Raw genomic sequence first — 107,909 nt, 5'->3', positions numbered from 1 at the left:
CTTTTAAGATATACTTCTGACATACGATTTATTTTAATGATCCAATTCAGAGCCAATATGTTATCTGATATCAAGCCTCATACGCAGTATTTTATTTTGTATTTTTTAGTACTCTTTTCTTCCTCTCTCCGGCCTTGCGGTCATCTTTCTTCATTTCAAATGTTTACCATCACGTTTATTCTCCTACAGCTGACTTTCCTGTTCCCGGTCCAAAGAGCTTGCATCTTTCTGGAACATTTCAGCAGCCTGATTTAAAAAGAATTTCTTCTGCTGATGGGAGCAAACCGAGTAGGAATTTCCTGCCATTTTATTGCGTTCCTCCCCTTGAGATGGCATCAGCTTGGCTGCTGTCCCAGAATCTGTGGGACAGATAACAGCAGGCCTTGAACCTCTTTCAAACATCCACAGCTCCCAAGCATTGTTCAAAGTCTTGACCCGACTGACCTCAGACATTAATGGGTTTTATGGTATATGTGTCTGCTTGTTATTTCTATTAAATACTTGTTTGGGGTCATGAAGCAAGAATATAAAACATAAAGTGTTTAGATTTTTTTGCACAAGTACGTGCTGCATTGTTAATGTTCTTGAGGCGATGAAGAACATCAAAGTTTTCTGGGGCTATTGTGTGGAAATTGCTTTCACAAAGTAAATGCCAGAAGAAAATTCGAAGTGATTGTGTTCTGAATTGAGTTTTCTGTCCCCTTTGCTCTACTTGTACTCAGTCAAGCAGCACTCATTTGTATGGGCTGCACTTCATCCATTATTTGCCTCTGGATCCATCTTGGCAGCATGATGCAGTCTATGGTCCATGGTCGAGTGCAGTTGGAAAGGCTCCTGCTGCACGTGGCTAAAAGTCTCCCTGTGGCCCAGTAATTATCAAGAGAAGGTCCAGTGGAGGTGCACAGCAGCCTGGAGAAGCCTTTAAAATGCCTCTCGGGCAAGACTGGCTCAGATATCGGAGAGTAAACAGACTTTTTGAAGACCTTACAGCTGCTGATAGAAAGAGCACGGATATCCCACGTGCACAGCCGTGTGTCTCTGCGGCGTTTTTCAGAGAAAAGTGAAGTGTTTGTTGGAAACAGCAGGTTGGCCTCATGTTCACGGATTATACACTGAGACCACAGTGCACGCAGTGAAATAGGTATTTGCCGCTACTGCTTCAGGAAGGAAAAGCAGAACAGCTCCCTGGTGTCAGTCCATTCATGTGCTCGCCCTGTGGAGGACTGGGAGTCACATTGGCGCGTGCTGTTCCAGAGCGGGGGCATGTGATGAGAGCGTGGTGTAGACACAGTACGAGGTTTGTAATAACGTTAAGCGGTTGCAGAGGCAGATGTGCTCGACAGGATGTCCCATGTGAGAGCAATGAGCAGAAGTGAAACAGCTGAAGACGTGTTGTGGTAGATGTGGCGATGCCGAAAAGTCACGCTATACCTGGCAACGAAGTTTAATGACGTTCATTTTACTGGGGACTGTTCTGTTGAAGTGAATTCTGCAGATCAAAGATTTCTCAGAGATGATTCCTCTCTATACGGGAACAAGATAGAGAAGTTTTGATGCCCTTTTGAAGTTGATAAGATCTGGTTCTTTATCGCAAAAACAGAGGTAGAGTATGATGCTGCCATTCTTCTCATCAACTGATTTAATCAGCTCAGTTAGGAGTTCTCTAGCAGCGTGGTAAAAGTGAAAGAAAAGACTTCATTGTGAAGATGATGTGTGGAAACAATACATGATACAGGACACGGTGATCATATCAGGGAGCGAGGATATTAACATACAGTATCGCTGACAACAAAATGTCACATTATTGTCGAGGATAATACAAAGTGAATACAAAGTGATCCAAGATGCTCAAATGGATAAACAGCTTAAAGTAATCTTATAAAGGGGAAATGTTTTAGATAAATGGTTGACAAAGTTATAGCTAAAGTGATCAATAATGATAAATAGCTTGAAGATGCGACAAACGCTAAACGTGGTGGATAAACAGTTAAAAAGTCCATCTTCTCTGACATGTTGGAAGTCATACAAATCAAAGCTGACCTAAACTACACTATTATAATAACTGTAATACACATTGTCATTTTTGTGCATGCCAGAGATAATAACTCTACTCTGTGATGTAGAGCACAAACCACTTTTATACAGTCTGGAAAGTCTTTAGATAAATGCTATCAAAATCTGCAGGTAACAATAAAGGCAGTGTTCCTTAGAAGAGCGGAGGGTCACAGAAATTTCATCATTCGATTGGTGTTTTTTCTGATTTTGGCCCGATGCCAGTTGTTTCATGTTACTGAACCATTTTGATATTAAATTAATTAATCTGTAACCGCCTGACAGGTTTTGTTTTACTTAAAGAAAAACCACAAGCATCTGATGGATTAAAGTTTTCTCAACAAACAGATATTTTTCTTTTAGGTCTGGCCTCAACAATAAAAACATGTTTTTTTTTTAAAGTGTCTGTGTTTGTGAGAGGTTTGTGTGTGTTGCATTTGGGCATAAACGCTCCTATATGTTCCAGGGATATGTGGTAAAAATAGAACGTATCTGTGAAACCCATCCAGTCTGCAGGACAACTGGGACCAGAGTGAGAGATTGAAGGAATTCTCTCCACTGAGGATGTAATCCAGGTTGATAAAGCTCAAACCGTGCAGTTATTATTTTATTTGCTTGCTTTTAAACTACCAGCTGATGAGAGACGGGACTTTGACAAATGGTTGTGTCCTGACGACCCCGGAGCTTGTGGCAGGGATATACTTCAATAACGAGTAAAGGGAGAGGCTGAGAAATGCAGCGTGCGTTTTTCACGAGGTAATATAGAGGCAGTGGGGCTTAGTCCTCTCTGCTAAAACCATCACAGCTGAAACAGGAGAGCACGTTTGGAAAGTATGAATGCTTTTGAACACGCACATCCTGAGGCAGAATCAACACATCTACAGAAGGTGCTTTCCTGAAACTCTACAGATTTATTATTACCTATTGCGTTTTGAATGTTGCCTACATGCAAGTTATAATCTTAAGAAAGAGAGCGATGCAGTCCGTCTGAAAACGTTTATTAACGACAGAGCTGCAAGTCCATAATTCAGTGCGCTTGCCTGGAGGTCAGGACAGAAAGAAAGAAATACAGTCTTTCATATTTTAGGTGAAAAGCATTACTGTCTGGCCAAACTTCCCAGAGCCGAAGGGCACTCATGTCCTGTCACGGGAGGGCATCGTATTTTATACACGTATGTTTTCCCAGAGAACATGCGGAAGGAGGAGGGGGGGGTTACAGCTCTCTGCTAGACACGAGGGGTTTACGTCAGCCGTACCCCTCGGGGGCGATCGCGCTTGGCCCGGACCCGCGTGTATACAAAACCTCAGCACGCCAGGGATTGTGTCGTGGGAAATGTCTCCTCCGTCTTGAATCAAATGTTCGAGACATTCTTTCTTGCCGTCACATTACGCACATCCTGTTGCTGCCGCTTTCTGGGCCTTTTTGGCTCTCGAGTCTGTCCTGGGACTAGACCTGACCTGTACATTGCATGGATGTCTTAGTCATGGCTTAAAGAGAAGGTCAAAGAAGGACAGTTTTGGTATGTACGCATACCTCGCGCAGCTGCACCATCATGGAGACTTTTGTTTGGTTGTCAGGCACAAATCTATCTGAACTACGTATCGAAGGCTTGTTCCATTGCGAGATGCAGCTTGTTAGATAGCATGCGCAGGGAAATTGAGAAAGTCTGAAGGCAGATATGATCAGTAGAGGTTTGCTGGGTCAATACCCCGGTTTGGCTGGGAAAGTATAGTGGTAGGCAGCACACTGGGCAGCCAAATTAGGGTCAGCTGATGAATGTGGAACAGATTAGTACTCGAAAAACAAAAAAAATATAGTATGTCTGAAATATTTGTCAGACGTATTGAGGATGCCCTGCAGTGCTCATTCCAGTCTTTTACATTTTTTTGTTCTTGGCCGTCTGTGTCTTCGCTCCAGGTGCAGCAGGCACTGAATTCCAAGCACTCCACGCATCACTGCCTCACCTGTGATGTGGTACAAATGGAGTGATACCTGGTGTGTCGAGGCATGGCAGGTGACTCAGCCATACTGGTATTTACCCGAAGTTGCGCAAAAAGAGTTCTCGGCAGGACAAGCAGGCAGGGTTTTCAGCACCACCGCTGTTGCTCGGCACAGTTTTCCTTTTTGCCCTCACAGTTTGTGCTTCTTCTTTCTTCTTATTTCTCTCAGAGACCTTCAGTGTCTCTTTTTTTTTTTGTCTGAATCATTTGTAAATAATGCTTCTCCAAGTGTATTCTTGTCTTCCCCACAAACACTGATGAAATCAGCGGCACCCTCCACCCACCTGGTCACCTGGATACCTTTTGTTTACAGCTGGGTCTGGAAACACTGTAGCTAAGTGTACGTACATAGCATGATGCATCATCTTAGCTGGCATGTCAGTAAGCAATAAAAGTTTTTCAACAGACTGGAAAGTATAAAGCCACATCACACCTTTTTTTTTTTTTTCTTTTTTTAAACGGCAAACATAATCGTTTGCATTTTGCATTCTCACGTGACCCCGTCTCTTTTTCCGACACTCTTTCATGCGCAAATGTTTACCAAACCCGCTTCCCTTTAACTCTCAAATGCATCTAGTTCACACGAAAAGAGATTTGCATGCTCTCAAGCTCTGAGATGCAGTCTTCACACTTGAATAATGAAATCATATCCTAATGTTTGTCTTAGTGTCTGTACTGCGCTATTTTACTTTGTTTTCTGCTGGTTGAGGATACCCCACCTGTTTTATTAGCTTACATAAGCTTGCTGTCAAAGGAAATTCACAGTGAAATCTTGGCACACAGTTTGTTATTGACTGTTGCTTTAGAAAATTACAAGAACACACCCCAGAATGGGAGCCTACTCCAGGCTTGTATAATCGTCGCTTCAGCTTTTGGATCCCAGGAGCCAAGTTTTGCACACCTGTGGCATGCCAACCTGTTAAATATCTATCACCATGAGCACTTTCCTCCCCTCCGTTCTCTAATTGAGGTGTTTGAAGGATCATATGTCCCCCAGCAGCCTTTGTCAGATGCTCTCGGTACAGGCCCAGTATGTCCCACTCTCCCACAGTCGAGAGCTAATGCTTGTTATTACCACAACAAATGTTTCTCTCTCACATCTGAATAGAAAGAAATGTCGTCTGTCTTCATTTCTAGCATACCTAATCTGGTTTGCCACTGTTTTTTCCAACACTGTGGTGTGCTCATTGTTTTTTTTCTCAACAGGTTTGTTCATGCTGCAATTGAAAAAAGAACATTCAGTGAAACACTGACAGCACCTCATCAGTCACACGGTGTTTGCATCACACGTTTGCTATATGCACTTGTTTGTTTTTCTGTACCACTTCCTGCTTGGGTTCCTGTCAAAATAGATTCCTTTTCAGGGCTAAACAACATTTGATGACATGATTTGAAAGTTTATTTTGGGTTATTAAATGCACAGATATGCAACCTAATAATACATCACGGTGATCTAGTTTAATTTATAAACAGTTTATTTAGATAAGAAATACAACACAAATTTTACAGAGTCAAAGCTAGAATATTATTTGACTTAATGTTACTTGCATTACATTGTGTTGTTTAACTGATAGAGATTTGGATTTCCAATTGGTGTTTATTTGATCCAAAACTTAAAATATTCTGCTGTCAATGTCCTGCCACACGGTAGAGTTCAAATTTAAGAAAGTAAAATACTAGATTTGCTTGTAAACACTGCTATTTAAGAATAACAGAAAACATTTTCTGTCTCCTTTTGCACCAGAAAGTTATTTATTGTCACTGGAGATTTTTTTTTTTTCACAAAATAAACAGTTGATTATATAAATAGATTTTCTACACAACATTCTAGAACTGAGGACACATTCCTAAAAGCCATCTGGGTCTTATCACCTCTACATCATTTCCCTCATAAAATGACTGAGACCAGGAGCCAAGTCGCTAAGGAGCGCTTGTCCTTACAGTAAATGGTGCTACGTGCTTATCACACATCACTCCCTCGTTGTCAGTCATCCATCACTTTATGGCGATGATGTGGAGGAGAGATACTCCTGTCTGCCTCCCTATAATACTAATCTATCCTGTTTCTAATGCTGCTGTTTTTAAAAGTGATTAGAGGGAGAGTTAAAGGCTAAGGTACATTTTTGACAGTGATTGAAAGGGTCACTGTGACATGTTGGGGATTTTGAATGAATCTGTCTCGTGGTTATGAGATGACAGAGTAAAGGTCAAAATAAAGCTCTGGGAAACGTGCTGTACTGCGTGAGCCGCACTGTAGACGTCCTCTATCATGAGCAGAGATCACTCAGCTGTATCTGGGGCAGACATTTTTTTGCTGACAATTTATCATACTTAGTAATTATTACATAATGATTTTCTGTCCCTATAATTTGGGTTTAGAAAGCTGACTTCTGTGGAGGCAGCAGATAATGCAGCAGGAGCAGGGAAGAGAGAAGACTTAACGCATGAGTCTTCGCTGCTGCTTATATAAGAGGCTTTTTTTCCCGTGACTTCTGAAACCCAAGAAATCAAGTTGAAGTCAGAGAGTGCATGGCAATCTTCTTGACGGGCAGGTTGGGGATGCCGTGACATTATTATTATTATTATTATTATTATTATGACGTAGTTTCTGCTCATCAATATGTCTCTTTCATATTCCTTCCTCATTTACAGCTCATTTCAGTACAGTGAAAGGATTAGTGTGTCTGAAAGCATGGGTGTTGTCCACCCCCTTCACGCCCTTGCACTTACAATAAACTGAAACGGCTCTATCAATTAACGCTGGCAGTTGGAAGTGAGAGGCTCCTATTGTTCCTTGTGTCTAAAACATTTTAATGATCTAAATGTCAGTCAGAGTTCATACTTTGTCAAATCAACCAATCCTTTTTAAGGCTTTATGGATTAAGGGTTAATTGGATGCTGCTAGTTTGTGAGCATATTCATTTGTCTTTTATCTGACTATTTAATCCATCATTGAGGCTCCTCCTGTGCTCAGTTTGACCACTGACCTTCTGGCTAAGATTAGTTGTCCTCCTGTGGTGTAAAGTAAATAAAGTAAAACTATCAAGCCTATGTGAATATACGCCATTGAAAATCTAACCTAAGTAAAAGTAAAATAAAAGCAAAGTGTAATGTATTATCAAAAGTAACTGTCCTCGTTTCGCAGTAAAATTGGCGAGGAAGTAGGGAAAAACAAAGATCTGCTACACACATCTTCTGCTTTTATTGTGAAATACAAGAAGAAACCAAATTTGAATGCAAATGCATCTATTTAACAACTTTTTGCAGAAGAATTAGCAGAATTAATAACAACTCTAAAATCCCTAAAATCGTAACGTGAAAAGTAACTATATTTCTCAGACGAATGTATCGGAGTAAAACGTACACTGTTTGGTTCTGAAATTAAAAATGATGAGGTATAAAGTGGCAGAAAATTGAACATCCAGCAGTAAGAGCAAAGTTGAATTTGATGATTAAAGAGTGGCTGAGCATTCTTCAGGCTGATTAGATCAGGATGTAGTCTACCTGCACATCAGGTAATTTCCTCTAGAAAATCATTCAAAAATGACAAGAGATAAACTTAATAAAAGCAGTGAGGAGAGCCCAGGGGCACTTCTGGGGCCTCGTCCTCGTGAGCTCTGAATTGATTTAATTCACGACTGTCTCGGTTGTCTGACTCTCAAGAAGACTTGGCTGAATCGTGTGATGGATCTGTCTCTGGGGTCTTTGATCAGTGCTTTGGATCACATAGAGGTGGACATATGCTGTTTTCCTCATTAATGCGAGACAAAGGTGCTGGAAACTTCTTATGTCAGGCTAGATTTAAGGAGTGCGTGTTGTTGTTTTTTATGAGTTTTGTGTTCTCATCAAAGAATTTTCACTTCCTGTGCTTGAGGCAGTAAACAGTTTTGGATTGAAGATGTCAAACATCTTTGAGGCTTCTGCTCACACTGTTGGAAAAATTAAAAAAAAAAGAAGAATACAAGGCCTTGAGGTTATTTGATTTGAAACCAATAAGGAGATCTGTTGTTTCCAAATCATTCATCTGACTTCAATGCTGGACTCTGAGTCTCTGGTTTAACAGAGATGTGGCAGCAGATTCCTGTGTCCTGGCCTTGCGTCAGCTGGGAAGGATTGCTCGAGCTCCAGCATCTGGGTGCTGCATTCTTGTCGTCCGTGCACATTTCTATCGCAACGCTCAGGAGACACAGCATTTCAAAAGCCGCCGTCACAGACAGAGTTGTTTCCTGTCCCCCGGCTGGAGTGAGGGGTGTGAGAAACATGCTCACTGAGCTCAGAGTTATGGCCAGAGAGGCGAACGGCAGCGTAGACCCAAATAACCCCCGTCCCACAGTGACAATGGTCCCCTCTCCAACAGACACTTCACTCAATAGACGAGGAGGAGCGACAAAGGGGCGATTCAGTTTCTGTTAACACAAGAGGCCCTGTCTACAACAAATACTAAGCTATGAATGGAGTTCAAAATGCGTGGGCTGTGTGACAAAACATGAAATTTCTGCTTCAACCAGATTATTCAAAACAGGTGGAAAGATTCCAAACCCAGTCCTCACAAAAATCATTAGAATTGATGAAGAAGATTATGTTAAAAACTCAACAGATGTCACTAATCCTTGTCTTTATTTGTGGGATTTCAGTGTTTTGAATGAGAGGCCGGCCTGTCAGGGACGGGTGCCCCATCAAAGTCGGGGCACGCCCTCAGTGTGGCCACAGACGTCGGGCTCGAGGGCGGCTGAATTGGACTGAATCCCTGCCAGAGTGTTTTATGTTCCCATTCAGAATGAGGAAGGAGCTGCAGACCGCTGGAAGCTGGACTCTCTCCACCCCATTACATATTATTTAAAGGGCAATTCATTTCACTTTTACATTTTCTTTTGCCAGTCGCAATCAGTTCAACGTTTACATGTACACTTTCAAAATCCTCCACGGGGTTGTAAAACAAAAAGCGTGAAACAGTCACCTGGCAACCGGAACAAATTCCTTCCTGTGGAAAATTCGATTGTCCGAGTAACGTATGTTGAGAAATGTTTCATTCAGTGGTGGCTGCGGGTCACTTGTCTGATTTGTGTTGTGATCATCTGAAAAGCTGAAGGGTTACATAAAGAACACAACGGCCTGAAAGGACACATAAATAACAGGCTGTTGACGTGAGCTATAAGTCCTAGCGTCGGGGTCTTTGAGTGCTAAGCTGGTGGAAACACACATAGTTTACACACAGTTTAGCCTAGGTGTCTCTCTGGGAGGTCTTGTGAAGGGGTAAAGGACTGAAAGTGGGAACAGAAAATAAAATGATGGGAGTGAATGAGCAGCTAGATTCTCAAGTTCATTGGGGTCTTGAGCCAAACTGTGGAATTAATGAGGCTGAAGAAGTATTTGTTTGTGTGAACAAGAACAAAACAGTAGTAATCTACTGGGCCACATTTCTGAGCTATGGATCAGCTTCTTCCAGGAGAGTTTAGTTGAGGAAACACAGGCCCTTCTTTTGATTTGACTCAAGTTGATTTTTTTTTTTGTGCTCTTCGCCTTTTATGTTCGTGTTGATTTGTCCCAGTATAACTCAATGGCAAAATGTGTCTGGTTAGATTGCCAGTTTTTTTTTGTTTTTTTTTAAATTTGAAGACATTTGACAGACCGGACGTCACAGCGACCCTGACCTTTGACCCCAACATCTAATCGCTCCATCCTTGAGTCTTGAGTGAACGTTTGGGCCAAATCACAAGAGGCCTTCCTGACACAGCGCGTTCACAAGAATGGGACAGATGGATGGAAGGGACATGGGGTCACAGTGAACTTGACACTTTGACCTTTGACCCCCCCCCCCCCCCCCAACTTTGATTAGTTCTTCCTTGAGTTCGAGCGAAGGTTTGTGGCGATGTTGAAGGAATTCCTTCAAGGCGTTCCTGACGTAACGCGTTCATGAGAATGGGACTGCCAGATGGGAAGGACATGCGCGCATAGTGAACTTGACCTTTGACCCTTAAACCCCAAACTCTGGTTAGTTCACCCTCGGGTTCAAGTTAACGATTGTGCCAATTTAAAAAAAAAAAAAAATTCCCTTATTGTTGAGATGTCGGCTCACGAGAATGGAACGGATGGACGGACGCACGACCTGAAAACATATAAAGCCTCTGAGTATACTGACTGCAGCCGGCGTGGTGGTCAAACAAAAAGGCAGCATAAATATAACCATTACACATTAAAATAGAAATAAAGGATGTAAAAAATGGAACAGTTGATTCCACGTTGACTCATATCTGTCTGTTACAGACCTTCAGACAGAGCCGGGCTGTTGACCCCAGTTTCCAGTAATTGTGCTAAGCTAAACTAAATGGCTGTAATGGATAGACATCAGAGTGGCATCAACCTGAACATCCAACTCCTCACAGTAAAGCCAGTAATTGTACTCCCCAAAAAGTTGAACTGCTCCTTTGAGCACAAAAACAAAAGCTATTGTTTCTTGCATTTCAACGCACCTGTTCACAAAGCAAACGAAAGAGTGGCTGCGAAGTGCAACATTTGCAGCCAAAAAAGAGGGTTGTAGAATTTGTTCATCATGCAAGTCACAAAGGGCCACACGGCAACCGGACAAGCTGTCTGCTGCTACGTATGGTCGAACACCAAGACACACAAACACAGGAACACAAAACCACAAATCAAACATATGTATAAGCAAACACACACACACACACACACACACACACACACACACACACACACACACACACACACACACACACACACACACACACACACTCTGTTCGGTGCAGCGTAAACAGGTAGGATGAAAATGAATTCATACACATTGCAATGACGGAATATCTCATACAGACATCAAACCCTCTGTTGCACAAGTATAAAATCTCGACTATTTTATGAGGTCTGCTATGATTTTTGTCTTTCACCTCATCTAAAGTTGAGATATTCTCATAAACCAAAACCACGAAGCTCTCCTCAACGGCGCTGCGGTTGGATGGATATCAGGCCGAGAGAGCTAACGTCTTCAATGATTTACTTGGCAATGGTTTAAAGCATATTCCTCCTCCCACACACACACTCTCCACACGCAAGGGGAAAAAAAGGGCGCTCATTAGATTTTAATCATGAAACTCTTGAGCCAGTTGTGTGTTTGATTTGATCACAGCTTTTCAACTCTTTATTGTTTCACACTAAATGTTCTTTACTTGTTTAGCTCATTGCCAGCAGATGATAATGGCTGCAATGGTGCTGTGTGTTGTGTGTGTGTGTGTGTGTGTGTGTGTGTGTGTGTGTGTGTGTGTGTGTGTGTGTGTTCGTTCGTGTGTGTGTGTGTGTGTGCTTTAATGCAGCAGCTTGTTGCTCCGTCACCACGCCAACACAAACAAAAACAGAGAACCAAAGCAGCACGCTTCAACAGGTAATCATTAGTTCGAGGGCGACCTTTGACCCCTGCCATGCCTCACATGACATGTGGCCACATCTACCTGCTGCCACTGGACTCACTGGGCTGCGTGACGCCGTGTGTTGTTGGAGCAGCAGTTTGAACTGCATCATGTGGACTGTAGGCAGAAGGTGCAGATTTAAGTGAAGTAAAAGGCGCACGGGTTGTAATCCATCAGCATTTTGTCCCAGAGGTATTGTGTCTGTCATCTCCCACGGCCGAGTGGGGGAATATTTCCTTTCATGAAACAAACGCACCAGAAAATAATCAGGAAATTCCCTCAGCAAGAGTCTACCACAACAAATAACAAGAAATGTCAGCAAATGACTGTTGCTGATTTCCTTGTGTGTGCGTGCGTGTGTGTGCGCGCGCGCGTGTGTGTGTGTGTGTGTGTGTGTGTGTGTGTGTGTGTGTGTGTGTGTGTGTGTGTGTGTGTGTGTGTTGTGTACTCAAGTGCTTATTTACGGTACCTAATTTAGAGGTGTTTGGCTTTATGAGAGGATTTTGCGTGACTTTCCCGGAGTGTTTATTCTCCCTTTCAATTTGTCTTTGTTTCTTGCCATTTTGTTCCCCTTACTGATATTTATATACGCTCGACTGCACTATACTCTATTTCTTAATACTCTTCCCGCCTCCTGTGCTCGGTTGCCAATTAAAATACTTCTTTTTTTTTTTTCCATTTCTCTCCTGAGTCAGACATTCCAAATGGATTTCTCTGCTTTCCCATTTCCTCCATTTCCTTCGCTCATCTTTCTTCTACCCGCTGGTCTGTCGTCTTCTATCACTATATCCTTCACTTATATGTTATTTATATTCCTCTTACCATCTCAGGTTTCGTCTGACTGTTACCTGCTTTGTGTTCTTCACTCTACCTCTGTGTAATGCGTGGATGGCCCCGCCCCCTTTAGCCCATTTAAAGAAGGTTGGATGAGAAGTTTTCTTGTAGCTCTCTGAGTGTTTGCTTTTGTTTGCACTCTTTCTTGATTAAAGCCTGCTATTCTGGTTTTTAATGTTTCTTGTTTTGTTTATTACTTTAGTTTATCCGTCTCGGTTAGTATGGGGGGGTGGGGGGGAGGGCGCGTTGCATGGACGACCCAGACCCTCCCACGCCATCCTGTTGTTCTTTCTGATCATGCCTCCAGATTCTAATGGTTTTGGTGATGTCACTTTTGCCTTGCTGGTCATCCTCTTTGGCATTCTCTTTATAAATTTGGCCTTGACAAGGTTGAGCCAAATGTTATATTGATTGATAGATAGACAGACAGACAGACAGATAGACAGACAGACAGATAGATAGACAGATAGACAGATAGATAGATAGATAGGTAGATAGATAGATAGATAGATAGATAGATAGATAGATAGATAGATAGATAGATAGATAGATAGATAGATAGATAGATAGATAGATAGATAGATAGATAGATAGATAGATAGATAGATAGATAGATAGATAGATAGATAGATAGATAGATAGATAGATAGATAGATAGATAGATAGATAGATAGATAGATAGATAGATAGATAGATAGATAGATAGATAGTTACTTTATTAATCCCCAAGGGGAAATTTTTTCGCTACAGCAGCATTTACAGATATAGGAAAGAAATAAAATTGTGGCTGTAACGGTGACCATCTCAGAAACGAGTACAAAGCCATTTTTATCTTGTGTTGCTGGGAAATCGTGTTTATTACCGTCCGACTAGAATTCCTTTTTTCCCATGTCATCAAGCCCCAACTGAGACAACAGTAATTTGTTTTGACAACCACCCCCCCTCAGATAAGCTTTTGATGGACGACTACGGGTGCATGTTGGTCGGTTTCATTCACTCAGTCCAAGAAGGTGCCTGTTATTAAATTCCCAAACATTTTGTTTAATCCCCTCTGATACTATCAGTGCATTGAATGGAGCTGTGAAAGGCCTTAATGTGTCTGTTGTTGGATTAATGAGACAATGATGTGGCTGTGTGTGTGTGTGTGTGTGTGTGTGTGTGTGTGTGTGTGTGTGTGTGTGTGTGTGTATTGGGGGTGGGGGGGGGGGGGTTAATGGAGACCGGCGACAGAAGCAACAGCTGCACCTTTCTGTTTCTAAGTTAGTCTGTCTGTGCTGTTTGTCTGTCTATGGCTAAGCTTGGCTGCATCTGTTAACACCCACACCCCAACGGCCTTTAGGGTGGTGTTATATCTAAATCTGCATGTTGCTATTTTGGTCAATCTAGATGAGCATTGTTAAGCTGTTTATTGAGTTCTTGCATGTGGAGTCACCTCAACAACATGCTGCTTCTATTCTGATGAAAGGATGATCTAATGCCTTTTATCCGATGGGAATTCAGTACTGCATCTTGCTTTTGTCACATTCTCACTAAAACAAGTCTGACTAACTCATGTCAGGAAATCAACACTTTACCACAATCCTCTTTGCATGCACACAGTGTCTAGCAGACATGTGCATGGCTCTGAATCGCTCGGGTCTGGCAGGTCACGTTGCCAGAAAACGAGGCAGGATGTGGCAAACATCTCTTCGGCTGCGTCTACCTGACAACAGCTTTCATCTTCTCTCTCTCATCCATGTCTTCGTGTGCTGCTGTTTTGCACCAACCCACACAACGCACAGCGTGTTCGCTCAAAGAAAACAAATCAGGAGCTGCAGCCAGGGTAAATAAAAAAATGTCAGTAAAAAGCCATAACTGTCACAGTTATGGGGGGGGGGGGGGGGGGATCCCATCACTCGAACTTTCCATTGCAATCTGTAGGTCTGAAATGTAAACATAAACATTCCCAGGGCTCTACTCTGCCTTTTCTCTGAGTTTCATTTATCCTGAACAAATTTTCCCCATCGGTTTCCTGGTCAGGAGAGTTTGCTTGAACCAGCATTCATAAGTGTCACCCCTCTGGAAATATGTGTTAATTGAGAGACCGGATTGAAGTGTGCAAAATGTATTTTACCCCTGTTGCTATTTGTTGCACCCAGGGTGTTCAATATGGCTGCTGTTTCTGGCTGAGAGACAGAGAGGTAAACAGATGAGTGAATCATACATGTGCACGTGTGCAAGCCTGCAGAGGCATTTGACAAATGAGGCGCTACTGGAATTAAGAGCAGTTGAAAAATGTTCACTTTCTCACTTGAGACATCTGATTTCCTGAAGCAGAAGCTAAAGTTTAAAGCAGCGACAGAGCCCTATAAATTCACCATAAGAAACCGGGAGAGGAATTACTAGGTGCAGAAAAAAATATGTTTCTCAACTGCTGCATGGCATGTCATTTCATAATTATGATTAACCAAAGCCATATACTGTATGTTTGGTCTGCAAAAGAAGTGACATAGCCAGTCAATTCTTCTCCTTAAAATAACAATCAGAGGATATTTATAATGACGTGAATCTGACTTGGTTTGTGTTTGTGTGTGGCTACTCATTTGTAAATTACAGGGCTTACCCTCTTCACACCAAGTAGTAACACACTGCCAACCAACCTACATTTACCTACAGTCCCCCTCTCGCATTGTAGAAAATACTGTCATAACTGACATGAAGTTGAGGATTCTCAGCGAGGCCACACACATCCGCTTCCCCTCCAGGCCTGTTTGCTATTTGTTGTCCTTGGACTGCTAACAAGGCAATGAGCTCTCCAATCTATTCCGATGCCGTATTTTTTATCCCTCCTTCAGTGTGTTTCTCTGTTGCCAAAAGGATTAGGAACTTATCTTTTAATACCGCTCGAGCGTCAACTCTGCACGTCATTCTGCTGTCCTGAGGTGAATGACTTCCACCGCCAGGATTTTGGAAAACCGCTGATTCCTCCCTGTCAGGCCACAGATGAGATGTTTGTTCTTTTTATTAGCCTCAGCAGTGGAAGTAGCAGAACCTCTGGCAGGAGTGGAGGGAGAAGGGGGTAAAGACGTGGGTGGTGCATTAAGCATCTAAATCAACCGGAGCTTTCGGGCTGTTTAGTTTTATGAGGTGCGAGACCTTTCCCATTCCATTCAGACTGCTTTACACCGAGGTCACCGGAAAACGTATTAGATAGATAGATAGATAGTTACTTTATTAATCCCACAAGGGGAATTTTTTTTTCGCTACAGCAGCATTATAGGTACAGGAAAGCAATAAAACAACAGTAAAATATTAAATATAAAAATGCACAGTATATACAATAAATAGAATAAAATAAAATAGAATAATTAAATTAAAACTAACTAAACAATAGCGCAAATATTTAAACAAACAAGAAAGCAGACAACCAACGGTGTTATTGTTGTGTGATGGATTTTGCCAGAGGTGAGTTATTGTACAGTCTTATTGCAGTGGGCAGGAATGATCTCCTGTATCTGTCCTTGTGACAGCGGAGCTGGAGGAGTCTTTTGGAGAACGTCCTCCTCTGTCCCTGCAGCAGGTGGTGGAGAGGGTGGTCCGGATTATCCAATATGGATAATAGTTTCCTCAGCGTCCTCCTCTCCACCACCTTTTCCAGGCTGTCCAGATTGCAGCCAATGATGGAGCCGGCCTTCTTAACCAGTTTGTTAAGTCTGTTGGTGTCGCCGGCCCCAATGCCCCCCACCTCCCCAAGTTGCAAGTTGCACAACACATAATCAATAAGATATGTAGAAAAAGCCAGAGGAGAGGCAACCAGAGAAGATAAGGAACTCCTATAGGCTGAGGTGAGATTACTAAGTAGCCCTCCTGAGTCTGAAGCCGTTCATTATGTGGAATCCTCTTTCAGCATAAACAATGGTTTTCAACTAAGAACCATAAACAGAATTTAGACAGGCAGCAATCATTCTCTGTAGTCTTTTAGGCCTTGCTAACAAGGCAAATTTCCAAAGAAAGATTGATTGTCATTCTCACGAAATAGTAGAAAAGCTACTATCAGCAGTCATTAAGCCAAACAAGAGAAAGAAAGCAATGAAAGAGACTTGTAAACACCGTTGCATTGAGGGCTGTGTGACCTTTATCTGCAAAACCATGTCAGACAAGGATAACTCATAAGTCACACATGTCCCAGGGCCAGATGATGGCATACTTTTTCATTCATACCTTCTCCATGTTATAAGCCAGCGGTGGAAACAGGTCATTGTGGTCATTCAGACAGAAAATAAAAGTCTGATGTTATCAAAGTGGTCTTAAAATAACTCCTCTGGCCCACAAGCAGCCTCATAAATGAAGAGCAGCAAACATTTAACAGCACAATGTGACAGAGTCACACAGAAAAACACTTATATAATGAGAACCCCCCATTTGAACACACCCATGGGCAACAAAAACGAGAAAGGACATCTTTGAAAGTGTGGACAAAAGATGGTCTGTCTCTTTGGCACATTCACCTCAGGGAGTCATAAGAGAGTTTAATCGTGTACATGTACCCTCACCCTTCAACAGGCACTTATTTTAACACCAGATTGCCTCTCCCCCTCCATCCACAACCTTTTAGCAGCTCTTTGTAAGAACTGGGACTTGTCTGATTATCCGTTATGTAGGAGGATGTCATCATTATGGGAATTTAAAAGTGAATTTAAATTCTAACAATGACTTTGTGAAACTAATTTCTAAAAGGAGGTCACTCATGCACAGAGAATGATCAACTGAGCCTTCAGCTCCCCTCAAGTTTACTGTCATCTCTCTTAAAGTTGGTTACGGCAAAAAAGATAAATAAAAAATCCACTGTATGTTCCCTGGTCAGCACCAAACGACTGACAAACACAGTAAGTGAGTTGCTGGTAAACATTTAGCTGCTAAAGAGACAGATATTTGCCTCTGAAGTTGGTAGAGACCAAAAAAAGAGCTGAAATGGAGAGAGTGTTAGATTTACATTTATTAGTTGGGCAGAAACAGAAGTAAAAATGTTGCTTTAAACTGGTGGAACTGGTGTTTGTTAACACGTTTGAAATTTCAACTTGTTGTGTTCATAACTTGTTTCCATTACCCCCCCCCCCCCCCCCCCCCCAAAAAAAATGACGACTCTGAGTTTTCTTCCACTTAAAGGTGAGATAGGTGGTGCTGAGGGTGGACATGGGGCATGGTCGTGAGTTTGTGACATCACAAACTTACAGAACTCCAAACTGCTCATCCAAACGGCACAGCTGCTGAAAATGCCCTGTGTTCATTTCTCTATGAACCGAGCATTTTGACACTTTAACAGTATTTATAGAGCACCTAAACATGATTTATCATGAAAAGAAAATGGAACTCTGAAAAGGGACCTTTAAGAAATGGCATTATTTACAAGAAAATACAAACCCAGGCAAAGGTTGGAACTTTATCACGTACGCTCACTCTCTATTTAAAGTCATCAAATCCCCATTTTTCGTCAATCAGATTCATATCTTGGACACTTCCTGGAACAGACCCAGACGTTAACTTTATGGCCGAGGTCTTGCTGTGTTTTCTGAGCCAGTCGTGACTAGGACTATTTGTTCCACTGGCTCGGAAAGATTTTTGCGTTCCCCGGGTCATGACTGAACTTCTCATATTTATGTTAGCTAAACTGGAGGCTGGCAGGCTAATTCGCTGGTATGTGTTTTCATTAGGTCTCTGGGGCCGGGTAGAGCTCCTTCACTAACGTGGTTCCTCTGAACTCTGACCCGGCTTTAATGGGAAGCCTGGCAGAGAAGGAGGGTCAAGACATCAGAGTGGGCTCACTTCGACTCAAGGTAAAAATTTGAGGAGGCGGTAACAGGTTATGTAACCTCCCCGTCGGACACTAATGACTCGGTAGGGCCTGAGGAATGTCCACTCTCAATAGCTCTCTTTTACATCAGTTGCTGTTTATGGCAACAAAATTAGCTTTGGTATGGTAAGATTGGACAAATCCTGCTCTGTTTGCTAGATAACAGCTATGTGGGGCATGTGACGAACCACTAGCAATGTGCTCTGCCACAGGCCATAAACCCGACACAAAGGAACCTGTCGTCCTCACTCTTTCCCCTCAAGACAACACAAATATTCATGTCCTGATTTAGAAACATGAAGGATACAGGCCGGAAATAGACACTTGTATGATGTGCAGAAGAAAATACTTGACTTTACCATTACCATATATATATATAACTCTATACTATATACTCTTAAATTTGTATATAGCAGCATACAGAGTTTTGCATTGTTGTTGACCTTTGGTTACTGCACATACAACCTTGAACATACCTGTGTGGCTTACCCTTAGAGGGACTTGCCTTAGGGGGTTTTAGCCCCCGTGAACCATGTGGCTTTTACCCTTACAAGGATTGGCTCTCCGTGAACTGTATGGCTTGGCTTATTGAGAGGACTTGCTCTCCATAAACCATGAACTGTGATACCTGAGCGGTAGACCGCTGGACTATCTTCGGCGCTGGAGGTCGAGATGCGGCAGGAGGAAGTGTTTAATGGAGTTCACGCAGAGCTTCCAGTGACTCAGCCGACAGTCTGGTTAACTCAACAGGTAAAATATTCTGGTTCCCCAAGGTTTATTAATGGTTCAGATTCCACCTTGGCCTGTTGATGGTGATTCAACTTTTAGTGAAGTTGAAACGTTTGGAGAAATTGAAAAAGTTTTGCATGCACTACACATTACAGGAAGATATTTGATATCACTGCAGACCCCCTTGAAAACACGTATATCTACTATCCAAAGAATGTCTGCGGCAATTTTGGTCGCATTTGATTGAATATTTATGGATGGTGGAGTTATAAGGTTGCAGTGGGCCAAACATTTGTCAGCGAGCTAGCGAGCCATTTGGCCATGCCCACTCGCAACTCCACTAAAATAAGAAATTTTAAATTACAAAAGATGCGTGTACCAACTTTCATGAGTTTTTGAATATGATAAAGCCTCCAAAAATGCAGTTGTTAACGGAGAATCATAATAATTGCTTGGATAACAATAGGGCTTTTGCACCATCGGTGCTCGGGCCCTGATAATGAACCGCAGCACTGAATGTCAGTGACTAATATCCACCACAGTTATGCCCTTTCGTTTACCTCTACAAGGTACAACGATGCTTTTGACGAGAACAGACACACTGTCTCATAGGCGAGGTTTAAACTGAAGCCAAAACCACAGCCTCCACCACTAAGTCTGTTATTGTCTGCGGGTGACACTCAGCTGGAAATATGCCTGTGTGTGCTTTTCTGTTTGTTTGGGGTCAGCCCAGACCTTGGTCTCTCTAATAGCCTCTCACTGTCACCTTCAGCGAGCCCCTGCAGCGTAGGTGACACATTTCCCAAAAAGTCCAGTTCATCGTCACTTAAGCCCTCTCTGCAAGCCTCAAATACCAATCATTTGTTTTCACCATGTCATCTCCGGGCTCGGCTCGTGATCATGTCCTTTTATTTGTTTCCTACTTCGAAGTTACATAATGGAGAACATGACATAAGTGGACTTTCCGATCTTGGGCTGTGCCACCCTCACTGATGGGTCATCTAATGGGATGTCTTGAATACTTCTTTAATGACATACAGGTTCAATGGGAAGACAAACAACTCTCCCACAGGTAAGAGAAGGAACACAAAATGTTATAAAAGCTGTCATACCCCGAGGCAAGCTTCACATTCGTGACTGAGCTTTGTGTGAGAAAGAGTCAAGTCTCACCTGTAAGCACAGCCAAGCCCAGAGCAAGCATCAGGAAAGCACATACCAACAGCACTGAAATGCCTGAAATGTTTGGTAGTGCATGTGCGCGCGCGCGCGTGTGTGTGTGTGTGTGTGTGTGTGTGTGTGTGTGTGTGTGTGTGTGTGTGTGTGTGTGCGTGTGTTTCTAAATGAAGGTGAACAGCAGCCTTTTCTTGCACCTCATATTGTTTTCGGGGTTATTTTGGGGGTTTACAGATTGATTATGTTGAAAGAAGTCAGGAGAGGAAAGGATAACCAAGTACAAGTTGCAAAGTGTCCCATTAATCAGCCCTGACAAACGTCACTTTTCTTTCTTTTAGGATTTACATTTGCACTATGAGCCTGAAAAAATGTCAACAAATCTAATTCATTAACAGACTGCTCTAAATCATAAGGGGATTTTTTTTTTAAATATATATATATAATTTAAGACATCCTATTAACTTTCCGACCGAAACCAGTGACAGAAAGCTTTGTTTATGTTTGTGTGCCTGCGCCAATAAGCTTCTGTCCCTTGTCACCACTCGCCAGCTGGCTCGCACCTCTGCTCCGTCCTGTTGAGCGCATTCATTGGTTTCCGCTGCCGAGCGTCAGCTCAGTGGGCTGGACTCGACCAGGAGTTTATTGTCAGGAATGTGTAGTAGCTCTCAAACTAATTTACCGCGCCGACTGTGTGTCACGCTCCCGCAGACATCACCCTCTTGTTTAGGACGCGCTTAACCTGGATTACCTCCCGGTGGTTCCGAGCAGCTCCTGTTGGCTCAACCCGGCTTCTTTTTTTTATTTATTTATTTATTTTTTTTATCATGCGAGTTTTTACTTGAGCATAAAATCATCCTTGTTGTGTTGAAGCTTTTGGTGGCAGAAGATTGTTTCATTTCAAAGCGACGACTTCAATGCCAGCGAATTCAGCAACGATGAACAAAAACGGAATGGTGACAAAAATCATCACGAGGATAAGAGTTGACCCGTTCACAACCACTTACGAGCTCGTGGGGAAAGAACTGGGCAGGTGAGATTTTTTTATTTATTTATTTATTTATTTGCATGATTGGTTTCAAGCATTCATTGATAAAAAAAAAAAAAAAAAAAAAAAAAATCTTCCGTGCGCTGCTTTTGTTTCGTGCGCTGGCTGGCCGGACTTTGCAACAGTATCTTGATAAACTTAAGCAAATCGGGTAATCATATTAGAGTTACTGCACGTGCTAATCGTAAACATGTTAATTGAGCATTTCCAATCCTGTGTTCTCCACACAGAGACGCGTCCGTGCTTTGCCAGCCGGAATGCGCAGTGGCAATGCGCTTTTGTGTGACTTGGCTCAAAGTTGCCGAATAGTTTTAACACTCATCTTATATTTTAATTAAAAAAAAGTTAAAAAAAAAAAAAAGACCAGGCCAGAAAGCCTCCAAAAACTTCTCAAACCTTCTCTCAGACAAATCAAAGTGGCAGCTACTGTATGTCTGCTATCTAAGAAAGAATGGAAGCATCGTATTGTTTTCTGGGTTTTGAAACTCTGCAACCTGTGGTATTGTTTCTGTCGATGCCCACCTATGTGGTTTATGTAGTAGTGAAACTACACTTTATGTAAAGCCTAAAATGTCATGAGCTGAACTTCACAATGAGTTTGAACGTGTTACAGCCTGACAAGAGTAATGACAAGGGACCAGATTTGCTACAAGACTAATGCGAGAACATTTCTATTAAAACACCAAGTGATCCCAGTGGCTTTTAGAGAGTTTATGTCTTCTACTTTTTAATGCAACTGTAACCCATATGGTGTAAAGACTTTCATAGACAATTTCCCTGTTTACTTGTTTTCCCAGGATGTCAATAAATATGTCATCTGCCACTTTTCTATCTCTCTCTTCAACCAAATATATTTTGTGGGTCACATTTGCAGATGTGGACAGACACTGAAGTGCAGATTCCAGCAAACTCTCAGCGTGAATTCCTCAATGTGCCAGACCTTAATAACTTTTCCCAGAAAACATTTTAAATTAAGACAAGCAGCTGCATTAGACTTATGTTTCACGACTAGCTGTTTGATTAATTCTTGTTGTTCTGCATCTGTCTTTACAACTCCACTTTTAAGTTTGCCCTTCTGCAGTGATGCTGCCCATAAGGCATCGGCTACAGCAGCTTCTAAACCATCTCCCCCACCGACCACAACCATCATACCTCAACTCCATCCCTCCCTTTCCCATGGCTTAAACCCAACAACATCCTGAGATCAGGCCTCATAATCGTATTAAGTGCAGGAATGTATGTAGCGTGGCAGGAAATCAGCTGTACAGTCTGTACATTAGGATGCTGACCATATTAGAACCTGTAGGTGCCAGGCTTTAGTTATTCCCATAGCTGCTCCCTTCAGCTCCCTTCAACTTGAAATAAACAATACAGCCCACTGGCCTCATTTTCAAAGCCTCCCCATCATCAAGCTTTGCATTATGAGCCACGGTCCCCTGCAGAAGCGAGTACAAAATATGTCGCGGCCAACTCGAAAGCAGGAAGAGGAACTCCCGTTGTGTGTCGGTCTGTTTGCGGAACAGGCAAATAAGAGCTGTGAGAGCTGTCATGTCTCGTTACGCTTCAGACATGAGTCAGTGCCCCACGGAGGAAGACAAAACGCAGACTCCACAGGAAACCAACTTCTCAATCAAATTATCACCATCTCAAGTGTTGGAGAGGAATCAGTTTTGTTTCACGGGAAAGTTGATGACTGATGACAGATGAGGTTCAGATTCTGCTCAGGATAACGCTGTCTGTAAATCCAGACAGAATATCTGAAAAAAGCAATCTTTTCCTTTCCCGTTTGTGTTTTAATACAAAAAAAAAAATAAACAATGGAGCAACAAGCTTAAAATATTCGATTAAAGCACAGACACTTAACCGAAAGGTTCTCTGCATCTGCCTAGTAAAATGGTGCAGTGTGAACATGGCCGGCTGGAAGATAGCCTTGTTTTGTAACCTCTGACCTGTTGTCAGCCTTTGAAAAGGCCTCCTGCTGCTCTTTTCCGCAGCCAGCGGTCATTTCTTTTCACTCCATATGTAGTTCCCAGCCCACAGCTCTGAACCTGGCTAATTAAGGATGAAAAAGCTCTGACGGCTTTTGCCTTTTTCTTACTCTGAACAATGACTCGTCACCATTCTGCGAAACTGGGAAACTGGAACCGGGCCTCGCAGCAGCTGCTGCTGTGGTTGGCCAAAACAGAACCAGGCTCCAGCCAGAACAGTTGCTGTTTTTGGTCAGCAGCACAGTGGGCTTGGAGTAGCGTTGTGTGGGAAAATGACTGGCACCACGCTGACTGGACCTTTCTGACTCAGCCACTTCATTTAGATTCTGCCCGGTTCTGTCATGTTTTCACATCCTGTGTTCACTTTTCCTCAGCCTTCTGCAGTACATGTGAATTGTGCAGCTCATCAACACATATATCTGCAAGTCGTATATAGATGTTGAGGTTACAGTGTCCACTTTAACATGCTGCTTGGGCTCCCACCTGAGTGTAACAGCAGTGGACCCCCCCCCCCCCCCCCCCCAGGCATACCGGGCCTGGTTAGGTGGGTGGTCTCGGCCTCGAGGCCGCTGTGTTTAGCCGACTGGTCAGCTTTTGTACGGTTGTGAAAGGAGAAGCAGTCTCGGGCTGAGGGTCTGGGCGGAGGCGTCGACACAATTCCATTTGTCCCTGCTACTGTCAGCTGTGAAGAAAGGGAAGTGGACAAGGCCTCATTATCTCCCCGGGAGGGACGGCTGCCGATTGTGTCGCTCTGACACAAAGTGCCAATTCTGCACACATCGGACATCCTGCCCGCACCCAAGGCTGACCCCTTACCACCTCCCATGAATCCATCAGTGTATATGCACCAAAAAAAAAAAAAGAATGGTCGTGACAAGGCTGTGAGAGTAGATGCTCCTCTCTAAATCCCCCGTTTTTTTTTTTTTTTACAAGTGACATCGAGCGACCAAGCTGCTGCATCTCTTTGTTTTTTACTTGACCTATAAAGTGGCAGTACCCTAATCAGGTCCCTGCCCACTATTCGGCAGCTCTTGCCAAAAGTGTCGGCCTTATCTGCCGTCTGTCAGACCCTCCTGAAGGCTAGAGGAGGATAAAGGGGGGAGGGGGCGATCAACAGAAGGTCTAATGGCGCCTCCTCAGCTGAGCGTATCATTGGTCAAGAACGGTCTTCGTTTTCAAATGATGCCACATAACCTCCTTATCTCTGAACTGTTCCATGAGCTCGCCTTCAGTGGTGCACTCATTAATGGTGGACGAGCTTTTCCCTAAATGTTTCACCTCATGGCAGTTTAACTGTCATGAGTATATCCAGCGGTTTTGGCCTTTAATTTGCAAGTTTACGTGACCTAAATTTAATTCAGTGGCTACTTGGAAACAGAACAAAATCCTCCCCGACCAAATATTTTTAACAAAAGCAGTAACGTGGTTTGTGATTTCTCTGCCTCCTCACTAATCACTCTGTCGCTCTCTCCCCTCTTTGTTTCCCAGGGGAAAGTTTGCGGTGGTGAAGAAGTGCATTGAGAAGGCGACGGGGAAGCAGTATGCTGCCAAGTTTCTGCGAAAGCGACGGAAGGGCGAGGACTGCCGCATGGACATCTTGAACGAGATCGCCGTGCTGGAGTCGGCCAAAGCAAACCCGTATGTGGTGGCGCTGCACGAGGTCTACGAAACCAACACTGAGATCATCCTCGTTCTGGAGTGGTAAGACACGACAGAAACGACACAAACGTCTTTTAAAGGCCGCTGACAAATTCTCTCCGGTGTTTGAGTTCACGCACACCCAGCGCTGGCTCGCCCTCTCACTGATATGATAATGGAAATCATAGTGGTAATCTTAACTGACCTATTCAACTTTCCCCACTCGTTGGTGTTTGAGTCATGGCAGCAAAAACTGAAATCTCAATCATTAGAGAAAAGAAAATCCTTTAATCATCACTTACAGAAATACTTTCCACCACTGGAGTTTTTTTTTCTAATGCAGACGGGTTGACGACAACAAAACAGTCATTCAATTCTACTTGACAGTTTTTTAGTTGAGGACAATGCACGTCATCCACCAGCCTGTATTTTTCATGTTAAAAATGTCAGAGCCGTGTTACTTTCATGTTGCACATCTGTCTGTTCTGTGAAAATACCCACTCATGTCCTGTGTGCTCGTTGCTGAGAATGCAGATGCTCGTCACTCAAGTCTTTCTCATGAAAACCAAAAATGGCACACACGTGTGTGTGAAATGCACAGCCTTCCGTTACAGTGACATGAACTCAGCCTTAAATGGAAATTCTCTCTCTGTCTGTGGTTAGTTGCTCGTCTGGGTGTGATCTCAATGTCTCAGTTTCTTGTTACGCTAAAACCAGTGTCCCTTTAAACACCCGTGTGGTTAAACATTGCAACGTGCTCACTGTGAGGAAATGAAAACATTAAGCTACAAATGAGTCATTTGGATGCGACTGTGCTGCTCTGGGTTTAAGGCGCCGTGTTGTCCTCCAACATGCAGGTGAATTAGCCAGCAGTGCAGTCAAGCTGCGCATTCAGTGACCCCGGCAAAGTCGTCCCGGCTGTCTGGCTCCGGCCTCTCGTGGTTGGCTATTAAATGACATGATGTATCTAGTTAAACTCTGAATGACGGACTTCAATTAGGAGTTGGAAAAGCCACTTGGCATCTTAATTAGCTAACTCGCCTCACTACAAGGACATAACACGGGGCAATTACGCTCGAACCACGTCCGCTGACCCCCTTTTCCAGAACTGCTAATTGATCATGCAGGAAGCCCTCTCCTACCGGGTCCTCGCTAGCCATTCCCACCACCAGAAATGAAATGCTTCTGCAGAACAAAAGCCTCTCTGTGGGGAGCGCCGTGTTTGACCTCCGACTGAAGTGTGAAAGGGGAAGTAGCACCACAGTTCACCCCTGCATGCCTGCAGAGAAAACATAGCAGGAGGTCGGCAGCCACCGGTGCACAGTTCCTCCTCAGCTGCCGGAGGTGCAGCACTGGGAGTTGTTGAGCGTATATAAAGGAGCCCGCTCGTGCACAATATTTTAGCAGTCGGTTTTTAAATGTCAGTTATTATCTACTGTACCACGCGTCCTAAAAGCTGCACAAGCAATCACAGTGAGACCCGAAGCGCTACCTCCTCTAAACCGTCTGACCTCAGCAGGAGTTTCAAGAATTGCAAACCATTTTCCATATCCTGTGGGTTTGAATATAAGCAGCGAGCACAGCTCCCAAAAGTAGCACACCACCACCACCACCACGCTGGTATAACACACACACACACACACACACACACACACACACACACACACACACACACACACACTTCTCATAGCCATAACCACATCCTTTTCAATGTCCGAGAAAATGGAAGTTGAATTCTAATCATCTTTGAAAGTGTAGCTGCAGCGAGCGTCAGCAGCACAGAAACCCCCTGAATAATGACTAGTTTGAGAGATGCTCACTTTGATGAAAAATTAATCAACTCTGAAACCTTTTTTTTTTTTTTTTTTCTTCTTCTTCTTCGTTTTCTTTTAGCTAGCAGTCAAAGTGATGATTTCTCCGTGAAGAAATGTCATTCGTTTTTCGAAATATACGAACGCAGAATAAAGAAAGTTTTATTTGTTACAAGGGGAATGTTACCTAATGTTAAGAAAATAATCTAAACCCTAACTGCAGCCAAACCAATACATCCCTTTTGGATGCTCCTCGGTGTATCTACTGAGGTAGAAATGACTTGAAGTTATTTAAATTTTTTTTGGTTTACTGTTTGAATTGCTTTATTTTAAGGACATTTTATGTACGTTTCAGTTTCGGCATCACCTTGCGTGTAACATAACCCAGACCTTGCTGGATTTTAATTAACCTGTCCTGGAAAACAACTGCTATCCACATAATTCGGCCAGCAGTCAGGTTAGGCTGGTGCAAACTGGCTGACAGGGTGCTGCTACTGACGTCAATGAGCAGCCAACCTGGTGCTCAGCCAAGAAGAGCTTTTCTGCAGAACTAAAGTGGTTACCAGCTAAAGAGGAGATTGACTTATTTTACCGCTTTTGCCTCTTTCCTTCTTAGTAATTCAGAGCTTAAAGATCATCTGCTCTCGACTCCTGTCTTCAAGAGTAGCCTCAGCGCGCCCTCACATGTTTTGGCTACAGTGAGTTTGTTCTTGTGGGTCGGTGCAGGGGAGCATATCTGCCTACACACTTGGGTACATTAACTTTCTTGGAAAGACAGAGAGCGACAGTATTTAGTCTTCAGGGGAAGTAACAGATCATTCTTGGCCAGAATGGGAGCACTCTGCTGTTTTTAAACAAAATGGTCTTTATGAGAGTTTTTAAATCCCTCCGGGCATCCCGCTGACAGCTTAATGAAGCTATTGAAACACTTTGTCCCGTAAATGTTCAGACAGGTAAATGCTAAAAGGTCAAGTTGACTGATTCAAGTTCATTTTTGACAACTCTGACCCATTAAGACATATGGAGGTTATTTTAGTTTTGCAATTTGAAACATTACAAAGATTTGTCAAATGTCCCTCATGTCTGAAATTTCCCACTCAGATTAAAACACCGACATCAGCCTTTTTTTTTTTTTTTTGCATTTGGTGCAGATAAATGTAAACAAATCGAGCGTTGAATTTCATTGCAAGTCTCCACTGCTCTTAAACTTAAGCAGGTGACGAGTATTTGGAGCCGAGAGCAAAAGGAAGAGATCACATTATTAGGACCACGTAGGTACATCTTCAAGATAAGAAATGACAACACCAACAAAAAGTATTTCCTATTTTCACAGCTGAGGTTAGTGAAGAGTGCGGGGGGTTAGCAGGTCCTGGTTATGTAACAGTCATGCCCAAGGCCCGGTCACAAAGTTTTCCTCTGAAGATAAAAAAAAAAACGTGTGTACCTCTTTAAATCCCCCACACATGGTTGTGTTTTTTTGGGTGAGCTGTCAGCTTCAGGCATTAATCTGACTGATGGAGTATCTAACGTAAATCCATCGTGTCTCCACTTCGCCTAACACTGTTACACAAGAACAGCAAGACCGGGCAGGAATCTGACTATTCCTCCTTCTAAAAATTAGAAGTCATCATCGGGTTGTCCAATTACTAAATTCCTGAAACTGATAATCCCTCATACGCAAGTTGTTTTGACCAGTTGATATAAAACTATGCAGGCTGAGGCTCAAACAGTATCTAGTTACCAACTCATCATCTCCCACTTCTTCTCCTTGTCTGGCTGCTTCATAGTTTATCACCTCTTCCTTTCTGCTTTAAGCAGCTTTGATTAGTGGGGCAGTGTTTTCTCCTGTTTCCTTCCCTCATTTGGGTAGGTTAAGATTTATTGCAGTATATGATTTAGGCTTTAAAAAGACCTTATCTGACCGTGCAGTAAGCTGATATAACCATTCTTATCTCAGTAATATTCCTGTACATGCACAGGCAGTGCACCTAAAAGGATATTGATTCATTGTGTATAGATGTGGAAGGACTTCTTGCCCCTTCAAGCCAAAGTACACTAATGAGGACACGAACTGTTATATAATTAAAAATAAGAAAATAACTTTGGGTTTGTTCACAAACATTTTACAAATGGGATGGTTTGGAATTTTACCATTGTCAACTTGTGTGATTCAAACTGACAGGAAGGGTGTATTTGTACATTTTAAGGCCCGATTTATTATGACAAGTTAAGCTGAATAATCAAATGCAAGTTAGCCAAACTAAACTCCACTGGGTGGCTATCCATTCACAGTTCCTTTCTTCTCGTCTTTGCCTTGTTTTCTTTTTTTTTTCCTGAGTTTTTCTTCCTGTGCTTTCTTTCCAGCGCTGCCGGTGGCGAAATCTTCGACCAGTGCGTTGCCGATAACGACGATGCCTTCACAGAGAAGGACGTGATTCGGCTGGCTAAGCAGATCCTGACCGGAGTGGCCTTTCTGCACCGGAACAACGTGGTGCATCTGGATCTGAAAGTAAGTACACCGAAAGATCGCGTGACAAATATAGGACGGTGCATTCCCTCGAGTGTCAAAGACTGAGGGAGATAATATTTCTGTTACGCGAACACACCTCATTTAGTGTGTCATGACCCAATTCCTGCGAGGAATCAGTCGGTAAAGGAGCCAGACCGAACTATCATGTTTTCTTTAATGGGTCCTGAGGAAACGAGGCAGTCGTCGCTTCCTTTCTTTTCTCCTTTCTTGGCATCTGACAAATAAACCAAGTGTCTGGTTTCTCATTACACACGTCACACAATGTGTTCCAGATTAAATGATCAATTCAAATACACCAAGTTTCATCAAATACACCTTGTTTTAGTAGTACTGATGCTTTAAAACATTTTGGTGTATGTTGTGAGGATGAAAGGTGAATTTTATTCACTCTTGAGGCATCCTTTTGGTTGGATAGAGGTTATTGGTGCAGGCCTGATATTTGGTCTGCTTCAACCATAGACTGTATATAAACATGAACACAGTACATAGATGTGAAAAGTGAAGCCAATGTGGAAGTGTCTTGACGTGCAATACCACATAAGGCCGCTAGGGGCGGTCTCCAAAAAAGCCTCTTACTCCAACAGACTCCCATTCAAAAAAAGCATCAACTTCTCTCATAAAATAAAAAGTCAATTTCTTTTTTTGCAGGAGTCATTATGGTTTCATTAGCTGAATTCACTCTTTCTGATCAGTGTTCTGGTGATCCTTCTGAAAATACATCCATTATTGATTACGTGTTACGCTTCAAAGAGATGTATCCTTAAGGGTGTGTCTGGTTTGACTGACACTCCTAGGGTGCAGTCAGGGTATATGTGGGTGGACGTAGTGTTATTGGGTTCTCAGTCATGTCCAAACATGATCAGTACTGGCTCTAAAAACAAACCTGTAAAGGCAACGGCTAAAGTGCCAGAGGGTGACGTCACTGTGGTTTGCCACTTGGTTCCAAACCAACTCTGGCATTAGGCCAGTTTGGCCCAGAGTTAATCCCAGTTGTACAGATACGACAGTATTTGCACACACTAACCATGGAGACATCTAATTGTTTGGCAGAGATATCCTGCCAGTGTTCAGTCTCATCTAATTGGCTTAGTGACTGATCTGAGCTCAAAGGAGCAGCTAGTACATTGACTGACAAATGAGACCCCAAATCCTCTCCGAAACGCTTTAAATCAATCACACAAACATTAAAGACCTCAGATGCCACACCTCAGGCTGCTTGAATAATCACGAGTCATTACGTAATTTCCCTAATCTGTGTGTGTTTCCTCTCCAGCCCCAGAACGTCTTGCTGACCAGCGCCCGGCCTCTGGGGGACATTCGGATCGTGGACTTTGGCTTGTCCAGACGCGTTGACAACATCACAGAAGTCAGGGAGATCCTGGGTACCCCGGAGTATGTCGGTAAGTCCTGCCTTCATCCGTTAAATGCCCAGAACCATATGTGTCTTTTCGATGGGAGTATCATTAATCACGACTAATTGGGGCCATGTGTTTCTGTTGCAGCACCAGAGATCCTGAACTATGAACCCATTAGCACGGCTACAGACATGTGGTAAGTGTACTACTTCAGACTCTTTGCACGGATTTTTTTTTTTTTTAAAGAGGATCCCATGCAGAAGTCATTCAGTGTGTGTGCATTCCTTCTGGAAATAAAGACAGATCCAGCAGAGTGACATCACCTCCCTAACGTGCAGAAGACAGTTTTCTGTCTAGACTTTTGACCACAAGATAATCCTTGCTTCATACTTGCATTTAATTATTGACTAGCCGCAGTTTGGGGGAGGCCAGCCAGATCTGTTGTTACAGTGCGTCACAAAATACATTCTGTAACCATCAAAGATGACAACTTCCCTCTTAACCTTCTTCCTCTTCTTCTTCTTCTTCTTCTTCTTCTTCTTCTTCTTCCCTCTCTGCCAGGAGTATCGGGGTCCTGACTTACGTCATGCTCACGGGCGAGTCTCCCTTCCTGGGTGACAACAAGCAGGAGACATTCCTGAACATCTCCCAAGTCAACGTGGACTACTCGCAGGACACATTCGAAGGCATCTCTTCGCTGGCTGTTGACTTCATCAAGTCCCTGTTGGTTAAAAACCCCAGGTGAGGCTTTTTACCGTAAAGAACATCAGATGTTATGATTACGGCTGAATCTGCAAAGTTTCCATCAGCATTACATGGAGCTGATTTACACACCAAGGATGTGAGTCAGACGCACACTGGCACGGATGTACATCCGCATGTACCTGAATGAGTGTGTGTGGTAACAAGATATGCATCTCTTTGCCAAGACGTCATTTCCTTTGTTGCAAATTGGGGTTTTGAAAAAAAAAAAAAAGAGAGAATTTTTAAGCGAGTGTCTTTGTTTCGACATTAGATCAAACACTGACGCAAGTGTCAGCATGTTAAAAAAAAAAAAAAAAAAAAAAAAAAAACGGTTCAACTGAGGTGTCTCGCATCCGGAGTCACAATCTCCAGCCAGTGTCGTTTAATTGCAGCAGATTAGTGGTGGCATTGGAAAAAGGCAAAGATTCCTCAGAGTTTGAGTAATCGGTCAGCGATGTAGGGGGAAAAAGTCTTGAGACCGAAAAGTGTTGTTTTTGTGGCTTTCCGATCCCACTGTTGAAAAAGAATATGGCCGACTTCTAAAGAGAGCGGATTGAGTGAATTGGAAGATCGAGGCAATCCTTCGGTTATGTAAACTCTGCGGGAATTTCCACTCATCCACAGTGTTATTGTGTTTTGTGTGTGCAGGAAGAGAGCCACGGCAGAAGAATGCCTCAATCACCTCTGGCTGAACCCCCACCCGCACCTTCACACCAGGTCCTCTCTGGACGAGCAGGAGGCGAGCCAGTCGGAGTCGGAGCCCGAGAGCCCGGCTCCCTCCGAGCTGGACTTGATCGGGTCGTACCTCATGTGCCCGGGGAAGGGTGAGCTGAAGGCGGGCCGTGACGCCTTCTCCTTCGGCGAGCCCCTGTTCCCGACGCGGCCTGAAATACAGCAGGAGCTGATCTGCTGACCGACGTCTCGCAGGTGGAGAGAGACTCGATGGATTCACACTCCGGGGAGCAGATGGTGAAAGCCAGCGCAGCTTCTGGGCCTTGATCTGAACCGGGACCGTGCTCGATGGCTGCCGTGTGCCTGGCTGCTTCTACTGCTGTGATGTCTGCGAGCTGAGCTTTGTGGTGCTTGATACCTCTGCGTGCGTGCGTGCGTGTGTGTGTTTGTTTGAATAATACATGCTTCTCCATGCTGATTTGAGCGATTGCACAGGAGGAACATGAGAGGGATGAAGATGGAGGAGGAAGGGGTGGGAGAGGACACTTTGTCGCAGGACTGCACTGCTGCCTTTAAAAGTGACCGATGTTAAAACTGTGGCTCGTTCACCTCTGCACGCACACTGGTTTCTTGTTACCCAATTAGCCTTTTGGACTGGGTTTTCGGCGGAGAACTCGCCTTCCGCTTCCTTCAGAAATGACTTCACTCGCTGTGGGCTCTCATCAGAACGAGTTCTGCTTCGGCTGACCCAGACATACCTTCTGTGATGAGTGTTGTTGGAGGAAGTAAAGGGTTTTGACAGATGGTTGTACTTAACAAAAGAATTAAGCGAAGGGCAGCGCCGACGCTGAAGCCGGACGTTAACCGTTTCACTGTTTTCTGTGTTTATTTATGTGTTGTACCTTTTCAGCCCTCTTAAATATTCAAAGCCACACCGATGCCTGAGTTAGACACAGATATGGTAGCATTCTTATTTTTTTAAGGACAATCTTGAGCACTTTTTTTTATTTTGTTATCGGATTTCCGTGTTATAGTAAAAAACATATTAACTGTTAAACCTATCACGCTCTGTTTTTCTTCATTGAGTGCCACTTTGTCGACCTCACTTCTGTGTTAATATTACAGTTGAAAGGTTTATTTTGTTCACTTTTTTTTTGCACAAGTTGCACACATTTTGTTGAATACTTAACTGCAAGATTGCCACTAGATTTCATGCTCTTCAAACATTGTGAGAACATCAGTCTTGGAAGGAGGGAATCACGGAGGGATTGGAAGTAGCAGTTCAGTTTTGTTATTTGATTTGTGATAAATACAATGACATGGTCTACAGAAGGCCCAGATTTGTTATAAATATGTGATATTTGCCTTCAGATGCTCGGGAGCAGAGAAATTAGAGAGAATTTCTCAAAAAAGTACTGAAATGTATATTCTGAGTTAATATTAAGATGAATCTGTAAAGATAATTGTTTTTTTATTACCTTTGTATAAATGATAACATCATTATATCATGTCTTATTTTGTATGTTAACTTTTACTTATTCCTGTTGGTTTTTTTTCTGCTCTTGAATTTCAGGAAGGTTTGCACTTGTCCTTGTGGACGCTGTTAAAATGAATAAATGTTGATGGCCTGCATTGCAAAATGTAACCAAGAAAAATACATGTGCATTTTGTATCAAACTATTCTGTTGGTGTGTGATTGTGTTATTATTATTATTTTACATAGATTTTGGGTTGGTAATTCAACAAGATCCTGGTTTGTTTTTTCATCTGCATAATCTTTGCAGGAAGTTGCTTTACTTAAAAAAAAAAAAAAAAAAAAAAAAAAAGAGTAATGAATTTCATGGAATCAGCTTGTTAGCATGCAGACGTTAGCATTAAATTCAAAGTTCAGACTTTATTAATCCCACATTGGGGAAATTTAGTCGTTACAGCAGCGTAGAAACACAAAAAGGTGCACACAATAAGAACAAATTTGCAAATACGTATACATAAAATAAGACGGACAGACAGTTTCATGGCCGTTTCACTCCTGCTTACAATTGAAACATAAAAATCCCTTCATGCTTTTCAAACTGAAATGAGTGAATTGTTGTGCAAAGGAATGACCCTCCATTCACTTTTTTGTTGTTGTTGTTGCAGATTTTAGTGCAAAATCCAAACATCTCTATGAACATAAATTGCTTTTTTTCCATTTTTCACCTAAATTGTGGGAAAGAAATTGAATGAATCATGAATATTGTCATTATGATACAGAACAAACATCTTAACTTAGCTGGTCTTTAAGTATTTAACTTCTAGCCCTGGAAATATTTAAACATTTCCTAAAAGAAAAACTGATTCTACATTTACTTTACATTATTAACGTATCAGCAGTATCAGACAGTGACCCTCTGATGATTAGCAGTGTTCACTCACTAAAACTTAAGAATGCTAACAAAGGTCATTACCATTTCAGATAGTGACTCTCAACCTTTAAAGTAACTGATCGAGGTGAAGCTATATCATTATAGGATTGTAGCTACTAGTATAGGAGCAACTCCTTATCACAAGTTGGTACAAAAGGTCAGTAATTTAACCATAAAACAAGTGTTTAGAGGGCTGACTTCATAAAACTCTCCTCTATGTCATAAATACAGTCAGAAGCAAAATGTTCCTCTTTCTTCCCAATCAATGTGACCCTTCACATTAATCCAAGAACATCTCAGAGGTTCCTGAAACCTCCATGTTTGAGAATCACAACTCACATTTTTGTATCATCCCACCATGTTTCGGTGTCTCTGTCTAAACCCCTCTTGTGTTATCATCATCCCTTCTCTCCTTTCGCATCATGCTGATGATGAACAACAGTAGCTCTCAGTGTTTCTCTGACTGATGTCGATAGTTCATCTGTGTGTGTGTGTGTGTGTGTGTGTGTGTGTGTGTGTGTGTGTGTAGTCAACAGAAAAGGAGATTTCATACCAAAAAAAGATTACTCCTGAAAGCATCTGCTTTTCCTCCCAGTTTGTCTATTTACAGAAACAGAGTATCATAAAGGGAAAAAAAAACAACTAAAAGTCCTGTCTTGGGCCAGTCTTCCATAAATACCCAGCAGCCTCTCTGCACAGGAAATGCCAACATCCTATAAAGAGGAACGCAGAGTAATGCTTTCCAGTGGAGTAAAATTTCTTTCCCTTTCTTTCTCTCTCATGCACATGCTCGTGCTTGTTTACTTGTGTCAGGTTAAACAAAATCCCTGCCTGCTTGTGTCCTGAATTCTTGCTTTAATGTGCTCTTCCTCTTGCGGTCGGCACCGTGCCAGTTCACCTCTGCAGCAGCCAATAAGAAGAAAGTAGGGCTCCCTGCAGGGTCCTGGTCTGATGGCTCTTGGCTTGGATTGACTACTTCCCCCTAAAGAAAATCCTGCTGCTGCATGGAGCTGAGGAATGCCAGAAATGTTCATAACTGGCCTCCTTCCTTTTTTTTCAACCCTCGTCCTTTATGGCTCTCTTCCCTCCTGTCCTCCTTGAAGGGCTTTGTTTTCTCCGTGGGAGGTGATATTGTTTCCATACTGCAGCGCACACACATCCAGTGAGGAGGTTGATGAAGTAGCTATTTTTCAGAAGGACTCTCAGGATCAGTTCATTTGACTTTGATAGTTACGGTGACCATTAGAAGATGATTTAAGACAGATGTGGAGAGGGTTTGCACTGCGCTATCTGACTCTTACAGACCCAAACAAACACAATGGGCTGACCAAAACTTTCCTCTGGCATCCAGATAACCTGCTTTCTAAAACCTCCGTGGAAGATCTCTCTTAATGGTTTTTAAACGTTATCAGGCCGCAAATATTGCTTTCAAACACCACAGTGAGGCACATTAGTTTGCAAAAATCCATTAGTCTCTCTTGAATCTGTGTAACAACAGTCCAAAAAAAAAAAAAAAGAGAACGCTAAAATAGCAAACACCACTTTTCCTTGCATTATCCAAACCCTTGGCTGTAAGATGTTTTTGCTGTCGGTACTCACTAGGGGTCTCGTTTCGTGCTAACCAGCTGCATATCCTTAAGACGAGTCTGACAGAGCCGCCAGCCATCCTACTTTGATCCCTTGAGGTTTATGAAAATCCAGAGATGGTATTACAAAATGTAAACCTCTTGGAAAGCTGGAAAGGCTACACACTATAGTAAAGGTCAAAACATTCAGTTATATAACCAGAGTTGTTGATAGTGGAGTGGAATTTATGACTACGGCCTTCGCCACTGGTATCATAACTGTAATCAAATATGTGTTCATGTAAAGCACTTTTCTTCATTCCAGTAATACATATCAGGGTGGATGATGATAATATGCCGAGGGCCGCCCGATAAATAGTTTATCAAAAAGTTAAGGACGACATAAGGACTAGTACATAAGGTCCTATTAATTCATATCTTACCACACAGAGAATGACAGCATCAAAAAATTGCACGAAAAAGCATAAAGTACAACAACAACACCTCGAAGAACTACAAATGTTTTTAACACCGTTTATCCACAATACAAAGTCCTCAAAAATGGAATCAGAAAGAAATGTACGTCGCTTATCTCTTGGTACAAAGCATGCCGGGTACCACTCGATCAAAACTAACGGAGGCTACTTTCTGCTGCTCTACAAAACGTTGTGCCTTCTTCCACTTGATGGATGAGTGTGCGCTGCTTTATAACAAACAGTTTGACCGTTACATGAGGTCATGTGTTTTTGTACCCTCGGCGGTTCTTACAACAAAACGGTGTGATAAGATATCCTCCTGCAGCTTGGTTCTCTTGAAGCACAGAAGGGATGTGGCGCCTCGCTCAACAGCGCTTCAGCGGCGCATTCGCCATCCTTAGATTTCAGTTCAAAGATAATTTTTTTCTCGGCCAACCTGCTGCCTCCCTGAATGTCCTATTTCCATCACAAAGACATGAAAGGAGTGTCGGCAGCTTCTCATACGACGCTCCTCTCCATCTGCCCGACCTCTCGCTCCGGATGTCTCTCCCTGTCCCTTCTTAATGCTCTGCTTTCGTTCTCCCTGTCTCTCTCAATCTCAGCATCTCTAAGATCTCCTTCAGTGCACCAGTTTTCTCAGAAGCAGTTCTCCTCGTACTTTACATAATGGGGACATTCCTTTACGCTTATGTTCCTGATTAAACTGCCAATATAGAGTACACTGCTGTCAGAGAAGTGTGTGTGCATGCCTGCAGGTGTGTGTGTGTGTGTGTGTGTGTGTACTCGGTTTGGAAAATGTGGACCTTTCCAACTGTCTTCATTCATTTTGAGCGCTTCTCTCTTAACCCCAGCTCACCTTTGCATCGCAGACACTTACGTTTATCCTCTCTGATAATATGATGTACGGCGAGTCAAATAAGTTTTATTCTTTTAGGAGTGTGTTCACTCAATGTTCTCGGCACTGTTGCTCAAATTCTCCGTCATTCCCGCCAGATTCATTCACTTCTGCTGCATTCCAGCATCGACCCGAAGCACTTAGTACAAAATGTTTGCGAGGATTTTTAAGATCCACGTAAAGCCAATAAGTCCAAAGACTGTGGGCTGTTGAAGCTGATGGATGTCAGTGGCTGGTACAAGTGGACCTTCAGAGGGTAAAAACATTGTGTGTACGAGCCCTGAAATCCTGCAGTATTTCACGGAGGAAAGGCCAACCATGGCACATCAAAGCCTGGTTGAAATTATCCACGTTCGCTCGCTCGATGTTGACCAGGACGAACGATTTCTTTCACGTGTCCCAGAAGTGCTCGCAAAAGAAAAACAGAAAGAGAATCTCCAGAAGAGGCAAAACACTCGTAACCACTGGTAATGTGTTTCTCATGGTGGCGCATTCATAGCAGCAAGGGAGGCAAATGCCTTTGGTTAGGCCAAGCTATTTGCTCTGTCCCTGGAAACGGCTGAAGAACAACAAAAGCATTCTCAACAAAGAGTTGCAACGACCTGATGCTGATGGCTGTTTTTCTCCCGTCTGCGGTGGCCGCGTCCTCCCTCGGCGTGGGGGCACGACTGGCACACAGCACTGCTCAAAAAAAGCCACACAATAGCCACGGCTCGGCTCAAAGCGAACTTTTCAACTCCAAAATCTGGAGAGGAAACCAAACCAAAACAAGGGACACAGCTAAGTTAATCCTCAAAAGGTTCAGTTACAGTGTGGGTAAGCTCATGGAAAGAAACAATAACACTGCCAGTTCTGTTGTTTGGATTTTCAGGACCCGGTGCACATGATTGCCCCCTCACATGTACTTATAGTTACACACACACACACACACACACACACACACACACACACACACACACACACACACACTCTCTCTCTCACACCAGAGTACCCACAGTGAACTCTGTCCGCTGACTCGCTGCTTGGGAGGCCGTCCAGGTCTCAGATTGACAGGGAACAGATTCTGGTGGTCTGGATCATTTTTGAGCTCTTTATTTTCAACCCACAGCACGCTCTGTATTTACTGCAGTAATGGATCAGGGAGTTATTCGGAGAACACAAACACAAACTCAACCTGCATGGATTTAGACACGTGCTGAACTCGAAGTTTAAGTCTACTTTATTCTCCTCTTCCTTCCTTCATTCATTCGTTGCCTCTCTCTTTTTCTTTTTTTTTACATCCAAATGTGTTTAGACATCATGATGATTGTCACAAATTCTCGTGTTGCATTCGGTGTGAAAAAACAGAACTCCTCTCTCAAGCAACATTATGATGCTTTCTGCTGTTACGCATGAAGCCCAAACGTTTCCAAGACATCCGCTTGGTTTGGAAAGTTGGGAAATACTACATGAGCATTGAGTGGTAACCCCTCAGCTCCATGAGGCCGTACGCAGGGCTCGGTACGGCCTGGCTGACAGTGCCATCCCTTCAGCCACGCCACAAGCAGAGGGCTAACACGGGTCAATGTTTCCACGCTGAACAGAGATGCTGGGTTTGATCTTCCGTCATCGAAGTGGCACTCATACTGTCAATAACGTTTATCACAATGGAGACACGCTTGTATTTTTAATCGACACTCTCTCTGGCAGCAGCTTCCGGCTTCTTCAGCCTGATTTTGCTTGCGTTGGCGGTCTGAGCGGACGATGTTAGATTTGTATTTCTCACGAGGGTGCGGCAAAAGATTTTGAGATGAAGAGAGCAGCCGACGTTGCCCTTTTCTGTAACTTGGTGATATTTCGGTGGAGCTTACTGCCTCCGGGGATATTTTTGACGGTTTCCTGGAGTCTGGAGCGATTAATTAGTCAAAAAGTCAGCTGTCACATCTCTCTTACGCGACTCTCTCTCGGCTTTTCGAGTTATGCAACTCTCCTCCGCGGAGGAACGGAGCCATATTTGTGTGCGCCTGTGTGCTGTGTCGCTGTCAAGATTTTTTTTTTTTATATTGTTTTAAGCTTCCTGATGTAATTGGCCAAATCAGTGTGTGAATACAGAGCCTGGAAACAATCGCTGGAGGTCAGACAGGTCGTGGAAAACTGTTTGAAGAACAATGTTATCTGGAGACCTGGCGATTCAATCCCAACGGTGTGGAAATGGGCAAACCCTTCGAGTATGTGTCTCACCTGGACATTCAATTAGCTGCACTGACCTGCTTGTTATTCTTTCTGCAAAAAACAGTTTGACCCTCTGACAAGATGTCAATCTTGAATTCTGCCGTCAGCTGTATGTCAGGAGGGATCAAGACCTGAGCACACCAACGACTGTTTCAGATCTTTTTTTTGTTTTGTTTTTACAGAGTTTTAGAGAATCTGCAAGCGTGTAATACTTTATTTTTTTTTTAGCCGTGTTAGCGGTTTGGTTCACCGCTTTGACCCACACTAAAGTAGGTGACATCAAAAACTTTTCACGCAGGCCATCATTGTCTCCGGATGAATTTTTATTGACTTTCCTGATCCCCCTGACTTCCCATGAAGCTCCACCATCAGGTCAACGTTTCAATTAGTTCAATACTTTGGTTTATCAACGTTTGCAAAAACCGATGAAACTCCTGAATTAGCCTTTGAGGTCATGTTTAGTGCTCACCAGCAAATGCCAGCGTGCTAAAATGCTAAAAGATGAAGAATGTTCTACCTGTTCAATGTTTGCATGCTGATTTGGCGTGCAGCCGAGTTTCGCCTTGGGGTGTCTGTGTAATTTACTCATGTTGTGCGGACATAAATCTGTCAAGACAGTCACATTGCAGGGATGAACGTCTCGGGACGTAAATCATTACATATTAGCACGAAGACCTGGTTTAAGGTTCGTGTTTCAGTAGGTTAACGGAAAGGCAAGTAGTAGTTAGAGTTAGGATTAGGCAAGTATAGTTAAATCTAGTCTGTGGGAAATGAATGAACTGTACATCATTGCAACGCCCCCCCTGAAGTGGAAATACGACCGCGTGTGCGTAAATAAGCCGAGAGGCGTGTTGAATTGGACGTAGCATGGGAAAAGTGGGCCTGTCTTCAATCAACTTTTACATAATCTTATGATGGCTTTCAGGCAAGAGTCATGAGCATTTACTAACTTGGTTCCTTGTTTTGAAAGGGGAATTTGTTTCGTCTGTCAAAGATTTAGCATCAAAGATGCATAATCTATGAATTTTTCCATAACAACAATACAGTGAGCTGTCCGAGCTGGTTGTTAATGTCATTTGTTGGCTTTACAGTCTAACTCTGGGCATGGAAACCTGTGAGGACAATCTAGAGCTGCAAAAAGGTTTATTCTCACTATCAATTAGCCTTATAACAATTTTTTTTTTAAATTAATTAATCTGCTGTTTGGTCTTTAATATCTCAGAAAATGGCAAAACATGTTGGCCAATGTTTCTTTAAGCAGCTTAAAATTATTTGTTTTGTCCAGACCAACAGTCTACAACCAAAAGACATTCAGTTTCTTATCATGGAAGACAAAAGGAACCAGAAAATATTCACATTTGAGAAGCTGGAATCAGAGAATTTTTGCATTTCTTTTTCATTAAAAAAAAAAAAAAAAAAAAAGCCTCAAAACTAGTGGGCAATTAATATTTTGTTGATCAACTAATTGACTAATCAACTAGCTTTACACCTGGAGAGGGAGAGATAAATCCTTCTTAAGGATGCATAAGATGTTAGCAAAAAAGCTCAATCAGCACAAATCCAGCAAATCCAAATTCATGAGACATTGTGTAGTTTGGGCTCTTCAGGCTGCAGAGACTCAGCATTGTCATCTCACATAACAGACTATAATATGGCTCTCATAACTCTAGTAATAGAAGATCGCGAATCCCTGTTTTTATGTGCGTGGATCAGGAGGACACCGAAGGTCCGCAGCATCGAAGCAGCTGCAAAAGCATCTCTCTTATCCCCAAGAAAAATTGACTATAACCTTACAAGAAACACAACATTCCTAAAGACACTTTTCTGCCAAACTAAAGTGCACTCACTGTTTGCCTAAGATAAAGGAGCAAAATAACAAGCTGGGTCTCATTGGGATTTTTGCTTTGAAACGGCAGAGTTAAGGTCTCTGGAAGTGTAAACACAGCAGGATTTCTGGGGCTCTTATGCAAGCTGCGCTCACCCCTGGTTGTACATGACACACTGGGAAATATCAAATTAAATGAGCTTTTCAAAAAAAAAAAAAAGAAGGCCCCCCCCCCTTTCAAGTGAAAAGAGAACATGATGTTCCTTATCCCAGGGTGGCTGAAGGTTTTTACACTCAGGCCTCCCAAGTTGCTCGTGAAGAGACAATAGTTTAGACTTTGTGTTGGCAGTGACACCTCAAAACAATACACCTCATATATGTCACAATTTTATTTTGTTTCATGAACCAAATTAAAGTTGTCAAAAGTAACTGGCATGAACATAAACTAACATTTAGTTTACTCAAGTACAATATGAGATACTTGAACTACTTAAGTGTTCCCATAATCTGCTACACTTCTAATCCATTACATTTTAGTTAGAAGTGACTTTGATTCAGATTAATGATATAAAACATTAAAAAAATATATAATATTATCATAAGTTAAGATAAGACTTTGATTCCAAAGCTATCCAACAGAACATAATTCAAAATAGTCCGACTACAACATTAAAGTGATGCACACTTTAATCAATCCATCAATCAATGCATCAAGTGAACCATTTTGCATTGTGAGTGCTCATATTTTAAAGCTGATGAGTGACTTCTACATGTAACAGAGTATTCCTATACGTATTACTTCCCTGACCTCCTCTGAATTATTAAAAAAAAAAAAAGTGTGACTGAGAAAGTAGAACAATCGAAACCGGTGGCGACACAACTGCCTCGAAACAGAACCGCCTTTAGACGGCTAGACGGTCAATCACATAAAGATAAGTGACATGTTTAAGAAAAGGCCCATTATGTACATAATACATGACTGGGTATCTATTTCCAGATCATTCAGTGGATGTAATTTCCCTTTTGTTTAACACAAATTGCCAGTATCCCAATTCAAGCACAAAGTTAATTAATAAAACAGGTAATCCAAACAATTGTCAGAAAACATTTCACAAATGGCTGCAGGTGTTTTAATTACAGCTTCTATCATAAAGGGGGGGGGAAGTTTTATTCTTATTTCTCACACAGCTGCAACTGCACGTCCTGTTCAACAGCACCACCAAGAGGAACGATAACATATACAGAGACGAAGGGTTTAAATTACTATTATTAACTCCAAATGCATTTTGTTGTAAAATTAGGATTTCACTTTTATATCCTTATTAATTTTAGCTAAAAATAATAATTATTTTGTTTACATGGCCTGGATCCAACCCTGCAAATCAGTGCTGAAAAGTACAAAGTACATTTCCTCACATACTGAGGTATTCAATACTTCTAGTCCACATTTCATTAAAGGAATTTAAACTGTAAAGTTATTTTACAAATTAAGACTTTACCTACCTGAAATATGAATATGCTGCTTGACAATGAATATCAGTGATTACCCTCGTCTTATATTTATAAAAATATAAGTGTGTAGAAAAGAAATGTAAGAATATTCAAACTTTGTTTCTAACATTTTCTAAAATCGTCAACAATCTGCTTCGCGTCTGCTCATTTTGAAAAAGGATTTAAATTTCAAACAAACATATTTTTCCTACACAAAGTTTTAAGATCCATTATCTATAAAATATGTAAGAAAACACCTCAAAGGATATCTTCAGGATAATGAGAACTTTTGATGCTTTAAGATACTCGTGTAAATTTGTTAATGTAGGTTTTAGAAGGCAGCACTTTTAGTTGGAACACAATATTGTCACTGTACAGTGTTAATCCCTTTTCTTTAGCGTTTTCTATTATTGCAGCAGAAGCGCAAAAGATTACAAAAATATAACTAAAAACACAACAACCAGCTCTTTCCAATTTATTGATCAAGATGCACGATAAGTATGGGCGCTCAACCACTTCTGGTTTGCCGCTCTGACCCCCCCCCCCCCCCCCCCCTTCTTAGCGTGACGATAACATTAGAGATTTTAACATGCGTGAAAATCAGCATAAAGGAACCAAAATCATACACAAGAGCGTTAACTGTCCACCAATGTGCTCCACTGCTACAGAACACCCACCTACAGATGCTTCTCTTTTACTCCAAACACAAAGGGTATCTACGGAGAAGTTGGTGCACGACGGAGGGGGAACAACAATTATACAAGAAAGTAGGAAATTCCTTCTGCTGCTCTCTAAATCTGTAAGAAGACATTTTCATATGGCAGATTTTGTTTATAATGATTCGCAGTACAACACTCCCACAAAAGAAAAAATAAAGGTTATATAAAGACAAAAAAAAAAAAAAAGATCTGCATAAATAACACTTAACTATAAAACACAACATAAAAAGACTTCACAAGGACAAGACACAACAGATCAAAGGCTACTTTAAGGAATGAACGAGTGACTGGTCATTTCTGATGTTCCAGATTCGGATTGTAAAAACTGGGAGAAGTTTAAAACAAATTGCAGTCTGACAGATAAGTCTGATGATGAGTGGGGAGTGAGTCAGAGTTATTGTAACACCAGGAGAACGTTGAGACGGCATGACGAGAAAAAAAAAAGAAAGAAAAAACAAAAACAAAACAAACAAAAAAATCACTATTCAACACAGATTCTCAGACGATGATGAGCTCACTCATCAAAACTCCCATCCAGGATGCTTTCGAAGGTGAAGGGGAGGAACTTAAAGCCCTGGCCGGTGTAAAACTTGTTCTGGAACTCCACCCTGCGGAGAAAATTAAAAAAAAATTGTTTAAAAAAAAAAATTAAAAAATTAACCAGGAAGCCTTTCGTACATTCGCAGCCTTGTCATGCGCACGGCGATGATGTCCGTCAGGTCGGGTAACGCTGAGCGGAGCACTCGCGGCTTCATGACCTCTGTGCTTCATTCCACAGTCTGCACCCACGCTGGCGGGACGCAGACACCCAAACCTCTTCCCTTCTGGAAAACGATCGGGCTCTATTTTTAAAAGGCCGACGCTAAGCGACGGCAGGATGACCTTTTAACTGAGGAGCCGCGAATGCCTGTCATTGCAGAGCTCGTACAGTAGACGAGGCGGGAGAAAGTCATTTCACAAAATACTATTGTACTTAACCATTTTCTGGAAAAAAAAAAAAAGAAAAAAAAATGCTCGAAAATACTTCAAACGGGTCCCATGAGGGTTTCAAATTGTTTCCAAAAGGTTCCCACGATTTTAAAAAAGGTTGAAGGTACCTACAAGTATTAAAAACTGAATATTTTTCACATTTCAGATGCCATTTTCATCTTTTATCTCACTTGGATTCATTTATTTTACAACCAAAAAAAAAAATAGCATTTTATTTACTGTTTTAAGTCACGCTTATACAGCAGCAGTAAGTCTCCCAGGCATCTCAGCAACTGCAAGTCAATATTATGATTAGGGATATATATTAGCGTCCCTTTGTTACATAACTACACCTGATTGGCCTTGAAGGCCATTTGTTGAAAGCACACTCGCAGCATTCCTGCGTAAAGGACAATTATAGAAAAGCGCAGACGTGCTCTGTCAATGAGCCAGTGGATTATGAAACCACGATGACATTCAGAAAAGCCAGACTAAGACATTCATGAGGGGACAACAACGTCTCAGCCTTGCCATTCCGAGGAGTCGCAGGCTGCTCAAGACACAACAGGCACGCGGCACAAAAGGACGGAGCGACATTAAAAAGAGACACGGGCCGGGAAAGACAGCGGGTGACTTGGAAAACTGCAGTTTGTTAACTTCCAGCTGGGAGTTGACCGCTTGCACCGGAGTCGCCTCGCGAGAGGTTGAAGCACTTTGGTCTCGTAGGTGCATTCCATAACTGTTTGTTACATAACGCTTTGTAAATAAGCAGTAAACCCGTCATCTGGATCTTCTTAGTTTGGTACTTGGTGAAATGATACTCAGTTATACCGGTGTGTGTAGGAGCTCTTTCACTAAATACAGTGATAATGCTGTTGTCGTGACAATTAATGGAAACTTAGGGGGCGTGTTCAGCTGACCCGTGACCGTCTTCGCCTTTAAACTTTTTCTTAAAACTATTTGTCTCTTCTTTCCAACACAAACAAGCCAGCTGAGGTTTCATAATTTGACAGAAACCGTCTGAAATAGTGATGAATTGTATAAAGTGACTCCAACAGCGTCTCCTCTGCCCGTCTGTGTCTGTGCACCCCGTGATGGTCCCTTTAGAGACAGTAAGGCAGTAACCAGTTGCAGCCTGCAGGTGGAGCTACAGCGCTGACGTTTGCAGTGCGGCAAGCGTTTGGCTTTAGAAGAGTCCCACATAATTTAAAATACACCGACATCAAAAAAAAAAAATGCACTTGAAATGTATTGAATTAAAAGGAAAAAACCTAATTGATAATATTGAGAAATGCACACTTACAAAAACATAATTCAACAAAACACGCACACGATACTAAAAACTTACCAGTGGAGTCGCAGCGCGTGCAGGAAGGCGGACAGGCCTTCCATAATGAGAAGAATGGTGACTGTGAGAACTGCGAAGAAGAAGAAGACTACCGACAGAAGGACGAAACCCCCGAAGCTGCTGCTGGAGAGGCCGATGTGCATCACCATGGACCACAGCACCTCCGACAGCTCTGCGCACCGCACAAAAGAAATCGCACGCCGATATTTCACTGCCGTGACGGCGATTCGTCTCGACGCACGTGTGCACATCGGTGGCGGTGTGTGACTTACGTGCGTGGGCCAGACTGAGGGCCCAAAGCCTCAGGTATGAAGCCGTGTTGGAGATGCAGCCCAGGCAGTACTCGATGGTGTGAATCGCCTGATGCACGGCCATGTCCGCAAAGTTGAACTGTGGGTAAACGCAGCTGCGTGTCAGCGTGAAACTCTAGGGAACGAGCATCTCGGCAACGGGGCCCGAGGTCCACAGAGGAGGAGTCGGGTTCATTGTAAATGCGTGATCGGTCAGGTAATTGAAAGGAAAGCCGTTTGTAGATCAGCGACAACCCAAACAAATTAGAAGAATGCATCGTCGTCTAATGACCCTGTGAACCCCAAGAATCAGCTGCCCAGCTGATGCCTCATGCACATCACCGATGCCTACTGCCGCGCGCACACGCGCACACACACACACACACACGCACACACACGCACACACACGCCACCTGACGAATCCCTGCAACCCATTTTAAACAAGACACGCCTGGAGCTCGCCAATCGCACACCGACTAACACAAACATCCACGCACAGTCACGGCTAAGAGCAGCAGACAGTGGTTGACTACAAAGCGAGGGGCAGTTAAAGACAGAAGAGCTACACATGCACGATGACAGGAAGGGGAGAGGCTGCTGGGTGGAGGAGACGCAACATGAGCTCCTGTCCTACCTCTTCCTCCTCACGGGCCTTGAAAGCAGGTGACAAAAGGCAACGCTTGGTTATTGACGACGACGACGACAACAGACACACACACACACACATGTATATATATGTATATATATATATATATATATATATATATATATATATACATACATATATATGTGGACAGACAGACAGCAATGGGAGAAACCAGTTACTCATTTTAAAAAGAAACAGGATGGAGAATAATTCACACGAGCTGTCAGATGATCTTCAAAATACAAAGATAACCGTATTCTTTCTGTTTGAATATGAGGGCCGTGTGAAAGCTCGGCAGGAGGGACAAGAAAAACCCGACAGGTCGGCACTTTCCGAGAAAATACATTTCTCAACTAGCAACTGAAGAAACAGTAAACTGTAGCACCAAGTAAACAACAAAGTACATCACACTTCTTCAGTTTAACCTCTCCATAATATTTTGAATAGCTGAAGGCTGAATAATAATAATCATCTTAAAAACAGAAACCCATTAGGTCTTGGTAAAACTTTTCGCCAAAGCAGATCCTCATCCATAATTGATGTTCTTGGTTTCCACAGTGGAAGTGGAAACATAAAGTATCGATTTCTGCTTTAGTGACTGAATTATTCAAAGGTGTGATACGATCCAATAACCTGCGTTTCCCCAGACCACTACATCAAAGTTAGTGACGAGAACAGGTCTGTTTTACCTCCGGTTCTTCCTCAAAGTGCTGTGAGAGCTGGTCGTGCTGGATGATTTCAGCCTCGTCATCGGTGGGCCCGTTGCCCACCCTGATTCCTCCAAAGTTCTGAGTGCTCTGCGGGATGGTTCACAATGATACCATGAAGCAGATGAGTCGTCAGTCGTCGTACTTATAACTGCATTGAAATATGTGATTTCGGAGAGCGGCAGATTTGCTTCATCTTACCATGTTTTGCCGCCACAAATGCTGTCTCCGCATAACCAGGGTTTTTACTATTAACATAACGGGAACGCACGCCAAGGCGATCACCACCAAGAGCGATTGGATGACCGCCTACAAACCCACCGGAAAGAGAGAGAAGGAAGCAAAAGGACAGTGAGCTTGTTGCGCGAGTTCCAGGACAAACAAGACGTCTGGAAGTAACTGAGCGTGTCTGACCTGTCCTCTGTAGAGAGGTTTGTTACTGGGGTCCTTATAGTTGAAGAGGAACATGTTGATGAAGGCGATGAGGAGGCTGGGAGCATCCCTGGAGGTGCGTGCATCATATGAGATCCACTTATAGAAGATGAGAAGGGCCAGGTAGCCGAACAGGCTGGCCATGAAGACGATCTCTGGGATGAACCCAAAGTAGATATTCAGGGGCTTCTTGAAATACCTGCAGACAGCCGCAAACGACCGAGCGGTCACCATGGTAACAGCGGACAAATTCAAAGAAAAGCACATTTACGGAGGCATGGGAATCTCACAGGTGGTTGAAGAGACTGAGAGTGACTCCAAACAGCATGTGGATGACTCCCACGATGACAGACATCTTCATCTTGAAGGAGTTCAAGAACGTCAGCTTGTTTACGGCAATGTTCCAAATCTGAGAGACGACACGAGGGAAATATCTGGTTACACAAGCAAGCAACACACGACTTGGAATGACTCAAGCTAACGTGTATTAGTCAGAGCAGTGAGCCTAGAAATTGCAAAGATTTACCGGATCGATGCCGATGGGGTACGGCCCTTTGAACACTCCATCTACTATCGGGTCCAGCTGCAAAACTCGATTGCCAGTAAGTGTGTCAAACCTGAACAGGATGAGAACACAGGTCAGTTTTCACACCAAACACCGAAGTCTACCGAGTTAAAGCTCCAGTCAGCGGCTCCCAGCGACACTCACGTCCAGTTGCCTCCTCTTTGAGGGATGAACATGGGCTTGACACTCCATCCGGAGCCAAACACGTTTAAGGACTTTGAGAAGCAGTCGTTGTAAATGATGCCGGTGTACATGGAGAAGATTCCCATCAGCAGGATGATGTAGCGCCCGGCGAACACCATGGTAAACATCTGCCACAAAGAATTACACACAAGTAATTTCAATCTCAGGATAAAAAAAAAAAATTAAAAAAATGAACATACATCTTTAAGCATCGTAAAAAATGAACAGGGTTTGTAAAAATGGCTGCAGCAGGTCCTGTGCAGCTCAGGATCTGAGTGTAGGGCTGATGAGATGACCATGATGGGATCCGTACCTCATTATCGTTCTTCTGGGCCATCAGCCTGCTCTCCCTCACCACGAGGTACAGAGCAGCACAGGTCATGAGCACCCCGTGGCCCAGGTCACCGAACATGACCGCAAAAAGGAAGGGGAAGGTGATGATGGTGTATGGCGCTGGGGACAAGGAGGCAGGCATCATGTGAGAGGTGGAGGAGGGGAGGTGGAATTGTACACGAACAAAAACAACAACAAATGAGAGGAACATGTCGTGAGATGCAGCATTTCCCAACAATGCGATAACAGATGTTACAGCAGCTTCAATACAGCAGAGGAAACAGACTTTTTTTTTTTTTTTTTAGATGACAAAAATGAAACGCCTACACAGATGAGGCAGCTATTGAGGGACAGCGGTCCAAGGTTTAAGAAAGTTCACAAAGGTGCGACACCGGCGCTCACCTGGGTTGATCTCGCGGTAGTTGCCGATCCCATAGGCATCCACAATGTTTTGGAAACCTGAAGTGAACTTGTTTGTCTTGTTGAAGGTGGGCGGGGTCTGTTTGGTCTGCATTCGGTTGAGGATGGAAGGCACAGTGGAGCCGCTCTTCTCCTGAAGGGCAGAAAACGACATCATACGACATGGGGACGTTACGGAAATGGAGTAAAAAGCCAAACTAGAAAGTCTGGAACAATACAACTGCCCGAACACATCCTCAAGATGATAACGAGGCGAGAACCTGTCCTGAGAGTGATCAATATTATTTCCGTGGAACAGCGACTGTGTGGTGTTGGGTTACTCACCGTCCCTCTGCGCAGGGCGAACTGGATGGAGTCCAGGTCGGAGACGGGACACCACACCTCGGCGATCAGACACTTCTGAGTGACGTCGATGTTGCAGAGGTTCAGGGTGTGGTAGATGGCCTTCATCTTCCTCACCTTGATGAACCACACTCTGACTGTCTTGGCTGCAGCCTGCAGGACCCTCTGTCTGTGATCCTCCGTCTGGTTCAGCACCTTTTGGGGCGCCGGAAGAGAGCGGAGACGGTCACAGCAGAAACGACATCTTGTACATGGGTTTTTATTTGGGTCTTATGTTGTTTGTTTACAGCTCGTTGCTATGGCTGCCTTTGTTGGATGGAAGACTCTTTAAAAAAAGGAGAGTTTGAATGTCATGATTATTTCAATAAAATCCCTGGTAGATCATCTTGACAATTATGGGAACATTAAGCTAAAAGTGACATCACAAATCCCCAAAAGAAGCCAATATCCATTACTACCAACTACAAAAGGACCCGAGACTCCTCATCAGATCTGACAAACTCCTTGTTACCAGTATCCATTTATTAAAACATCCTCCTAAATATAGCTCTATAGAAACCAGCATTTTCTAATTACCAATCATCAGCAACATTCACCCTTCATTACCCATCAAAAGGAAACCAGCAGCTGTGTGAATTATAATCTCCAACACAATCAGATAACCAAAAATAGCAGCAGGGTATCATACATCCTGAGATATTCACAGAGACTTTACATTAACCGTCACAAACAGTGAGCGTCAAAGTCCCGTTACAAAGTCCATTAGGTGTTCCCACAAGGGACACGAGATACACCCAGGTATGCCTGCCGCATGACTCGCGCATGACACCCGGCAAAACAGCGGGATATTTAAGCCGAGCGCTGTCTCGCCCCGTTGCCGTGGCGACGTCCAAACACCGCTGATCGCTCAACGCTCTTTCCTCATCCGTGGCGTTCTGTCACTCAGCTCTCGCACCCGAGCAGCGACGACGACCGTAAGTAACGCAGCATCCACGCGCACATACCGAGACTCGCATTCCCCGGAGTGCGGAGCAGCGAGAGGAGGGCTGCTGATTCGGCATGTTAAGTGTCAATCATCCGTCTCGTACGAGTTCGCATCTGACACCGTGACTGACAAAGTGAAGCGGCATGTGGGAAAGACTGGAGTACAACAAATGTGACCTCCGTGATATACGAGTCTGTGAGACATGATGTAAAAAACCAAAAAACAAATCCCACACGGACACATTTTTCATTACAGGGCAAAGATGCAAGACGGGCCTCTGTTGCAAGGCTGAAGGGTTGTACTCCATTTTGCAGTCGATGTTAAGCCACTGGGGAGGAAGCTACACTGCAGGCAAAATAACAACAGTGCGGTTTCTTTGGAAATATTCTGCACGAGTGGACATTTCTCTGGGCAAAGCTCCAAATGCTATTAAACCAAACGACCTTTGGTATTATGGTATTCATTAATAACTTAACTGCTTAGCATAAAGTTACAGTGTTGCCTGGAGTCTGAACTACAAAGAGGAAACGTGTTACTATCTTCAAGCCTTATGAAATTTCCTCTCGGTTTTCAACTGAAAACCATCTTGCTGAGGAGACGAAAACCAGAAGAAAAAAAAAAAGAGAACAGCTCAATTCTGTTTTTCTGCAAGGCAGTGTTACGCAGTCGGCTCTGAGCGGGTGCTTTTGTAACGGCCTATTTACCATTTGGAGGTCATCAATGCGAGCGTTCACTCCTGCCAGCATCTCTTTCCTCTCCTGGGGGGTTTCTGGACACGGGTACAGCGTTGCTCTGAATCTGAGGACACGAGAGAAGAACAGATGACGTACAAGAACAACATATGAATTGAAACAAATGTTGCTGACTCACTTACCCCTCACAGATCTTCTTGACTCGAATCTTCAGCTGGTCTCCCTGGAAAAAGATCATGAAGACAGACTTGTGGACCTGGTCGCCCTGTGGAAACATAACACAGTTAGGAATTCACATAGAAAACTTCTCAGGTTTTTCTTTTTTAAATGCTACTGATCATAAGTTTAGTTTACTGACTGAAGCTGGGTCCTCCAGAGGATCTTCAATATCTGCCTGCCGCAGGAACACATTTCCTCTGCAGACTCTCCACAGCATCCTCTCAAATGTGGGAATACGCTCCCTGCCAATGACTCCGGCTACAAATCTAGAACACATGGAAAGATTCTGCAGCTTTATTGTTGTTCACAAAATATCACATGAAAGATAAATAACCATCTTTGTGTCGTTAGTTGTCCCAACAACGTGGGATGCTGTTGGTCGAGTGTTGTCCTAATCAGGGTGATGGCGTTGACTGAAATGTCTTCACTGATAGGAATTCCATTTGTTAATGTGGGTTTCTGTCACCTTTGCTGCCCGTCTAAGCCGGGCAGCCTGAGCTGGTGTGGGAGGGGATTGTGTTGTTGTAACACTCCAGTTTCAGACACAGATGGTCAGAGTGCACCGAATGGAAATCTCCAAGAATTAAAAAAAAAAAAACCCAAACGGATTAATCTTCTTAAATGAATGAGGAACGTAAAAACAGACTCACCCTAGTCTGAGTGGAGCTCTGTTTGGCTCGTTGGGATCCAGGAGTATGGACGACTCCTCAAGTAAACTGGGATCCTCCATCTGCAAGACAGACACTTAACAAATCATTAACCTGAACGCCAACACAATTATAGCTGAAGCAGCATTAAAAAGTACACACACTTCTAAACACTGCTGCTATAAAACCTCTGATGGTTTATTAGCATTAACGCTGAGATTTGGACGAGAGAAGCACAAGAAGCCAACGAGTGTTTGTCTACTAAGTAAACTGTGACTTTTCCCAGTTAATGTCTGAACAGCTGCATGTTTGGCTGAATGATTCACCTCAATCAGAGCTCATAACAACTTGAAAAAGATGAATTAACATTGTAGGTCAACACCCGGTGACGCTTGTGAAGGTGATGAAGTGGAAGCGATGTCGGGCAAAGGTGGAAAAGCAAGGATCTGCTCTGTCCAATGAACAGTTTGAATCAGGGTATACGGCGGTGGAATTACAGCTTATTAACTGATGTGAACAAGATCATGTGAGCAACTATAAAAGATCACGAGTTCAAACACCTTTTGCCAAAGCAAGCAGCAATAACTGCTCTATTGTGTGTGTGTGGGAGATCAGTGCAAAGAGCTTATCAGCACAAACCACCAATGCAAACTGGAAATAACTACGTTTAAACTGAAAATTGTTTTTTTTTTCCTCTCTGCTACAGTAAATCAAAAAAAAAAAAAATTTCATTAAGTTGAACTTTACCATAAAGAATGAAAGCAAATTAACAATTTGCCACTTTAACCTGCAAAGGGGTTGTAAAATGTTACAACCACAAACAATTATAAAAGAAAGTCATACTTCGTCTTTCAGGCGACCACAACGTGAAGATAAAATCCCACAGGATGTTGTTTTGTAAAGCCTGTGTGAGCAGTAGAAAGCTGACCTCATCAAAAAACTGCTGCGTGCGACGCAGAATGTGCTTGAGCTCAGTCAGTTCCAGGAAGTTCTTCTTCAGGGCCTCTTGGTTGGTGTTTATTTCCTTCAGTTCATTCTCGAGCTTTTCGAACGTGGCCTGTTGGGAAACAAAATCAAGAGGTGTCAGCATAGAGGGAGGCGGCTAACCACGGAGCTCGCTGTGATCTTTAGGAGGCTTGGTCACCTCGAGGTCGATCATGTCCCTCGGAAAGGGGACTTCGGGATTCTCTCCTGTGTCGACGTTTGGGATGTTGGCCTTCTTAATTTCTTTTTCCACAAACCCTGTGAGAGGGAAGGGACATTTTGTCGGGGAAAAAAATATGAAGAAACAGGGTACAGGTATGAAAGTTTCAGCTGGATAAAGAACCATCATCCTCATAAGCAGAGTAGTTGTTAACCATCTCTCTTTGTAAGGACCTTAACATGCTCTAAAGGGTGGAAATTAAACAAATATGACTTGGTTTGGTACAGAAGACTGACTGGCAGCACCGTTTATTCCCACCAAGGCTGCCACTAACAATTATTTACATTATCGATTTGCTGTTGGGTCTTTAAAAGGTCAGACAAGTGTGAAAAATGTCGACCCGTTTTTCCTGAACCCAAAGTGAGGCCTATAATGTCTTGTTTGGTCCTGTCAATCCAAAACCAAACGATATTCAGTTTATTGTCATGGAGGACTAAAGGAACAAGAAATATTCACATTTTAAAAGTTGGCATCAGAGAACTTTTGCTTTTTTTTCCCCCCATAAAAAAAATGACTCAAAACTAAATTAGTCTTTCATCAAATTAGTTGGCGAATCATTTTCTTATCAATCAACTAATCATTTAACGGATCAACTATATACTACACTCGATGAAGATCTATTTTTCCGCCTGTCATGGAACAGACAGACGTCCTGACAAGAAATATCTGAGCTCACTCACTGAGTTTACGATCCATCTCCTCACATCGTCGTACTTCATTGACAAATTTTCGCTGGAACACATTCACATCAGGATTTAGCTGCAAGATAAAAAAAAATAAAAAAAAAAGAAGCTAAAAACAACAGTTAAACAACGGTTACATTTCAAAAGACATGATTAAACAATCTTGAAAGTCTAAAAATGTAAAAACATCCCTTTCTATATTTATTTGTAACATTTATAATTTATTAAACTGGAAGAAGAAGTCTGTCAGAGATGTCGGACGATGTCAGAATCTGACCAAACAAAGAAGACGCCACTGCTGATGCACACAACATCTCTGTTACAGCGCATCATGTATTCAAGCACAAGGCTTCCCTCAGGACTCGTCAGGAATCTCACACGTGGAACGAAGAGTCAACTGTGAGCGCATGATGCAGAAGGCATGCACTGTCTCAGCACTGTTACTGATGTGGTGGTTTGTCAATTTCACAATTATTATTAATTGGTGTTTTTTTGGGGGTTTTTTTGTATACGTTATGCTGTAGGTAGACAGTAAAAGAAACCAGGCTGTAGTTAACAACAGGATAATGAGTGGACTCACATCACGAAACTGCACCATCCCGATCTCCCCCAGTTCACTGACGCAACAGTAGGCAGCTTCTGACTGGAGGAAGAGCTGAGCCAGCGTCATCTCTTCGCTTCTGAAAAGCTCTCCCATGTTGCCGACTGACGCGAGTGCTCAGCGCCCTTAAATCAACCGGGACCTCTGGAAACTGAACATCCATGTTGTCTGTTAGTGGCACTCAAATGCTGACATAGTTTGTTTTTTTTCTCGCGAAAACACATTGCACGATGTATATCTGACACTCCTCCAACAAAACATTCGAGATCTGAGAAGTTCTACATTTCGCATGTTTCTCTCCGCGTGGCACCTCGGTGTGAGGACCACTAATGAAGAAGGGCCTATTTCAGTTGCGTGTTAGTTTAAACACAAGTGTTAGAGCAGGGGTGTCAAACATACGGCCCGCGGGCCGGATCCGGCCCGCCAGGGGGTCCAGCTCGGCCCGCCGGATGACTTTGCTAAGTGTGAAAATTACAGAAAGACATAAAGTGCATTTCTATGAGAATATGGAGGTTTATGAGTACAAACGTTTTGTAATTTTTTTTTTTTAATCGATCCAGTAATTGCTTCAAAAACAGCGTAAATGCGACGTCTGCTCCGGAGGCAGAAGCGCTCGCTGCGAGGGAATCTGCAGAGGAGAGCCCAGGCAGATAAACAGTGGGCTGATGTCTGAGTTTTTGGTCTTTATGTTTCTAGTTTATTATAGAAAGACCTTAAAATAGGGTTTATCATCCAAAAACCTTCACCAATGATTTAAACATAGAGAAATATTGTCGTTATGTATGCGTTATTATGCTACGATTTTACTGGTCTGGCCCACTTGAGATCAAAGTGGGCAGTATGTGGCCCCTTGACTAAAATGAGTTTGACACCCCTGTGTTAGAGGCTATAAAGGGGGGGGGGGGGGGGGGGGGAATGGACCAGCTCGGCCTCAGGGTGATCCCGTGATCAGAGCAGGACTGCAGCAAATGTGAAACAGTTGGATCTGCAAGACTGCAACACCATTAAACGGATTTTTAAGTGGATTAATTTTTCTATGGTGGGTGTAAAACACGTGTCGCATTGCTTCATTTCAAACTAAAAAAACAACAACAAAAAAAAAGGTGTCGATTTTTGTCTGAACAGGCTTGCAGCTAAGCAGCAAAAACCTCCCGTCTGTAAAACGACCACAGGGCTTATCTATGGATTACGAGGCAGCACGTGACCTGCAGCCATGTAAGCTTCAGTATTGTGACAGCAGCTCCATCAACTCCCAGTGCACGTGTAATACCCTAAAAATGTTTTTAAAAAAAGTCTTAAATGACTTCATTTAAAATGATAATAGACACGTTATGTAACCGATTGAATGACAAGCAGCTGCAAAGACCTCAGCGACGTCGCCTGACTAACGGAAGGCTCCACCTGTCAAGAGATTCAACAGGTAGCTCCTGATAAACCTCCCCGACGGGTCCCTTTTCTTACATCGGTCCACCCGAATTACTAACATCATCACAATGCGACGGTAGTCGATGAGCTAATGAGCTAGCCTCAACGTTGGCAAAACAATATCAACATTAAATGACGTTGGTCATTTAGATTAGCAAACCGTTTCCTAGTTCAGGATATTAAAACAGCAGTAACGTTTAACTTCTTTTTTTCTTTCTGACGTCTTAAGATCAGACTTAACCTGAGGCTAGTTAGTTTGCAGTTAGTTTAAAGCTAAAAAAAAAAAAAGGAGCTAACGCTAAGTTAGCACACCTGTTGCTCAATGTTTAGCTCGCTTAGCCCCATAATAACAACAACAACAACAACATCAACGCTGGAAACACATTACTTTAAACACCGCTGTACCCTCACTTTATCGGTGTCCTTACCGTTTCGGTGGAGCTCTGCCCTCCTCCTCCTCCTCCTCTTCGCTCCCGGTTTCCTCTCTCCTGTTTATTGCGGACTGGTCGGTCGGACACAGCGTCGACCTTTCGAGGCGGAAGTATCCCAGCAACACGAAACCGATTGATGTTTTCTCCGAGCCGGAGTCACATGACCGCGGATCAACCCCGCCCCTCCCCCGCCCCTCCCCCCCCCCCCCTTTGTTTATTAAAGCTTTTTAAACGTCACGAACGGCAAAGCGGATGCGCGCGCTGTCGTCTACCTTGACGACTCGCGCAAATGTTGTTTTACGCCGCCTAGCGGTCGCGTGGCGTAACTACAAGGCCACGCGATGTCCAGAAACAATTGGACAGAAACAACAACAAAAAAGGTCGGTAGGTATTTACTTTATTAATCCCCGAGGGGACTTTTTTTTTTTTCGCTACAGCAGCATACAGAAGCAATAAGATAATAATAGAAATAATAGAATAGAATAATAGAAAAGCAATAAAATAGCAGTAAATAGCAGTAAAAAAAAATATAAAATGCACGGTATATACAGTACATTATATATCTATATCTATATATATTATATACAAACAAACCATAAACACACCAAAAAAAAGGTGTCCTTCAAGAGGATTTGGCACTTTGTATCTACTCTTTCATATATTTGATTAGGTTTTTGTTCTCATTGAAAAACAGCAACAAAAAAAACAAAAAAACTGGAAATATGAGATTAAATTCATGGGAAAAAAAATAAAATAAAAATGAAAAGGCCAGTACCTGATAAATGTTAAATGTTTAAATTTCACGTGTGACATGCAGAGAATAAGCATTGCTAGCTGCCATGTTGGCACCCATGTGACCGTCGCTGCTCTTCTTCCGGGTTTTCCCGAGGCCCCAGACGGAGGTCAGGAAACAATTTTTTTCTAAACGTGAGTATTTACCGAAGAATTGTCTAAAATGTATTAATGATACTGAAACATATATTAAGGATATTAAGCTAACTTTTCTGCATTCACGTTGACTTGACATATTTTAATGTAATGTAGTTTCTCTGTGCGACCACTAGGTGGCAGCACAAACACGATTCCAAGTACTTTAACTTCACATCACAAAATATCAGTAAAATAGTTATTTCTACATATTTGTTTAACTCATTTTTAGTTAGATTCATGACTGACCACAAAACATATGACACCAGGGGTAAGCATTGGATATAAAATTGGATACATGTGCATGTGAAGAAATGAAATAAAACTAAATGAGAACACTACATTTTTGTTTACATATCCAAATTAGAAGACAGTAAAATATCTTTCTGTTGACAAAAGATGCTGCTCGATCTGAATCATGAACAATTCCTGTCTTCCAGCAGTCCTAATGACTTCCAGTGAGTACTTTCAAAATAAATCAAAATTTCATTGGTGTGCCCAGTTAGTATTCTTCATGGTTGTTTAGTTTGAGTTATTTGTAAATTTTCTAAATTACATAACATTTTTTAAATGTATTTTGTGAAAATAAGATCAATATGTGTTTTTCAAGAATTTTGATAATCAATTTTGCCCTTATTTTACTGAACCAAAAAGGTGATTCAGCTAATTCATCCCAGGTAATTCATAACAGTCAGGATGTAATTTTTTTTTTTAATGACTATACTCAATGCAATGCCATAACATTTGAAGTTAACACAAAATAGGATATTAGGGAAAGTTGTAGATTCTGATTTACCTTTAATGTATTTCTTTCCACAAAGATTAACACAGACTTTAGTGTCGGGCATCTAAACATAAAAAGTAGCTGTGTTTCAGAAACTCTCAACTTTGCCATATTTCACTGGTCTTAACTGGTTATGTTTTTTGTGATCTTGTCTCTAGTGGCCCTAGTGGCGTCATGTCACCAGGAGAGGTGGAGTCTGCATGGGGACAGAACGGGGTGGAGCCCCGGCAGCAGGGGGGAGCCGTGGGTGGAGGCCTGGGTGTGTGAAGGGAAAAAGTTGGACTGGGTGGTTTCACAGGGAGCAGAGGCATTTGAGTCGGGGCACACATGCTTCAGCTGTGAGAGGCCCAACTCCCCTTGGCTGGCTGGCATCCCAGAGCAGAGGCAGAGAGAGAGACAGATAGGGTTGAGTTTGAGAGACCGAGGGCACGAAAGAGGCAAAAAGTGGTCAAGAAAGTTGTTTGAAAGATAGGAGAAAGGATTAGAGCCGGAGTTCTGTGCAGTGTGTCTCCTCCAGATTGTTTTTCAGTAGTGTATTTTTATCTGTAGTGAGCGTGCGAGCGGTTTGTGTTTGGAGTTGACAGCTATGGCGGATACAGGTGTCAAGAATCAGCATGCAGCCCTTGCAGAAGTGCCTTTCGACGATGAAGAGGTCGCTCTGGTGGGCGCCGCCACCGAGCCGGCAGTCGATGACGACGACGAAGACGACCCCGCCGAGGAGGTGGACTTGGTGCTGGCCACCGGCTCCGGGGGCAAGAGTGAAGCTCAGATGAACGGGGTCATGGTTCTGTCTCTGCTCGACAAGATAATCGGAGTGGTGGACAAGATCCAGCAGACCCAGAACGGCATCGAGGCCCGGCAGGAGGCCATGGAGAAGTCCGTGTCGACCATCCAGGGTGAGCTGGCGAAGCTGTCCAAGAACCACGTCGGCACGACCAACACCGTCAACAAAATGCTGGAGAAGGTGCGCAAGGTCAGCGTCAACGTCAAGACGGTACGGAGCAACCTGGAGAGGCAGGCGGGCCAGATCAAGAAGCTGGAGAGCAACGAGAACGAGCTGCTCAAGAGACGCAACTTCAAAGTCCTCATCTACCAGGTGAGATCCTTCTTTTGTTCCTTTCATCACATGAATTAAGTAAGAGCAGATATTCTTTTATTGAAAAAAAAATAATAATCACATGATTCATGTTTTAAATGTGGCTGTTAATGGGAGTATTCTTACATGTTAGTCCTGAAGGGGGTGTGTTGCATTCCCCACATCACATAGGAAGTTTGTGAGGAAGTGTGATATTCACCTAAAAGGCAGTTGGAGCAACCTCCCGACATCATCTCACTGCAGAGAGTTAAAGTCACACTGCGGCACGAGCTGAGCCTGAAAATGAAAAGGGGAGTTTCTGGATGCAGGATGTAAAGCCGAAGCTTTAGCTCTGCGGTTTCTGTGACATAAATGTTCGAATCACTTTTTCCTTAAATGTGGCTGTGACGTTTATAAAGTGCCCGACACTGCACTCCACTGTTCAGGAGCTGTTGTACAGTTTGTATTGACGCTCAGTGAGAGCTGGATTCCTCCACTCACCACTGACGGGAAAACCAGTATACTCTGGGAACAAAAAAAAAAAAAAAAAGGCAGGTAGGTAGTATCCCCTCCCACTCCACGGGACTTCATGATTACCCAATGACTATTTAAAGAGCGGTGGGAGTAAATAAAAATATAAGGCCTATAAACACTGGCATGAGGGGCTACTTGAGACAGAACCAACGCCCCACTGATGAGCGCTCACATAGCTGGCAGGCTGCTGCCATGTAAGATGAAGATGTCGGAGTTTTTTTTTTTTTTATTAGGAAGTTTCTCAGAAGTAGCGACACACTTTGACATTTACGGTGCACAAAGTTTGCACTTGAAGTTCTGTGGCATGAAACAGTCAGAAGCAACAAATATCTTTCGAATAATAAAAAATAGGTAAAAAAAAAAAGAAGAAGAAATGACACGTATGAACTCGCATGTGAGAGCTATGATCGGTGAAACTACCTCAGTGAGCAAATCTTATTTTTAGCAGGACGTGCTGTCATGTCTTGCAGCTGTGGAAGCAGCTCTGCTTCAGTTTTTTTTCTTGCGTGTAAAAGGCTCTTGTGTCACTCAATCAGGAATCTCGTCATCCAGCGACAAATCAAACAGCTGGAGACATATTTTTTGTTAAAATAGTGGTCATCTGATCCGCAGAGACCGGCTGCAACAGAGATATTTATTTTAAAAACATTAGTGCAAGTGAAACTGAGCGTTGGAAGCCTCTCGTGAGCAGAGATCACTTCTAGATCTGTATTGGCCTTCACAAACTCTTCACATCGCCCTCCTGGGACGTCCGTCGTGGGAGCAGGTTACACTGCTGGCATCCCTTAATAAATTACTCTGCAAAGCAGGTGCCCCCCCTCCCCCCCCGCTGTCTTTTGACACTGCATGCATAATGTCCTGCAAGCCTGTTCACCTGTCCGTGCGTTTATCTGATTCTGTACTTAACCCTCGTGTTGTCCTTGGGTCAAAATGACCCGCAGCTTTGTTCAACCAAGTTCTATTTTATTTTCATATTTTTTGGGGATCATTGGTGACAAGTGAGGGTTTCTTTAAAGAATGATGACCAATGATCCCAAAAAATATAGAAATAAAATAGAACTTGGTTGAACACAGCTGCGGGTCATTTTGACCCGAGGACAACACGAGGGTTAAATAAGGGAACAGTTTGCAAATGTGAGTCTCATTTCAAGTTTTGAATACTCTGTGTGTGCTTTCGACTGTGTTCGAGCAGACGCCGTATAAATCCCTCCGCATTATGTCCCTGCGGGTGTCATCTCAGCCGTAGCACCTTCATCACAGTCTGAACTTGGTCACCGTGGTGTTTTCAGAGCAGCTGTAGGAGCCGCATGTTGCCGTGTCTGTTTCGGGCTCCCGCGGTCTATTTATTCCCGGAGGATGGCTGCTCCGTGTCCAGTTTAATTGAGCGACAGATAGGCTGGTCACATATTGGCAGAGGTGCAAATCAACACTGGCTCCCAGTCAGGTTTCACCACTTTCCACCGTCTCTGTGTGTTAATGTGTTAGAGGGGGATGCATCTACAATTAAGGATGAGATGAGGGTTCGGGCACGGCAAGCAGAGGTTAAGGTAAACGTCCGGGGAATTAATGTTATTAATGTAAGCTCGTGTACGTGTGTGTGTAGGTGTGTGTGTGTGTGTGTGTGTGTGTGTGTGTGTGTGTGTGTGTGTGTGTGTGTGTGTGTGTGTGTGTGTGTGTGGCCATTCCTCACCAATATTGGCTTTCGCCTGCAGCATCGGTGTCAGTGAAGCCAGAATTGGAGTACGATGAGTGTAAACATTTGAACCTCGTCCTCTGCTTTGTTCCGCTGATATCGGCTGTAACCGTCGGTGCCGCATTTCTTCCTCCTGTCACTCTGAGAATAGCCACACACTTCAAGATTTCTGGGCCGGAAAAACTTACTCGGGGATGCTTTATAATTAAACCTGCCGTGATGGCGGCCTGCAGGATCCCCTGGCAGCAGCAGGGTGTGGTGATGGAAGACATGCGTGTCAAATCGGATGTGGAGGAAGTATTTAGATGCATTCTGAAATGTACTCAAGTAAAAGTGCAGAGGCATGAGCTAAAGATAAACTTGCAAGTGCCAAAAGTAATAGTAGTAACTGTGCAAAAGGGCCCATTAAATATATACAATCAGACATTATATAGTTGGATTGCAAACTAATGTTACAGCTGATAAAAGTGGAGCTAATTTGAAGTACTGGACACTGACAGACAGCTTAATCTTTCATCATTAATCAAAATGCATAAATTTATTATATTTTGCATTAATCTGAATCTGCCAAGTAATTACAATTTTAAAATAAACGTTTCCTTATGGAGTTAAATGCACAATATTTACTTCCTTGCTTCAGTGGAGGCGCATAACGCAGCACCGATTGGAAACACTCACGTAAAGCAACGTTAATTCGTTAAAGGAATACTCCACCGCTGCATATCACGTAGCATCGTAACATTATCATAATAACAACAGCTCTCAGTCTGTAGTGATGAGGCTTTGTGTTACCGTAGCTTCCCGTGAGACTGATATGAACCTCCCTGTGGTCACACCTCAGAAAATCCTCATTAGCACCAGCATTTCTCCCCTTCAGAGACTCCACTTACATGTTGAGAGTTTATAATCTGAAATGTCTTTTAGGGACACTTCCCTTGCTGTTAGATGGGCTCTTACATGAGTTGTGAGGATGAGGTTTAGGACTAACAACCCCATTGACTGTGAGCGTCCTCGCAGCACCTCAGGTTTCTTCCCTTTCTCTCAGCGCTCGGTGCCACCAGCCTGTCGTCAGAGCCCAGTGGACCCCAGAGGACCAGTGATTCAAGACCGGCCGCTCTCACACCCTCCCTGCATGTCTCCTCCCTGACGGGGTTACATAAGAGATTGATGTCCTCAAGGGACCATTTGCAAACACGGCAAACATGATTATTCAAAATAAGCCCAAGTTTGGTTCCTTGTTTCCCCGATACTCGTACGCTGCAGGAATGTGACTGTTTTACAACAGAGTCACGAGATTCATGTCCTGTTTTATCGTTTGCCGATGGCTGTAAGGAAAAAACAAACGAGATCCAAACTATATTCTGATGAAAGGGTATATATTTCTAATTCAAACCTTATGATAGCTGTAAACATTGATCCTCAAGTAATCAGGAAGTCCTGCTTGTCTTTTTGAGCTCAGTCTCTGTTAAGCATGATTGGAAGTGAATGCAGAAGCTGGTTGAAGTTTCTCAGCTGCTGGATAGTGAAGGTAAAGATATCTGCCGTGGAGGCGGACTGAGCTCCCTGCTCATCCTCAAACAGACGTTGCACAGCTAAGCCAACGTCCACTACTGTTTTGGCCTTCTGCTAACTTAAATCTCTGGCACTGACTCACCAACACGTTCCATATGGTCTGCCCAGGAGACTTGTATGGACGAGGGGTGTCCTGCTGTGTGACAGGAGTCCCAGCAGTCTCTCGACAAATATTACAACTGAGCGTCCAAGGGTTGCGAGTCCTGAGGCAGATGGAGCCGGTTCTGTTTTTTGGTAGTTATGTTATTACCAAAAGTAAACCAGATGATGAGATTGTTACCTGGAAACCAATCAGTCATTAAAGAGCAGTGCTCTGCCTACTGTCAATCAACCCAACAGTCTTTATTTATGAAAAGACTTTACAGACACAAGCTTGATTATGCAATTTGTGTAGAGTCCCTTTATCCTTCATTTAAATGTAACACCCTGTGGATTTACATGCATCATAATCAGCGTGCACGTTTTTACTTGAGTTTAAATGGGAGAGTTAGCAGTATATTTTAAACAGCCAATCTGATCCGTCGGCCACGTGTATGTGTTTCATAATACTCATTATCCAGTTAATTACGTGGATTAATTTGGTCTACGCAATGTGATAGTGCATGAGAGTGTGAGACCGCCCGGCTGTGTGTCTGGAATCAGGGTGTGTTTGGCTGCAGCTCAAGGACAGTGAAAGCCATGTGGTCAACTCTATCAGGGAGACGGAAGACTTCTCCGTTACCGTCTACTTACGCCACACGGGCCTCACAGAGCTGGCCGAGCTCAGCTCACAGCCAACAAGCCTCACGACCACTTTTTCTAGAATAGCCTTTAGCCCCGCCCACACTGTGTAATACACCAATTCCACTCAGTCCAGACATTGCGATGCAGACAAAGGTTTTTAGATTCTCTAGCCCACTAAATCTTTGTTGTCAGGCATGAATTGGGTTTCAGCCTCATTACAGACATGAAAGTTACGAAGCACTTAGCAGGTCTTTGCTGGCAACTTGACCAAAAAGCACTCAACCGACCAGCGGCACCAAGTTAGTGTCGTGATTCACCCTGCTGGCATTTCTCTGCGCCTCCTGCCAGCGTGCCCACTTGCCCGTCTCCCTTATCGCTCCCACTGTCAACGTAGCCCCATTTACTCCCACTCAGATGTCTAATCCGGAGCTAAGAGCTCGGCTCATTCACTCTTTGCCACAGCACTTGTAAAGTACGGTGTTCTCCTCCAGCGAGACTCTCCTCTGCGTCCTTCTGTCCTGCTACGCTCCTCTTTCCCTGAGTGGGTGGAAAGATATCTGGCGGACTCCACGTTTAACTCTTGCACGTCAGCTACCGTGTCGAGCTCCTTCGCCGTTGAGCTCCGTGCGAACCCTTGTACGTAGAACATTTATCCAGCGACTCCTGGAGCTTAGCGGCAAAGTGACATACAGAGGAAAAACACTTTTTTGGAGGCCGAGATATCCAACGGTGAACTATTCCGAGAAAGTTGCACTTTGAGGACACCTCAGTGAACTGCTTCATCTTATGAAGATAATCTTTCAAATTTTGTGAGAGCAGCGGTTCAAGATTTTTGTAAATACTGTCATGTCTTTCTGCTAAATATGAAGCTGCAGTCAGCGGCTCGTTAGCTTAGCTTAGCATGTTTTTCTGTCCAAAGGGAACAAGTCTGCTGGCCCCCCTAAAGCTCTCGTGATAAATCTTGTTTATTTAATACACACGAAGAAAGTAAGCGTAAGAACAATTTTTTTTTTTTTTTTGACAGAGGCTTACAGCACAGACTATTTATTGACTGAGAGCAGCTACTTCCTGGATTCTCCACTGGTTGCCCAGCAAACTCACGATGACAACAAGTCTCCTGTGGCCGACCAAGAATAGTCCATCAGTGTGTAAGCTAGTGGTTTCACGTTTTCTATACGGGGGGGTGAGCGTGGCATTGAGCTGTTCATTTGAACTCTTGGCCCGCAAAGTTTTAAACTATTCCTTTAAAGTAAAACTATTATTTCCTCTGTTTGTCTTTTCCTCTCCTCACATTTGTTTTATCAGCAACCAGCGACCTCATGGAGCCAGAACACTGTTTCTTTTGGCTTGTTTGGCCAAATCTAAATGTACTGCTCTAATCCTCTCTCTCTCTCTCTCTCACTCACTCACTCACCCACACACACACACACACACACACACACACACACACACACACACACACACACACACACACTCACACACTCTCTCTCTCTCTCTCACATTTTGTTTGTGGTTCTTTTATTATTCAGGAAAGCTCAAAGCCATTGTCCTTGCTTGGAAAAATCCTTCTAATGATGTCACGTGTGTACCGGCCGCCATCCTCTGCTATTGTTCCCCATGTTTTTCTGTTTTCTTTGCTTTTGCAAAGCAAACAGGATTTTTCTAGCCGCCTGTGTCATAAAAATATATGCTCAAGTTGAAAGGGAAAACCTTTTTAATCACTTATCACTCAGTAAGGACGAACACTTGTGTGGTAATTAGGCGGGAGTCATTTTATACATTTCCTGTCTGATCTGGTTTGTCAGATCAAGTGTGCAACACCTTGTTTTTCTGTAGTTTGTGTGTGTGTGTGAGGTGCAGGAGGTGGACTTGCTGATAGTGTTGCTGTACCACTTCCTGTGCTGCTCTTGCTAGGATGTAGTTTGTACAGCAGAAAGAGAACTCTTGCTATTTCTGCATGTGAAAACACTGCACATGTTTTGTGAGCTAGTTATGAGTTGAGTCTTCCACAGAACTTTCACACCATGTGTGATTTACATGGTGGAGTACTTCAAGGACATATTTATAACGTGTGTGATGATGTTGTTCAGAGGAAATATGAGACACCGGCTTATTAGTTTGTGTTGCGTTTAGCTGTAACACTCGCAGTCATTCGCCGCGAGCGTGTGTTCCTGTCTTTAGTGCTTTTGAGCTGTTTCTCTTCATCAACGAGAGGACGTTCCCGAGTCGCACCTGTTAAAATAGCCAGACTGGTGATCTCAGGCCAAAGCTGCTTTCCCATCTCGCCAAACATCCCCGTCCCCAGCAGCAGCAGCAGCAGCAGCAGACGACAGGATTCACCAGCTGGGTGTCTGATCAGGTCGCCCACTCAGCTTAAACAGTTGTAGTTGTCATCCAGCTTCTTGGACGACTCACTGAAATGTGTCCTCGTAGCGCATCACAACTCGGTGGAAGCTGCTGATACTCTCCGTGCTGTTTATTCCAAGATTTGTAGGCACACCCTTCAGGCGAGGCCATTGCCAAAATAAAAACTTGGCCAAATGATCTGAGCAGTGGAACGGTGTAGTGTCCTGTTTCATTGACTGAGTCTGAATTTAGAAAATCAGCACCACCAATTGATTGATTCATTTTCTTATATACTGTTTTTTTGGGGGTTATTTCCAGATAAATGCACATTTTTAGCATCACATGTTATGATGCGTGTGTAAAATGACAAGATTTCCCAAAGAAAACTTCACAGCACCAATACAGTAAGTGGCCACCTCCAAACACACAAATGAAACTACCTGCAAATCGACCTCTGGAGACATCCTTTGATGCATCTTTTTTTTCTAACATGCTGCTAAAGCTGCATCCACACATTCACTGGTAATACAAGTGACTGTTATCTCTGTAACTTAACACCTTGCGTGTGAAAGTAAAGTGTGACCGGTGCTAACCGTCAGTCTGAAGTGCAGCAGTCAGGTTCCCCCAGTGCTTTATTTCACTGCTGCAGTGACGGCTCGCTGTTCTTGTCACTGGTATGCGAGTAATATGCTGCCACTGAGAGTTTGCGAGGACACAGTGAGTTCTGCGTACCCTTGGCGTTAGATTTTGCATGCACATGCGTGTTTTGGATTATGAATCTATAAATGATAGAAATTGTGCATAAATTATGTTCTCAGTGGACGAGGCAAATTTGAGCATTCGATTGTGTCTAATCTAGTAATGCTAATGAAAATACATTTTCAATGAGGATTTGAACACTATTACTGAAGTCCAGTAAAAAAAAATACTGATCCCAGGAGCTTAATTAAAGTACATTCAATCAACTATATTTTTTGTATTAAATATCTCAAACCATTATTAACTTAAGAAAAAACATGTTACTGAAAAGTTTGCCGTTAACACACGATTGTGTTTATGAGGTGAAGTACACTTTTTCTCCTCAAGAATTTATACAGTTTTGGATTACATTGCCGTCATTATTTAAAACGGCACTTGATTAATTTCACGAGGATGTTTATTTATTCCATTACTACCAAGTGTAGTAAGTGTATCAGTGTTTGGCACAAGTTGGTGTCTCTTATGTCATCTTTTCCAGCGATAATGTCCCAGTTGTCTTTAGCAAAGTATGTGTGTGATTGGCCGAATGCCTTCTTTCCTCTACCTCCAGATGTTACTTTGGAGGAGTTGTTGGTCATTAACCATTGAATTGGCCCAAAGTAATTCGGTAGTTAAGAGTTTTGTGTAGCTGGACTCGGGAGTGAATTCATTTGGGCAATTTATATCTTCCTTCACTTCATCAACAAATCTTGTAATTTGTGTTTAGTAATAAAAAGACAAAGGATACTGTGACTCACTTCCCTATTACAACACACTGTTTCACTTAAAATGGTGGAAATCAAACCATTTTAAAATCTAAATGTTCACAGTAAGATGTGCAAATTCCTGTTTATGCCTCAACTGGTTTCACTCTTTCAGTTACATAAATGGAAAATTTGAGCTGAGAATTGTTCAATTTGGCTGAAAGTGCACTTTGTCCGTATACATGGCACCAATGGAGAGAAAGACATGGTTATATAATATATTCCAGTAGTGTAGCTGCCAGTTCACACAGAGGCGTAAATGGAAAAGTACATTTTCCGTCTTTGCATGGGACTAACCCTGCTGGGATTCCAGTGGTTTCAGAGTCGGTGGTTTTGGGAAGGCTGAGCTGTGGAATAGGGCTTCCCCAAGTGCATGAAATCACAAATCACCATGACAGAAATACCCAGGAACTCCCTTCCTGTGGCGTGAACTGTAACATGACATCGCCCGGTTGGCCATGTGGTGTACAGAAGCCCTCTCTTTGACTGAATCTGTCTATAGACAGACTGGGATTGGCTGTTATTTTTTCCGTTACCAGCAGGACACTTAAACATCAGAGTAGCTTGTTCTAAAATGAATAGGACGCCTTCGTGAAACAGAATTTGCATTGTGCCCTCATTCATGAGAGTCGCCCCCAAGATGCCATAGGTAGGAGGCGGCTGGCTCGTCCTCTGAATTGTTTGACCCTTATTTAGTGGAGCGTGGGAGGCATCAATATTAAACTCCTTATTTTAGCCCTCTTTAAAAGCGTCACGATTCAAGCGTATGTGGGACACTCGCACGCGAACCTCCCAACTCTGCCTCATGTCAATCTCTCGCTTGGCCTTCTCCCGTCCTGGGGGGGGCTACGTGGGTCAATGATATCACTCATTGTGAAAGCTAAGTGCACAGCTGCAGGAGGACTGGACAGGATCAGACAGCTGCTCCTGTGACTCACTGCAGAGGCCTTTCATCACACTGCCTCAAAAGGAATAGTGTGTGTCTGTTTATCTACAAGCCCGCTGAACGCCTGCGAGCGTGCAGGTCTGTGTTATTGGGCACTCATTCGTGATCTAAACAACAGTCAGACGTGCTTTATTTCCTAACTAATGGCAGTTATTAATATACTGTATTCTTTGTAATAATCTTGTAATTATTCCAAATGCAAATAGGAAAGTAAAAAGGTTTGTAATTAGTGCAATTACAAGATAGAACGTAGATACAAACATTTGGATTGACATTATGCAACAGGAAAGTAAGAAAAGACATTTAGAATTGCATAATGCAATAGGATCACTAATGTATCACAATATATATGCCATTTGTAAATGATATAGCATGTATTTATGGTTTAAGAGTATATACTAGATAGATTGTTATTTAATATAGTAGTTACCTGTATTTGTTTTTTACGCACACACCACAAATTGAAAAGCACACAACCGCCTTACAGCTAGTAATAACAAGAAACATCCAGAGGAGAGCAGGTTTCTTTTCTGCATGCATGAAACGTCTGTAACAGCAAAATTTTGTAGTTATGTCTACGTGTTGGACGATATGTCTGTGACTATATGTGAAGAGGGAAACAAAACATTCTCACGGTGGAAGATCTCCCCGTTCTGTTTTGACTACGAGTTTTCGGTTACAAATGTGTGGCTGTATCTGTAAGTGGGGTCAGACTCATCATGTGTACACGAGCCTGTCCTTTCAGCTGAAACATTGACTTTTTTTTACAAAAGACAGTTCATTGTATCTTTGTTTATCTGTTCATTTCTCACTGGAAATACATCATTTCCACGACAATGGCCAAATCACTTAAAATACCAAAAAAGGGCTTGTCTTTGTTGCAGCTGTACCATATTTAAAGCAAGAGCTTTGAACGTAGTGGATCAGTGACGGTCTTGTAACAGCAGCTAGAGAGACGGAGAAGGCTGCGGAGGCAGATAGATGCCAGCAGCCTTAGTCAAAGCTGCTGTGGTTTCAGTATAGCGCTGATTGTGGGTACTGTTTCCTCTGTCGCCCGTGGTAACAGTCAGTGGTTACGTTATCCCCGAGCCTCTGTATGAGTCAGACTGAACATTTTGCCCCTGAAAAAATGAGAAAGCATTGCTGTTGTGTAATGAAAAGTTTGAATTAAATTATTTTTGAAGGCTTATTTTTACCATCGGGAGGAAAAATTCTTTATATAATATTGAATTTAATGTCCAAGTCACCAAATTAGGAGGTTTCTGATCTCCCACAGGTGATGACGGAGCCTCTTAACCGCATCTCTTTTAGCTTCGCATTTCTGCCTCGCTTGTTTTTTTCCTTGAAGAGTTGTAGTTATAGTTGTTTACCAAAGGTTTTCCCCTCGTTCTGCTGTGGCTTTTCAATTGCGTCTCCCGCGTTGTGCCTCCTTCTTCAGCCCAGACAGTTGTTGGCTTGTCTGAACAAACCGAGCACACGCTCAGAGTGAGTGAAAGAGAGACTTCTCACTCTTTCTGGCCCACTTTTCCATGAGGTATGATTCACGCTATTCTCAGAGGAAAGAAACATCAGCAAGAGACCTTCTTCTCATTGAGTACAGCATACATACTCAGTCACTATTCCCCTGGGCACCTGTCAGTAAACACACACACGCACACACACACACACACACACACACACACACACACACACACACACACACACACACACACACACACACACACACACACACACACAGAGGGCCGAGTTTACCACTGCCAGTAAGTAGGAGGAGAGAGGAAGGTAACACAGGGACTCTAATGGACTTAACATATTCGTCCTCAAGCCCTCAGTCTGTTGGGTTTGTAATCAAGCCGGGAATCCCAAACAGGGTCCACTGATACTATCACAATTTCCACAATGCCGGCTGAGTCAAGTATTCAGAATGTAAACAGTGAAATGTTTCAACACGCCATGTTCCCATGAGCCCGTTTTAAACACATGACTCAAATACGGCACACAAAGTCATCAAGATACCGTTTCGTAGAGTTACAGTGATAATTAGTCTGATGCTGTATCGGCTTTTCACAAATGTATCAATATCCAAACATATATAGGTTTATAGAGGTATGTACAGGTGTGAGGAAATGTATAAACAGTGTCAGGATTATATAGTTTCTCCTCTAGAGAATCCTAAAAAGTTGATTCAGCAGTATAAAATGTTCCACTGATATTACACCAAAGCGTTTAATAACCCCTACAGTAACGATGGTGTCATATTTTGCCTCTCTGAGGCATGAAAAGGAAAGTGCCTTAGATTTAGGTACCAAAACTACTTTTATATGTTCAGGAAAAAAAAATCTTAGTTTGGGTTAAGATTTGTAAATTAACATCACATAAGCTTCCTAATGCGCGTTACGCAAGTTATATATGTTACTTTAAAGAAATGCAATTTTTGCTTTGTCACGGACTCAAACTCTGGTCATCATAGTTAAAAGTTGTTGTTTTTTTTACACCCAATTATCAATATTAATATGAGCCAAAAGTCCAGTTGGTCAGACGATACTTTCTGACTGCATAATAAAAACCTTTAATGTAAGTGGTCGGAAAATGCAGGTATAAAAACAGCATGTGGAACCATTCAGCCGGTTCACCAAACAAGACCTTTTAAAGTGATTCAAAATCCTTAAATAAGTATAGAAATCCTTTTTAAATGTGGTGCGTGCTTTTTTCCATCAATTTCAAGTCAAAACTTGTTTGCCTGGAAAAACCTCTTAAGTTTGTCAGTAATGATCGTGATTAGCATTACATAGCTTTAGTGAGGCGCAGTATGAAATTAACAAGGTCCTTCTCTATGGTTTATTTTCCCTGTTATGGATGACCTCACCAGCTCCCAGCATGCCGTGCACTGCTGTTTTCCATTGGCTGCAGAAGCTTCCTATTCAGGTGTTCATAGTTTGGCTTTACGGAAAAATCTGTCTCTCCCTTTGCGGGAGGGTGGGGGTACATGTCACACTCACACATAGTTAATGCTATTTTTATGTTTGTATTTATTCACCGGGTTTCCCTTTCCTTTGTGTTGCCCCCGCAAATACGAGACAATAATAATATGTTCCATGTATTTTTGAAAGGTACGCTTAAGATGCCGGGTTTAAATGTTTAGACGCCCCTCCATCAGTAAACAAGTTCTGCCAGGGACATATGAGGTCACTCACAGATTCTTACACAGCCATTTCTTTAATGTACTTTATAACTCTATGCACATGTTTATCCCGCATGTGTTTATCTTTAATTCCTTAGTTAGTTCTCAGGGCACTTTTCAAGAAACTACATGAGAAAATGTTGCAGTAGAGTTATGTCCATGTGTTCAAAATATATTACATTAATGTCATTGATATAACTCGCCCTTACTTTGCTCAGTATGCAAAGCAGGTGCAGCGTTTTTATTTTAGTTTAATCGTAGGCGAACACACACACGCAACAACTGAGAACCTCATGTCAGTACATTGTTGTAGAGATGTCAGCTGTTTATCCAGCTAAACTCCGCTACCCACCAGGGACAACATGAGGAGGTGGTTGCTACGGTGACAGGGTGCTGTGTTTATCTGTTGCCGAGCGGGGGCGGGGGTGGTGTTGGTTGACGGAGGGTGAGCGCTGTGGTGGCCGGTTGCCAGAGAGCGGTAGATGGAATCCAGAGAGTGGGAAAGGCCAGCCCCAAAATAAACCCATACAGAGCGCGTCCGCCAGGTGCGCTCCATACTCAGCACCAGATAAGGAAGCAATGTCCATTTTATGATGGATCGTATGGCAGTATTTGAACTGTCCGGGGAGATGTGCTGCTTATGGGATCTGACAGGTGTTTGTCTTTCAGAAGTCGGGAAGAAAATAATTTTTTTCTGTCAATACTGCAACTTGTTGTTTATTCTAATTTCAATAAGTCTTGACACGTGTACCACTTTTATTACATTAACAGTGATAAACCAGTAAAAAGCTTTACTTTCAAACCTTTCGCTGTTCCTGTTTTCCAGAAAATCTAAACTGGATGTAACTGCGTATTTGATCCAATTCACTCGCTGTGAAGAAAACTACTTTTTTTTCCTCAATATTTGTATGTTTATTTCCATTTGCAGTCACTCAGACACACGCTGTTGTGCTGACTCTGGATTTGTCCGCTCTCTTCTCCCGTGCTCCTCTCTATGAGTAATGTATCAAGACGTTGAGTTGCAATGCACGTCTCTATGAAGTGACAATACTGTCATGGAAAACAAAACAAGTAGTCTAAAGAGGATGTGGTGCTTATTTGTTGCGTGACTTGAATTGAGACAAGAGATAGTGTTTCAAAAATGGAGAAGAGAGGAGAAGAACCAGCAATGATTTAATCTGAAGTGACTTCAAGCGGCTGGGGGTGATTATACACTTCATATTAGATTGAACGATGAAGATGTTCACTTGTGTCAGAAGTGATGCGTGAATGTAATCTGTCGACGTGGTGATGATGATTGGTCTGACAAATTATTTATTGCTGCCTTTTTAAACTGTTTATTTTTACAATGTTCCCCATGAGGAGGTGTTGAACTCGATGGTGAAGATAAATCGACGTCTGCTGTCAGCATTGAGGAACACTGTTTCCACTGAGCCTGTGTTCTGCAGGAGTTATTGGCTTGTACGTGGCAACGTGCTGACAATAATCACATTTATTGATCTCTTCACAGAGCCATTATTGGACAAAATGAGTAGGAGTTATATATCTCAAAATTTCACACAATTCATCAAAGCAAATTTCTATTTGAAGCTAAAAAGTTTATTGTGAAGGAGTTCCTGTTTCTGGTTACACATTTATTTATCAGCTTCCTGTTCTTAATGTTAAACAGTACTGCTAAAATATGATGAGAGGCATCACATTCAGTCAAATGATGCTTAAAATTTCAAACATCTATATATTCGACTTCCTTGATTCAAGATAAAAAGAGAATTTAACATATGCACAGTTTAACAAATAACAACTGAATCGTGGATAAAAATAGATAAAAACGAACACAAATGCAAGATCAAAACATTTGTCTTGAGCTGCTTTCTTAAGGTCTCAACAGAGTCTACAAAGTTTTAGTCCAACAGGGGAGAGGTCTAAAGTTTAGGAGCCACAACTTCTTCAACTTTCTTTACTTTTGAGTCTGGAGTCTTGCAGTACTTTTTTAATAAGTGCAGGTGCCTGACCAGTGATCAAATTGATTAAATAAATAAATGGACTGAAATCCTGTAATTCACTATTTTCGATGGTATACTATATAAACGGTCAAAATGTAAGGCCTTTAAAATTGTCAGAGAAAACTGACCATTAAAAGTATCAGTATCAGGCTGGCCTCGGCGACCACGGTGACCTAGGTTCATATTTATGTTCAGTTATTATTATTTTCATTGCCAATAGCGATTGTATCTACAGTGTCACTGAAGATGCTGAATGGATTAAATCCACAAAGATGCAGTGAGGTGTGGCGCTGCGGTGCAGCAGGGTGGGGCCATTAATCCCTCTTGTGGGAAGGGGGGGGGGGGGGTCACAGACACTCTGTTGGGGGGGTCACATTCTTAGCATAGTCCTGCTTCTCCCTGTGTGGATATCAGGTGCCACACTGACAGTGTCCTGCCAAACAGCATGGGAATGTGGCTGCTGCAGTGCTGATTGACTGGCAGCGGTCAGCAGTACAACAAGTAGTTTGATGTTTGTATGAGTGATGTTATAACGACGTGCCCTTTGTTTGTGGACTCATGAGGACTGTGTATGTTGTGGAAGCGTGGAGCAGTTTTGTAAAGAATTGGAAGGAATTTAAATATAAACTTGAAACTAGATATTAAATGTAGGTTGGGATTGTCTGCTGTTAGATGTGAACGTAATGTGAAGCTTTAATGGCCAACAGAAGTTTTTATACAGAAATCTAATCACAGGAAATACACCCCTAGTCGGATGCAAAATTTTGTTGGCTTTAGTTTCAGTGTGACTGGAGTTGCAGATTATAAAAGTTTTCTATCAAGCCCCATATTTGTATTATTACTCCAGAGATGCGTTGTACAATGCACGTGACAACAGCAGCCTATGTTCTTGTATTTCTCAATAATTAAACTTATAACGACTGGTTTTGTTGGCATACGATTGACACCACTAGATGGCGGTCTTCACCAGCTACAAACAGTGAACCGCTGTGTGCACTGAGTGGGTAGAAGGCAGAGTATCATGCTCACATTTTCAATTTATTTTCTCACCATTATCTTACCTTTCTCAGGCCCATAATTTTCACAACATATTAAATGAAATGTCATAATTTCCATTAATCATATACCCAATCAGTGGAGCGCCAGTTCTGCTAATATTGTACTAAATGTCAAATTGAAAACGTTATTCAATTCACACTCTGTAACCCTTTAATATGCTGCTGTTGTGGTTTGTTAGTGTTCTGTCTTTCTTATCCTTTCTATTTTGTGTCCTCAGGACCAAATGAAGGCACCAAAGGCATCCAAATCCAAGACGGCAGAGACGGTAGCTGAAGCAGCGGAGGGCCTGGAGCAAATACCTGAGGAGGGACAAGAGGAGTTACCTGCCAATCTCAACTCGGATGAAGAGGTGGAGATTGAGGAGATTATCGAAGAGTCTCGCACCAAGCGCCTCCAACGCAGCACCAAACAGCAAGTGGACAACATAAAGAAAGCCTTCTCCAAGGAGAAAATGGAGAAGACCAAACTGAAGACCAAGGAGAACTTGGAGAAGACCAAGCAGAGAACCCGGGAGAACCTGGAGAAGACAAGACAGAGAACCCGTGACAACCTGGAGAAAACCAAGCACAGCCTGGAGAAGAAGATTGGCAAGCTCGGGACCCGCATGACCCCCAACATGGAGCGCAGGGCGAAGATGAAGACCTCCAAGGAGAAGGCAAAGAAGTCCCTCACACCCGACCACACGATCTACGCTCGCTCCAAGACCACCGTGTACCGCGTTCCCCCCTTCACCTTCCACGTCAAGAAGATCCGAGAAGGGGAGGAGGAGGTGGTGCAGAACACAGAGATGGTGGAGGTGACCGAGGCGGAGCTTCAGCCGGGGGGAGAGGAGAACGGGCTGGGCGTGCACCTGGAGGTGGAGGAAGGGGAGCTGGTGAGGGTGGACAGCCCAGAGATGGAGGATCTGTTGGAGGTGACTGAGGACTCTCAGCTGGTCATGGTGGAGCCAGACCACCTAAAGAAGGCTGTGAAGGAAGAGATGTGAGGAGGAAGAAGGAAGAGTCTAATCACAAGGACAGAGTTCTGGTCGTAGGGACTTTCTAGACATGATCACAATCTATGTCATGTTTTCTTTTCTCTTTTTATTCTACCCAACAGGGATGACTTTCATATTTGCTCTTATTTAGCACACAAATAAGAAAAACAAAACAAAAACAAAGTTAGCTTTTAAGATATGCAACAGTATTTGCTGTTTGTTGTTGGTTTGATTAATTCTATGGCTATAAGAAAAAAAATATATAAATAGTCTTTTGCTGTTAGAATGTAATGTTTCCTATTTCCCATGTATGACGTGCACATTAATACGTATGGTAAAAGGAAGTTGTTTGCGAGACACATGTTATAATGGATGGTTTAAGTAATGTAATGTGTATGAACAAGTAGGCAGAGTTTAGTCCTACAGCAAAATAAAAAGAACTGAAGATGAAGTGCAGGAGGAGATGAGTTGGACTGGATTTACACTTTACAAAACTTCACTCCTGATAATCAAAAAGCTTTGGGGCATAAAGCTTATTTACTGCTAATTATTCACACATTCACAACATGTGTTAGGCATGTTACAATGTCAGGTTTGTCCGTGTTAAAGACCGAAGTGTAAATGACTGAAAATATGTGTGTGATGTCTAATAAATTATATTGGGAACATTGAAACACTGATAAATTCAAATATTAGGATGTTTAAACCATTACAGATAACACCACACTAAAAAGTGAAAAATTCTGTTTGGGACACTAACTTTAAGAGCTAATGTTTTACCTTTTTGAAGAGGCAGCAAGTCGATATCCTACGTGTATATTTTCTATGTTTCGATAAAAAGATCCTTTTAAGAACTAATACTGCGTTATTGTGCGGAGAAACATCGCTCGCTGCTCTTTTTCTGGGTCATTAATTGGTCACTCATTCAAAATTTATTCAGCCATAATTTCATGAAAAACTTCAAGTTGATTATAATGAAATAAAAAATGTTACTTTGGCTGTGGTGAATTTCAACACGGCATGCTTGAAGACATGTTTTGATCATCACTTACATGTAATGTTTTGATGTACATCCACCATGTCATATCTGTTGCATCTGGACATATTGTACTCACCAAGTTTCACAAAGCACGCTCCGGCACAGAGGAGAAGAAGAACGACTGCGTCACCATGGCCACATTGGCACATCCCTATTACATTTTCTCCAGAGTAATTGCAGGCAGAAAATGAATGGTCTGAAGAGCAAGATGACAGTTTAATGACTGATTTTGTAACACGTGGTGAGGCAAATGTCACCCTAAATGCAGATGAATGGAGACAGCACACTGCCAGCTATTATGAATGGCATGGCACTTTAATAAATATCAGAACATCGCAACTGGATTATTCAGTCCGCAAATGTTTTTGGAGCAACCCGGTTGGAGCAATCTTATGTTCTTCCTCTGAATTATGAAAATAAATGACGTCACGAGCCATCTGATGGTAAATCATAAAATGAGGCTGCCGTTATAACTTAGAGAAGATAGTGTACGATGACAGGAAGCTATTGTAATTATTCTGGAAATGGCATTGTTCAACCGTGACCACTTTTGATCACAAAAGATAAGAACGCAGGGCTTCAGACAGGAACAAGGTGAATGTGTGAATGTGTGGCTTCCATTTTCCTCCTTCTGGGGACTTGTGTGACCTTGATGTGGTGTAGGCGTGCGGAGGCCCACTGCGTAGCATGGAGCACCATTAGAATAATCAATGGGCAGGGAAATGCAATTAAGGAGAGTGCTCTGTCTGAGCACAGAGCAGGGTAGAGGTACAGGGAGAAAGACAAGAGAAAAAGGATGTGTATTTGTTTGCAGGTGCGATAGTGAGGACTGTGTGAGTACAAGCATCAAGTGGAAAGGCCATAAAAGAAACAAAAATAAATCAGTTATAGGCATGTAATCACGCATAGGTTTACAATATTTTCAGCAATATCTTTTTATTGAGTTTGAAAAAAAACCCTAATATTATCTCAGTCACACTTGAAGTTTAACCTTTGAAGAAATGTGTGTTTATGCCAATATTTTTGCCTAATTTTAAGCGATACTGGTTATTAAACAAATCGAGCCTGCTATAAATGTGAAGCAGGCCGTGCAGTTTATACAGAAATATTGCCATTCAGAAAGAAAAAAAAAGATCAGGCGCACTGCTGCAACATAATGTGACTCATAATTGCTGTTGTTGTGTTTATAAGTCCTCTTTTTGCCTGACCAATTCAGTATAAATAAAGCCTTATTAAATAATATACACTTCCTCTTATTTTATTTTGTTGAATTTGATGAACCTTTTAAATATCTGATTACCTGTGTGTTTATTCTGTTCTGAGAAGGTGGGTATATCAGGCGAGAAATTAAAATGCCCCGAGGTCAATAATCAAGTGCACTGGTGTTATTAAACTCTTCATGACGTCGACATTGCCAGTAACTCAGATGACTTCCAGCCTGGCTGTTCTGTTGAAGTGCTCGTCCTCCCTCCGGAACAACGAAGCGTGCCGGCCTGCTCTGTGGTCTATTCGCAGGGAGGGTTTGCGAGTGGTAACAGCTCAGTTGCGACAGCAGTCAACATGGCGTTCTCAACCAACCTTCTCATTACGCCCCGCCTCTTCTGTTTATAAACTGGATTTTGATTGGCTACGGCAGAGTTGCCGACTGCTATTGGCAGTCAGAAGTGTCAATACGGTGCTTTTCTGCGCTCGAAAGACTGCAATGTGAGGGGATGGGTTGGGCGTCAAACTGCGTTTACGTCGGAGAAGTGTTTCTCGTGTTGGCAAGAAAAGGAAAAGATTTTTGAGCGCTCACCCTCGCTTTTGTACGTTCACTTTCTAGAAAAGTTTTCACTGGCAGTCTTTGTCAGTGTATTTTAGCAGAAAGGTAGCTGTTTTTGACGGAGAAAGTTTCCAAAGAAGTGCCAACGAGCTCGGTAAGCGACTATAAATCGACTTTTGCTCTATTTAATATTCTTTAAAAAACCCGAGGTCAGGTCGTTGCGGTTATTTTGTCACAGCAGGACACATTACTGCGCGGCTAGTTTCCATCCATAATGCTACTGAACAACTGCAGCACCGTGACGAGGTTATAACTTATTCATGCAGGCGAAACGTACTGTGCCAACGTTGTTACATAAGTTATTAACTACTTTTTTTTTTTTTTAACTACAATGTATCTGTTCTGCTTCTCATGTAGCGAATAACATTACAAGAACCGCCAAAGCAGTCTTGGTTTCGTTATGTTTTCTACTTCGCTCGTGTTTTCTGGATGGCTTAGTTTAATGAAGGCCATACGTCAGGAGTTCTTCTCCGAAGTCTGTACCTGGGTGCATATTTGGACCCAGTGGATGATATATCCAGGTCATTGTTTTGTGTTTGGCCTCAGTTGTCACGCCCATCTCCCATCCCGTCTGCAGGTGACCGTGTCTGTCACCTGGCACTGGGATTCAAATCCACATTTCCACATTATTATTATTTTTTTTTTTGCAAAAATAAATTGTCCACACTTTCGCAGAATCTTAATTTTGAGTTTGGGAAATTTTGAGTTTTCTCAAGAGTCAGAGGGACATCATCTGCCAATGCTGCCACACTAGTGACGGGGATCGCTGAGTTTTGAGACAATCAGACTCAATATAATTTTGCTTATTTGCCATACATAATGGTACTTTTGTTGTCACCCTATGTTTACACATACCGTCGAAGTAGAAAACTCATATGGTTGTTGTTTTCTTTGTTTGAAGTACTTCCTGGAGGGTCATTTACATGAATGACTCAAGGAAACACGTTGTGCTTTATAATTTTAAAAATATTTGATAGTCAAGAAACCTTGCTGGTCTGGCAGATTTATTTATGTTGATTTATATTGAATTGTGCTCGCGTACCTTGAGTGTTCAGGCAGAATCCTTGCCTGGGACACCCTGATCAATATGTGTGAAACGTGAGCATTGTTCAAAGGGTCCCCCTCATCTATAATTTAAAACGTGCAACCTCAACAAAATGTCTCAAGTAATCTGATAACTGACAACATGTTCCGACTTTGTGGACCTACTAACGTATCATTACTGTACAAATTAAGTCTTGAATGTTTCTAACATCTGACATGAACTAGTAATCTTTTTGAAATAATAATTAATCAATAATAAAACAGTATGGTGCATTTTCTGTGATTGTACACACTGATAATTCTCACAGAGGGTCTCCACCATATAAGAGTTTTATAGCCACTTCATTTAGGTGGTGAGTTTATTCAATGCAATAAATGGAGGGACATTATAAAGGTAGTGAAAATATATTATACAGTAAAAGTCCCAATATCTCAACTTAATATTATTGACAGTTAAAAAAAAAAAAAAAGATTGAAGGAATTGCCATTGTGTTGATAATGACTCGGCTGCTCTTTGATGTGATCCTCTCAGGGTTTTTTCTCATGCCCAGAAAGTCACACTGTGCATATACCTTGTTTTCGTATGTCAGGGAAAGAGGAACACAGGTCATTTGAAAACGGTGACATCTGTGAGACAGTTGTATATGTACCTAAAAAAAAAACCTCAACCATATGATGTCAGTGAGAACAATTTTTTGTAACTGAAGCATTGTGACTTTCCTGGGACGCTGGCAGGATTTAAATAATACCTAGAAAACACAGTTGTGTTTCACTTTTGCCTAAAAGTAGTGAAACTATAAAATGGAGCCTGAAACGGATTAACCCTTACATAAAGTGTGCCTGTACAGTCCCACACGTTAAATTTTTACAGTAGACATTTTATTTTTCAAGCACAGGTTTAATCATTAACATTGATAACGGCTTTATTGAGGCCATCATTAATATTGTGAGTTACACGTGCTCTTTCTGCGACAATTTTCCATAACATCTTAGGTGGAAAAAGAAGCAAATATTATAGCCTTTTAATGAAGTTTGTTTTGTAGTTAATGATGTTCAGACTTGATTAACTGTATGTATGTAGTTAGTGGTGGTGTTTTACTTTTTAACCCTCCAAAATGCTACGCAAGGATTAAACAAAGGCTTCAGTCAGTCATTTAATCTGGCTGGTAAGGGAGACAACTTTTTGTTGTATTTATTGAGCGTCTGGTTATTGTTACAGTCTAAAAACCCTCCAGGGAAGAACGATAAGACGAGAAGGCTAACCTGCCATGTGGATCTGATGGCTCATATCTGTCTCTGGCAGCAGGTGTTTGAATATTAATGAAATACTACTACTCAAGTAGCACCCTACTTCTCAGGAAATGAATATGAAGGAAATCCTGAAAGCCCAATCTTCTCAATTCTTATGTCGGAGATTATGGCTCTCTGGTTTCAATTCTACACTTACTGTGGCTTTCCAATAGCAAAAGGAAGTGCGTTATTGTTTCTTGCAAATACCTTGAGGGTACAGCCTCGGCCAAAGATCATCAACTCCTGTCTGCGAAGGGAATTCACAGCTGTTCATGTTAACCTATATTTCTCGGTGGAGGCGTAGTGTTTCAGTGAACAGGAAGTGGCTGTGCTGAATAGGAGGCCTCCCATGGGTCTGTCATCCTTTTCAGAGAAAACATGATAATTTAGCCATTTCCCTCTGGAGACAGTTATCCTGTATTTCTCATTTGAAGTAATCAGCCGTATGTGTCCTCCTGGAGCTCTTCTCCTTGATATCCTGCTTTAATCTTTGTTGTTACTCATTTTTTGTGTGTGTAGGCTTTAGGCGGTATATGTCAGGATGGCCCAGTGGAACCAGTTACAGCAGCTGGAGACCAGGTATCTGGAGCAACTGTACCACTTGTACAGTGACAGCTTTCCCATGGAGCTGCGTCAGTTCCTCGCCCCCTGGATCGAGAGTCAGGACTGGTGAGCAGTAATTGAATTCCTCGGGTCTATTCCTGTTTGCTAACATGTCCCATTGAACTGCTTGTATCTTCCACTCCCTCCAGACTGGCAGTTGGCCAATTGGACAGCTATTGTGTTCGAGTCCTTTTCTTTTTCCTTCTTTTTATTTTCTCATAACATCCTTCCGGGAATCTCCAGCATAGGATGTGTTACAGTTCACCTGAACAATATTTTGCGTAGTGATACTTTTTTTTCCCCCCACAAAATTAAAATTGGAGTAGTGTCTGCAAACAAGTCATAATTTTAATTTTCTGTGTTAATTAGTTTCCATGTTTTCCTAAAAACTCCATAAAAGGTTCCAGTGACATTTGGTGAAAAAGTTAAGCCATAGGTTGAGGAACATAACACCATGTTCATTTTTAATGTAGACTGGAATTCACGTGCAGAAACAAAAGATAATTGGGTTTTTTTCTCAAGTACTTTCTCTTGGAGTTTGACTCATGTGAGTAGAAACTAGCTCCTAACTTTACCCTGTTTTACAAGGGCTTACGCTGCCAATAAGGAATCACACGCCACCCTGGTGTTCCACAACCTCTTGGGAGAAATAGACCAGCAGTATAGCCGTTTCCTGCAGGAGAACAATGTTCTCTACCAGCACAACCTGCGCAGGATTAAACAGCATCTGCAGAGCAAGTACCTGGAGAAGCCGATGGATATCGCTCGCATTGTTGCCCGCTGTTTGTGGGAGGAACAGAGGCTGCTGCAGACTGCCACTTCTGCTGCACAGGTATGTAAAGCCACCTCAATCTAGCTTCAGACTCCGTGCTATTATTTAGAAATGGCTCTAAATTTTAGTTTATCACTTCTTCTTTCACAGGATGGCCAGGCAGCCCATCCCACAGGGACCGTAGTGACAGAGAAGCAGCAGATACTGGAGCACAACCTCCAAGACATCAGGAAGCGGGTGCAGGTTAGTTTCCATCAGAGACTCACTCGTTAGTATTTCAGTATGCAGTATAAAGCTGTATTACCTTGATATAATTTGAATTTTTTTTTTTGGCATTAATATATATACACTATCATCTGTTTTTCTGCAGGATATGGAACAGAAGATGAAAATGCTTGAAAACTTGCAGGATGACTTTGACTTCAATTACAAGACCCTGAAAAGCCAAGGAGGTATATTCCCGTTATCAGTTACTTCGCTTTATCAATGGTATTAACAGATGAAAATGCATGTAGCTTGTTAGCCAAACTAAGATATGTTGACCTTTTTTTCCAGAGTTGTCCCAGGACCTGAATGGAAATAGCCAGGCATCTGCTACCAGACAGAAGATGGCTCAGCTCGAGCAGATGCTGAGCGCCCTCGACCAGCTCAGGAGGGTGAGTCTCTTTACTAGAGTGACCTTCATACTAATTTGAATAGTTAAATTTGAGGTTGAAGATTTAACATGTAGCACCTTTTAAAGGTTGTTCTTTGTACTTCCGCCTTCGGTCTGGATAGTAGCAGTTATTTTTGGAATGCTGAACAATGACACAAAGTTTGGAGTACAGATAAGTGATACGCGTTCATGTTTAATGGGTGCTGTGCTTGTTGTCTTGTAGCAAATCGTGACAGAGATGGGAGGCTTGCTGACTGCCATGGATTATGTACAGAAGAACCTGACAGACGAAGAACTGGCAGACTGGAAGAGAAGACAGCAAATTGCCTGTATTGGAGGTCCGCCAAACATCTGCCTCGATCGCCTGGAAACATGGTAACCATTTTTAAGAGTTAAGTTTTTCGAATTAAAATGAGGAGCAAAAAATTCAAACAATCGCCTAAATTAGTCGTCAACACTTAAATGATTTATTGTTTAAAAGCTTAAAAAAGCAAAATGTGTTTTTTCGTTGATCAAAGATTTATTTAAGCAATATACAAGAAAGAATTTTGTTCAAATCTTGTAAATGCAACAGAAGGTTATGAGCAGTAGCTATTATTGTCTTTCCTCTTATAAATTGATGATTATTATTTTGGTGATATTTCATCATCTGGACAGACAACAACCAAAAGGCGTCTGCTGCAATAGAGGCATGATTCATCTTTTTAAGATGTCTGACTCAAACTGTGTGTAACTTTCCATTCAGGATCACATCCTTGGCCGAGTCCCAGCTGCAGATTCGTCAGCAGATCAAGAAGCTGGAGGAGCTTCAGCAGAAAGTGTCCTACAAAGGAGACCCCATCATTCAGCACCGACCCGCCCTGGAGGAGAAGATTGTGGACTTGTTCAGAAACCTCATGAAGAGGTACTCGATGATCTGCATCAATTGAATTTTTCATTTTCAGGATGACTTGTGAGACGGTTCCATTGTCTGGGAGCTGCACTTAAAAAAAAAAAATGTCAATTTACCGTTAGTACAATATTTTGTCCGGATGTTTGCTGAGAATCCCTGAAACATGACCCGCTTTGTGTTACAGTGCTTTTGTGGTTGAAAGGCAGCCTTGTATGCCCATGCATCCAGACAGACCTCTGGTTATCAAAACAGGAGTGCAGTTCACTAATAAAGTCAGGTAAGATTCAGGTTTACACCACTGAAGCATCAGAAACAACATACAGATCTTTACGCATTTTAAGTACGATATTTAATGAGTCCAACAGTTGCATCATCTTATGTACTAATCAGTTTTCTCTTTGCTCTTATTTTTCAAGGTTACTGGTAAAGTTTCCTGAACTCAATTATCAGCTGAAAATTAAAGTCTGCATTGACAAGTGAGTTTTTTTTTATTCCAACATTTAAACTAAGTCTTGATCGGTTAATAGAAATGACTGGTTACTGACTTTAACTGTTTATTTTTCAGGGAATCTGGGGATGTGGCTGCAATTCGAGGGTAAGACTTTTAAAAACACCCTTTTAATCCTGAGCATTCAATCCACATCATATTAGAAACGAGTCTTACTTCCTGCTCTGTCACGACTCTCTTAGGTCACGAAAGTTTAACATCCTCGGCACCAACACAAAAGTTATGAACATGGAGGAATCCAACAATGGCAGCCTGTCAGCAGAGTTTAAACACCTGGTGAGTTAAAGATACAAACCTCTGACTGGTTGAAAGTGAAGTGGTTTTCTGATAAAGGCCCACTGTGGAGCACTGACTTCCTGTTTTATTGCAGACCCTGCGAGAACAGAGGTGTGGTAACGGTGGCCGGACCAACAGCGATGTAAGTACTATTTCCGACTCTTGGTGGGATAGTGAGTGTTACCTCATAAGGATGATGATAGTTTCATAAAAAGGCTTTAATAATCTCTTTTCTTTAGGCCTCCCTGATTGTCACAGAGGAGCTCCATCTTATCACGTTTGAGACAGAAGTCTATCACCAAGGCCTGAAGATAGACCTGGAGGTGGGTACCACCCCGTTTCATGAACTAGGAAACGTTTCTTCTTCCTCAGTTCAATTTTCACACAACACTAGAAGTTCACATTCCCAACATGCAGTTTTGTTCTTTGACACCCAGTACAAAGTTTTTCACCAGAAACATTAGTCATTTACAAAGTCTCCCGCCTCCAGACCTCTTCTGTCACAGCTTCTAAATGAGTTGTCAGTTAAAAATAAATCACATGAACCCAGTTTTTGATCTAAGCCCAGATAGCCCACTCAGGGCACGACAACCATAGCCACTTTAATATTTATCCCGAAACAAATTTTGATTTTTGCAACTTCCCCTAATGTCTTGTTGGTGAAAAACCTAATGTATTATACATTATGTATTTCTTTAAACAAGGGTCAAGGTTAATTTAATTGTTATTCCGACTAAATCCATATAGTCCAACAAGGTGTCACACACCTCTAACGTTGTTCACGACAGGTGTAACATAATCATTTTTGTCTGACAGATGGTGTGTGTTGCAAAGACAGGCCATGAGACAAGTCAGCTTGTATTATTAGTCAAAAGATGCTACGTTGCTCCTGTTTATTGCCCGACTTGATTAACATGTAATTCTCAGTATTTCACTTCAGTCTACTGTATTATCGTCATATCAGTCTTTTGTGAAGTATCAACGTCAACATGAGTCTCTGAACAAAGGATAACCTTCGTACACCGGGGTGATATGTGTAAGAACAGCAGCAGGTCTTGTAGGTGTAAGAGCAGTTTAAATGAGAGGACATCCTGAAGAATTTCTATGATGAGACAATGTACCGAAACAGTGTTTATGCCTGGGGGGAGTTGCTGCAGCGTAGATGACGCGTGTGTGTGTGTGTGTGTGTGAAAACGTAGGTTGTTTTTTTTCGTGCGCGTTTGAAAAAAGATTTCACGTATTTGCGGCGTTTCTATGTATCTGCCGACACCAGGAAGACTCCTGAGACCAAGTTACATACTGTAGAGTCCATGTGCGCCCAGTAATGAGCAGAACTGTCTGTCTAGTTAACATGGAAGGTATCTCAAGATTTTGGACAATAAACTTTTATTGAATATGTTAATTGACAGTTTATTAGCATGAATTGAACAAAAATATAAACCAACAGCCACCCAAGTAAAGTCAAATTCAGAAGTGATTTGACTAACAAGGTATTTTATTTTATTTTATTTTTGTTAACAGCAACAATGGCTTGTTTTAATGAATACTAGTTTGTAGCCCATTGTCTACCTTCCTGTGGCAGGAATGAAACGTAGTTAATGAGTTTATGTTTCCGAAAGATCAAAACGGCTAATATCTTTCCAAATTTATGGAAGTTGTGTTTCCTTGTGTATTCATATCAAATGAGTGCGTTTGCTGTTGCGTTACTGTGCGACAGTCCACGTGAGGTTGCAGGACTGTTTTCCCTCCAGCGAAAAGTGAAATGCAAAAACAAAAACAGAGCCCTCTCCTCTTCGTCTCTTTTCTCCTCTTCGTTTTTGTCTCCCTCTTTATTCTCTTGTAAAATAAAAAAAATAAAATCCTGCAGCAGCAGTCCAATTTTGGGATCAACGGACCACCGCTGTTAAAAGCCAATAAGGGAAACACTGCTGCAATACAAAGAGGAACATGTTCATTGTGTAGGTTATATGTTTTCAAGGAATAACAAAATGTTCTGAAGGAGAATATAAAAATGAACACGCTAAACACGATTTATTTTTCATTCCATTCGTGCAGACTCATTCCCTGCCCGTGGTGGTCATTTCCAACATCTGCCAGATGCCCAACGCCTGGGCTTCCATCCTGTGGTACAACATGCTCACCCCCCACCCAAAGGTAGACACAGCACCCTCTGGTGGACAGGGGCTGAACTCTGCAGTGGGAGAATGTTGACACAGTTCAGCTGTAGATCTGTTTGAAGTGGAAAAATTGAAATGTTTTTCAAAACGTGTTGCCTTGGGGTTTCCTTGCGCAGAATGTGAACTTCTTCACCAAACCTCCAGTGGGGACATGGGACCAGGTCGCCGAGGTGTTGAGCTGGCAATTCTCCTCCACCACCAAGAGAGGCCTGACCATCGAACAGCTCACCACACTGGCTGAGAAATTACTAGGTAAGATGAGAAGCCCTAAAAGTCTCCAAAATCACCCTGCTTGGCACTTTTCTATACACTGATTTGTGATTTTATTCTGTGATTGTCTACATAGGACCTTGTGTCAACTACTCTGGATGTCAGATCACCTGGGCCAAGTTCTGTAAGGTACTTCACCTGAAAACAATGAGTACGTCCGCCTGCCTCCTTGATATTGTATTGCTTTGTTGACGTTATTTTTCTCTCCTCTTCGCAGGAAAACATGGCTGGCAAAGGCTTCTCGTTCTGGGTGTGGCTGGACAACATCATTGACCTGGTGAAGAAGTATATCCTTGCACTGTGGAATGAGGGGTGAGAGGTCGTCCTTTGTTTACACTCATGTCCCCCAAGGCGTTTCAGGAATTGCCTGTTGGCTTCCTTTCTTGTTGTCGAAAATGTTTTCACATCTCGGTTTTTAGAATAGGCTTGCTATTATTAAATTTCTGCCCGTGTGTATTTTTGCTGCCTGTCAACAGGTATATCATGGGTTTTATCAGTAAGGAGAGGGAGCGAGCCATTCTGAGTCCAAAACCTCCCGGCACTTTCCTGCTGCGCTTCAGTGAGAGCAGCAAGGAGGGGGGCATTACATTTACGTGGGTGGAGAAAGACATCAGCGGTGAGTATTTTGGATCTTTACTTTTCTCGTGATATTTTCCAGCTGGACTATTTTTCTGTGACACTGAACGTTCACGTGTGTTCGTAGGAAAGACCCAGATCCAGTCAGTGGAGCCCTACACCAAGCAGCAGCTCAACAGCATGTCTTTCGCCGACATCATCATGGGCTACAAGATAATGGATGCTACCAACATCCTGGTCTCACCTCTGGTTTACCTCTATCCTGAAATCCCCAAAGAGGAAGCCTTCGGAAAATACTGCAGGCCGGAAGCAGCTCCTGAACCCGAAATGCCGGGAGACTCAACGAGCAGTAAGTCACTGCCTTGTTCTGTATGCTGTCTATGCAATTAAAAAGAAAATGCCTATAACATCATGATCGCAATTTTTTTTGTTTTTTTTTTTACTGATAAACACCTTTTGTTCCCCTCTACAGCTATCCAGCCATACTTGAAGACAAAGTTCATCTGTGTTACCCCGTAAGTATCTGTTTCACTTCCCTTATATTTAATAAGTATTTACAGGAAAGACACATGCCACCCAGTGACCGCCACTGATGTTAGCCCATAGTAATTGCTGCGGATGTTTCCTTTTTTTGAAACTTTGTCCGTATGTGGCACCTGTGCCTGACAAAACTAATTTTGTGTTCTCACTTTGACTCATTTGAGGAACAATCACTGTGTTCAGACTAATTGTTTGAGCCCAGATATCTATAGAATCAGTAAAGACTGCTGTTCATCCATGCCATCTGGCTGTCTTCACAGAGCACTTGTAAAGGGGATTAATTTCCATTCTCAATATGAGAGTAGTCACATGCAACACTTCCATTTCTGCAGGCTGCTGTCTGCACCAAAGCCCCCCCCCCCCCCCCTTGCCCCCCCCAAAAAAAAACCAAACCGGAACAGCAGCAATCTTAACCACTAAAACTACCTTTACCCATTTATTTACAAATGTGAATTTGTACTGGATATTCGAGATGAACTAAAAAATAAAAATAGTGGAGTCTCAGCTGCAGGTGAGTGTGATAGCGAGAGGCCGACTGGCATCAGGGGAGTGTATAAACAGGCCGTTCAGCCATGTTTGTTTTGGTTGGTAGTGGGTTTGATGGCGTGCTGCGAGGTTTGCTCAGTGAGATCCTGACCTGTCTCCGTAGGTGTCCCTCCGTGTTCATGGACTTGCCGGACAGTGAGCTGCTTGGGAACGGATTCCCAGGGTAGGCCGCTCGGGGGGAGGGTGGCATGTAGGGCTGTGTGTGCTTCTTGTCAGTTTGTCTGTGTGTTTGATGGGCGGGTTTCAGGGACCCCACCCACACATTATTCCTGTTTTTGTGTCCCAACTCACAGCCACTGTTTCTGGTTCTAATACAAGATCATCTCCCTGCCATTCATCATTTTTTTTTATTTGGTTCAGGTCATACTCATGTCTACCACACATTTTTGTCATAATCCTGCATCCAGATCTGTTCCAGTCTAAATTATTTTTGCTGTAATTGTTTGAAGAATTACTTTTTTTTTTTTCTTTTTTTTTTTTTTTTTTTAATAAATTCTAGATAATAATAGTATTATAGTAGTAATACTATTATTTCAAATTTCATCATGATTTGATGGGAAAACGGACAAGGCAAAAGCCATGTCAGTTCAGCAGAAGAAGGAAACCAAAAAGAGGGAACGGTCTTTAATTAAGCCCGAAGAAAAGATTGAGTAATGGCCTGTTCGATCCACGTTATCCACTGTGCTAACCAACTGTTGTGAACTTGACTGAAGAGTATCTGTCATTAACATCCATTCAGTGTGCCATTGTGTTCAGACCTGTGTAAGATAAAAGCAAGAAACAGTCAATAACATCTCCCCAGTCTGTCCTAGTTTGATTTGCATTGTATTGTGGTATTTAAATCTAAAAAATAGTTTGAATTTATCTGAATTTTACAAGTTTTTTTGGCCTTAGATTTACAAACCGAAACAAATGCTGAAGTGTCTCTCACTATCTCGTGAGACTGACGGAGTGACTTAATTACTCTGAAGTTATTATTAAAGCAGAATGACAACCTCAGTGTGACGAAGAGAAACACTTTAGGTGGCTATTTGCTCATCAGTTCTGGTAAAGAGGGGCAACAAGGATGTCGCCACAGTAGTTGTCTCGAAAGTACATCGACTAACTCAAATAGTTTTGGCAGGAAATGTTTGTGTGGCCGTCAGCGGGAATTTTCCTTTGTGGCATTTTACAATTTGTCTTTGTTGTTTTGTTTGTTTTTTCACAGCACAAACTCTGGAAACACCAGTGACCTGTTCCCCATGTCGCCTCGCACCCTCGACTCCCTGATGCACAATGAAACTGATGCTAATCACGGACATTTGGGTGAGGCACTTACACATACACACACATATTTGTACTGGTGAGGACATTTGTTAATATAGTGAATTCCCGGGCATACACTTCCAAACATTTACTATCTGGACTACTGTAGATGCCCCGAAATCTAGTTTCATCATTTAAAGCCAGGTGTTACATTTTAAATCATTTAAAGAAACCAAAATGTCCTCTCAATCAACATCTAATCCTTAATAAGCACAGCTTTACCTGATATTCATTTCTTGTTTTTTTTTGTTTGTTTGTTATTTTGTCCATAGATTCCATCACTTTGGATATGGATGTAGCATCACCAATGTGAACACGAAGTTCTTCATTTTCTTCCTTTGTTGGGATTTGATGATGATTCTTTTCTTCCTCTGCACTCACAGTCTGCCTGTACAGTTTGTTTCTTGTTCTTATGTAAAAAAAAAAACATACTCACTTTATAATAGATGAAGATTTTCTTTTCTAAAAAAAGAACCGCAGCCTATTTTGATTTTGACTGTTCCGCTGTAGAGTGAGAAATGTTTGATGGATACTGACCATGTATATTTTAGGCAACATCCTGCTTCCCCTTCCTCATCGATGTTTTTCAGTACCTTAAAGCATTTAAACATATGGAAGTGTATTTTTGAGAGCATTGTATTTTTGCTTTGTTGACTTTTTAAACGTTAATGAACTCCTGTTCTTTTCTTTGAATAAGGAAATGTATTGACAGTAATTGTTGTATAAGCTGTGCTGCTTTCAAAATGTACCGGTTTTGATGCATTCGATGGTCTTTTCCAGAATATCCCTGCCAAACGTAACATCACAGTTGTTCCACCTCGCTGTGTCTAAAATGGTTTCTGTTTCACAATGGTTTTTACGCAGAATTGAATATTTCAAATTTTTCCCGGAGCTACTTGTGTTGCAAAACTGAAGGCAGATGAAGAGAAAAGTAGTTTCTGGCACTTGTGTGTTTATTTTCCTGTAAGGTTTTTTTTCTCTCTCTCATTACAGTATTGTGACGAGTTAAATATTTGTAAATGTAAATGTGGTGCAGTTTTTTGTCACTCCCACTTGAATACTCTGTTTGTAATCATGTGAATTGGACTTGCTTTTGAAATTTTAATATTTTTGTTCTTGATTTCACCTGATATGATCAGATATGTAATGTAAATCATTTTATGAACAACTTAATACAGATAATTCACACGGTGAGATGTGTAGCGGTTGACTCTAACCTTTCATACAGTTGAGTAAACCGTGTCAATTGAATGCAAACTATTTTCATAGTCATGCCATGAACGGGCTTGTTTTCTTGGTAACGGTTAGAACAAGTAGCGCTCCGACTGTTATCTTCCTGACTCTGATATGGGCGTTATTCAACTGTGTGGTATCATGGTGCCAAGCCAGACGAATGGTGCACAGATCTTTCACATATGAAAGCAAGTTGTTGATGTTTTGGTGGATTAGAGATTTCAAAATCAAGCCAAGTTATTGGTGCAACGTCAGTTTGCGGCCAATTTATTGATTTTATAATCAAGAGCAAATTAAATACGAGGAGAAAACAGCATAGTGCATTAAATATATGTGTAAGTAATAAGTGTAAATAAACCAATTTGATTAATCACTCCCCAGCCAGTAGTGTTAACTTTTTTTATTGTGTTTGAAACAGGAATGCCAGTAAAGCAGTTTTCAGTGATCTATAAATGAGTACAGGTGATTTCAACTATACCTTTTATCTACTATCTTCTTCTGTTCATTAAATCCTGGAGTCATCTTAAGGCTGCAGGACACATTTTTTTTTATTATTATTCATCGCCATTGTTAAATACAACACACCACACCATCTGCCTCTGTCTGATGAATAGAGGTGTTGAGTGATAATGCACCATCCAGACAGTAATATAATGTCTTGGAGAAGCTTCATTCCATGAGGTGAGCTCTTATAGTCGCTGTGATTACCCTATTTTCTCTTCTATTCATCCTCAAATCAGCCCTGTAACACGTCGTACTGCTGCACCTACAGGCTACCTGATTCAAAATAGAAGTGTGTGGAAATATATCTTGAACCGACATTTCTCCATTAAACTCTCATTTCAGGTTGAGGCCTTTTGATTGTTATAAACCACACAGCAGCCCATATTCGTGCAGACTTTTAAGATACAATGATTATAAATGCAGGCACACAAGAGATGGAGCTGTCTTTATAGTTCCTTTTTTTTTAATGGGATAGTTTCTCTTGCTGTCTTTGTTGACAGATTTCTCAACACAAACTTCCCTGTCTGGAAACCCCATATTGTGTGTGTGTGTGTGTGTGTGTGTGTGTGTGTGTGTGTGTGTGTGCGTGCGTGCGCAGCTCCACTGCGTCTTCTGTGAAATCCTGATGTGATTCCCATGAATCCCATTGAGAATATGTGACAACCCAGATAAAACAGCTACTGTAAAGAGGAAGGAGTCTGCATCACGGAGCGTCTACCTTGCTCCGTCTTCTGTGTGTCTCAGGAAAAGGAAATAAACACAGAATGGTTTGAAGAGATGAGGGGGTGTGGAGATGTACAGCTATTACCGTCAGCAGCTGCTGACTCAGCTGTTTGAGGAAGCAACTGTCACCCTTCAGTTCTGGCCCGCAGCCAATCAATCTGTGAATCAATGAAACTGTGTGTGTGTGTGAGAGAGAGAGAGAGAGAGAGAGAGAGAGAGGGAGGGAGGGAGAGAGAGAGGGAGGGAGAGACTGCTGCTAAATTATGACTTTTTGACATGAGAATATGAAGTCATGAAGTTCTGCAGAATGACGGGGGATTTTTCAGATCAGTCTGCAACAAAACCCAAAAGAAACTCGGGATTTTTACATTTTATCTCTTCAACCACAGGTGAGAAATACTGTGAAGCACATTTCTACAAATAATGTACTGTGATTAAAATTTGTAACAACTAATACTTTTACATTATTAGTGTCATTTTTACATTTAAACATGCTGTAGTCAAATTACAATTTGTTATAGTTGAAGCTCCAAAAGACGTTTTTATATATATATATATATTTAGAATTAGCAACATTAACAACATCTGGATCACCTAAAATATGAAAACATTTTTAATTTTGATACCCTTTTGTCTTGGGTTTTCATTCGTGGTTAACTATTTTCCTTTTTTTCCACGTACACAAGATCCAGTATTTGGGTTTTTATCTCTCTACATGACTATGAAATGAATAAAGTAGAATATGATTAACATTAACAGAATATATATGTTCTTTATCTTCATCAAGAGCTTGGCAGGTGACTGTTGTCCTTTTCTGTATCTTTTGTTTAGTCTTAAACACCAATGTGTGGCTCTATTATGCATGCGCTTCAGGCGAACACTGTCCCCTAATTAATTTTGGCAGGTTTATCTTTGGTCTCTGAGTGTCTCTGTCTCTCATCCCACAGACTGATAATAATGAGACAAAAGGAGAAAAATGTTACACAATTATAATTCAGAAAAGCAGCAATTAAAATGTTCTATCACTTTTACTAAAAGTGCATAGCTACAAAATGTTAAGTAAGCCCAACTATGAAAAAAAAAAAAATACCCTTTTCTCCTCTGTTATTCTTAGAGCACACAGTCAGATAGTTTCTCACCAGAGGGAGTCGCCATTCTCCAGTTGGCGGAGGGGGGGGGGGGAGACAGATTTGTTAAGGATGCGCTGAGTTGAATAGAAGATGTACTTTTACGGTAGATTACACGAAATCCAGCCAACCGAGCTGCTTACATGTGCAGCAAAGAGCCGCTGACTAATATGTTTTTTTGTTTTTTTTACTTCACTATCTACTTTGAAGTATCGAAATGTTAAAATGTTGGGTATGCAGCGCGGCAACGTTTTGTTGCAAATGCTCAAATTCAAACACCGTGCAGAGACACCGGAGACATAACACCAGACAAAAACAACAACAACAACAACAACAAAAATCACTTTCATAAACAAAACAAAAAAATGTTACAAGAAAATAAAACAGACCGGAAGTTTCAACAGATGCAAAAGAACGATATTGGATTTTCGGTACATATTGTTACAGTTACTCCTGTCAGACATGTAAGAACCGCCGGAAGTGGGCGGGTTGTGCGAGAGAGAGGGAGGGAGGGAGGAGGGAGGGGGGAGTGAACTGAAGCGAACTGTTGGGAACTGACTGACGGGGAGATTCCGGTTGTAGGTCGCTCACGTCGCTGCAGCGTCTCCCCGCATTTTATGAGAAAGGACAGCAACTTGAGTCGCTCCGCAGAGGTGAGTGTGACAGCTCCGAGGTGTTTTGCGTGCCGAGGCGACGGCGCTCGCTCGCGGGACTCTCGCGCCGCGTTGCGAAACAATTTTCTGACGGCGCTTTGTAAACAAACTGCGAGTGCGGCCAGCGGCCAGCGGCCAGCAGCTCCTCCCGTCCGTCCGTCCGTCCGTCCGTCTCGCACACGCTGTGCAAACCAGTTTATAAGCATGTAGGAAGATTTCTGTCGGGGGTTTCCTTCTGTGTTAAGTTTGACTTTTCTTTTTTTTTCTTGTTGTTCTTCTCTTCTCTGCTGCGTGGCTTTACCAACGCCGCTGAATCAACAGGCAGGTCTCCCTGCGCAGACGCTGTCATATTTATAGGTCTTGTTCTCGGGGACTTGACAGCGTGTCTGTGCCGCCGAGCGAGTTTTTACCTCCGTCGGGACTACTTGGCATTTTCGTCCGCTTGTCTCGTTGATTGTATTCGTATAAATCGATCTTTTTTTTTTTTTTTTTTTTTTTTTACAAGCATGTGACTGTTGCTGCCTCGCTGCTGTAATGTCACAGCGGTATCTTTCTAAAATCTCTTTAAGTTTAAAAAAAAAAAAAAAAAAAAAAAAAAAAAAAAAAGCCTCTCTCCTATCTTCACATAACTCCATTATATCCTCGAGTATGCCCCGACACGTGACTGTTACTGTCCGCCGAAGTGAAATTGGACCATAAAGATAACCTTGAGAAGACAGGTTTTTTTTTTTTTTACAAGCTTTTAAAGCCCGTTAAGACATTAAACGACGCTGAGGAGTCAGAGGTGTGTGTGATGGACATCCTTCTAAAGTTTGACAGGATGAGACGGAAAGCTTTTGACTGAGAGCTTTTTGCTTTGTGCCTTTCTTTGTCCCGCCCTTGTATCCTGCCGGTGTGTGATTTTTTTTTTGTGGGAACTGTCTTTGTTTTTATTTCTCAATTCCATCGTGAACTTTGTACTTGTCTGCCTGCTGCAGGTACGTTGAAGATAAAGACTACAATGACAACAGTTTCGCTCATAAAACTGATGCATAGTCCATCTGACAGTCTGTGAAGCAGAGGCAGCGCCACACGGCACTGTTTACGTCAACACATCAACAACTCAGCCTTCCTAAGAAATGGGTGCTTTCACTTTTGCAGCCTTAAGTTCTTTTACTGGGAATATTACTTCGACTGTTCGTACTGATTTAGCTTTATTCAAGTAAAAGAGTCCTTCTTTAAACTTCTGATTGGTGCATTAGCAAGCATAATAAAATTGTGGGACAAATAAACTTCAAATAACGGGCACAATAAGGCTTCTCAGGATTCCTACCACAAACTGGGGATATGCGGAAAATTTCCAAAGAAATCTCTGAAAGGTCTCAAAAATCTCACAGCTGGAGCTCCACAACAGAGGGTCGTTTGAAAGTCTATGGATACGACTTTAGAGGAAGGAGCGACGTCTTTCTCTGGAGAATTAGATTTACTAATGTACATAACCTCAGTGTATGCCAGCACGGTAATTCGATCAGGTCAGCGCCGTTCATTCGAGCTGTCGTAATTTGTGTGTGTTGATGTGAAACAGAGCAATCGTTGTGTCATTGCATTCGCATGTTGACATGTGGTCTGAAAGAGCATGAAAGGATGCTTCATAAAAGGTCAAAACAAAGTTGACTGACGAAGGTGTAAGGCACGGTTCCTGAATCAAGACAGAATTGAAATGTCACTGATGCCTTGATGTCATTTCCAACAATGCGGTGTGTGTGTGTGTGTGTGTGTGTGTGTGTGTGTGTGTGTGTCTGGGAGTATGTGGATGAGCTCATACCTGCAGTAATTGTACCAACCGGGCATCTTTTGTCAATGCGCTGCTCTGTTATGACTTCAGATTGTTTTCCTTTGGACAAAGCTCTTCTGGTTTCCTACCGTCGGGCTGGCGTCGCCTTCACCCCCCCGTGGTTCGGAGTACATAAATATGTTGTGATAACGTCCCCCTTTGAAGCTCTGTGGCTGCCTTCTGATTGTTTTCCCTTCAGCGCGGCGGTAGATGTTAGTTTGAGACACCTTCCAACTTGGCTTCAAGGTGGACTTTTTACAAGTGCAGAAATTAGTCAATTAATCAAAAATCAACAGCAATTACGTGAATTGACTCATCATGTTGTCATTTGTTGTTGCTGCGAATCGATCTTGTTGTGCCTTTGGGTTTTAGACGATTTTCAAGACATGGTCACCGGCTCTGGGAGGTTGAGATAGTATTTATTTTTCTCTATTTGTTTTTTTTTTGACATTTTCTAAACTGATATTTCTGCTTCTTAGTGTGTGATTCAACTTCCTCCATGTTTTTTTTTTTTTTTTTTTTTTTTTTTTAATCTTCTTTGTGGGTCATGTCTGCCTGTCTGCTGTCTATCAGTAAAACATTACAGTTGAACTGTAATCTGCAGGAAATAATGGTCTGTGTTTTTTTAGCATTTAACCCCGTTGGCAAGCGCTACGTTGTCCTACATGCTCCCTCCGACACCGCCATGCATGGTGCACACAGAAATTGAGGGTTTTCCCAGGTTTCTGTGAAAAGGAGGGTGTTTTCAGGTCGGCATGGGGACACAGCATGCCGGCCAGGCATGAATTGGCTGGCACACTGTGTCCCTGACAGGGAAGACCCAGATGTAGGAGGAGTGGCGGAAAGGGTGGGGGAGGGGGGGGGTGGGATACAGGGGAACTCAATGTTTTATCCTAGAAGCCCACTGTGCCATGTACTTTCAGCATGGCGTGTCCTCATGTCCTCGTCTGGGCTTCTCACCGTTTCACTCCCCAGTGAGCCTGGAAGAGCTGATGAGAGAACGCGAGTCCTGTAAGTAGACGGGTCGGTTGGGAAGGACGGCACGGGAGACTTGTTCTCAGCATTGACATCACGAGTAGCTGGAAGTGAGCAGATTAGTGCAGCAGTTTTGATCTGACTGAGTTACGAGTCAAAGGTGAGGTGTTGGAATCACTTGTGTACTAATGACTGCATGAGGCTTCTTGTCACTCGGAACAGAAGAAGAAAGGATGGACAGACAAACGATTTAAAAGGAAGGAGATCAAGAGTTTCCTTTGCTTGTGAGCCGGCTCTCTGCTGAAACTTTTTAGTGGCGATGATCAAAGGCATGTGGCTCATGAAACATTATCTGTTGCAGTTGGACAAACAGGGTTGAGGGGAGTTTCAGAGTAAAAGAGAAAGGGAAACATTAAAAAAAAGGAAGTGATCAGGAAGCATGTGGTGACACACACACTAACCTCCTCCCCCTTTCAGTTGGGCTACTGCTAATCCACTGGTCACGTGACCATGAGCTTTTAGCCTAGTCTAGGCCAGAAGTGCTCTGAACCATCTGTCGAATAGCGTTGTTGATTGTTGGCATCCACAGCGTGTGCTCCTGTCCCTTGGTCACTGTCCTGCTCCACACAGGACTCGTATTTGATTTCCATCAGCTAATTACATCTGCAGGGTTACATCTGTCGTTGCATGATATTTTCCCTCGCTGTGTCAGCGTCTTCCCCAATATGTGCTTTGTTCTCCTTCTTTCTCGTCCCTTTGCCGAACTTTCAAATGATTTCTCTTCTCCTCTGTAAAGTGAGCTAAGTGGGGGGGAGGATGACAGTCAACACTGAGAGGCATGCTAAGGCCTTGGGTCATTATCTCAGTGACACAACAAGAATATCACGAACGATCTAAGGCAAGTTTGCACTGAGCCATACGAGAGAAGTCACAAATCAGGGGAGGAAAGTATCCACTTTAATTCTGGCAAATGTCACTCAGAGTGATTCCCTTTTTCTTTTTTCCCTTTTTTTGGCTGTGATTTTTACATTGTGAAAGGAGATGTAGGACAGAGGTCACCCCACAATAGACTTAGAATAGATTTGTGGTCCAGATTAATCATTTTCTCATGTTTGCACAACGCCGAAGTATTTTACTTGCTTTCATGTCTAGAGGCGACTTTCCGTTAATCACAAGCAAAAATGATGCTGACTAAAGTTCATGTGAATAATCGGCATTTGACTTCTTATTAAAAGCTGCATTTAAACGCTTCGTTAGGTAGATTGTAGCAAATTATGTTGCAAGTCTTTAACAATGTAACCCCGCCGCCCAGCTGAGGGTTGGCGGCTCGAAGGTTAAGACAGCATGTGAGCAACTTGCATGTTGCCCCCCAGTGCGTGTTTGGAAATGTGAGTCAGAAAAGAGTTGTAGTTTTCAACAGCATCAATTGTGCGAGCATCAGGACTCTTGACCCCAGAAATACCCTATAAGCCAACACACACACACACACACACACTCACACACACACACTCACTCACAGTGTTTGTGCCTTAATGCTCAGGATTATGTGGTGGTTTCATTAAATGAGAGTTCAAAAAAAGGTTAGTTTATTGTAGAACATTGGTTTTGTAATGCTGTCAGTTATTGATCCTCGACCATGACTCTTTTCACAGTTGTAATGGAAAAGTCCCACAACCTTTTTGGGTTTTTTATTTGTGCCTTAGAGCCCTGAGTCATGCTTGAGCGCTCATGCATTGACTCAGTGTACGTATGGTTTCATTTCTGCTCTGCAGGAAAGTATATCATGTGCAGTTGCAAGTATGAAAGAGAGAGATGGATACTCCTTGTGATAATTAGTGCAATCATCAATCGTTGTCCTGATAAAGAAGTTCCAATAATGCGTCATAATGATCGTCGAGATTGTTCTGCAGTGTGATGTCCAAAGAACGCACCAATACACTTGCACATGAGTCAACAGGAGTACATGATATGATCACATAGCAGAAGTATTAGGTGTGCTTAACTGTAAGAACATTTTACATTAGCCCTGATTAGTGGTGTAGAGTGAAAATGTGCTTAAAGGATTAAGCTAAAATCCTTTTCATATTTATACTTTATCACCAAGGCTTTTACTAAATCTCTGTTTGCAGAGTGTTGGCAGTTTATTTTTTTCCTTTTCACACCGACTCCGCTCACACTGTGGGTCGTGACCTTTTATAGCTGACCTGTTGGCCTACTTCTGAAGGCAGTGTAGTTTATCACCCTTAGATGGACCAGACAGTGCACTACCATTAGGAGGTGACACTTAAAGAGCAGTGTTCAACAGTACTACTTACGCAATGAATTGAACTACATTGAAAGTGTCTAATGGGACGTCACGGTACATTTTAATGCAACAAAGTCTCAGGTTTAGTGACAGGAAAAAAAAACCACGATTCACTTGTCCTCAGCTGCCCCCTTTGAACTAAAATAACCTCCTGAAATAGAGTAAGGAATGTGATCCTGTTTATGCCACAGCACTACTGGAAACTCCTTTGCATTCCCAAATGTAAAGAAGTTTGCAATGCTGCTATTTTAAGAGGAGATATTCTTACTCTTAAGGAATTACAAAATTATAACACAGACACTGCAACTTGTATTTAGTTATACATTGATATGCCTTGACTGGATCTGATGGACATATGCTGCTTGTTATTAATACTATACATAACCACCATACAGACACATCATTTCCCACACTGCTACTATTTGCAAGTATTTCACAAACTGTTAATCTTGTGGTTTAGATCTGTTGTAGTGTTTTGATTTATTATCTCATTGATTTTTTAAATTTTTTTTTTTTATTGTTCACCCACTGTGCCAATAACTAATTGATACCAGTCACCTTCGATGTGATGGCATCATCTCCGTCAGATCTTGTGCCGACTGTGAAGAGGCAGTGAAGTGCAGTCTGATCACTGCCCACCTCAGCTTCATTTGCTCATGTTCACACCCCAACACTTGTCTCACACAGGGTTTCCATTCAGATATGTCATGTAACCTGAGGCTGAGTAAACTGCATCCTCCACCACAGGTGTAAAAGAAACAGACAGATAAAAGAAAAAAATCCAGGATGAAAAAAGAGACTGCCTAGCATGTTCTACCGGCTGTGTATCGATTATAAACTCAGAGCCGGTCGAGATGCAATCCACAAAAATGAATGTACCTTTTGAAAGTAATTTTCTCTGTCCATTTTAAAGCTGTAAACTTGAAGGAAAATGTGCAACCTAAACCACAATCTCCTCATCTCCATTCTTTAATTCTCACACACTGACACTTCTCATTTTAATGAGATGTCTGTCCTGATTTGCGTTGCAACCTGAGCCTAGGTAACCGCATCCGCCACCGGACTGGTAGAAAAGAAAGCAGACAGCAGAGGGGAAAGAAACCCACAAAAAAAATGCCAGTTCTCATAAAGTTGTTGAGCATCATTTTTGACCATAACGTTGGCTCTGATTTACTGTGAACGCTCAGCTCATCATGGGCCAATTTCTAAAACAGTTCAGGTGACTCACGACGAGAACAAATATTCAAAATGTAGACTCCAGGTAGGTTAAGAGCCATCATTAGGTCGATGTCACGACTTAGGGCATAGGGCTTGTAGAACCAGGTACATGTAACCATATGAGATCGTGAAAACATCTAACTGGCATCAAACAGGATTGAACTGAATGGTTTACAGTGTAAACATAAGATTATATTGACCACCTGCAAAATGAAGTGGGAACAGCTGGGTAGGCAGGTGACATATCATAAAGGTAGCTGATTAGAGGCTAAAACCTCTTTTACTGTGCCTTTATTGCACAAGTGTAGCATAAATCAAATCCATCCCCAGTCTACGACACTCGGGCACAAACATGTCACTCGAGATTACAGTGATATCTTTGCTTCTACACATTATAGACAACTGGACAAACATATTCCAAATGATGGCAATTATAACCATTTAATACCCTTCTCTATAATTTTATGTGATATGAATCGTTTGGATGCTCAGAAGAACTAATGGTAATGTTCATCCCTGGCTATTATTTCTATACATTGGTTGTTTCACTGAAATCAAATAAAACAATGTCACATGGGAATTTCTCTATAGGGCCTAACAGTGACTGGATTTGATACAGATAAACAAACATAAACACATGGCATATTAATGTCATAGATTGTGATAAATAGATGGTCTACAGGTGACAAACATGCCAGTCCTGTCTGATTAACAGAAGTGTCAGACACGATGTGTCTATCTCATGTCGGTATTGCAGTTACTTGTTGATTCTTTGCCTGTGTATACAGTTTATGCCAAGACCAATATACATGTGATAATCAGACAATAATATCGGCTGTGCCGATGTATCCGTCAGGTTGCAATTGCCTCAAAAGCAGCCTTATTTTATCGGATTTCTCTGCAGAATTTGGAAAAATGTTTGCAAGTCCAGAGAGGCGCAAGAGGAGGAAGACAGAGATGATGCAGACGTCACCGTGGCAGTTCAAAACAAATGGCCAGAGTTCTGTAAGGTCACAGACAAACAAACTAATCAGAATTGATGTGTTTTATTTATTGTTATTTGAATGTGAGAACGACAAGTGGTACCTCGATGAATGTAGACATCATTTCAGTGATTGCTTTTTTAGAACAACCACTTCTGATGTGTTTTTTTTTTTTTTTTGCACAACAGCCTTGCGGCAACAAACCGGTTTGCATTATCTGTATGGAGACACTTGTGTTTTAATTGAGGAGGAGGAGAGATAACTGCTGCTGCCGCCATGGCCTATTCAAGCCTATTATGGGCTTAATGCAAATGAGGCAGACTGGAAAAGCTGTGTTTGCAGAAATGGTTTGTGGATAAAAACAGGTTGAGGTGTTCTAAAATAAAAAATAAAAACATGCGGTGAGTGAGTGAAATGATGTCAGTAAATGTATCTAACACACAAGCAGCCATGAGAGGGACAACAGAAACAACTTAGCTAAGTTGTTTGTGCTGCCATTATTCATGACCCGTGTTTGAATATTTGTGTGTGTGTCTCTGTCAGTGCGTGCATGTGCATGATATTTACTGTATGTATTTGTTTTGTTCAGCTAGATTGAGGTCATAGATGCTCCCTTGTCTCTGGGAAAAGGGCTAACATCTGTCTAAGATTACTGTAAGGAGCTTTTGATTAAAAAAAATGATTATGATAACATAACAAAAGAGAGAAATAGGATTTCTCAAATATTGATGCTTATGTTTCATTTATATTTTGTTGTACATGGATTAAAGTATGTTGGATTAGAGCTGAAATAGGGCTGAATAATACAAATGATGTCTTTGGCAAACTAGTCTCGTATTTCTGTCTGTATTGGGTTTTTTTTACAAGAGGGTCTATATTTTGCTTAATTATCTGCTATTTTTTACACATGTACACCTCGTAATATGTCACACCAACAGCACAGGGAAGTAAATGTTCTCTGTCTGCCTCTGTCTTTCTTGTCGAGGCACTGCCGCAATATAATGCAAAGTCAGAGTTTGGATTTGTGGAGCTGTTATCCCGTATTGATCCGGTGAGCTCATCTGTGCCCACGGCTGCGTCTGCCTAACAAGGCTCTCAGATGAGCTCTGCACGACATCTCCAGCCAGCGTACCACTCCCACAACAAAACAGATTTTTGTTATTTGCCTTATATCGAATAAAAAGAGGTGCTTGAAAAATCCTATTTAAAGTTGTAGCTGCTGGGTTGTAAATGTATGTGGTCTCGCCGAGTCACAGATTTATTTCCCGTTTTTCTTTTGTTTACTTGTGGATGACCAGAGCAAAGCCAGATCTTTGATGAGGTTAAAGTGTAAACGACAGTGCAGCCATAAGATCAGCATGAGCTCTTTTTTCTTTTCAGCCTTGTGAAATGACATAAGAAAAACACAAGAAATTCCAGTCTGCTGGACATCTCTGTCTATTAGATCCCATCTGTTGCTGTCTGCATTGTCCCCCTGCAACCTCCTTTAAGGCATTTGGTCATGTGAGGCGGTCACATGCCCCGTTAAAGATACGGTGAGAGAGGGGGTTAGGGGGGAAAACATTGTGCTCTTGTTGTATAAACACATAGTGTAGCATTGCCATCAAACCTCATTAAACACTTTTTTCATTTCCACATGATCTGCTATCTCTGTTCTCTTCTTTGCACACAGCAAAGCAATGATGCAGCATGTGTATGACAATTTTGAATTCTTAATATATAGCCGAGCAATGGAGGGTTTGGGTTGTTCTCTTCCACGTTTCCTTTCTCGTGTCAATTACAGAAAGAATATTTGTTGATAGGTAAACTAAAATGCCGTATGAAGGCCTCTTACGAAGGCAAATGGTAAATTGTGGCCTACCTATTATGAATGAACCACAGAAACGGCCTCTAACGTCACTGAACAGGCGTATTAGATGAGCAGAGGACAGCGAATAGAGCTTCATTTTCAATTCAAGACACCTTTTATTCTCCTGAATATATGTTTGCCTTTAAATGCAATATTTATTTGCTCTCCCATCTACTGGCTACAGATGACTGCATCTCACCTTTTTCTATATTCTTCACATTGGAGCCTATATTCCGCTATCTGCATTCATAAATCTTCAGTAAAGTGTAATGCAAAATAATCGAGAATAAATAAATGATGCCGCTCAGTAGAGAAGCATCATGCAATACAATACTATGCAATATTAGCAAAGATGTCAGAAATAGCCCAAAAAAAGCAAATGTTTCATTAGCGTGTGCATTCAGGCTGCAGGTATGTTTAGGTGCTTTTACATATTCCACAGCTACAAGGCAAATGCAAACATTTCACATGAATTGGCAGTGAGTTAGAAAAATGAGGTTAAACGGCTTAGCATGTGCTCTTAGAACTAGCGCTGTAAGATCAAGTAGTTCTTGTTCCTGACATTGCGTAATAAAAACTGCTCCGTTTTCCTTTTTGGCAAACTGATGCTTTCCGATACTCATCACCACTGAGAGGATTGGCATCCTTTATCTTGACAATGTCTCCAAAAAAACATGATGCCATGGCATGTCCTACAACAATAATTTACAACTTCTCTGTTCTGATTTTATTCGAGGCAGAAGGTGTGTTGAATGTGCAAATGTGTCTCCCACCAAGAGTGAATTGTTCTAGTACCAGGGTTTGTGAGCATTTTGCTCTGTGGCACACAGGTGCACTTCCGCCTTCCCAAGCCAAGTTCAGACCTGTTTGTGACATTGTCTGGTAGCCGTCTGCCTCTGGTCAGGATTTTCTATTTAAATCGTGGAGATATGGAGGAATTCTTTGTGGGCCTGACTCTTCCCTCCCCGTTGATTTTGGCAAGGGAACCACAGCTCAGTTCAGCATGTCACTGGCATTCAGTAATTCTGGGCCTGTCACAATTATTACATAATCGCAATCATTTCAGCATGATCATTTAATCATTTTGCATAATTGTCAAGAGTTTTTTCCACTCATGTCTAAAAACAACTGGATAAAACTAACAGCGTGTCATATTTTAATCAATATTTCCATTTTTGTCATTTCCTCTATTTGATGTTTGACTGGGGCTCTTATAATGATGTAATCTCATCTCCATCCTCCTTCTTCTATTGGTAAACATTAGTTCTCACATTAGTTGAGAATTATCGCCTCCAACTGTTTCTCTCAAGAGGCTTAACTTTTAATATTCAAACGATGACGTTTTGATGAGCGTCGACTGACAAACATAATTGACAATTAAATCGTTAATCATAATGATTTGTATGACAATTAATCGTTTACAAAGATTTCACGATTGTCCTGCATCTCCAGACTGCTGATGGTTCCTGGAGCCCACATTGCGTATGCCAAGTCTTGCAGAACAACCGTCTCCGCTTCAAACTCAATCCTTACATATAATCATGTTAAACTGCATGCGGCGTTTGCTTGGTTTTGCAAATGTTGGCGTGGCCGTCGTACGCTCTTGCAGTGGTCAGGAAAGCTCTGTCAGTCATTGGTGAGGCCAGGAAAGCTTCCAGTGATTGAGTTCACTGTCAGGCTGTAAAGATAAAGATAAATAAATACATGCTTTAAGGCTCACAAGGTTTATAAGCTTTATCTATTGTAGAAGCCTCTCTGTTACCCAAGTACTGTACTAAATGAAGTGAATGAAAATTTAATGAAGTCGTAATAACTGCCGTCCCTAATCTGATTGCGGGGTTTGATGAAAGAGGAGGTGACTGCCTGAGTGACAGGCATTGGAGTTAATCAGTAAACCAAAGGGCCAATCAAAGAGCCATAGGCTCGTCTTCTTGGTCCCGTTTGCCTTTTATGAATCATTTCTTTTATTCTGAAGTAACTGATCTGTTGATGAAGTGAGATTATCTGTTTCAAGACTGAAAACTAAAGAAGGGGATTTTCTGAAATGCCTGCGAAGGAAATGAAACAGAAATGGACCAGCTGCATGGGTGGTCTCATTCTAGCTTTTTTAAAACCTCAGAAATTAGTGAAAGATATAGTTTCATGAAATATATTACTTAAAAAAACTGTTTAACTTTTGAGCTTCATGAGGTTTAGGGTCATCATATCCCTGCTATAGCAAAATTAAATTAAATTAGATTAGCTGTAATGCGCTACCTGTTATGCTTCTAAATATTGCTTGTACCCGGGATCTCAGCGCTCAGCTCAGGGCTCGAAATCCACCCGGTCTGTCATGAAACGGTGCTTGCACTGTTGTTGCTGTCGAGCAAAGACCTCTGTGGAGTAAAGGTGGAGTTGACCTTTACTGACGGCACACTGCGTTTACCATGAAGGGAGGGGGGGGGGGGGGGGGAGACATGGTAAGGGGAGCAACAGAAGGGGGGGTGGGTGGCGGGGGGTGGGGGGGTGGCAGAGCTCTGGTGACCGGGTTAGATACCGTGTGTGAGGAAGTGCAGCTATCTGACCTCTGACACATGACAAGCTGAGGAGATCAAAGGGCAGCGCTCTCAAACGCTGCCTGCATTGGTGTTTAATGCTAGAGAACCATCAAAGTTCGATCAAATATGGAGCAACAAAAACAAAAACCTGCACTGACAGATGAATTCTGTCCGCAGCACTGTCTCATTCAGGTGCTGCTTGTCTCTGATGTTGTTCGACTGGTTGAAGATGTTGAAACAATACATAGCCCATATTTGGCTTACACCCCTCTCTCCTCGTGCCACACACAAACATAAGACCGTACATACAGTACTTGCACACAAACATGATCATTGCAACATAATGTGCTTCGGAGCTGGAATAGAGGTCTGAGTCTGCATGACTGAAAGAGGAAATGGACAAGAACACGAGTCCCTGGGTTAAAGGTTGATAGAGTTAGGATATTTAAACACAAATGAATTAGGTGTAACGTTGAATAGAGTTTCTGAGGTTAATTCTGTTAAAATTAGGCTAACTGATGTAATCACATCGAAATGCCAAGTGATTGGCTCAAGTAAACCAATTTGGCTGCACATTCTTCTTTTTTTCCATCTGATGAAAAGCATTGATTTGACTGTCTGAATCCGATCATTCTTCCTCTTGGATACTGAGCTCATGCAGTGCTCTGCCGTCTCCTCCCGGCTCCCCGCGCAGCAGGAAAGCCAAGTCCACGCCGGCCAGGGGTATGCAGCAAGATCTTCTTACCATGCATGTGCAGGGCAATGAGTGTCGGTTGGTTGTTCAGGTTGGGCTGTCTGGCAATTAGAAGTGTTATTCTTTGGAGCAGAAAAAAAATAGATAAAGCGAGATAAGCTGCGTGAATAATACCAGAAAGGAGCTGCCATGTCCACATTAGAGAGAATGGACATGCAATCAGCTGACCTGTGTCAGTGGAAATGCTCTAATAGGTTTTTATTAGCTGGCAGATCAATAAGAATCTGTCTTTAATCCTCACTGACAGCACCGAGAGGGCACGTAGCTTATGTGTGCAGTTGCATGTTGAAGCTTTGCCAGTTTTTTATTAGCTTCACCACAGGCCAGGGAAAGCCTTGCTCTGAAATCTACCCGTGCCTCTTTCTTTAGCCTCTCTCTCCACCGGCCAGCTCCTTTGAAGCTTGGTGAGCTCAGCTTAAAGAAAATCTGTAGCCATGTTTTTCTCGTACTACGTTTATATAGAAACCACTTCAGGAAGTGCGTTGCTTGTATTGGACACGTCGCAAAGGCGAGTGTTGCAAACAGATAAGCCTTTAAAGTCGCACTGGAATATTCAAAGGTGTTTTAATGAAAATAATGAAACAATACAAGATAGAATTGGTTCCATACAGCTGTATACGTATTTGTTCTTTCATCTGAAAAATTCAACCTAAATAAAATAGATGTCCAACAATCGGAAGAAAACAAAAATTCACAGTATACATGCTCCAGTCTTCTATTATATCTAATTCCACATGTTCTGTTAACACAAAGCTTTCCTAGATTTACGTGGTTAAAATAAGACTGCTCACCCCATAAAAACAGATTTCAGATAATTCCCCAGGACAACATAAGTGTAAGTTAATGTGACAGAAGCCTATAGCGATCATATGACTTATAAAATTCCCCTAACCCTCAACAAAGTAGTTATTGAAAGCTTAAACCAATATGGTTTTCCAACCAAGTTGTGTTTGTGCTTCACGCTAATAAAACTAACCATCTAGCAGTGTGAAATCATAAATTGGATTTATATTTTCTCACATGAAATACAAATTCTTCGGTGTGTCATTCTGGACAGCAGTTAAAAACATTGG

At 42.2% G+C, this 107,909-nt stretch overlaps 4 protein-coding genes across 7 annotated transcripts; 3 read left to right on the top strand and 1 right to left on the bottom strand.

Annotated features, from left to right (window-relative positions):
• Window positions 1-20,707: 20,707 nt before the first annotated feature.
• On the top strand, window positions 20,708-33,494 carry stk17al (serine/threonine kinase 17a like). Its single transcript, XM_069148667.1, has 7 exons — window positions 20,708-21,064; window positions 24,556-24,768; window positions 28,881-29,025; window positions 30,320-30,446; window positions 30,549-30,597; window positions 30,963-31,142; window positions 31,794-33,494. The coding sequence occupies exons 1-7, from the start codon at window positions 20,949-20,951 to the stop codon at window positions 32,056-32,058; spliced, it is 1,095 nt and encodes a 364-aa protein (XP_069004768.1). The 5' UTR covers window positions 20,708-20,948; the 3' UTR covers window positions 32,059-33,494.
• A 197-nt stretch (window positions 33,495-33,691) lies between these two features.
• atp6v0a1a (ATPase H+ transporting V0 subunit a1a) lies at window positions 33,692-56,688 on the bottom strand. 3 transcript variants are annotated; one of them, XM_069148664.1, is made up of 22 exons: window positions 56,524-56,688; window positions 54,650-54,821; window positions 54,067-54,145; window positions 53,327-53,424; window positions 53,111-53,239; window positions 52,186-52,265; window positions 51,675-51,801; window positions 51,499-51,581; window positions 51,329-51,422; window positions 49,622-49,834; window positions 49,280-49,430; window positions 48,858-48,997; window positions 48,506-48,672; window positions 48,323-48,413; window positions 48,087-48,205; window positions 47,779-47,995; window positions 47,566-47,673; window positions 47,347-47,454; window positions 46,646-46,690; window positions 45,994-46,111; window positions 45,722-45,893; window positions 33,692-44,012 (listed from the first exon to the last, which is right to left on the bottom strand). In XM_069148664.1, the coding sequence occupies exons 2-22, from the start codon at window positions 54,764-54,766 to the stop codon at window positions 43,919-43,921; spliced, it is 2,550 nt and encodes an 849-aa protein (XP_069004765.1). In that variant the 5' UTR covers window positions 54,767-54,821; window positions 56,524-56,688; the 3' UTR covers window positions 33,692-43,918. The 3 variants fall into 3 exon arrangements, with proteins under 3 accessions (XP_069004765.1, XP_069004766.1, XP_069004767.1); XM_069148665.1 differs by having other exon boundaries at window positions 46,646-46,663; XM_069148666.1 differs by lacking the exon at window positions 46,646-46,690.
• Window positions 56,689-58,464: 1,776 nt separating this feature from the next.
• Window positions 58,465-78,128, top strand: cavin1a (caveolae associated protein 1a). Its single transcript, XM_069148663.1, has 2 exons — window positions 58,465-59,333; window positions 75,089-78,128. The coding sequence occupies exons 1-2, from the start codon at window positions 58,824-58,826 to the stop codon at window positions 75,854-75,856; spliced, it is 1,278 nt and encodes a 425-aa protein (XP_069004764.1). The 5' UTR covers window positions 58,465-58,823; the 3' UTR covers window positions 75,857-78,128.
• Window positions 78,129-78,603: 475 nt separating this feature from the next.
• stat3 (signal transducer and activator of transcription 3 (acute-phase response factor)) lies at window positions 78,604-91,775 on the top strand. 2 transcript variants are annotated; one of them, XM_069148660.1, is made up of 24 exons: window positions 78,604-78,802; window positions 81,562-81,711; window positions 82,234-82,477; window positions 82,568-82,660; window positions 82,788-82,869; window positions 82,973-83,073; window positions 83,296-83,447; window positions 83,818-83,976; window positions 84,149-84,241; window positions 84,381-84,440; window positions 84,530-84,559; window positions 84,655-84,748; window positions 84,843-84,890; window positions 84,988-85,071; window positions 86,804-86,902; window positions 87,042-87,177; window positions 87,272-87,324; window positions 87,413-87,507; window positions 87,672-87,811; window positions 87,899-88,120; window positions 88,244-88,286; window positions 88,961-89,020; window positions 90,065-90,162; window positions 90,435-91,775. In XM_069148660.1, the coding sequence occupies exons 2-24, from the start codon at window positions 81,584-81,586 to the stop codon at window positions 90,473-90,475; spliced, it is 2,355 nt and encodes a 784-aa protein (XP_069004761.1). In that variant the 5' UTR covers window positions 78,604-78,802; window positions 81,562-81,583; the 3' UTR covers window positions 90,476-91,775. The 2 variants fall into 2 exon arrangements, with proteins under 2 accessions (XP_069004761.1, XP_069004762.1); XM_069148661.1 differs by lacking the exon at window positions 88,961-89,020.
• The last annotated feature ends 16,134 nt before the right edge of the window (window positions 91,776-107,909 follow it).

Source organism: Embiotoca jacksoni, unplaced genomic scaffold (genome assembly GCF_022577435.1).
Source record: "Embiotoca jacksoni isolate LCO1_2020_lvr unplaced genomic scaffold, fEmbJac1.0.p SCAF_15, whole genome shotgun sequence".
In the NCBI taxonomy this organism is placed as follows: Eukaryota; Metazoa; Chordata; class Actinopteri; family Embiotocidae; genus Embiotoca; species Embiotoca jacksoni.
The sequence above is the reverse complement of the archived record's forward strand: the minus strand, read 5'-3'. Positions and strand labels throughout refer to the sequence as shown.

Coding starts and splice junctions, on each gene's coding strand:
- stk17al (XM_069148667.1), top strand. CDS start 20,949: ATGCCAGCGAATTCAGCAACGATGAACAAAAACGGAATGGTGACAAAA. Junction 24,769..28,880: donor ATCATCCTCGTTCTGGAGTG/GTAAGACACGAC, acceptor CTTTCTTTCCAG/CGCTGCCGGTGGCGAAATCT. Junction 30,447..30,548: donor GGGTACCCCGGAGTATGTCG/GTAAGTCCTGCC, acceptor TTTCTGTTGCAG/CACCAGAGATCCTGAACTAT.
- atp6v0a1a (XM_069148664.1), bottom strand. CDS start 54,766: ATGGGAGAGCTTTTCAGAAGCGAAGAGATGACGCTGGCTCAGCTCTTC. Junction 49,835..51,328: donor GCATTGATGACCTCCAAATG/GTAAATAGGCCG, acceptor GCGCCCCAAAAG/GTGCTGAACCAGACGGAGGA. Junction 46,112..46,645: donor AGGCCCGTGAGGAGGAAGAG/GTAGGACAGGAG, acceptor GTTTACCCACAG/TTCAACTTTGCGGACATGGC.
- cavin1a (XM_069148663.1), top strand. CDS start 58,824: ATGGCGGATACAGGTGTCAAGAATCAGCATGCAGCCCTTGCAGAAGTG. Junction 59,334..75,088: donor TCAAAGTCCTCATCTACCAG/GTGAGATCCTTC, acceptor TTGTGTCCTCAG/GACCAAATGAAGGCACCAAA.
- stat3 (XM_069148660.1), top strand. CDS start 81,584: ATGGCCCAGTGGAACCAGTTACAGCAGCTGGAGACCAGGTATCTGGAG. Junction 84,242..84,380: donor CAGTTCACTAATAAAGTCAG/GTAAGATTCAGG, acceptor TTATTTTTCAAG/GTTACTGGTAAAGTTTCCTG. Junction 85,072..86,803: donor GCCTGAAGATAGACCTGGAG/GTGGGTACCACC, acceptor CCATTCGTGCAG/ACTCATTCCCTGCCCGTGGT.